The 144179-nt window shown below is 45.1% G+C and overlaps 1 protein-coding gene across 2 annotated transcripts; it reads left to right on the forward strand.

The window, feature by feature from the left end:
- The first annotated feature begins 9077 nt into the window (after nucleotides 1–9077).
- On the forward strand, nucleotides 9078–110969 carry tinagl1 (tubulointerstitial nephritis antigen-like 1). Of its 2 annotated transcripts, none has more exons than XM_072548637.1 (12): nucleotides 9078–9155; nucleotides 10074–10410; nucleotides 21838–21901; nucleotides 63465–63554; nucleotides 64719–64833; nucleotides 78253–78376; nucleotides 83398–83548; nucleotides 89455–89638; nucleotides 90088–90133; nucleotides 92642–92765; nucleotides 100978–101023; nucleotides 109102–110969. In XM_072548637.1, the coding sequence occupies exons 2-12, from the start codon at nucleotides 10113–10115 to the stop codon at nucleotides 109240–109242; spliced, it is 1383 nt and encodes a 460-aa protein (XP_072404738.1). In that variant the 5' UTR covers nucleotides 9078–9155; nucleotides 10074–10112; the 3' UTR covers nucleotides 109243–110969. The 2 variants fall into 2 exon arrangements, with proteins under 2 accessions (XP_072404738.1, XP_072404739.1); XM_072548638.1 differs by having other exon boundaries at nucleotides 9119–9155; nucleotides 10090–10410.
- The last annotated feature ends 33210 nt before the right edge of the window (nucleotides 110970–144179 follow it).

The following is a 144179-nucleotide window of genomic DNA, read 5'->3' on the forward strand; positions in this document are numbered from 1 at the left end:
CTGACCCTCTGACAATGCAGCACTCCCTCAGTACTGACCCTTACAGTGCAGCACTCCTTCAGTCCTGATCCTCTGACAGTGGAGCACCCCCTCAGCCCTGACCCTCTGACAGTGCAGCACTCCCTCAGTACTGACCCTCTGACAATGCAGCACTCCCTCAGTACTGACCCTCTGACAATGCAGCACTCCCTCAGTAATGACCCTTACAGTGCAGCACTCCTTCAGTACTGACCCTTACAATGCAGCACTCCTTCAGTCCTGATCCTCTGACAGTGGAGCACCCCCTCAGCCCTGACCCTCTGACAGTGAGGTACTCCTTCAGTCCTGATCTTCTATCAGTACAGAACTCTATTAGCCCCTCTGATAGTGCAGCACTCTCTCAGGATAAAACATTAGACAGTAAAGCACTCCCTCAGCCCCGACCCTCTCCTGCAGTACTCACAACTTGACAGTGCTGATCCTCTAACAGTATGAGGCTAAGACCCTCTGACAGTGTCATGCTCCCTCAGTACCGATCCTCTGACAGTGCAGCACTCCCTCAGTACTGACCCTCTGACAGAGTTGGGCTCCCACAGTACTGATGCTCCAACAGTGCAGAGTTCCCTCAGTACTGACCCTCCAACAGTGAGGCGTTCCCTCAGTCCTAACCCTCTGCCTGTGTAGTGCTCCCTCAATACTGACCCTCTGACAGTGCAGCACTCCCTCAGTACTGACTCTCTGATAGAGTGGGGCTCTCGCAGTACTAATGTTCAGACAATGCACCTCTCACTCAGTATTGATCCACCAATAGTGCGGTGTTCCTTCAGTACTGGTCTTCTGCCATTGTGGTGCTCCATCAGTACTGACCCTCTGATAGTGCAGCACTCCCTCAGTACTGACTCTCTGACAGCACAGCAGTCCCTGAATACTAAACCTCTGACAATGTGACCTTCCCTCTGACAGTTGCGGTCCTCCCACGGTAGTAACCCTCCAACAGTGCAGCAATCCCTCTGCACTGATCCTCTGGCAGTGCAGCAATCCCTCTGTACTGAGTCTGTGACAGTGCGGCCCTCCCTCTGTACTGTTCCTGTGACAGTGCGGCCCTCCCTCTGTACTGAGTCTGTGACAGTGCGGCCCTCCCTCTGTACTGTTCCTGTGACAGTGCGGCCCTCCCTCTGTACTGACCCTGTGACAGTGTGGCCCTCCCTCTGTACTGACCCTCTGCCAGTGCAGCACTCCCTCAGTACTGACCCTGTGACAGTGCAGCGATCCCTCTGTACTGAGTCTGGAACAGTGCGGCCCTCCCTCTGTACTGTTCCTGTGACAGTGCGGCCCTCCCTCTGTACTGAGTATGTGACAGTGTGGCCATCCCTCTCACTGACCCTGTGACAGTGCAGCCCTCCCTCTATACTGACCCTGTGACAGTGCGGCCCTCCCTCTGTACTGAGTCTGTGACAGTGTGGCCTTCCCTCTGTACTGAGTCTGTGACAGTGCAGCCCTCCCCCTGTACTGACCCTCTGACAGTGTGACCCTTCCTCTGTACTGAATCTGTGACAGTGCTGCACTCCCTCTGTACTGACCCTGTGACACTGCGGCCCTCCTTCTGTACTGACCCGCTGCCAGTGCAGCCCTCCCTCTGTACTCAGTCTGTGACAGCGCAGACCTCTCTCAGTATTGACTGTCAGTGTGGTGCTCCATCAGTACTGACCCTGTGAAAGTGCAGTGCATCCTCAAAACTGACCCTGTGACAGTGCAGTCCTACCTAATTACTGACCCACTGATAGGCCAGCACTCCTCAGTACTGACCCTCCGATAGTGCAGCCCTCCGTCAATATTGACCCTCTGACTTTGCAGCACTCCTGCAGTACTGACACTCCGACAGTGCAGCACTCCCTCGTTACTGACAATCAGACAGTGCAGCACGCCCCCAGTGCTGACCTTCCAACAGTGAAGTGCTACCACAGAACTGACTTTCCAACAGTACAGTGTTCCCTCAATACTGATCCTCCGACAGTGCCACGCTTCCTCAGTACTGACCCTCTGACAGTGTAGCACTCCCTCAGTACTGACCCTCTGACAGTGCAGCACTCCCTCAGTACTGACCCTCTGACAGTGCAGCACCCCCTCAGTACTGACCATCTGACAGTGCAGCACTCACACTGTACTGACCCTCTGACAGTGCAGCACCCCCTCAGTACTGACCATCTGACAGTACAGCACTCACACTGTACTGACACTTTGACAGCGCAGCTCTCCCTCTGTACTGACCCTCTGCCAGTGCAGCCCTCCCTCTGTACTCAGTCTGTGACAATGCAGACCTCCCTCAGTATTGACTGTCAGTGTGGTGCTCCATCAGTACTGACCCTGTGAAAGTGCAGTGCATCCTCAAAACTGACCCTGTGACAGTGCAGCCCTCCTTCTGTACTGACCCTGTGACAGTGTGGCCCTCCCTCGGTACTGAGTCTGTGACAGTGCAGCCCTCCCTCTGTACTGACCCTGTGACAGTGCGGCCCTCCCTCTGTACTGAGTCTGTGACAGTGCAGCCCTGCCTCTGTACTGACCCCCTGACAGTGCAGCACTCCCTCTGTACTGAACATGTGACAGTGCGGCCCTCCCTCACTACTGACCCTCTTACAGTGTAGCGTTCCCTCTGTACTGACCCTCTGACAGTTCAGTGCTCCATCAGTACTGATCCTCTGACAGTGCAATGCTCCCTCAGTACTGACCCTCTGACAGTGCGGCACTCCCTCAGGACTGAACCTCTGACAGTGTAGCACTCCCTCGGTACTGACCCCCTGACAGTGCAGCCCTCCTTCTGTACTGACCCTGTGACAGTGTGGCCCTCCCTCGGTACTGAGTCTGTGACAGTGCAGCCCTCCCTCTGTACTGACCCTGTGACAGTGCGGCCCTCCCTCTGTACTGAGTCTGTGACAGTGCAGCCCTGCCTCTGTACTGACCGTCTGACAGTGAGGCCCTTCCTCTGCACTGACCCTCTGTCAGTGCAGCACTCCCTCAGTACTGACCCTCTGACAGTGCAGCGTTCCCTCTGTACTGACCCTCTGACAGTTCAGTGCTCCATCAGTACTGATCCTCTGACAGTGCAATGCTCCCTCAGTACTGACCCTCTGACAGTGCGGCACTCCCTCAGGACTGAACCTCTGACAGTGTAGCACTCCCTCGGTACTGACCCTCTGACAGTGTAGCACTCCCTCAGGACTGAACCTCTGACAGTGTAGCATTCCCTCGGTACTGACCCTCTAACAGTGCAGCATCCCCTCAGTACTGACCCTCTGACAGTGCAGCACTCACTCTGTACTGACCCTCTGACAGTGCAGCACTCACTCTGTGCTGACCCCCTGCCAATGCGGTATTCCCCAGTACTGACCCTCTGCCAGTGCAGCACTCCTTCAGTACTGACCCTCTGACAGTGTAGCACTCCCTCAGTACTGACCCTCTGACAGTGTAGCACTCCCTCAGTACTGACCCTCTGACAGTGCAGCAATCCCTCGGTACTGACCCTCTGACAGTGTAGCACTTCCTCAGTCCTGATCCTCTGCCAGTGTAGCACTCCCTCAGTACTGACCCTCTGACAGTGCAGCAATCTCTCGGTACTGACCCTCTGACAGTGTAGCAATTCCTCAGTACTGATCCTCTGCCAGTGTAGCACTCCCTCAGTACTGACCCTCTGACAGTGCAGCACTCCCTCTGTGCTGAACCTGTGACAGTGCGGCCCTCCCTCACTACTGACCCTCTTACAGTGTAGCGTTCCCTCTGTACTGACCCTCTGACAGTTCAGTGCTCCATCAGCACTGATCCTCTGACAGTGCAATGTTCCCTCAGTACTGACCGTCTGACAGTGCGGCACTCCCTCAGCACTGACCCTCTGACAGTGTAGCACTCCCTCGGTACTGACCCTCTGACAGTGTAGCACTCCCTCAGGACTGAACCTCTGACAGTGTAACACTCCCTCGGTACTGACCCTCTAACAGTGCAGCATCCCCTCAGTACTGACCCTCTGACCGTGCAGCACTCACACTGTACTGATCCTCTGACAGTGCAGCACTCACTCTGTACTGACCCTCTGACAATGCAGCAGTCACTCTGTGCTGACCCCCTGCCAATGCGGTATTCCCCAGTACTGACCCTCTGCCAGTGCAGCACTCCTTCAGTACTGACCCTCTGACAGTGCAGCACTCCCTCGGTACTGACCCTCTGACAGTGTAGCACTCCCTCAGGACTGACCCTCTGACAGTGTAGCACTCCCTCAGTACTGACCCTCTGACAGTCCAGCTCTCCATCTGTATTGATTCCCTGACAGTGCAGCTCTCCCTCTGTACTGACCCTCTGCCAGTGCAACCCTCCCTCTGTACTCAGTCTGTGACAATGCAGACCTCCCTCAGTATTGACTGTCAGTGTGGTGCTCCATCAGTACTGACCCTGTGAAAGTGCAGTGCATCCTCAAAACTGACCCTGTGACAGTGCAGCCCTCCTTCTGTACTGACCCTGTGACAGTGCAGCCCTCCCTCGGTACTGAGTCTGTGACAGTGCAGCCCTCCCTCTGTACTGACCCTGTGACAGTGCGGCCCTCCCTCTGTACTGAGTCTGTGACAGTGCAGCCCTGCCTCTGTACTGACCCTCTGACAGTGAGGCCCTCCCTCTGCACTGACCCCCTGACAGTGCAGCACTCCCTCAGTACTGACCCTCTGACAGTGCAGCATTCCCTCTGTACTGACCCTCTGACAGTTCAGTGCTCCATCAGTACTGATCCTCTGACAGTGCAATGTTCCCTTAGTACTGACCGTCTGACAGTGCGGCACTCCCTCAGCACTGACCCTCTGACAGTGTAGCACTCCCTCGGTACTGACCCTCTGACAGTGTAGCACTCCCTCAGGACTGAACCTCTGACAGTGTAACACTCATTCGGTACTGACCCTCTAACAGTGCAGCATCCCCTCAGTACTGACCGTCTGACCGTGCAGCACTCACACTGTACTGATCCTCTGACAGTGCAGCACTCACTCTGTACTGACCCTCTGACAATGCAGCAGTCACTCTGTGCTGACCCCCTGCCAATGCGGTATTCCCCAGTACTGACCCTCTGCCAGTGCAGCACTCCTTCAGTACTGACCCTCTGACACTGCAGCACTCCCTCGGTACTGACCCTCTGACAGTGTAGCACTCCCTCAGTACTGACCCTCTGCCAGTGTAGCACTCCCTAAGTACTGACCCTCTGACAGTGTAGCACTCCCTCAGTACTGACCCTCTGACAGTGCAGCACTCCCTCAGGACTGAACCTCTGACAGTGTAACACTCCCTCAGTACTGACCCTCTAACAGTGCAGCACCCCCTCAGTACTGACCCTCTGACCGTGCAGCACTCACACTGTGCTGACCCTCTGACAATGCAGCACTCACTCTGTGCTGACCTCCTGCCAATGCGGTATTCCCCGGTACTGACCCTCTGCCAGTGCAGCACTCACACTGTACTGATCCTCTGACAGTGCAACACTCACACTGTACTAACCCTTTGACAGTGTAGCACTCCCTCAGTACTGACCCTCTGACAGTGCAGCTCTCCATCTGTACTGATCCTCTGACAGTGCAGGTCTCCCTCAGTACTGACCCTCTGCCAGTGCAGCCCTCCCTCTGTACTCAGTCTGTGACAATGCAGACCTCCCTCAGTATTGACTGTCAGTGTGGTGCACCATCAGTACTGACCCTGTGAAAGTGCAGTGCATCCTCAAAACTGACCCTGTGACAGTGCAGCCCTCCTTCTGTACTGACCCTGTGACAGTGCGGCCCTCCCTCTGTACTGAGTCTGTGACAGTGCAGCCCTGCCTCTGTACTGACCCTCTGACAGTGAGGCCCCGCCCTCTGCACTGACCCCCTGACAGTGCAGCACTCCCTCAGTACTGACCCTCTGACAGTGTGGCCCTCCCTCTCTACTGACCCTCTTACAGTGTAGCATTCCCTCTGTACTGACCCTCTGACAGTTCAGTGCTCCATCAGTACTGATCCTCTGACAGTGCAATGCTCCCTCAGTACTGACCGTCTGACAGTGCGACACTCCCTCAGCACTGACCCTCTGACAGTGTAGCACTCCCTCAGTACTGACCCTCTGACAGTGCAGCACTCCCTCGGTACTGACCCTCTGACAGTGCAGCACTCCCTCAGTACTGACCCTCTGACAGTGTAGCACTGCCTCAGTACTGACCCTCTGACAGTGCAGCACTCCCTTGGTACATGACCCTCTGACAGTGTAGAACTTCCTCAGTACTGATCCTCTGCCAGTGTAGCACTCCCTCAGTACTGACCCTTTGTCAGTGCGGCCCTCCCTCACTACTGACCCTCTTACAGTGTAGCGTTCCCTCCGTACTGACCCTCTGACAGTTCAGTGCTCCATCGGTACTGATCCTCTGACAGTGCAATGCTCCCTCAGTACTGACCCTCTGACAGTGCGGCACTCCCTCAGTACTGACCCTCTGACAGTGCAGCACTCCCTCAGGACTGAACCTCTGACAGTGTAGCACTCCCTCGGTACTGATCCTCTGGCAGTGCAGCGATCCGTCTGTACTGAGTCTGTGACAGTGCGGCGCTCCCTCTGACAGTGTGGCCCTCCCTCAGTACTGACCCTGTGACAGTGCAGCGATCCCTCTGTACTGAGTCTGTGACAGTGCAGCGATCCCGCTGTACTGACCCTGTGACAATGCTGTCCTCCCTCTGTACTGACCCTGTGACAGTGCTGCCCTCCCTCTGTACTGACCCTGTGACAGTGCAGCGATCCCTCTGTACTGAGTCTGTGACAGTGCGGCGCTCCCTCTGACAGTGTGGCCCTCCCTCTGTACTGAGTCTGTGACAGTGCAGCGATCCCTCTGTACTGATCCTGTGACAGTGCTGCCCTCCCTCTGTACTATTCCTGTGACAGTGCGGCCCTCCCTCTGTACTGAGTCTGTGACACTGCAGCACTCACTCTGTACTGACCCAACGACAGTGCAGCACTCACTCTATCCTGACCTTCTAACAGTGCAGCACTCCCTCAGTACTGACCCTCTGCCAGTGTGGCACTCCCTCGCTACTGACGCTCTGCCAGTGCAGCACTCCCCCAGTACTGACTCTCTGACAGTGCAGCACTCACTCAGTACTGGCCATCTGACAGTGTAGCATTCCCTCGATACTGACCCTCTACCAGTGTAGCACTCCCTCAGTACTGACCCTCTGACAGTGCAGCACTCCCTCAGTATTGACTCTCTGACAGTGCAGCACTCCCTCAGTACTGACCCTCTGACAGTGCAGTCCTCTGTCAAATTGACCATCTGACTTTGCAGCACTCCTGCAGTACTGACACTCCGACAGTGCAGCCCTCCCTCATTACTGACAATCCGACAGTGCAGCACGTCCCCAGTGCTGACCCCCCAACAGTGCAGTGCTACCTCAGTACTGATTTTGCAACACTACAGTGTTCCCTCAGTACTGAGCCTCTGACAGTGCCACGCTCCCTCAGTACTGACTCTCCGACAGTGCAGTGCTCCCTCACTACTGACCCTCTGACAGTGTGGCACTCCCTCAGCACTGCCACTCTGACAGTGCAGCACTCCCTCAGTATTGACCCTCTGACAGTGCAGCACTCCCTCAGGACTGACCCTCTGACAGTGTAGCACTCCATCAGTACTGACACTCAGACAGTGTAGCACTCCCTCAGTACTGACCCCCTGACAGTGCAGCAGTCACACTGTACTGACCCTGTGACAGTGCAGCACTAAATCTGTATTGACCCTCTGACTGTGTAGCATTCCCTCAATACTGACCCTCTGACAGTGTGGCTCTCCCTCTGTGCTGACCCACTGCCAATGCGGTACTCCCCCCGTACTGACCCTCTGCCAGTGCAGCACTCCCTCAGTACTGACCCTCTGCCAGTGCAGCACTCCCTCGGTACTGACCCTCTGACAGTGTAGCATTCCCTTAGTATTGACCCTCTGACAGTGCAGCACTCACTCTGTACTGACCCTCTGACAGTGCAGCACTCTCTCTGTACTGACACTCTGACAGTGTAGCACTCCCTTGGTACTGACCTTCTGCTAGTGCAGCACTCCCTCGGTACTGACCCTCTGAAAGTGTAGCACTCACACTGTACTGACCCTCTGACAGTGGAGCACTCACTCTATTCTGACCCTATGACAGTGCAGCACTCCCTCTGTACTGACCCTATGACAGTGCAGCGCTCCCTCTGTACTGACCCTCTGACATTGCAGCACTCCCTCTGTACTGACCCTCTGACATTGCAGCACTCACTCAGTTCTGACCCTATGACAGTGCAGCACTCCCTCAGTACTGACCCTCTGCCAGTGCAGCACTCCCTCGGCATCTTGGGTTATGTGCACAAGATCTGTTAGTATATCTTGAAAAAGGTAATCCCATGTACATACACCATGCTTTCTCTCCCCATTCCTTAACATGTTTATTTCAAAGTGAAAGTTGATGCTCACCCACATCGACCACCTTAATATTTCTGTCGGTCTTTTCAAAGCTGTCCATGGCCAATTGTCCCTTTCCATTTCAGATGTCTATTCAGAAGGTGAGGGGTGGAGTTGAGGAGAATTTGGTTTTACTCTCCTATTATTTAAACTCTATTGAGTTAATTCCAGGGCCATGGGTCTACAAGTGGAAAATGCGAGAAGTGTATGCAGATTTTCGGTGGCAAGTGCAGACACAAAGGGCCAAATGGCCTCCTTTTGTGCTGCAAACATCTGAGTTATTGAGAATCTCCCCACAACCGATTGAAATCTCTGTGTTACTCTGAGCCCCTTGAGAATCCCTGAATGTAATCACTGTCCTCTCAGTGAGCTTCGCCCAAGCTTTGAAAATCCCTCCTGAAACATCCGCAGTGACATCTTCAGCCAAGTTTTTGGTCACCCCAGCTTATTGGTTCCCTGTATGCCTCAGGGTCACATTTGATTTCATAGTTCTCCTGTTAAACTACCTTGAGGCGCTGGGCGCTGTGTAAATGTAGTTGCTGTGTGGCACGAGCAGAGGGCGGGCGCAGCCTCCAGTTTGTTCAGGATCATGGAGGGGCGGTGCCCCTCCCCCGGCTCCTGTACATAACCGGGGCGTGGGCTCTGCAGCTCAACATTCAACAGCTCACTGAACAGGCATCACCTTCAGCTAATCATCTCCAGCGAGGTGAGTATATCCCGGAGCGCCGGGGAAAGGCAGTCGCTGGCTCTGGGTGAACTCTCTCCTCTGTGTGTGTGTGTGTGTCTGACTGTACTGTGTGAGTGAATGAGTGTGTCAGTTTCTGTGTGTGTGAGACTCTGTGTGAATTCTGTCCTGTGTGAGTGAGTGTGAAGGTACTGTGTGAATTCTCTCCTGTGTGTGTGTGAGACTCTGTGTGAATTCTGTCCTGTGAGTATGAGACTCTGTGTGAATTCTGTCCTGTGAGTGTGAGACTCTGTGTGAATTCTGTCCTGTGTGAGTGTGAGACTCTGTGTGAATTCTGTATTGTGTGAGTGTGAGACTCTGTGTGAATTCTGTCCTGTGAGTATGAGACTCTGTGTGAATTCTGTCCTGTGAGTGTGAGACTCTGTGTGAATTCTGTCCTGTGTGAGTGTGAGACTCTGTGTGAATTCTGTCCTGTGTGAGAGAGACTCTGTGTGAATTCTGTCCTGTGTGAGTGTGAGACTCTGTGTGAATTCTGTCCTGTGTGAGTGTGAGACTCTGTGTGAATTCTGTCCTGTGTGTGAGAGAGACTCTGTGTGAATTCTGTCCTGTGTGAGTGTGAGACTCTGTGTGAATTCTGTCCTGTGTGAGTGTGAGACTCTGTGTGAATTCTGTATTGTGTGTGTGTGTGTGAGCCAGAGAGAGATAGAGTGTGTTACACAGTCTTTACATGACTCCTGACAACAGGTTTATAAAGGGGAGCAAAACAAGCCTTAGCATACAGACAGTATTTCTGAGCGCTGAGTTAGGGAAGAGTTCAATTTGCCTGTTTATCTCTAGGGTAGTCTGTTTGGGGAGCAGCTCCTGGAGCAACAGGTTGAATGAGCTAATGATTGGGAACGGGAATTTCGAAATTGACTTGCTGAGTTCTGACTGTTGCAGGTTTCAATTCCTCCAGAGACTCACTGCCTCCACGTACCCATGGATCGAGTGTGCCCGCCGCTGCTGCTGCTGCTGCTCCTGTGTCCGGGGCTTCACGCTGCCCTGAGCCGCGGGCGCCGAGAGCTCAGCCCCGGCTTACATCGCTCTGGGATCCGGGACCCACACGGCTCGTACTGCCGCCGCCTGGGCTCCTGCTGTCCGGGCCGCGATGATGTCTGTACCGTGCCCTACATCGACACGGTCTGTTACTGCGACCTGTTCTGTAACCGCACCGTGTCCGACTGCTGCCCGGATTTCTGGGCATTCTGCTTGGGGACACCACCACCCGATCAGCACGGTAAGGAGCACTCACACTCACACACATACACACACACTGTCACACACACCCTCACACACACACACACACATCCTCACACACACACACACACATACACCCTCACACACACACACACACACATACACCCTCACACACCCACACACTCACACACCCTCACACTCACACACTGTCACACACACCCTCACGCACACACTCACTCGCACACCCTCACACACACACACACACACTGTCACACACACCCTCACACACATCCTCACACACACACACATCCTCACACACACACACATCCTCACACACATCCTCAAACACACACATCCTCACACCCTCACACACACCCACACACACTGTCACACACACACACACACACACCCTCACTCTCACACCCTCACACTGTCACACACACCCTCACACACACCCTCACACACTGTCACACACACACACCCTCACACCCTCACTCTCACACCCTCACACTGTCACACACACCTTCACACACTGTCTCTTACACATATACACTCACTCACACACTGTCACTCTCACACCCTCACACACTGTCATACACACTGTCACACACACTGTCACTCACACCCTCACACTCACACACCCTCACACTCACACACTGTCACACACACATACACATACTGTCACTCACACACTGTCACTCACACACACACACACATACACACACACACACCCACCCTCACATACTGTCTCACACACACCCTCACTCACTCACACACCCTCACACACTGTCACACACTCACTCACACACACACAATACACACACACACACGGTCACTCACACACACGATCACTCACACACACTGTAACTCTCACTCACTGTCACATACATACACACACACACACTGTCACTCACACACAGATACTGTCACACACTGTCACATACACCCACACACACTCACACACACACACTGACTGACACACGCACACTGACACACACATACTCTCACATACACACTGACTCTCACATACACACACACTGACTCTGACACTGACAGTGCAGCGCTCTCTCAGTACTGACCCTCTGACAGTGCAGCATTCCTTCATCGAAACTGAGGACAGCAGATGCTGGAGATTAGAGTTGAGAGTGTGGTACTGGAAAAGCACAGCAGGTCAGGCAGCATCCGAGGAGCAGGAGAATCAATGTTTTGGGTAAAAGTCCTTCTTCAGGAATGATGGTCTCATTCCTGATTAAGGTCTTTTGCCTGAAACATTGGCTGTCCTGCTTCTTGGATGCTGCCTGACCTGCTGTGCTTTCCCGACAACACACCCTCAGCACTGACCCTCTGACAGTGCAGCACTCCCTCAGTGTTGACCCCCTGATAGTGTGGGGTGCCCTCAGCACTGACCCTCTGACAGTGCGGCCCTCCCTCAGTGTTGACCCCCTGATAGTGTGGGGTGCCCTCAGCACTGACCCTCTGACAGTGCGGCCCTCCTTCAGTGCTGACCCCCTGATAGTGTGGGGTACCCTCAGCACTGACCCTCTGACAGTGCGGTCCTCCTTCAGTGCTGACCCTCTGATTGTGTGGGGTACCCTCAGCACTGACCCTCTGACAGTGCAGCCCTCCCTCAGTGTTGACCCCCTGATTGTGTGGGGTACCCTCAGCACTAACCCTCTGACAGTGCGGTCCTCCTTCAGTGCTGACCCTCTGATTGTGTGGGGTCCCCTCAGCACTGACCCTCTGTGGTACTCTAACAGTGCAGCACTCCCTCAATACTGACCCTGTGAAATGTGGTGCTCTCAGTACTGACTCTCTGACAGCATAGCAGTCGCTGAATACTAACCTTTGACAATGTGACCCTCCCTCAGTATTGACCCTCTAACATTGTAGCACTCCCACAGTTGTGACCCTCTGACAGTGCTGCTCTCCCTCAGTATTGACCCTCCAACAGTGCGGCCCTCCCTCTGTACTGACCCTGTGATAATGAGGCTCTGTCACCCAACTGGCTGTGTCACACACTGGCTGATATGACTCACACGCAGCTCTCAGACTGGCACACGTACAGGTTGACACTGACTCTCACACACAGACTCTTAGACCCCCGTACTCCAGTCTAACACACAGGCACACTGACTCACAGGCACTCTCTCACACAGGTTCTCAGACTCACACTCAGGCTCACCCACACAGGTCATCTCATATATACACAGACACGCACAGACACACACACACACACAGATATACGCACGCGCACGCACTCGCGCACACATACACACACACACACACGCAGACACACACATACACACACACACATGCAACAAGAATTCATCACAAGCAATCTCCACATTATGACAAGAGTTAAAAAGTGAATGTTTGTAGGTTTGGCCTGGGATAAGTCTCCCATCATGTGCAAATGAAAAGTGCTTCTGTGAGGATAGCTCCCTCTCCCTCTGTATCAGACTGAGTACAAAGAAACCTCGATTATCCAAATTTCGGATTATCCAAACAAGATCTCAAGGTCCCATGAAAACTGAATGAGGCAACTCGGCACTCCGTTATCAGTTAAACGGCATTATGACCTGCGTTGCCAGATCACTGAGGCATGTTTAATAACCAGCACTCACAAATTACTGCTTGTTCATGATAGATCAGTTATCCAAACGATCAGTTATCCGAACAAAATACTCCCCGCCGTTACATTCAGATAATCAAGGTTGTTTTGTACACAGTTTGGGAAAATGTCAATGGTGTAACCACAGTGAGGTTGTGGAGTTTTTGTGAGGCTGAGTACAGGCTCACCATGTGCAGGTTGGTCATGGTCGGTCTTTTTTTAGTAGCTGAAGGAGAATGAGGCAGGAGGTAGAGGGAAAACTGTCTCTGCTGGCTTGGGGGCAGACTCTGAAACATTGAGCCTGACCTTCCAGGGTTGAAACGAGATCAAGTTCCAACGTGTGGTTTAAAACACTCTCCCACAAGAGGCAGCTGATGCTAGGTTCATTACTCATTTCAACTCTGAGAGTGGCAGACTTTCTTGTCTCCCTCTTCCCTCCTCTCCCTCTTTCCACCCCTCTCCCCCCTTCTTCCCCCTCCCTCTTTACCCCCTCTTCCATCCCCTCCCTCTCTATCTCCCCCCGTCCCCTCCCTCTCCCCCGTCTCCCTCTTCACGCCCGCCTCCCTCTTACTCCTCCCTCTTGCACCCCTTCCCCCCACCGTCTTACCCGCCCTTCTCCCACATCCCTTTCCCCCACCTCCCTCTCTCCCTCTCCATAACCCTCTCCCTCTTCCCTACCCACTCACCCTTACCCTCTCCCCCTCTGCATCCTCTCGCCCATCCTCTCTCCTCCCCTCACTTCTCCACTCTCCTCAACCCCCCCCACCTCTCCTCCCCGTCCTATCCCTCTTCTCCCCCCATCTCTTCCCCCCCTCTCTCCCCCCCTCTCCCGCCCTCTCTCTCCCCCTCCCCCTCCCCCTCTTCCCCCCTCTCTTCCCCCCCACCCCCCTGCCCCCCTCTCTTCCCCCCCCTCTCTTCCCCCCCCTCTCTTCCCCCCCCTCTCTTCCCCCCCCCTCTCTTCCCCCCCCCTCTCTTCCCCCCCCCTCTCTTCCCCCTCCTCTCTTCCCCCTCCTCTCTTCCCCCTCCTCTCTTCCCCCTCCTCTCTTCCCCCTCCTCTCTTCCCCCTCCTCTCTTCCCCCTCCTCTCTTCCCCCTCCTCTCTTCCCCCTCCTCTCTTCCCCCTCCTCTCTTCCCCCTCCTCTCTTCCCCTCCCATTTCCCTTCCCATCTCTCTCTTGCTGCCTCTTTCTTCCCCCACTCTCTCCTCACCCCCCCCACTCTCTTTCCACCCCTTTTCTCTCTCTCTTTTCCCCCCCTCTCTCTTCCCCCTCCTCTCTCTTCCCTCCCCCCTTCCCCCCTTCATTGCTCCCCTTCCCCCTCCTCTCTTTTGGCCCCCTCTATTCCCCCTCTCTCTCTTCCCCCTTCTCTTTCTTCCCTTCCCCCCCCCTTTATTGCTCCCCTTCCCCCTCCTCTCTCTTGGCCCCCTCTATTCCCCCCCTCTCTCTTTCCCCTCCTCTCTCTCTTCCTCCACCTCTTCCTCCCCTCTCTCTCTTACCCCCCCCCCCCCCCCCATCTCTCTCTCTCTCTCTCTCTCTCTCTCTCTCTTTTCCTCCCTCTGAAGTAAGGGATGCTGTTGCTTTACCATGAAGTGCTAAGACTGTAATCTGAAAAGAACATTGAAACATTTCACTAGCTCACCACTGATGGGGGTGGTGGTGTCCTACCATCCACAGTGGAACAACAACATGAATGTTTGTAACTTCTCATACTTACTGAATGCAGAGACTTGTTGGAGAAATGAGTTGCTTCCCAGGATGACCTGGTGATGAGTTTGCCCCCCCTTCCCCTCTGAGTGAAATGGAGCTGTCTGGGAATGAGTACCTGCATCAAGTTTGACAGTGGTACCTTCCTCTGTCTGAGTTTGTCTACATTCAAGGTTCATTTGAGAATGTGGGAGAAAGAGGCTGCAGTCTTAGGAGACAGGGAGGGGGGAGTGTTTAATCATGATGATTAAACCACAATGATTCCCCACAATGTCCAGGTGAAACACTCGCAACAGGTGGATGGTCAGGTGCCTTGAGGTTTTACACATTTCAGGTTTTTTAAAAACAAAACCAAAGCCCTGGTATTCAGTGAAGGTACGTTAAACATTACCAGGGCTGATCATGTGAAGAGAGTAATGTTTTATATCCACCTATGTCACCAGGTTATAGATGAGAAAATCTTTTGCTTGTTAAACATTACCTTTGCCTATCGTTGTCCTGTGGCTGGGGAGTGGTAATTGCTGACTGTTCCACCACCTACAGTATGTTGAACGCGGAAGCTCAGAGCTGGAGGGGGGTCACAAAGAGGCAATCTCCAGACTGAGTAGCTTTCAAACTTAACTCTGCTTCCCGGATCAAGGTGAGAAAAACAAAGCTGATTGTGTTTAAACTGAAACTCCAGCCTAGGGAAAGCCCATCCATTCTAAGATGTCCCCCTACTTTCTGCATGCTCTCTATCCTGTACAGGCTGATGGCTGACGCACAGCATGTACAGTATGTTGGAGGGCTCGTTGCTGCCTTATTGTAGCACCCAACCATGGCCTTAGCTGGGGATGCTTGGCATTGCATTGGAATGCAGCATTCTGCCAGGCTGGGTGGGGTGGGGCGGGGATACAGCCTGTCAGATCTTCTGAGCTTTTCTAGCAATTTCTGGGGATATTTTTGTTTCTGATTTACTCCAGTTCTTTTGGTTTTTATTGGATGTGTAGGCACTGATCTAATCTAAGAAATGCTCCCAAGACACCAATGTGAGAATGGTGTGATGATCTGTTTTTGTGACCTTGAGACAGCAGGATCAATCAGGGCACCACTGAGAGCTCCCTGCTCTTCTGCCAAACAGTGCTCAGGCGTATTTTCTTAAAATGCGTGAAAGCCACTCTTGTTAACATCGTGACTGAAGCGTGGCTTCTCTGACAGTGTCGCACTGGAGGTTATGCTTGAGTTTTGTGCTGAAGTGGAACCTCAGCTGATGACATTTTGACTTAAAAGGTGCATGTTCTCAACTGAATCCACAACTAACACTAGGAAGATTGAATTGAGTGAGAACTTACATTCTGCCTTTCACAATCTTTGGGCCCTCCTAAAGTCATCATTTGTTTGTTTTTGGACACGTGTTACAGTTGGGATGTTGGGTCTTGTCGGTTCAATGCAGGACAGATTCTGATGACACATTGAGCTGCATATTCCTGATCAGTGGCCAGTTCCAGAGAAACTCCAAACTGTTTGTGGTGGAATGTCAGTCATGATCTTCCCAGAGGCACCGAATTAAAAAGCTGTCTTCCCGATCAGCAGTGATACCTGGCCAGCGGTCCCTCCAGGAGTGGTGGGCTTTGCCATAAAGGCATAGGAGCAGAGGTAGACCATTCAGCCCACTGAGTCTGTTCTACCATTCAAAGGATTATGGCTGATCTAATAATCCTCAATACCACATTCCTGCCTTTAACTGATTAAAGACCTGTTTATCTCAGCATTGAATTGCAGAATGACTCCACCTTACACCCGTCTACTATACTACAGATTTACAACCATCACAAGATATTCCATCTTATCTGTCTTAAGTGTGTAACCCCTGGTCCTGAGATGATGTCCTGTTGTCCTAAATTCTCCCACAAGGGAAAATAGCCTCCTCTCATTCATCCTGTCAGACCTCATGGGGATCTTGCATGTTTCAATTGGGTTCCCTCTTATTCGTTGGAATATAGAAGATAGGCCCAACCTACTCAACTTCTTCCCGTAGACAATCCCTCCAAACCCAGGATCAGTCTAGTCTAGTGAACGTTCTCTGATCTTCCTCCAATGCCTGAATATCTTTTCTTCCGAAAACTATTGATGATATTCCAGCTGTGGTCTGACTACTGCCTGGTATAGTTTTAGCAAAACCTCATTATTTTTGCACTCCATTCCCTTTGAAATAAAGGCCTGCTCCCTTTGCTACATTATAGTTGCTAGATAAATGCAAATTGTTGTATCAATGCATCTACAAATGTCCCCACACATGAATCAATATATAATGAGAAGCACAGTGTCACAGGAGGTGTGGGCTTTACCGAGGCAGACAGGACACCACAACACAGAGTCGCTGACTGCAGGGCTGTGAGTAATGAAGAATCCCTCATGGCCACACTGTCACAGCCTCGTTGTGGAGGGAGATCTCCAGCCTCTTCCGGGTGTTTTGTGGCTGGAGCCGGTGCTGTCTCATCCCAGTGAAGCTGCACTGGTGGATTGAGGGCAGGCGGAAGGTGGTGATGCCCCAGTTGGGCATGATCTACCTGCTGTTGTGGAGTGAGTAATCTGTGCTGCTCCAGCGAGGTGCTGAAAGGTCAGAGTGTGTTGAGAAGCTGACCCACAGCAACGATGCAGTGTTGCAGGACAGGGCAAATTCAGCTCATTTGGTCTGACCTTTCACAACTGCTGCATGATCTGTTGAATATTGCTATTCTCTGTTCTTGCACAGAAAAAGCATTATCATGTGATCTGGGTTCAGACCCAAATTAGGTTCTTTCACTTTTAGATTGTGCCCTCTTCTCGCCCAGCTTCATGTGCTGGAACTTTGTATAATTCAATTGTTTTCCTTTTGACTAGAGTCAACTCTGCATGTGTTTGCTCAGTTCCAAGGAGTGTGACTTGCTGAGCACTGTGGCTGCTGGCAGTGTGCGTTCATCTGACTTTTCACCTTAACTTGGGATTGTCTGTCTCACACAAGAAAATTTGAACTAAATTTTACCCTATTGCCTTTCTGTGACTGCTTCCAAATCGAATGCTTTGGCTCAGTTCAATCCATTCCATAAGGCAGCCTATAACACTGAGCCCCCACCACACAGGAAGATCCCAGGCTTGTTGCCCCCATGGCTCTGTATTTGTTAGCTTGCATTGGTCAGTCTGTTCAATTGGCCAGAGTGCCCAGGTTATGAAAGGAGAGAAAATCACCTCTCAGAAGGTCACTGGCTCAAGACCCACTCATCATCCAGACTTACATTTCTCGGTGAGGTGAACAAAAGGGATAACATGGTACATTTTGAGGAAGGGTAGCTTTATCACTTAACCTAGAGGGTGGAGAAATGTTGTCGTTTTAACCCAGGGTTCAACCTGTTGCTGAGAAGTAAAAGTAGCAATCTTGAGCCTGCTTTGTTTCTGGGCTCCTTTATCATTCTCTGGCATTAAGTGAAGAACGCCCCTTTCCCAGTTGATTCTTGGTAATTTCTTATCTCCTTCAAATTGTAAATGGAAACTGTCAACTGTTTCCCACAAGCCAGCAACTGCTGACGCATTGAAGTTTTGGATCACTTACTTGTCTCTTATTTACCTGATAGTGGAGGAGGCTGGTGATTTCGGAGTGATTACCGTCTGTAATCCAGTCACTAAAATCCCCAAGGGGACCCGCTGAAGTGTGATACACTCTTATTTGCCCATTCATTCACTAAAGGCCATGATTTATCAGGGACATGAACATAACAGCTGCCAGAAGGTGTCTGTCAGTCTCTGACACTGACACAACTGGGATCTTACTGCAGGGGAGACAGCTCTGAGTACTGTAATAATACATTAACTCATCAAGTCTCTCCTTTTGTTATAGGAGAGGAATCAGCCATTCAGCTTCTTTAGTTGACTCTGCCTTTAACTAGATCATGGTGGATTTTCCACTTCAATGTTTTCCTGTGCTGTCCACACATACAGTGATATCATTCATATCTGGAAATGTATTATTTCTCACTCAAACCTGCCCAATGATTGAGTTGCCACAACCTCTGGGTAGAGAATTTGCCTCCTGCTGATTGAAGAAATTCCTCCTTGTCTCCATGCTAAATTACATGCCTCATCCTCTGGTTCTCAACCACCACCACAAACCAATGCCTGCACACCACCCCCCCCCCGCCCCCCACCCCCCCACCCCCAACCCCTCCCACCAGCCAAGATAAACCTCCTGCACAGATCCTGTCGAGTCCTGTAAGCATTTTGTAGGTTTGAGTACACCACATCCTGTGAAACTGCAGAGAACACAAGACCCAGTCTCCTCATGGGACAGTCGCACCAGCCCAAGGCTCAGTCTGGCAAATCCCTCTCCCTTCTCCTTTCACCCTTTGTAGCCACCCCCCCCCCCCCCAATACCATGTCTCCAATGAAGTGTGTGTTGCGAATCTAATATTCTATCCTGTCGGCACTGCTGATGGTGTTGAATCAAACAGTCTTGGGATGTTGTCCTCATTTGACATTGCTGGTATCTGTTTCCTATCCCTGGTGAGCTTTGATCTAACTAAGCGGTATATTGGGTCACTCCAGGCTGCAATTGCCCCTGGGTAAGAGTGAGGTGAGGATGGTAGGTTTTATTTCCAGCTGATCCTGAGGAATTGTTTTGACTAGATTTCCTACAGCAGGGATGCAGGCCCTTCAGCCCAATACCACACCGACCCTCCAAAGAGTAATTCACCCAAACCTATTGCCCTCCCCTATAATTTACCCCTGACTATGGGCAATTTAGCATGGCCAATTCACCTAACCTACTCATCTTTGGGCTGTGGGAGGAAACCCATGCAAACATAGGGAGAATGTGCAAACTGCATACAGACAGTCACCCAAGACTGGAATCGAACCCGGGTCCCTGGCATTGTGAGGCAGCAGTGCTAACCACTGAGCCATCGTGTACTTTGTTTTCTACCAAAATATTTTCACTGCCTCCTTTGACCTCCTATCCGAGTCGGCCCCAGTTGGTTCCCCAGCTTGCAACAGGTACCAGACTCTGATCAATCAAGCATCTGACCTGGGACCTGAAACACAGCATCCCCACCCTCACCCGAAATGAGAGAATTGCAGTTGCACAACACTTTACAGAACATTGACTGTCTCAAAGACTTTAGTGTGAAGTGTTTTTGAGTTTTGCACACTGTTGTAGGAAGCACAGCAGCCACTTAGTGCACAGCAAGCTCCCATAAATATTAATCTGATAATGATCAGAGATCTATTTGTGGTATTGATTGAAGAATAGATATTAGGCCAGAACTCCAGGGAACGCTCCCTGCCCTTCTTCAAATACTGCTTTAGGATCTTGCACATCCATTTGAACTGCGGCTGGGACCTCAGTTTATCAGCTTACACAACAAACAGTGCCTCTGACAGTGCAGCACTCCCTCAATACTGCACTAGAGTGTCTGCTTTAATTTTCTTGCTTAAGCTCTAGAATGGCACTTGAAGTAAGAACCATGTGACTTTGAGATGGAAGTCCTACCAACTAAATTGAGGTTGAGCTGCAGGAAAAGATGCGGAGCTCCTATCCATTTGGCTTCTAGAAATGTTTTAAGGAGCTGGTTTATTCTGGGTCTGGTGACCCTTGGGCACTAGTGGATTGCCAGGTTTATGGATTCTGGAGGTTCTGCATTGAAGAGTGCTATTGGTGGAGAAATGTTCCTTCATAGTGTTGAAGTAGGCCTTGTTCCTTTTGCCGAGGGATCTTCCCTTAATTGGAGACTGATACTAGGACAAAGGCTAGGTTGCCTTGATCAGTGTGACCGTTTTTTAAATTTGTGTGGCTGTTTTTTGAAACAGGTACTTCCAATAAATGAATTTACAAGAAAACTGAAGATGTAAGGCGTTTCTGAAGTGTGTCCAGATGACTTCTGACTACACTGCTGCTGAGGAGGAAGAAGGCTCCTTGCAGTGGAGGTTACAGACCTGAGATTGTGGAGCACATTCCTCGAGGATTAGTGAGCTCTCCTCCACATTAGGCTTCATGCGTTACAGACACTGTCTAATACCCCAGGCATTCAGTAGGGTTACAAACTCAATCACATTCCTCCAAGTCATTCCACGTTGAAGGTGATTAAGAATGAAAGTTGCATGTATCCCAATTAACTCTTCACTTGTATTGAAATGTGAGGATGAGTGAAAATGTGTGAGGGAATTTTTCCCCCACCTTTCTGATTACTTGCTGGTGTATGGGTCCCATTGCACAATACCTCATGCTGGGGTGCAATTTCTATTGACAGAATGGCACTCCAGAGAGTGAGTGTGTGGTAAATACTGGTGGAGACGCAGGGTATTTGTTGGAGTGTGTTTCTAAAGGTTGATTAATTGCTGATGGGGGGCCATTGAGCAGAGTGATGTGCAGAGTACTTATGGGGGGCAATGTTTTTTTGCTTCTACTGTTCTTTACATTGCCTCACTCTGAGGCTGACTCCATAATCCTTGAGATTGGGTCAAGAGTACTCCATGCTGGTGCTGGCAGATTTGGAGTGGGCTTTGGAACTGGAAGCCCACGTCAAACCAATAGAAATAGTGTGTTAAGAGTTGAAAGGTTTCTCCAGTGTAAAGGTATTCAATTCCTTAGGATATTGTGAAAGTGCAAGAAATTATGACTCCATGCCAGTGGTTTAGTGGTGAACAGGCAAGGGAATACACCAGGCATGGGACGATTGTGAGAGGCTAAATGACTGTCTGCTGCACTGCATAGGTCAATGTTACATGAACTGGAATGAAGGATTAGAATTACATTTTATTACCACATGTACTGTACTCAAGTATAGGAATTCTGAGCACTGGTTCAGTTCACCAGAACTGTTGGGGAATTAGCCTGGCTTCACACCATTGCTGCTGTGACTGGGACTGGTGGGAAGTTGAGTCTGGGTGGGGATCATGACCACAGAAGGAATAGCCTTGTGCAGCCGTGAGCTGCATGCTTTCTCTGAGGATCTGACCTGCTGGAGTAAGGCCACTCCAATTGATCAGAATCCCATGATATCCCCACTCTCAGTGCAATATTATCCTTTTTTACAACAGTTGAAAGGTTAGTTCTACCTTTAGCTTTTTACTATCAATTTGCTGTCAATTTTTGTCTTTCACTTCCAATGGTCCTGTGCTAAATGTCTCTCTCTCTCTCTGTTCTAGACTGTATAAAGAATGGGCTCCAATACCCATCAGGAGCCACATATCAAGAGAACTGCAACCTCTGGTAAGTGTTACCTACAGACAGCTGTATTTAGTGATTGCACTATGCTAGGAGATCTCTTTGTGTGGTTGCAAGCTGTGAATTGGAATTTGAAACCTAGAATACTTACCGACCAGGGGAAGGTCATTTGGCCCATCAGTGATGGTACTGGCTCTCTGCAAGAGCAATACAGTGAATTCCTCTCCACCTCTGTTCCCCATAACCTGTCAAATATTTGCTCCCAGGATAATTATCCAATTCCAGTTTGAAAGCCTTGATTGAACCTGCCTTCATCACACTCTCTCAGGCAGTACATTCTAGACACTAACCCCTTGAGATTGAGTGACCATAATGTGATCGAATTCCTCATCAAGTTGGAGATAGATCTGGGTGAATCTGAGACTAGGTTTTGAATCTAAATTGAGGACATGACAATGGTGTGAGACATGAGTTGGCAATGAAAGATTGGGGCACTTTACTTCAAGGGATAATGGTGGAATGGCATGCAAACAAAATCAAAAATGCCTAGGTGAATTGTTACAATGGTTCATTGCTGTCGAATGCAAAAGTAAAATGGCAAAGGTGGCCAAACCATGGCTTACAAGGGAAATTAGGGATAGTCTTAGCTCCCAGGAAGAAGTGTACAAATTGTCATTTTTTTCTGGTCAATAGTCCTGAAGAGTGGGAGCAATTTAGAATTCAGCACAGGAGGACAGAGACCAGTTGGTTGATTAGGAAAGGGGAAATTGAGTATAAGAATAAGCTTGTGGGGTGCTAGGAAACTGACTGTAAAAGTTCATATAAATGTATGAAGGGGAAAATGATTGAAACCACCTGTTAAGTTCTGTAGGAAATAGTGGGATGTATAACGGGGAGTCATCATATCCTTCTTTGTGAACACAGAACCAAAATACCAGCACTGCTGGGGAATGCAGGGTTTAGTGAGAGGGAGGTACTGAAGATAATCAGTATAAACTGGGGAAATTGATAGGATTGAAAACCAATAAATCCTCAGGGCTGGATAATCCACATCAAGATTCAAGTACAGGAGTAAGGATGTCTTGTTGCAATTATACAGGACCTTGGCCGAGGCAATACTTGGAAAGTTGTGAGCCATTTTGGTGTCCTTGTCTCAAAGAAGGATGTTCTTGCTATAGAGGGGATTTACCAAAGGTTTACCAGACTGATTCCTGGGATGGTGGGACTAATCTATGAGGAGTTGAATCAGTTAAGTTTATATTGTCTGGAGCTCAGAAAAATGAGGAGGAAATCCCGTTGAAACCATAAAATTCTAACTGGATAAATCTCGGTAGATGAAGGAAGGACGTTTCTCATGGCTAGGGAGTTCAGAATGAGGGGTCATGGTCCAAAGATATGGGGTAGGCTTTTTAGGACTGAGGATGAAGGGAAATTTCTTCACCCAACGAGTGAGCCTGTGGAATTCACTACCACAGAAAACAGTTGAGGCCAAAACATTGAATGATTTCAAAAAGAATTTGGGGCAAAAGCAGGAGCAGGCCATTGAGCTGGGTAATCAGACATGATCAGAATGAGTGGTGGAGCAGGCTCAAAGGCATCCTACTTTCCTGCTTCTATTTTCTGTCTCACAGAATTGAACCTGCCTCCACTCCACTCTCTCAGACAGTACATTCCACTCTGAACTCTAACAACACTGTGTGACCAGGTTCTCCTCCTTTCATCTTTTGATTTTGCAAGTTATCTCCCGTTAAGTTCCCTGTGGTTCTCCAATGCTCCACCAATGGGAGCATTCTCACCCTATCTACTCTGCCCAGACTCCTCACAATTTTGTCAACCAAATCTCCTCTCAGCCTTCTGCAATAAGAACAGTCCTGACTTCTCCAATATATCCACGTATCTGAATTTCCTCATTGTTATCTGCACCTTCCTAAAGCCTTCCTCCTTCCTCCTTAAATCCAGATTTAGCTGAATATGCCAAGAGTACATGAGGCACCATAACCAGATGGATGTGGGAACAAAGAACCTGATTTTTTTAGGGTATTTCATGATCTCGGGCATCCAAAATAAAATACTTGAGTGTAGTCACTGCTTAGAATTGGGAAACATGGAGACAGCAAATAGTAATGTGATAAAGTCTGCATAATCTGAATTGGATTCTTGTGATTTGATTGAGAGAAATTGATCAGAATAGTGAACTCTTCAGGATCATTTATGTTTTTCTATAGGCGTCCGAATAATTCCAGAGATGTAGAGGAAAGGATAGCAATGATTATTCTCAATAGGAGCGAGAGTGACAGGGTAGTTGTTATGTGGAACTTCAACTTCCCAAATATTGACTGGGAATACTATAGTTCAAGGAAATTAGATGGGTCAGTTTTTGTCCAATGTGTGTAGAAGGGTTTTCTGACACAGTAAGTAGACAGGCCAACAAGGGGTGAGGCCAGGCGTTAGATTTGGTACTGGGTAATGAACCCAGTCAGGTGTTAGATTTGGAGGAAGGTGAGCACTTTGGTGATAGTGACCACAAATCGGTTATGTTTACTTTAGTGTTGGAAAGGGACAGGCATACCAGAGGGCAAGAGCTATAGCTAGGGGAAAGGCAATTATGATGCGATTAGACAAGATTTAGGATGGGGACGGAAACCTCAGGGCATGGGCACAATAGAAATGTGGAGCCTATTCAAGGAACAGCTCCTGTGTGTCTTTGCTAAGTATGTACCGGTCAGGCAGGGAGGAAGAGGTCGAGCACAGGAGCCGTAGCTTACTAAGGAAGTTGAATCTCTTGTCAAGGAAGAAGGTGGCTTATGTTAGGATGAGATGTGAAGGCTCAGTTAGGGCGATTGAGAGTTACAAGGTCAACAGACCTAAAGAGAGATCTCAGACAGGTGAGGAGGGGACATGAGAAGTTGTTGGCAAATTGGATCAGGGAAAACCCTAAAGCTTTCTAGGTATATAAAGGATAAAAGAATGACGAGAGTAAGATTAGGGCCAATCAAGGACAGTAGAAGGAAGTTGCGCATGGAGTCAACGGAGATAGATTAGATTCCCTACAGTGTGGAAACAGGCCCTTCGGTCCAACCAGTTCAGGCAGCATCCAAGGAGCTTCTCGGATGCTGCCTGAACTGCTGTGCTCTTCCAGCACCATTAATCCAGAATCTGGTTTCCAGCATCTGCAGTCATTGTTTTTACCTTTGGCCCAACCAGTCCACGCCGACCCTCCGAAGAGTAACCCACCCAGACCCATTTCCCTCTGACTAATGCACCTAACAGTATGGGCAATTTAGCTTTGCCAATTCACCTGACCTACACATCTTTGGACTATGGGAGGAAACCAGAGCACTCAGAGGAAACCCACACAGACACAGGGAGAATGTGCAAACTCCACACAGTCAGTCACCTGAGGCTGGAATCGAACCTGGGACCCTGGTGCTGTGAGTCAGCAGTGCTAACCACTGAGACACCGTGCCACCCCAAAAGGGAAGCACTAAATGAATATTTTGCATTAGCATTCACACTTGAAAAAGACTGTTATCGAGGAGAATAGTGAGATACAGGCTACAAGATGAGACGGGATTGATGTTCACAAGGAGGAGGTGTGAGAAATTCTTGAAAGTGTGAAAATAGATAAGTCCCCTGGGCCGGATGGGATTTATCCTAGGATTTTCTGGGAAGCCAGGGAGGAAATTGCAGAGCCTTTGGCTTTTATTTTTATGTTGTCATTGTCTATAGGAATAGTACCAGAAGACGAGAGGATAACAAATGCTGTTACCTTGTTAAAGAAGGGGATTAGAGACAACCCTGGTAATTATATACCAGTGAGCCTTGCTTTGGAACGTGTTGGAAAAGGTTATAGGAAGTAGGATTTATAATCATCTCGGTAGGAATAAGTTGATTCGGGATAGTCAACACAGTTTTGTGAATGGTAGGTTGTGCCTCACAAACCTTATTGAGTACTTTTGAGAAGGTGACCAAACAGGTAGATGAGTGTAAAAACCTTGATGTGTATATGGATTTCAGTAAGGTATTTGATATTTCCCCATGGTATGTGGACAAATGTGACAAATAAAGAGGCATGCGATTGAGGGTGATTTAGTGGTTTGGATCAGAAATTGGCTAGCTGAAAGAAGACAGAACGTGGTGATTGATGGGAAATGTTCATCCTGGAGTTCAGTTACTAGTGGTGTACCACAAGGATCTGTCTTTGGGTCATTTTTATAGACGGCCTGGATGAGGGCATAGAAGGATGGGCTAGTAAATTTGCTGAAGACATTAGGTCAGGACAGTTGTGGATAGTGCAGAAGGATGTTGTGGGTTACAGAGGGACATAGATAAGCTGCAGAATTGGGCTGAGAGGTGGCAAATGGAGTTTAAAGTGGAAAAGTGTGAGGTGATTTACTTTGGAAGGAGTAACAGGAATGCAGAGTTCAGGGCTAGTGGTAAGATTCTTGATCATGTGGATGAGCAGAGAGATCTCGGTGTCCATGCACATAGATCCCTCAAAGTTACCATCCAGCTTGATAGGGATGTTAGGAAGGCATACAGTGTGTTAGCTATTATTAGTAGAGGGATTGGGTTTCAAAACCATGCGGTCATACTGCAGCTGTACAAAGCTCTGGTGTGGCTGCACTTGGAGTATTGTGTGCTGTTCTGGTCACCACATTATAAGAAGGATGTGGAAGCTTTGGAAAGGGTTTAGAGGAAATTTAGTAGAATGTTGTCTGGTATAGAGGAAAGGTCTTATGAGGAAAGGCTGAGGGACTTGAGGCCGTATTTGTTAGAGAGAAGACGGTTGAGAGGTGACTTAATTGAGACATATAAGATAATCAGAGGGTTAGATCGGGTGGACAGTGAGAGTTTTTTTCCTAGGATTAGTAATGGCTAGCACGAGGGGGCCTAGCTTTAAATTGAGGGGTGATAGATATAGGACAAAATTCAGAGGTAGTTTCTTTACTCAGAGAGTAGTAGGGGCATGGAACACACTGCCTGCAACGTAGTAGACTCGCCAACTTTACGGGCATTTAAATGGCCATTGGATAGGCAATTGGACAAGAATGGAATAGTTTAGGTTAGATGGGCTTCAGTTTAGTTCGCTGCTCGTTGGATGCTGCCTGAACGATTTCGCTGCTCGTTGGATGCTGCCTGAACTGCTGTGCTCTTCCAGCACCACTAATCCAGTATTCAGTTCAGTTCTGCAGGTCGACGCAGCATTGAGGGCTGAAGAGCCTGAACCGCACTGTAATGTTCTATTTTTATTTGAGGGAGTTGATGGGGCCTTGGTTTAACATAATATATTTGAGCTCAAAAGCCTCTGACAGTGAAGCCCTCCCTCAGTGCTGCACTGAAATTGTTCTTTCCTATTTATAGCTAAACTTCTGCCAGGAAATGTGTTGTCGTGTGATGTTTCCCATTCATCTGTCTTTCACCATCCTCACACATCCACTAAAGCTTATCTATAATCCTGCTGTAATATCCATTCATCTACTACGCCTAAGTCAAATCCTCAGTCTGCTGCCTTCCAATTACCCCCTTAAGGGATCACTGAGCTTTTCAATTCTGATCAAGTGATCCCCATTTTCTTACTTCAAAATGTGACATTCAAAAACAATATAAAATATCTCTGTTTGTGGGCTATATGTGGAATTTTCAGCACTGCCACATTAACCTGGACTATATGCTCCAGTCTCTGATACAACATGAGCCCTCAACTTTCTATTTGAGATGGGAGTGTTTCCACTGAGCCACACTTGAAACCACAATGTACTTCTTGCTGCTAGCAGCAAAACCTGGTGTTTGTTGTGTTTCCTCTTGTTGTTTTGACACTGTATTTCAAGACAGCAGTAGGAAAGGGGGCCATCGGTTGATGAGTCATGGGGCAAAGGACAGTGATTCAAGAGTGGGAGGGGAGGCCATGGAGAATACCTTTGCTCAAAGGAAGAATGTAAGAAGGGAAGGTGGATTGATTAAGAATATCAGGATATCCTCCAGGAAAATGGGGAATGTGAGAAAAGCAGAGGGAGTGAAAGCAAAAGGCAACTAAAGCTGTTGTTTACGATTTTAAAAACTCTTGGAGGCAAGCTGGAAAAATGTAATAATTCTAAACTTTGTATTAGGAAGGGCATATATTCCAAGGGGAAACTACCATCAGATACTTAATGTAGCACTGAGTTGCAAAATGGATCTCCTGTTACTTTTGTATCTTCAGTCTCGGCCTTTGCTGAACTCACGGCTGTAATTAGGGATAGGGAGAATATTCTTGGGAATCCATCGAGGGAGTTTATTTTGGTGGAGAAATAAGAAAGCAATGATCACCTTACTGGGATTGTACTGCAGACCCCCCCCCCACCTCCCCTCACCTCCCCTCCCCCAATAGTCAACAGGAAATTGAGAAACAAATTTGTAAGGAGATCTCAGTTATTTGTAGGAATGATAGGGTGGTTATGGTGAGGGATTTTAACTTTACCAACATAGACTGAGACTGCCAAAGTGTTAAGAGTTTAGATGGAGAGGAATTTAAGTGTGTACACGAAATTGTTCTGATTCACCATGTGGATATACCTATTACAGAAGGTGCAAAACTTGACCTCCTCTTGGGAAATAAGATTGGGCAAGTATTCTAATTGGTGATGGAAAAGGTTAGACTGGATCTAAAAGTTCAAGATCTTCTTTGGAGGAAGGACAATTTTGACGGTATTAGGCAGGAACTTTCAAAAGCTGATTGGGGCAAAAGTTAGAACAGAAGTCAAGAAACAATATGTTCCTGTTAGGGTGAAAGGAAAGGTTGGTAAGTGTAGGGAATGCTTAATGACTAAAGAAATTGAGATTTTGGTTAAGAAAAAGGAGGCATATGTCAGGTATAGACAGCAGGAATTGCGTGAATCCTTAGAAGAGTATAAAGGGAAGAGTATACTGAATCCTTAGAAGAGTATACTTAAGAGGGAAATCAGGAGAACAAAAAAGGGACATGAGATAGTTTTGGCAAATAGAGTTAAGGAGAATCCAAAGGATTTTTACAAATACATTAAGGACAAAAGGGTAACGAGGTAGAGAATAGGGCCTGTCAAAGATCAGCAAGGCGGCCTTTGTATGAAGCCGCAGGAGATGGGGGAGATACTAAACGGGTATTTTGCATCAGTGTTTACTGGGGAAAAGGACATGAAACATATAGAATGTGGGGAAATAAATGTACATATTACAGAGGAGGAGGTGCTGGATGCCTTAAATGCATAAAGGTGGATAAATCCTAGGTGCCTGATCAAACGTACCGTAGAACTCTGTAAGAAGCTAGGGAAGTGTTTCTGGGCTCCTTGGTGAGATATTTGTATCATTGAAAGTAACAGGTAAGGTGCCAGAAGACTGGAGGTTGGCTAATGTGATGCCACTATCTCAGAAAGGTGGTAAGAACAAGCCAGAGAACTATTGACTGGTGAGCCTGACGTTGGTGGTCAGCAAATTGTTAGAGAGAATTCTGAGGGACAGGACATACGTGTATTTGAAAAGGCAAGGACTGATTAGGGATTGATAGATTCTTGTTGTCTCGGAGAATTAAGGGCTACAGGGAGAATGCGGGTAAGTGGAGTTGAAGTGCCCAGCAGCCATGTTTGAATGGTGGAGTGGACTCGATGGGCTGAATGGCCTTACTTCCACTCCTATGTCTTATGGTCTTCTGGTCTTATGGGATAGGTAAAAACAATGACTGCATAGTCAACATGGCTTTGTGTGCGGGAAATCATGTTTCACAAATTTGATTGAGTTTTTTGGAGAAGTAACAAAGAGGACTGAGGGCAGAGCTGTGGACATAATCTATATGGACTTCAGTAAAGTGATCGACAAAGTCCCTCATGGTAGGCTGGTTGGCAAGGTTAGATCTCATGGAATACAGGGAGAAGTAGCCATTTAAATACAAAACTGGCTCGCAGGTAGAAGACTGAAGGTGGTGGTGGAGGGTTGCTTTTCAGGCTGAAGGCCTGTGACCAGTGGAGTGCCACAAGGATCGGTGCTGGGTCCTCTACTTTTTTGTCATTTACATAAATGATTTGGATATGAACATGGGGGAATAGTTAGTAAGTTTGCAGATATCACCAAAATTGGAGATGTAGTGGAAAGCAAAGAAGGTTACTTCAGAGTGAAATGGGATCTTGATCAGATGGGCCAAAGGGTTGAGGAATGGCAGATGGAGTTTAATTTAGACAAATGTGAGGTGCTGCTTTTTGGAAAAGCAAATCAGAGCAGAGCTTATATCCTAAATGATAAGATCCTGGAGAGTGTTCCTGAACAAAGAGACCATGGAGTGCAAGTTCACAGTACCTTGAAAGTGGAGTCACAGGTAGATAGGATAGTGAAGAAGGCGTTTGGTATGCTTTCCTTTATTGGTCAGAGTATTGAGTACAGGAGTTGGGAGGTCATGTTGCAGCTGTACAGGACATTGGTTAGGCCACTGTTGGAATATTGTGTGCAATTCTGGTCTCCTTCCTTTCGGAAGGATGTTGTGAAACTTGAAAGGGTTCAGAAAAGGTTTACAAGGATGTTGCCAGGGTTGATGGATTTGAGCTATTGGGAGAGGTTGAATAGGCTGGGACTGTTTTCCCTGGAGCGTCAGAGGCTGAGGGGTGACCTTATAGAGGTTTATGAAATCATGAGTGGCTTGGATGGGTTAAATAGACAAAGTCTTTTCCCTGGATGGGGGAATCCAGAACTAGAGGACATAGGTTTAGGGTAAGAGGGAAAGATTTAAAAGGGACCTAAGGGGTACCTTTTTCACACAGACAGTATATGGAATAAGCTGTCAGAGGAAGTGGCGGAGGCTGATACAATTTCAACGTTTAAAAGGTATCTGAATGGGTATATGAATAGGAAGGGTTTACAGGGATATAGGCCAAGTGGTAGCCAATGGGATTAGATTAATATAGGATATCTGGTCGGCATGGATGAGTTGGACCGAAGGGTCTGTTTCCATGCTGTACATCTCGATGACTCTATGAATTACAGATTGACAGGGCCTTTCTGTGAAATCTGTTGATCGGACAGGTTCCACAATCTAGGGGGACGGGGTTTCTTGTTCCCACAATTTATATGATAATGTGGCTGGAGACACCATGTTTGTTGGTTAAGCATGCACCACTGTGTGTCAATCTAGAACTATAAACTGTATACAGATAGCTGTCAACTTGCTCATTGGGCTGTCCAGAGTCCAATTCATGTCTGAGACATGGAATGTAAATACTGGAATCTCACTTTACTCCACCACCTGTTGCCCTTTACCTGAAATTTAATTTAAAATTTCCTTCAAGCAGTTTGATATTCAAAATCCACAGTCACTGGTTGTCACAGCTTCCGCAGCTCAAGTTGTAAACTCTCATGCTCCAAGTCCCATTGATGGATGTGCAGCATTCAATCACTTACTTTGCCTCAATCAATGCATTTGGCTCCCCCTGACATGCTGGATAGACATCTCTGGTTCATTTGGCAATGACATCAGGAACTCCTTGCTCCTGACAGGCCACAATGATGACAAGGTCACGAAGGAGTGGCCAGAGTAAGTGTGATTCAAAGGTCTTCCCAAATTTGACCATAAAATATAAGATTAAGCCATTCAGCTCACTGAGTCAGCTCTGTCGGTCGATCATGTGTTTCTCAACCCTATTCTCCAGCCTTATCCAGAGCATACTTGGAGAATTTGAGGCTGCTCTGGGTCAGGATCTGAAGTTTGCATTCTGTGTGTACAAGTGCCAAGGAGTTGGCATTTTAATCACTTACAAACTCTGGGCCCAAATCCAATAACCATGTCCTGAGTGCCTCTAAATGATCTGTGTTCAGAGATTCATTTTAGACTGTCTCAGCTACAGACAAATGACATGTGAGTGATTTTCTTTCTTCAAAAGCAGCAACATATTCTACCTGAGCAGAGCCACAGTGACCACAGCATGATCCAGACAGTAGAGGTTTTACCATGATCAGTGCTTTAACCAGTAATTTCAACTTGGAGTGGAGAATAAGTTGTCATTAACTGGGGTAAACCACTTTATCAGCACAAGTATAGTGTCAGTTGAAACTTCTTACTATTGAATAGGCCATTTATGAATACAGCTCAAATAAAAGTGGATGTGGAATGCAACAGAACGATTTTTTTTGTGTGTAAACTGTAAATCAATTGATTTCCAATCCGACATGAACAAGACCTAACTTCAAATATTGATGGTGTTGTGGATAGTGAGGAAAGTTGTCAAAGGATATGGATCAGTTGGAAAGTTGGGTAGAGGAATGGCAGCAGGTTATGAGAAGATTTGTAGCTCAGGTTGAGGTTCGCCTGGAGGCCCACTGAAGATGTTACCTGGTAGGGGGATGAAATGTCTGGAAATGAACCTTCCAGCTCAGCGAGCAAGCCTACATCCACAGAAATGGCAGATGGCATTAAGTCTGGACAGGTGTGAGGTGATGCTTTTTGGGAGATCAAACGCAAGAAGAAAATATACAATAAATGACAGGACCCTTAGGAGCATTGATATGCAGCAGGATCTTGAGTTGCAAGGACTTAGCTCCCTGAAAGTGGCAACACAAGAGGATAAGGTGCTAAAGGTGTATGGCGTGCTTGTCCTTATCTGTTGGATCACCGATTGTAAAAGTTGGCAAGTCATATTGGAGCTGTTTAGGACTTTAATTAGGCCACACTTTGAAGAGTTCTGCACACATTTATGTGCACTTCTGGTTACCACACTATAAGAAGAATGTGTAAGATTTGGAGAGAGCATAAAAGAGATTTACCAGGATGTTGTCTGGATTGGAATGTATTAGCTATAAGGAGAGATAGAGGGTTGACCTAATAGAATTATGTAAAATTATGACCAGCATGGATTGAGTGGACAATTTTCCCAGGATGGAAATGTCAAATACAGAGGGCATGGGTGAGAGGTAAACAGTTTAAAGGAGGTGCTGGATGTCTTGAAATGCATTAAAGTGGGTAAGTCCCCAGGACCTGATCAGATGTACCCTAGAACTCTGTGAGAAGCTGGGGAAGTGATTGCTGGCCCTCTTGCTGAGATATCTGTATCATCGATAGTTACACACCTGTAAGGTACTGAAAGACTGGAGGTTGGCTAATGTGATGCCGTTATTAATGACAAGCCAGGGAACTATAGACCAGTGAGCCTGATGTCGGTGGTGGGCAAGTTGTTGGAAGGAATCCTGAGGGACAGGATGTACATGTATTTGGAAAGGTAAGGACTGATTAGGGATAGTCAACATGGCTTTGTGCATGGGAAATCGTGTCTCATGAATTTGACTGAATTTTTTGAAGAAGTAACAAAGAGGATTGATGAGGGCAGAATGGTAGATGTGGTCTACGTGGACTTCAGTAAGGCATTCGACAAGGTTCCCCATGGGAGACTGTTAAGCAAGGTTAGGTCTCATGGAATACAGGGAGAACCAGCCATTTGGATACAGAACTGGCTCAAAGGTAGAAGTCAGAGGGTAGTGTTGGGGGGGTTGTTTTTCAGACTGGAGGCCTGTGACCAGTGGAGTACCACAAGGATGTACTGGGTCCTCTACTTTTTGTCATTTATATAAATGATTTGGATGTGAACATAAGAGATACAGTTAGTAAGTTTGCAGATGACACCAAAATTGGAGGTGGAGTGGACAGCGAAGAAGGTTACCTCAAATTACAGTGGGATCTTGATCAGATGGGCCAATGGGCTGAGGAATGGCAGATGGAGTTTAATTTAGACAAAATGCGAGGTGCTGCATTTTGGGGAAAGCAAATCAGAGCAGGACTTATACACTTAATGGTAAGGTCCAAGGGAGTGTTGCTGAACAAAGAGGCCTTGGAGTGCAGGTTCATAGCTCCTTGAAAGTAGGGCCGCAGATAGATAGGATAGTGAAGAAGGCATTTGGTATGCTTTCCTTTATTGGTCAGAGTATTGAGTACAGGAGTTGGGAGGTCATGTTGCGGCTGTACAGGACATTGGTTAGGCCACTTTTGGCATATTACGTACAATTCTGATCTCCTTCCTATCGGAAGGATGTTGTGAAACTTGAAACGATTCAGAAAAGATTTACAAGGATATTGCCAGGATTGGAGGATTTGAACTATAGGGAGAGGATGAAAAGGCTGGGACTGTTTTCCCTGGACCGTCGGATGCTGAGGGATGACCTTTACAGAGGATTGTAAAATCATGAGTGGCATGGATAGAGTAAATAGACAAGGTCTTTTCCCTGGAGTAGGGGTGTCCAGAGGGCATAGGTTTAGGGTGAGAGGGGAAAGACATAAAAGAGACCTAAGGGGCAACTTTTTCACTCAGAGGGTGGTGTGTGTATGGAATGAGCTGCCAGAGGATGTGGTGGAGGGTAGTACAATTGCACATTTAAATGGCATCTGGATGGGTATATGAATAGGAAGGGTTTGGAGGGATATGGGCCGGGTGCTGGCAGGTGGGACTAGATTGGGGTGGGATATCTGTTCAGCATGGATGGGTTGAACCAAAGGGTCTGTTTCTGTGCTGTACATCTCCATGACTCTCCATTACTGTATGTGCAAATTTGTTTTTATACAGAGTTTACGCGCCTCGAATATGCTGGAGGTGATAGCATTTATGATGGCAACACCTAAGAGACATTAGGACAGGTACATGAACAGGCAGGGGTTAGAGAGAGATAGACCATGAGTACACAGATGGGGTTAGTTTAGAATGGCATTATGGTTGGCACAGACATAGTCCCAGAGTCATACAGCGTGGAAACAGATCCTTTGATCCAACGCATCCATGCCGACCAAGTTTCCTAACCTAAACTAATCCCAAATCCCTCTAAGTCGAGTGTGGTGCTGGAAAAACACAGCAGGCCAGGCAGCGTCCAAGGAGCAGGAAGGTCAATGTCTCAGGCAGAAGCCTTTCATCATGATTCCTGATGAAGGGCTTATGACTGAAACATCGATTCTCCTGCTCCTCGGATGCTGCCTGACCTGCTGTGTTTTTCCAGCACCACACTCTCGACTCTGATCTCCAACATCTGCAGTCCTCACTTTCTCCATTTCCCTCTAATTCATGCATTTGTCCAAATGTCTTTTAAATGTTGTAACTGTACCTGCATCGATCACTTCCTCTGGCAGTTCATTCCACGAAACCACCACCCTCTGTGTGAGATATAGTGGGCTGAAGAGCCTGTTCCTGTACTGTTCTGTCGTGTTTTGAGTTGGAGAGGTAATGGTAATATAGTTCAAAGAATGTTCAAACTGTGAAAACTAAAAGTGGAAGTGCATGTTGTAAGAAATACTGAGGACTTTTTGAATGGGAAGAGTTGTGAGGTACCAGGGAATGAGTACTGGCTCCTGCTTTCAGGACACAGCATCTCTTGTTCTCTAATATTGCGTCCTGTCATGTGCTGGCTTGCAGCTTCCTTACTGTGTACTGCACATGTACAGGAGCTAACACAGACACATAAGTAACCTTTCACCACTTTGCTTGTCAACTGCCTTGACAATACTCAATGACTCTGCTTCCATTGCCTTTTGAGGAAGATGATTCCCAAGACTCGCAGCTTGCTGTGAGGAAAAAAAACTTCTCTGTCTTTCTGAATTGGTGTCTTTTTAAACTGAACAGTGACCCCTGGTTCTTGAGTTTCCCACAGGAGGAAACCACTTTTCCATATCTATCCTATAACAATCCCTCAGGATCTTTAGTTCAATCAAATTACCTCTTACACTTAACTGCAGATGGTTCAAGCCTATCCTGTCCAATCTTTCCTCATAAGTTAACCTGCCCATTCCAGGTATTAACTTTCTCTGAACAGCGTCCTATGAATTTACATCCTTCCTTAATTAAGGAAGCCAATATTGAGCATAGTGCTCCAGATGAGGTTTCACCAATGCCCTGTATAACTGAAGTATGCTTTTGTATTCCATTTCTCTCATGATAAATGACATTCTATTAGCTTTCCTGAATATTGCTGTACCTGCATGCAAACCTTCTGTGATTCAAACATGAGGACACCCAGATGTCTCTACATCTCTGAGCTCTGCAATCTCCCACCATTTCTTAATATGCTACTTTTTTAAATGAGATTGTCCGTGTTGGTGCAAAGAATATTTTCCAACATTCTATTCTATCTGCCAAACCTTTCACATTGACTGGACCAATCTAGAGTTCTTTTTGTAGCCTTCTTGTGTTCTATTCACAACTTGCTCTCTTTTCCCCTATCTTACATCATCAGCACATTTACAGCACAGTTCACTCACCTGTCAGATACACTGTAAACATGTGAGGTCCCAGGGCCACTACTAATTGAATTGAATCATTTATTGTCATGTATATTCAATAATAAAATACAGCGAAATGATTACACCATTGACATGCATAGATGCCATTCTAATTAACTTAAAATAAAGACAGGTAACTGAAAGAGAGTCCAACTTTTCCTTCCCTGCCACTACAATCCCATTCCAGGTTACACAAGTTCCATGCCATCTGTGCAGCACTGAAAATGTGTTGCTGGAAAAGCGCAGCAGGTCAGGCAGCATCCAAAGAACAGGAGAATCGACGTTTCGGGCATGAGCCCTTCTTCAGGAACGGCTGATGCATGAAACGTCGATTCTCCTGCTCCTTAGATGCTGCCTGACCTGCTGCGCTTTTCCAGCAATACATTTTCAGCTCTGATCTCCAGCATCTGCAGTCCTCACTTTCTCCTTTCCCATCTGTGCAGCACCCCATTTTTTACATTTTGCCAACTAAAAAAGACCCATTTATGCCTACTTTTTATTTACTTTTAGCCAGCTAATTTTATATCCATGTCCGTACACTGGTCCGGTAATTTTCTGTTTAAGGTATTTATCCAGTTCATTTTGAGTTACTATTGAAACTGCTTACACTGCCTTTTCAGGAAGCACATTCCAGATCACGACAACTCACTGTTGAAAGAAAATTCTTCACATCACCTCTGATTCCTTTGCCAGTCAGATTGGTCTCTTGTTACCAATTCTTTGTCACTGGAAATGTTCGTTCTTATTCACTTGTGATTTTGAATAATTCAATATCACCCCCTTTTGGACCTTCTCTGTTGTAAAGAGAACAGCCCCAGCTTTTGTGATTACTCCATCCATCATCCCTGGCAACATTTCAGTGAATCTCTCTTACATTTTACTAACTGATCATATTGCTGTTGTATTCCTGCTGTAAAGTAACACACAGCAGAACCTGTAACTCCCAGCTTAAACATTCAAAGTAATCCCTGTCACAAAACACCACCTGTATATTGTAGGGGTGATGTGCGAGTTCATGAAATGTTCCCAACTTTGGTCAGTGTAGCTCACTCTCCTTGGGTGGCCCTCTCTGGAGAAGTTGTAAGTCCACGTTGTTGTGCTATTTATTTGGATCATCATGATTCTAAATCTTAAACACCTCCCTGTCCATGTGCTGTTTGTACATTTTAACACTTAAAACGTTTTGAGGTGTGACAGTGAATTTTAAATCTTTCTGCCTGCAATAAAAGGGAAAGGGAGGACAAAGCAATCAAGGGACAAGATTGAGATGAAGAAAATGTAAGGAAACATCAGGCAGATAGCACAACTGAGAGCTTGGCTGAATTTAGAAAGCTCTGGGTGGGGGGAGGATTGTGAAAGCAAGCAAAAGAAAGAGCATGAGAAGAGACTGACATAGAAAGGAATCGATAGATTTCTCTACATATAAATGATAAAAGGAGGAGAGGAACCAAAGAAGATTTCTGTATGGAGGCAGAGGTCAAGCTTGAGGTTTCGAATAAATGCTTTGCATCTATCTTTTCCAAGAATAAAGAAGCTGCATAGGCTGTGATGAAAGAGGAGGTTGTTCAGTCTTTAGAGGGTTTAACATTGATATGGATATGGTATTGGAGAGGTCGTAAGGCACTAGGGCACAGGTGGAATGCATTCTAGGATGCTGGGTGAAGTAAGGGTAGAAATTCTCAAGGCACTGTAACTCCAGTTCAGTCAGTGTATTCTTGATGGTGGGGAAATGTCTAGAAATAATAATTTGGGTGAAAATTAATCATCAGTTGAGCAAATGTGAGTTGATGAAGGAAAGTCAGCATGAACATTTTAAAGTCAAAACAGTAATTGATTAAATTGTTGGAGGTTTCTGGTAGTTGAGAGGGTAAATGCTGTTCATCTGGTGTATGTGGACTTCCAGATGGCATTTGACAAAGTGCTACCACAACAAACCTGTGAGCAAAGTTAGAGCTCATGGAATAAAAGGGACTGCAACAACACAGATATAGAATTGACTGAGTGACAGGTTAGTGGTTAATGGATGGTTTTCAGGCTGGAGTTCCCAGGGCTTGGTGCTGGAAATCCCCCTGTTCCTACTTTCTGTATTTATAAACTTCACCTTGGTATACAAGATGCAATTTCAAAACTTGTGGTGAATACTAAACAAATGTAAACTGACAGGAGGATCATGTATGAGGACGTTGATGATGGGTAGACAAGTGGCAGATGAAACTTTAATGTAGAGAAATGCAAGGTGATTCATTTTGGCTGGAAGGTGACATAAAAGAAAGGGTACAATTCTAAAGGGAATTTAGGAGCAGAGAGACCTGGGTGTATCTGTGCAAAAAACATTCAAGGTCGCTGAATTGTCAAGAGTGTTTATTAAAGTATCCAGTCATTGACGGCAGAATCAATGCTTTATTTGTAATCTATGTCCCATTGATAGAATACTATGTCCAGTTCTGGACATCACTGTTCAAGAATGATATAAAGATAATGAAGGGGATCCAGAAAATATCAATGAGAATGGTTCCAAGGACAAGAACCTTTACTCATATAGATAAACTGGAAGCTGGGAGAAGGCTGAGAAGAGAGTTGATCAAGCTGTTTCAAATCCTGAGGAGTTCTGGACAGGATAGATGGAGAGAAATTGTCTCCATTGACCGATAAAGAATGTGGCAGAGATTTAAGGAAATCTGCAGAAGTGATGGTGACATTTGGAAACTTTTTTAATACAGTGACATGATTAGGATCTGGGTTTGTACTGCCTGAGTATGGTGGAAGCAAGGTTCATGGAGGCTCTCCCGAAGGAATTTGATCATTATCTTAAAATGAGGAATGTGCAGGGGAGAACGGAGGGAGTGGCAGTTGATGAATTGCTCCTTCAGAGAGCCAGCACAGACATGGTGGGCTGAATTAATACTCCCTGTGTTCTAAACACTCTGTGTAATTCTCGAGGGTAAGGTGGGAATCATATGAAATTTGTAACTATTTCTGATTGTTGTTTACACATGTGTTGCTGGATGATATTTTTAACCTGCATAATCTAACTTGCTGCTCTGAGAGGAATCTGTGGGAAATCCTCTTCCAAAAATGTGAAAGCATCCAATTCTCATTTCCATGAGTTCTGGTATTTATAGCAAAACTTGCTTCCTTTTCCATATTCCTCTAACTTTTGACATGGTTTATTTTTCTCCTGCATCAATTTTATTGTATAATATTGTTCTTGAGATTTTAGCACAACTGAATTTATTTCCCCTTTGTGGGATGTTGGGGGAACCATCCATCTGGGTCACTGGTGTCCATTAGGGAAGGAAGCTGCCATCTTTACCTGAGTCTGACCCACATGTGACACCAGATCCGCAGCAATATGGTTGACTCTTAATGCCCTCTAGACAATTAGGGATGAGCAATCATTACTAGCCTGGCTGGTGATGCCTTCATCCCATGAAAAAATATTTTTAAAAATCTGGAATTGGACATATGGTTTCAGATTAAAGGACCATCCAGTTATCTCTTGCGCTGTCTCTGAGGATCATTACTCTTTGGAATCTCTCCACTAGATAGAAGCAGTAGTCGTTGAGTCATTGTATATAGTCCACACTCAGAAAAATCTTTGATTTGCAAAGGAGTCCCGGGTTATGGAGAACTTGCAGGAAGGTGGAGTTGCGGCCAAGATTATGTCAGCCATGATTGCTATGAATGGTAAAGCAAACTTGTGGCCTACTTATCCTCGTTCCTGTGTTCTTATCCCTTTGGGAATACTGAGAAGATTGTGGTGGGCTTTCTTCCTGAAACACTACATTCAGTGTAGTGAAAGTGCTCCCATAGTAGTGTATGTCCCAGGATAGTGACAGACCTTAGGAGGACAGAGGCTAGTGAAGGGCAAATGCAACGCAGATGAAATTTAACACAGAAGTATACAGTGATATATACGAGGGCAACTGAGGAGAGGGCAGCATAAAAAAACTGTACAATTTTCAACTGAGTGTGAATGCTAGGAAGAAAGAACCTCATTTATGCTCACATGATAAAAGGATTCTGGGTAATCAACGATGGAGGATGGAAAAACATTCTGACTGTAACAGACTGCTCCTTTTCTGAGGTATTTTAGGTATTGGAAGTGAATTCCTCGAATTCAAGGAGCAGCAATTACTGTTTTATATGCTGTTGCATTGTTTTGGAACTTTGGAGAAAAAAAAAGTCAAAACAACGGCACTTTTAAAAGGGAGAGAATCAGACAAAGACATGGTCTGTGCAGGACAGAAAGAGAGAAAGAAACCACGCTGCTCACTGACACAGCAGTGAACCTGCAGAGTTACTGCCCTCGCTGTTCGAATTCAGGTATCACTGGACATCGGAGTACGTCTGGGAAAATTAACAAATAATGAAATTCACAACTGATCTTAGAGGAAGCTGTTTGAGAGATGTCACAGTACAGAAACAGTTAAGCGATTAGTTTTAAGTGTGGCCTTACAGTAAGTCTGCAGTAGTGAGTAGGGTGGTTTATTTCTTGATTATATGTTTTGCTGAGACATGGCTCCTGATTAAACTTGAAAATAGTGAGTTTTGAGAAGATTTGTAGGTCAGGTTGAGGTTCTAGATGTAGGTTTGTTCGCTGAGCTGGAAGGTTCATTTCCAGACATTTTGTCACCCTACTAGGTAACATCTTCAGTGGGCCTCAGACAAAGCACTGCTGATAATTCCTGCTTTCTTCTTATATGTTTGGGTTTCTTTGGCTTGGTGATGTCATTTCCTGTGAAGTCACTTCCTGTTCTTTTACTCAGGGGCTGGTAGATGGGATCTAACTCGATATGTTTCTTGATAAAGTTATGGTTGGAATGCCACGCTTCTAGGAATTCTCATGTGTGTCTTTGTTTGGCTTGTCCTAGGATGGATGTGTTGCCTCAGTTGAAGTGGTGTCCTTCCTTATCTGTACGTAAGGATATTAGTGAGAGAGGGTCATGTCTTTTTGTGGCTAGTTGGTGTTCATGTATCCTAGTGACTAGTTTTCTGCCTGTTTGTCCAATGTAGTGTTTGCTACAGTCCTTCCAAGGTATGTTGTAAATGACATTAGTTTTGCTCGTTGTCTGTATAGGATCTTTCACGTTCATTAGCTGCTGTTTTAATGTGTTGGTGGGTTTGTGGGCTACCATGATACCGAGGGGTCTGAGTATCTGGCAGTCATTTCCGAGATGTTTTTGATGTAGGGGAGTGTGGCTAGGGTTTCTGGACATGTTTTGTCTATTTGTTTGGGTTTGTTGCTGAGAAATTGGCGGACTGTATTCAAAAAGAGTGGGTACCCAATGAACACAGAGGTAAAAACAATGACTGCAGATGCTGGAAACCAGATTCTGGATTAGTGGTGCTGGAAGAGCACAGCAGTTCAGGTAGCATCCAAGTAGCTTTGAAATCGACGTTTCGGGCAAAAACCTGATGAAGGGCTTTTGCCCGAAACGTCGATTTCAAAGCTACTTGGATGCTGCCTGAACTGCTGTGCTCTTCCAGCACCACTAATCCAGAACCCAATGAACACAGTCCACTGATTTCTCAGCAACAAACCCAAACAAGTAATTACTAATTAGTACGAGCAGCAGAATAGTTGGAAATCAAAAGAAGAAAATTTAAGGTTATTGTCCAAAGAATAAGATTTTAAGAATTTATTTTATATGAGGGGTTGTGGTCTAAGAGCAGACAGAATGTTGTCCCAGATTTTGCTGAATGTTGGAACTAATTGCTTCATTGTCTGAGAGGATTTTAAACTGATACTGAACAATGTACACTCATCAGTGAACATCCTGGTTCTGAGGAGCAGAAATAAACCATCTGGTCTGCTCCACCATTCAATGGGATATTGACTAGGGATCAGCAACTCCACTTCCCCTGCCTTTTCCCCACATCTCTAGATTCCCATTACTTCAGAGGAACTCCTGCAATAATGTCCTGGGACTGAGATGATTAATCTCTAATTTCCATAAACATCTTTCTCTTATGCTAGGTATGACTCCAAACACTGGAAAGCAATAGTGTCATTTGAAATTTGCTTGTTTTACCAGAGCTTCTTGATGCCACACTTAGTCAAATACAGCCTTGACCTCAGGCTGCTACTCCCGCCCTGGCTCTTTTTGTGTATGTTTGGATCAGGCTGTAATGAGGGCAGGAGTCGAGTGGCCCCTAAGGAACCTAAACTGGCTGTGAGTGAGCAGGTTACTACTGAGCAAGTGCTACTTGATAACATTGTCAGGTACAGCTTCCATTACTTCAATTGCAAATAGACAGTAATTGGTTGAATTGGACTTGTCCTTCTTTGGACTCCCAATATACCTGGGCAATTCTCTCCGTTGTTTGGTTGATGACAATGTTTGTAAGTATACATTAACAGCTTAGCAAAGGATACAACAGGTTTTGGAGCACAACTCTTCAGGAATATTACTGAAATATTAGATTCCCTACAGTGCGGAAACAGGCCATATGGCCCAACAAGTGCACACTGACCCTCCGAGTATCCCACCCAGACCCATTCCACTACATTTGCCTCCAACTAGTGGACCTAACACTATGGGCAATTTAGCATGGCCAATTCACCTTGACATGCACATCTTTGGATAGTGGGAGGGAACTGGAGCACCCAGACGTAAGTTTTTCATGTGCTGGACGCCTCCATCATCGAGAATAGGGATATCTGTGGAGCCTTTTCCCCCAATGAGGTGTTTAATTGACTACAACTATTGACAGCTAGATGTTGCAGGACTACAGAGCTTAGATCTGATCCATTGGTTCTAGGATTGTTTAGCAATGTCTATGTATGCTGTTTGGCATGCAAGTAGTCCTGTTTGGTATGTAGGTTGATATCTTGATATTTGGTATTCCCAGTGCTGCTCCTGGCATGCCCTCCATAAAAACAGGGGATCATTCTGACTCGATGGTACTGGTACAGTCGGTGATATGCTGGGCCATGGAATTGCAGGTTGTGATTAAATATAATTCTGCTACTGACGGCCCACAGTGCCTCACAGATGCCCAGGTTTGAGTTCCTGGACCTGTTCTGAATCAATCCCATTTACATACCCCGTGGAGGAGATCCTCTGTGTAAAGACAAGAACTTATCTCCACAATGACTACATGGTGACCATTCCTACCAATACTATCATGGAGAAGTGCAACTGTGGCAGGCAGAGTGCTGACAATGAGGTCATTCCCTTTTTCCATATTTTGTTCCCTTTATTTCAGTAAGGTATTTGATAAGGTTCCCCATCGTAGGCTATTGCACAAAATATGGAGGCATGGGATTGAGGGTGATTTAGCAGTTTGGATCAGAAATTGGCTAGCTGAAAGAAGACAGTGGGTGGTGGATGATGGGGAATGTTCATCCTGGAGTTCGGTTACTAGTGATGTACCGCAAGGATCTGTTTTGGGGCTACTGCTGTTTATAAGTGACCGAGATGAGGGCATAGAATGATGGGTTAGTAAATTTGCGGCTGGCACTGAGGTCGGTAGAATTGTGAATCGTGACGAAGGATGTTGTAGGTTACAGAGGGACATAGATAAGCTGCAGAGCTGGGCTGAGAGGTGGCAAATGGAGTTTATTGCAGAAAACTGTGAGGTGATTCACTTTGGAAGGAGCAACAGGAATGCAGAATACTGGACTAATGGTAAGATTCTTGGTAATGTAGATGAGCAGAGAGATCTTGGTGTCCATGTACATAGATCCCTGAAAGTTGCCACCCAGATTGATAGGGTTGATAAGAAGGCATACGGTGTGTTAGCTTTTATTGATAGAGGGATTGAGTTTTGGAGCTACGAAGTCAAGCTGCAACTGTACAAAACGCTGGTGTGGCTGCACTTGGAGTATTGATTACAGTTCTGGTCACCGCATTATAGGAAGGATGTGGAAGCTTTGGAAAGAGTTCAGAGGAGATTTACTGGGATGTTGCCTGATATGGAAGGAAGGTCTTACAAGGAAAGGTTGAGGGCCTTGAGGCTGTTTTCATTAGAGAGAAGAAGGTTGAGAGGTGACTTGATAGAGACATATAAGATAATCAGAGGGTTAGATCAAGTGGACTGTGAGAGCCTTTTGCCTTGGATGGTGATCGCTGGCATGAGAGAACATAGCTTTAAATTGAGGGGTGATAGATATAGGACAGATGTCAGAGGTATTTCTTTACTGAGTGGGTAGTGGGGGGGGGGTAGCACTGCCTGCAACTGTAGTAGACTCGCCAACTTTAAGGGCATTTAAATGGTTATTGGATGAAAATGGAAGAGTGTAAGATAGATGGGCTACAGATCGGTTCCACAGGTCATCACAACATCGAGGGCTGAAGGGCCTGTACAGCGCTGTAATGTTCTATGTTCTATCTCCTGCCACAGACCAGTTCAGGGTATTTAGGCCGTACAGCAAGACTGCCAAACCCGAATAAATTACAGCCTTTTGCTCTCATGTTATAATAATGACCATCTTCAATAGAAATAATACCAGACTGGCTGTCTGTAGGTTTATTTAACAAGGTGGAACAGTGGACACTGAGCAAGATAATTTTGAAAGGAGGAGAACAGAGACTTTCTAGAATTTTTAATGAGGCCTTTAGTCAGGAAAGAAGATGACAGAACGAAAAGGAAATTGGGCCAGAGTTGGGGTGATTTTCTAACCCTCTAAATGCATGGAGCGATAATGGCCCAAAATGGGGAGAGGAGATTTTACTCCATCATCTGCAGCCATGGAAGCTCCTCTGTAGACAGCAGAGTCCTCATGTTTCAGTGACTGTGATTTCAGACTCTGATTGTAGGAATGCAAGGGCTGTGTTTTGTCTGGCTGTATCTCTCGACTTTATGGGCACCAGAATTAGGAGAAGGAGTAGGCCATTCAGCCCCTCAGGCCTGCTCTGCCTTTCAATGAAATTGTGTTTGGTTTGATTGTGGACTCCACTTTTTCATCTGCCCTCTACTAGCTTGGATTGACTTGTCAATCAAACTCTGCCTTGAATGTATTCGGTGAACAAGTCTCCATTGCTTCCTGGCCAAGAGATCTCCATAGATTGTGTCAGCCCTCCAAGAGATATACCTGTGATGAAACACTGACTGCCAGCTGAACTAATTCAGCCTTGTTATTACTGGATTTCAAACACGGTGAAAGTAAAATATTCAGTGGCACTCAAAATTGCCCAATTCTTCTTAACCAGACTTTATGGAAAAACAAATCTCTGACATCAAATTCATAGCTTAAAAAATAATTTATTATTGATACTGTTCTTTCAGAACAATGCTAAAGAATAATTAATATGTCTGTGATTTTAAACCCCGACTTCTTTTATCATAACCCTGACTGTTACAGATAAAATGACCAACAGACACAGTTAAGGGATAAAATAAGTGGAAAATAAAACTCAATATGTGTCACTTTGGTAATCATTTCAACAATGGGTACCTGGTCTTTGCGGAATCCTATGTTGTATTACAGGCAAATAGGATGGTATCTTGCTTGAATTTCAAAGTCACTGGTCAATGCGAATGAAATGTTGGCTTTTATAGCTAAAGGAACAGAATTTAAAGGTAAGAAAGTATTGTTAAAACTATACAAGGGGTTGGTGTGACCGCACCTGGAGTATTGTGCACAGTTTTGGTCCTTTTGTTTGAGGGAAGATTGGAGGCATTTCAGTGGAGGTTCACTAGATTGATCTCAGAGATATGGGGTTTGTCATATGAAGAGAGACTGAACAGTTTAGGCTGATACTCTCTGGAATTTAGAAGAATGGGAGGAGATCAAATTGAGGTATTCAAGATGATAAAAGGTGGAAATATAATAGACATGGAGCAGAAGCTTCCTCTTGTGCGGCATTCTAGGATGAACGGTTATAGTCTTAGGGTAAGGTCTCGCAAATTTAAAACAGAGTTAAGGAGAAACTACCTCTCCGAAAGGATTGTGAATCTGTGGAATTCACTACTCCAAAGTGTGCTGGGACAGTGAGTACATTTAAGAAGTTAGACAGATTTTTAACTGGTAATGAGTTGAATGGTTATGGGGTGAAAGTAGGAAAATGGGGATGAGGAGTGTATCATCCAGGATAAAATAGTGCAGCAGACTCGATCGGCTGAATGGCCTAATTCTGCTCCTGTTTCTTATGAATTTCTGCAAACTGCTTCTCGCAGGCTCCCTGCAATATTTGCTTATTTACTATAAACTGAGACATTTTTCCTCTCAGAACATTCAATAATTCTTTAATTGGTTCTAAAACTAGGGAGAGTAAAACTCAAATTTTTTTCCAGACCAGCAGCTTCCAAACACACTCAAATACCCAATCAAAAGCCAGCTCAATCCGTGGTTTCTGCTTCATTTTCCACATTGTCTGTGATTGGCTGACTCTTGATTGACTAATGTAACATCCAGACAGCTGAAGGGCTGATGAAGGGCTTTTGCCTGAACCGTCGATTTTGCTGCTCCTCGGATACTGCCTGACCTGCTGTGCTTTTCCAGCACCACTCTAACCTAGACTCTAATCTCCAGCATCTGTAGTACCCATTTTCGCCTGCATCCAGACAGCTGCCAGTCCTTCAACTCAAGATATCTTAGTGCCAAAACATCTGCAGCATTCTTAGAACAATAATTAGCCTGCAATTATCTCTCCAGGCCAGTTCCCGCAAAGAAACATGAGTTCATTTGCTGTTTTGCTCCTTTCCAAAACCAGCTGCTGTTGAAAATTCAACTTCCAACTTCAGCTCACAATTCCATACCAAAATTGACTAAAGTAAAAAATAACAGCGATGGTCTCAACACACCGTCTCCTCAACTCTGAATTAAATGTGAGAACCCTTATTTTTAAGCTTTGTCTCCTCGTTATTGTCTCACTCACATCCTCTTGGCATCCACATTGTCAAAACCCCTCAGGACCTTGTATTTCATTCTCTTAAACTCTAATGATACAGAGGCCATCTCATACAATCATAGAGTTGGACAGCACAGAAACGGGCTCTTCGATCCAAATCTTCCATTCCAACCAGACGTCTTCCATTAATCTAGTCCCATTTGCCAGCATTTGGCCTTTTAAACCATTCCTATTCATATCCCTATGCATATGCCTTTGAAATGTTGTGGTTGTAACAGCCTCCACCACTTCCCCTAGCAGCTCATTCCATACACTCTCTGTGTGAAAATGTTGGCCCCCTAGGTCCCTTTTTAAACTTTTCCCTCTCACCCTAAACTTATGCCCTCTAGTTCTGGACTCCCCCATACCAGGAAAAAGACCTTGGCTATTCAACCTATTCATGCCCCTCATGATTTTATAAACCTCAATAAGATCACCCCTCAGTGTCCGACGCTGCAGGGAAAACTGTCCCAGCCTGTTCAGCCTCTCCTGATGGGTCAAACTGTCCCACCCTCTCAACATCCTTGTAAATCTTTTCTGAACCCTTTCAAGCTTCACAACATCCTTCCTATCCAGGGAATCCAGAATTGCATGCAGTATTCCAAAAGTGGCCTCACCAATGTCCTGTACAGCCGCAATATGACCTCCCAACTCCGATGCTAAGTGCACTGACCAATGAAGGCAAGCATTCCAGATGCTGCCTTCAGTATCCTAACAATTTGGGACTCCACTTTTAAAGCACCTGCACTCCAAGGTCCCTTTGTTCAGCAATACTCCCCAACACCTTACCATTAATTGTACAAGGTCCTGCCCTGATTTGCTTTTCCAAAATGCAGCACCTCAAGTTTATGTAAATTAAGATCTATCTGCCACTCTTCAGCCCATTGGCCCATCTGATCAAGGTCCTTTTGTACTCTGAGATAACCTTCTTTGCTGTCCACCATACCTCCAAATTTGGTGTCTTCTGCAAATTTACTAACTAGACCTCCTATTTTCACATCCAAGTCATTTATACAAATGATGAAAAGTAGAGGACCCAGCACCAATCCTTGTGGCACTCCACTGGTCACAGGCCTCCAGTCTGAAAAACAACCCTCCACCACCACCCTCTGTCTTCTACCTTCAAGCCAGTTCTGTATCCAAATGGCTAGTTCTCCTTGTATTCCATGAGATCTAACCTTGTTAACCAGTCTCCCATGGGGAACCTTGTCGAGCGCCTTACGAAAGTCCATATAGATCACATCTATTGCCCTGCCCTCATTAATTTTTTTCATTGCTACTTCAAAAAAACTCAAGTTAATGAGACATGACTTCTCACATACAAAGCCATGTTGACTATCCGTAATAAGTCCTTGTCCCCCCAAATGCATGTAAATCCTGTCCCTCAGGATTCCTTCCTACAACTTGCCCACCAGTGACGTCAGGCTCACTGGTCTAGGGTATTCTGGCTTTTCCTAACTGCCTTTCTTGAATAGTGGCACCATGTTAGCCAACCTCCAGTCTTTTCCAGCATCTCACCTGTGACTATCCCAGCAAGAGGCCCAGCAATCACTTCCCTAGCTTACCACAGAGGCCTAGGGTACACCTGATCATGTTTCGGGGATTTATTCACCTTTATGTGTTTTGAGACATTCAGCACCACCACCTCTGTAATATGGACATTTTTCAAGATGTTGCTATTTACTTCCTTAGTTCTGTATCTTCCATATCCTCCTCCACATTAAACACTGATGCAAGATACTCATTTAGTATCTGCCCCATGGCCAGTGGTTCCATACATAGGCAGTCTCACTAACATGTAAGGGGCCCAATTCTCTCCCTTTGGCCTACATGTATTTGTAGAATCCCTTTGGATTCTCCTTACCTTTATTTGCCAGAGCTTTCTCATGTCAAAAAGTGTGGCCTCAGGCAACTGTCAATGTGGAGTTTGCACATTCTCCCTGTGTCCTCCAGGTGCTCCGGTTTCCTCCCACAGTCCAAAAATGTGCAGGTTAGGTGCATTGGCCATGCGAAATTGCCCGTAGTGTTAGCTGAAGGGGTAAATGTAGGGGGATGGGTCTAGGTGGGTTACTCTTCGGAGGGTTGGTGTGGACTTGTTGGGCCGAAGGACCTGTTTCCACACTGTAAGTAATCTAAAAAAAAAGTAATCTAAAAAAAAGCACAGCAGGTCAGGCAGCATCCAAGGAGCAGGAGAGTTGACATTTCAGACATGAGCCCTTCATCAGGAATGTTGCGGGATAAGTCAGTTTTATAGGCAGGTGCTAAGGAAGGAGACAAGGCTGTAGTAGCTGCTCTGCTTCAGAATGTAGAGCTTCATGGCAGAGGAGACAACGCTGGGGGTGCAGTGAAAGAAAGACTCACTGAGATCCTTGTGGAGGGAGGAGGATCCTCCCTCCTTTGAAGAGGCTTCGCAGTAAAGGTTACAGCGACAGAGAAAGTGAGGACTGCAGATGCCAGAGGTCAGAGTTGAAAAGTGTGGTGCTGGGAAAGCAAAGTGGTCAGGCAGTATTTGAGGAGCAGGAGAGTCAACATTTCGAGCATAAGCCCTTCATCAGGAATATGATAAGATCTTCCTAATGAAGGGCTTATGCCCAAAATGTCGACTCTCCTGCTCCTCAGATGCTGCCTGACCTGATGTGCTTTCCCAGCGCCACACTTTTCAACTCTGACCTCTGGCATCTGCAGTCCTCACTTTCCCTCAAAGCAAAGCATATTGGATTTGGTGCGAGCCAACAAGCCAGGCCAGGTATCAGATCCCTCAGTGGGAGAGCATTTCGGTGACAGTGACCACAACTGCCTTACCTTTACCATAGCCATGGAGAGGGATAGGAATGACAGTATGGGAAGGTATTTAATTAGGGAAGGGGAAATTATACTGCTTTAGACAGAAGCTGTGGATTATAATTTGGAAACAATTGTTCTGTGGGAAATGCACAACAGGAATATGGAGGCTGTTTAAGGAGCACTTGTTGCGAGTGTTAGATAACTTTGACCCACTGAGACAGGCAATGAATGGTCAGGTGAAGGAACCTTGGGTGACAAGAGAAGAGGGTAGCAAGAAACTCAAAAATGGACTGAGGAGAGCTAGGAGGGGGCATGCAAAAGCCTTGGTGGGAAGGATTAGGGAAAACTGAAAGGCATTCTATACTTACGTGATGAATAAGAGAATGATCAGAGAGCGGGTAGGGCCAATCAGGGAACTTGTGCCTGGAGTCTGAAGAAGTAGGGGAGGCCCTAAGTGAGTTTTTTGCTTCAGTATTCACTAGAGAGAAGGATCTTGTTAATAGTGAAACACCATGGACCAATTTAATAGGCTTGAACAGTCATTTATTGTATCTGTTGCTCCCGATGCGGTCTCCTCTACATTGGGGAGACTGGGCGCCTCCTAGCAGAGCGCTTTAGGAAACATCTCCGAGACACCCGCACCAATCAACCACACTGCCCTGTGGCCCAACATTTCAACTCCCCCTCCCACTCTGCCGAGGACATGGAGGTCCTGGGCCTCCTTCACCGCTGCTCCCTCACCACCAGACGCCTGGAGGAAGAACGCCTCATCTTCCGCCTTGGAACCCTTCAACCCCAGGGCATCAATGTGGACTTCAACAGTTTCCTCATTTCCCCTTCCCCCACCTCACCCCAGTTCCAACCTTCCAGCTCAGCACCGTCCCCATGACCTGTCCTACCTGCCAACCTATCCACTCCACCCTCCCTTCTGACCTATCACTTTCATCCCCACCCCCATTCACCTATTGTACTCTTTGCTACCTTCTCTTCCCCCCCCGCTCCCCCATTTATCTCTCCACCCTGGAGGCTTCCTGCATCTATCCCTGACGAAGGGCGTTTGCCTGAACTGTTGATTTTCCTGCTCCTCGGATGCTGCCTGACCTGCTGTGCTTTTCCAACACCACTCTGATGCGAACCCCCATTCCCAATGATGGGCGAGTTGGCCTGTAGTGTTGTATGCTTTCTGTTTCCATTCATCTGCCCATCCAGCTCAGTACATCTGGCAGCATCTGTGAACAGAGAAACAGGTAATGCTTTGTTATCACTCTTTGTTAACTCTCTGTTTCTCTTTCCACAGGTGCTGCCAGAACAGCTGAGTTTCTCCAACACTTTGTTTTTCCAATTTCCATCATTGTGTTATTTTTCTTCAGTTCAGTGAGTTCACTATTTGCACGGACGCTTTATTTTTGAAGAGTTTAAGATGGAAGCCATCAGGTGCAGTGTGGACTGTCAGTAGAATCTCTTTGAGTTGTGTTTCTATGCAGATTCTTACTACCAGTGGGCAGCACTACTGCCTCACAGTGCCAGAGACCCGGGTTCAATTCCTGCCTCAGGCAACTGACTGTGTGGAGTTTGCACATTCTCCCCGTGTCTGTGTGGGTTTCCTCCCACAATCCAAAGTTATGACAATCCATGCTAAATTGCCTGTAGTGTTAGGTGAAGGGGTAAACGTAAGGGAATAGGTCTGGGTGGGTTGCGCTTCGGCGGGTTGGTGCGGACTTGTTGGGCCAAAAGGTCTGTTTCCACACTGTAAGTAATCTAAAAAAACCAGCTTGAGGTGGTCCTACCCTTTACCTCACCCCCTTGTAGCATCCATGCCTCAACAGCCTAATAATAAGCCATGACAGGGTCCAAGGAAACAACTTATCTCAACTCCTGCTGAGAGTTATGACAAAATCCCCTGACCCCTGAGGAAGTGGTTAGTCACCAATGATTGGACAGTGGGAGCAGAATTGTTGGAAAATGCCAGAATGCCAAGTGCGCTTGAAGTCCTCCTCCTTTGAATAAGCCTGAATTATTTTTGTTTAAATTTGAGCTGTACATTGAAGCAGTCATGGTACAAGCCTGTGGTCTCTGTGGGAGCTCTGTCATTTGGATTGACCAGGCTGGATATTCCATTTTAGTGTAGGAACACATGATGTTGGAGGGTCAGTGCTGAGGAAGGGGACACTGTGCTTTTCGAGGGTCAGTGCTGAAGAGGGAGAAATTGCACCATTGGAGGGTTAGTGCTGGAGAGGGGTGGAATTGTACTGTTGGAGGGTCAGTGCTGGAGGGGGAAACACTGCACTGTTGGAGGGTCAGTGCTGGAGGGGGGCACTCTGCTGTTGGAGGGTCAGTGCTGGAGGGGTGCACTGCACCATTGGAGGGTCAGTGCTAGAGGAGGGCGGAATTGCACTGTTGGAGGGTCAGTGCTAGGGGAGAGTTGGAATTGCACCGTTGGAGGGTCAGTGCTGGAGAAGGGTGGAATTGCACCGTTGGAGGGTCAGTGCTGGGGAGGGGTGGAATTGCACCATTGGAGGGTCAGTGCTGGAGGGGGACACTGCACTATTGGAGAAGCAGTGCTGGGGATGGAAGGGTCAGTGCCATGGGGGTTCATATGAAAATTGTCTGATTTGCCTACAATGTATCCGTGACAACACATCATCAAGCAGTTGACGGGCTATGAAGCTTGTTGGGACATTCAGTGCTGATGAATAGAATACCAAGGTGTTTTATTTTTTAAAATTAACCCAAGCTTGTATCTTGATAGGAATTGGAGTTCAAACTATTTTGTTTTTTGGTCATTTGTCTGTCTTGACATTTCTGTACTGATGGTTAGTCTGAATGCAAGGGAAATGACCTTGGGGGTGGTTTTAAGCTGAGAGAAGGCAACAGCAGCTTAAATTTCTGTGGATCTTATCCAGCTGTGACAGGGAGTTAGGGATCAATAAGTTGAAGTCTTTTTTGAAAAGCTTCATTATTCAGTAATTGCTCATGCTTTTACACACAGAAGGAAATTAGTCTGTGGGGTGCAGCAAAGGAGGAACAAGCAGATCCGTTAAGGCCCATTAGCAATGTAACCTTACAGAATTAATGGCCAAAACAAGAGGCAATACGTCAGCCGAAACATACTGGAATTCCAAACAAGCTTTTCCTTAAAAGGATTGTCTGAGTATTTTGTCTACACAAAGGGAAGGATCAGTCAAAAATGGCACTGTAACACTGTCTTAAATAAAAACTGTCAAATAAGGGAGACTTTGAGAAACAAGCACCTTGGGGGGTGGTGGGAGGGAGTGGGGTGGGGGTGGTGGGAAGTGCCGACATGAGAGTCATAGGGACATAGGAATGTACAACATGGAAATAGACCCTTCGGTCCAATTCATCCACACTGACTGGATATCCTACACTAATCTAGTCCCATTTGCCAGCATCTGGCCCATGTCCCTTCCTATTCATATACCCATTCATATGACTTTTAAATATTGTAATTGTACCAGCCTTCTCCACTTTCTTTGTCAGCTCATTCCATACATGCACTACCCTCTGCATGGAAAAAGTTGCCCTTTAGCTCCCTTTTAAATCTTTCCCCTCTCATCTTAAACCTGTGCCCCCTACTTTTGGACTCCCTTACCCTGGGGAAAAGACCTTGACTATTCACCCTATCCATGCTCCTCATGATTTTATACACTTCTATAAGGTCACCCTTTCGACTCCATTCCAAGAAAAATAGCCTCAGCCTTTTCCTGGATGTGGTTTTTGTAAGTGGACTGTAACCTCCGCTCCCACCCTCTGGCAGTCCAGAGAGCCTCCTGCTGCTTTTAGCAAGCTTTTTTCTGAGGGCAGTGGCAAGTTTGCACGTGGCATGTGGAATGTCTGCAATTCATCGACTGTCAGGAGCCAAGAGTGAGAGGTTGGAGCACTGCAAAAGTAATCATCATGCTGTCAGCAAAGCCTAAGGCAGCCACAGGCAAAGCTCCACATTGGTGCAGTTACTGCTGGAGAACAATGTGGTTATTTTCTCCAGCCCTATCATATCACCATTTCAACTCTCCCTCTCCTGCTGCATGATTTGGAGATGCTGGTGTTGGACTGGGATGTACAAAGTTAAAAATCACACATCAGGTTATAGTCCAACAGGTTTAATTGGAAGGGCTAGCTTTCAGAATGCTGCTCCTTCATCCACCTGACAACCACCTGATGAAGGAGCGACTCTCCGAAAGCTAGCGCTTCCAATTAAACCTGTTAGACTATAACCTGGTGTTGTGTGATTTTTAACTTTCTCCTGCTGCATTCCTCCCAGCAACACAGTTCTAATATTAGCTCTAAATTATCTCATTTTGCTGTAGGAGAATATTTACCGTTTGTTGAGGTAAAGAAATCCTAAATTTGTTTAAGAAATCTCTTGCCGTGGTTTAATTCTGCCACAAGGCTGCAAGAGACAGAGAGTGTACTGTTACATTGGCAGATTACATGGTCAGACCTAACCCTATACAGTAAATGACAACTTTCCCTTCATTTTTCTGACGACCTGCTTTCCACAGCCCCACCGCCTCCCCCCACCCCCCCCCCCCCACCCCCACCCCCCAGCTCTAATACCCTCCCACACTTTGACACCCATTTTCTGGAGAGGGGCAATTGGCTGAGCAGGACAGTTTGAGCTTAATTTATTGTTGTCACTCGTACCAAGATACAGTGAAAGGTGTTGTTTTGCATGCTATACAGGCAGATAATACCATACAAGTGCGTCATGATAACAGAACAGAGTGCAGAATACAATGTTACAGTCACAGAGGAAGTGCAGAACACGAGAGATCAGAATTAACAGAACGAGAGATCTGTTCAAAAGTGGGGAAGTAGCTGTTCTTGAAACTGTTTGTATGTGTAATCAAACTTGTATATCTTTACCCGATGAAAAAGAATATAACTGGGCTGGGAAGGGTTTTTGATTGCGTTGGCTGCTTTGCTGGAGCAGCGGGAAGTACAGATGGCGTCAATGGATGGAAGGCTGGTTCGCATGATGGACTGGGCTGCATTCACACCTCTCTGTAGTTTCTTACGGTCTTGAGAATAGCTGTCCACATAGCAAACTGTGATGTACCCCACCTTGGAATTCCTGCCCCCTAGGTGGGAGCTGAGTAGCCCAAATATTTCCAAGCAGCCTCTAGATCTGACCAAACCCCAAGAGGGATCAGTTTGTGCTCCTGTCTGAGCTTGTGCAAGTCCCATTTGAACGTTTGCAATTAATCGTCAGATGCTGAATCAGTCAATAACTTGTGTCAGCATTCGACCCAGTCAGAAAAATACATTCCAGTGAGAAAGAGAGACTGGAGGAGAAAGACTCTCCTTTGTGGTTAAACCCAAAAAAAATAATTTTTTTTTTTAAGTCACGCAATTCCACAAAAATTATTGATAGGTCACAAGGTTGGACAGAATATAAATAAAAATGTGAAGGCTGATTAATAAGTAAATTACAATGACAGAAAGCTAGCTAGAAATAAAAACAATTTCTAGTTTTGTTTCTATTTGTTAGTGGGATAGGGGCATTCATGGGCCACACTTGGATTTACTGTCTATCTGTAACTGCCCTGGTGAAGGTATTGATTAGATTAGCTCCAGTGTGGAAACAGGCCCTTTGGCCCAACCAGTCCACACCGACCCTCCGAAGAGTAACCCACCCAGATCCATTTCCCTCTGACTAATGCACCTAACACTATGGGCAATTTAGAATCGCCAATTCACCTGACCTGCACATGGACTGTGGGGAGAAACCTGGGTCACCCAGAGGAAACCCATGCAGAAACTGGGAGAACGTGCAAACTCCACACAGACAGTCGCCCGAGGCTGGAATCGAACCTGGATCTCTGGCACTGTGAGCCACCGTGCCGCCCATGGGCTGCCTTGAACTGCTACAGCTGTCCTTGGGGTGAAGGGATACCCAAAGTATTGTTACAGAAAGGTTCTGGCTCTTTAAAAAGGAAACAAATAAATAAAATAAGTTGGTCCTCTAGGGAGTAAACCTGAGGAATTCAAAATAAGGATATGGCAGATGAATTGGACAAATATTTTGTCTGTCGTCACAGACGATACAACATCCCAAATATAGCAGTTGATCGTAAAGTGAAAAGGAGGGGGAGATTGAAAACAATGGGTCACCAGGTAAAGGGTATTGAGAAAAATAAGTTGAACAGAAGGCTGACAAGTCCCCAAATCTGATGGTCTTCATCTTAAAAGAAATGGCTGCTAAGTGAGTAAATGCTTTGTTCTTAATTTTCAAAGTTCTCTCCATCTTCAAAGACTCAATTAGATTAGCAAATAATGAATGTAATTCCACTATTGAAGAAAGGGAGGCCCGTTAGCCTAATGCCTGCTATAGGGAAAATGCTAGGAATGTCTTATTAACAGGATATAGAAGACAACTTCGAAATTCTTAATACGTCAACTTTGTTCTTTGAAAGGGAAATCTTATTTGGTCAATTTAAGAGTTCTTTGAGGAACTAACATGCAATGTGTGGATAAAGGGCAACCTGTAGAAGTTGGCATAATTGGGTGTTAAAGAACAAAGGACAATACAGTACAAGAACAGGCCCTTCGGCCATCCAAGCTTGCACCACCACATTTTTTCCCTTCCATACTAAAACTGTCTTCATTTACAGGCTCCACATCCCTCTAATCCCTTCATTTTTATGTATTTTTCCAGGTTCTTCTTGAATGCTGCTATTATGTTTGCTTCTACCACCTTCCTCTGGCAACGTGTTCCAGGCACTCACCACCCTTTGTGTGAAAAACATGCCTTACATGTCTCTTTGAAGCTTCCCCTCTCGCACCTGGAATCTGTGTTCCCTAGTAATTGACCCCTCCACCCCGGGAAAAAGCCCGATACGTTCATTGTCCATGCCATTCACAATCTTATAAACTTCTATCAGGTCACCCCTCAACCTCTTGCGATCCAGTGAAAATAAATCCAGTCTATCCAACCTTCCTTCATAGCTAAACCTCCCCCCACCCCACCCATACCAGGCAACATCCTGGTAAATCTTTTCTGTACCCTTGCAGAAACATCCACATCCTTCTGGTCATGTGGTGACCAGAACTGTAAAGCAATATTCCAATGGCCTAACTAAAGTTCTATAAAACTGCAGCATAACTTGCCAATCCTTATGCTCATGCCCCTTCCAATGAAGGCAAGCATTCCAAAAGCCTTTTCTACTCCCTTGTATACCTGTGCTGCCACTTTCACTTGTCTGTTGACCTGCACACCCAGATCCCTCTGCATATCAATACTCCTAAGGGTTCTGCCATTCACTGTATAATTTCCACCTGTACTTGACCTTCCAAAATGCATCACCTCACATTTATCCAGATTTAACTCCACCTACCATTTTTCTGCCTATGCCTCCATTTGTGGGCGGCACGGTGGCACAGTGGTTAGCACTGCTGCCTCACAGCGCCAGAGACCTGGGTTCAATTCCCACCTCAGGTGACTGACTATGTGGAGTTTGCACATTCTCCCCGTGTCTGCGTGGGTTTCCTCCGGGTGCTCCGGTTTCCTCCCACACTCCAAAGATGTGCAGGTCAGGTGAATTGGCCATGCTAAATTGCCCGTAGTGTTAGGTAAGGGGTAGAGGTATGGGTGGGTTGCACTTCAGTGGGGCGGTGTGGACTTGTTGGGCCGAAGGGCCTGTTTCCACGCTGTAATGTAATGTAATCTAATCTAATCTAATCCAATTGACCTATATCCTGCTGTCTCCTTTGACAATCCTCATCACAGTCAATATCATAGAATCATGCAGCACAGAAACAGATTCTTTGGTTCACTTAGTCCATGCCAACTATGATCCCAAACTAAACTTGTCCCACCTGCCTGCACTTGGTTCATAACCCTCTGAACCTTTATTATTCATGTACTTATCCAAATGTCTTTTAAACATTGTGACTGTACCTGTATCACCACTTCCTCTGGAAGTTCAATCCACACATGAATCACTCTGTGTAAAAAAAACTGACCTTCATGTTCTTTTTAAAATATTTCTCCATTCACTTTAAAAATATGCCCCCATCGGGAAAAAATACTAGCATTCATCCAATCTATAGCCCTCATGATTTTAAAAACCTGTAAGAAGTCACCTGACAACCTCTTACAGTCAAGTAAATGAAGTCCCAGGCTATCAAACCTGTCCCTATAACTCAAACCTTCCATTCCCAGCAATTTTCTTGTGACTCTCTTCTGAACCCTGTCCAGTGTGACAACATCCTTTCTATAACAGGTTGACCAGAACTGGACACAGTACTGCAGAAGAGGCCTGACCAACGATGCCACATATTATTAAATAAAATAGGAGCCCTTGATATATGAAGTAACGTGGCACAGTGGTTAGCACAGCTGCCTCACAGCGCCAGAGACCCGGGTTCAATTCCCACCTCTGGCGACTCTCTGTGTGGAGTTTGCACAGTCTCCCCGTGTCTGCGTGGGTTTGCTCCGGTTTCCTCCCACAATCCAAAAATGTCCAGATTAGGTGCATTGGCCATGCTAAATCGCCCATAGTGTTAGGTTAAGGGGTAAATGTAGGCAATGTGTCTGGGTGGGTTGCGCTTTGGCGGGTCAGTGTCGACTTGTTGGGCTGAAGGGCCTGTTTCCACACTGTAAGTAATCTAATCATAATCATGGATTGAGGATTGGTTAGATAGGGAAAAGCAGTGTTTGAAATGGATCATTTACACATTGGTAATCAGTTGAGTACCACTGGGTCTGTGCTGGAACCTCCATAATTTACAGTCAATGTTAATGATTTTAGTAAAGAGACCAGATGTATGGATGCTAATTTGCTGATGACACCAAGATAGGTAGGAAAGTAAATTGTGAAGAGACACAAAGAGTCTACAAAAGGATAGACCGAGCTTGTGAATGGGCAGATTTGGCAGAAGTAGTACAATGTGAACTTACCAATTTGGCAGGAGGAATACAAAAACAGCATATTTTTTAAAAGGAGAGAATTTACAACTGAGCAGTACAGGGGCATCTGGGTGACCTGGTCCATGAAACTCAAAATATTCCACATATAAATAGCAAATGTTTAGGAAGGTGAATGGAATGCTGTTGTCTATTGTAAGGGGAATGGAATATAAAAGTATGAATGTTTTGGAACAGTTGTGCAGGACATTGGTGAGACAATATCTAGAGTACTGTGTACAGTCTGAATCTCCTAATTTAAGAAAGACTATAATTGTGTTTAGAAGCAGTAGAGAGAAGGTTCCCCTGGCTAATTCCTGTGGAGTTACCTTGTGAGGAAATGTTGAATAAGTCGAGCCTAAATCCATTGGAGTTTAGAAGAATGAGAGTTGTTCTTCTTGAGACATGAGACCCTGAGGGGACTTGAGCGCTTGGGATGCTGAAATTATGCTTTTCGTTATGGGAGAGATTAGAATTGAGGGACACGGTTTAAAAATGTCCCAATTAAGAAGGACATCAGAATTTCTTTCCCAGTTTTATTAGTCTCTCTGGAGGGTCTTTTCTCCACCCCCCCCCCCCCCCCGCCCCCCGCTCCCCCCTCCCTTTGCTCTGTGTAAAAGCGTTCCCAGCAGATTTGTTAGCTATCTCCTATGATTCAGTCTGTATCTTTCCTGTTGCCAACCCTGTCAAGTGCCTCTCCACTGTAGCTGAAACTTGCCTTTTTTTTATTTATAAAGGAGGAAGAATGGGGTTTTATGTATATTGTTCCTATCAAGATCACCAAGCAAAACTGTTTTAGGGCCAAAGAAATAGTTTTTGAAGTCTAGTCACTCTTGTAATGAAAGAAACGTGGCCAGTTTAGGCACAGGAAGCTCCCATAAACTACAATGTCATAACAACCAGACAAAATGCTTCTCCCGAGACTGAGGGATAGATATTGCCAGGGCACCAGTGTTATAACGCCCGTTCTTCAAAATGCTATAAGGAGACCTTTGTATAGCCCCCTGTATCTTTGGTAGTGCAATACTGGGAGCATCAAAAGGTATTGTCATACTCAAGTCCTGAAGTGAGATCATAACCCAGAACCTTGCAACTGCTGCAAACTAAACTGTAACATTTTAAAGAATGCAATCAAATTTGATTGCAACTTACACAATTTCAAGTTTTAAAATGCCTCAGCCTGAGGCTATCCTGGTGAATAAGAATCCTTCAGCTGGATGTTAGTGCAGCAGCCTGGCGTGGACCATAAGACACAGGAACAGAAATGGATCATTCAGCCCATCCCTCACTGAGATCATGTCTCTGATAATCCTTAATTCCACCTTCCTGCCCTTTTCCCCAAGCCCTTGATTCCCTTACTGATTAAAACTATCACCCTAGGCCATGATTATATTTACTTTGGTGGCTAGGTGGATTGGCCATGGGAATTGCAGGGTTACAGGGATAGGTAGGGGTGTAGGATGATCTTCGGAGAATAGGTATGGACTCAATGGGCTGAATGGCCTGCTTCCACTCTATAAGATCCTATGATCCTACTGACCCAGCCTCGATAGCCCTCTGCTGTAAAGAATGACTGCCGTTGGACATATAACTGTCACTGAGAATTGGGAGGATAGGGCAGGACAACTGATTGGCACTTAATCTGGTGGAGTTTCTCATTATTTAGGCAAGGGATGGGGGGAGGATCATTTGCCCTTAAAGATGTTTGCCCTGGCACTTAAATATGGAGCTGAGATTTTCATTTAGGCGCAGCTTTAGTGCCATTCAGTCCTTTGAGCCTGATCCATCACTCGTTAAAATTGTGGCTGATCTTCCTGTCTGCCCCTTGTAAATCAAAAATCTAACTCACTCAGCCTTAAATAAATTCAGTGATTCTATCTATTACTGTCCTCCAGGGAAGAGGATTCCACAGACAATCGACTCTCTGGGAAGAAAAGGTTTTCCCTAAAACAGTGTGCCCTTGTTTTTAGTCCCCATGAGAGGAAATATCTTCCTGGTGTCCATCCAATCCAGAGACATCAGGATCTTAGATGTTTCAATTATATCATCTCTCCTTCTTCTAAACTCCAGTGGATATAGAACCTATGTATCCAATCCATCAATGCTTTCTTGTCCACTCTTAGCTTTCCTAATTTTCTTTTCCTCCCTTCACTGTTTCTACTCCTCCCGGAGTATCAGCCATATTGAGCTCTCAATATCTGCCATAAGCTTTTCTTAGACCTAAACTTTGTATCCTTTTGACATCCAGAGCTCTCTGGTCTTGATCCTTCCCTCTAATCTTTACAGGAACTATTTACTCTGTGTACTCATTCTTTATCCTTAAATGCTCCCCCCTACTCTGATACTGCTCCCAGTCTGCTTTGGCCAAATCATACCTTAATAAAATTAGCCTTTCCCCAGTTTAGAACATTTATTCCTAGCCCATCCTTATCCTGTTCTATAACTATCCTGAATCTAACTGAGCTATGGTCACTATCTCCAAAATACTCCCATACTGATACACCTTCCACCTGCTCAGGATCGTTTAGAATATTGGGGCCAGCACTGCCTGTCTGTTGATGGGCTTTCTATATATTGGTGAAAAACACTCTCTGCATGTAATTTTTGGAATTTTGTTTTAACCCTAATTTGCATACTAAAACTATCATAGTTAATACTTAACAAAATTATCCCTAAACAAAAAACCAAAAGAACTGCAGATATGGGAAATCAGAAACAAAATTAGAAATTGCTGGGAAAACTCAGCAGATGCTCTCCGCAGCTTCTGTGGAGCGAAAACAGAGTCAATGTTTCAAGACCAGTGACCCTTCTTCAGAACTGATTGTAACAAGGAAAAGGTTGGTGTACAGTACATGCTGAAATTGGGATTGGAGGAGGGGAGGTAGAAGTAAATGATAGGTGGAGAAGAAGCCGTGTGAGAGAGAAAAAACACTTAGACAGATGAGGGAATGGGTAAAGGTCAGCCTGGAAGAATCAATAGCTGCTAATTACAATCATTAGTAGTTGACAATGGGATGTTTGTCGTAGCAATCCATGTGATGACAAGGTTTGGTGTGTGATCCCTTAATTTTTCTGCACCCTCCCTCCACCCTACCCCAATCACCCATTCAAACCCATTTCCCTCTGAACTGACGCCACTCCATGCCCTCAGATCCAAGTGTCATTTTGTAATCAAGCCTGCCGACCAGGCTATTGTGTCCATAACGGTCACTAATTCCATCTGGTGATCTCTCCCCACCCACTGCTGCCACCTTCAAGTTCATATTCCCGCATCCCTGGATCGCTTGCCTGCACTCCCAGCAATGGCCACTTCTTGAGTGTGGCGCTGCTGGGACTACAGAACTGCAAGCCAATTGTTCAAGCTGACAGTTTTCTAGACTGGCACTTCTTCCCAAATGGGCCCAAGGAAACTCTCTGAAATAATCCAGGCTGTTGCCTGTGCATTCTCAGAGCAAGGCAGTGCATTCTCAGTCAGTGGGCTCGCGATTGTCTTCTCTTTGGTACTGGGGGAGCAAGGCCTATTTCTCCGGATAAAATCCAGCCTAGAGTGTCCGACATTCCGATGGAACCGATGGCTGTGAATGTCAAGTTGCTTTGTTTCACTCATACAGTTGATTAGTAGCTGCTCAGAAACAACCCCTGAGGATCAGGCTCTCCATAAACAAGTCAATTTGTTCAGCTTTGTACCGCACTGACCCTGTAATCATTCACTTAGTGATTTCATCGAAAGAATCAAAGAGCAGCAAATGTCAAACAGGGGTGTAATTATTTGGAGGAGTTTAACATTTTTAGAAAGGGCTTTTTGTCCTGTGGGTCTGAAATGGCTTAAATATGATTAAAGCTGCAGTGTGTGTGTGTGTGTGGCTGACTAGAAGTACATGTGATGCACTTGGTTAGTCCTGCTCTCTGCTGAGTTTGCTGTTATAAGACAGGGAGAGCAGAGAGACAGAATTAAAATTTTGTGTTTCCATTGTGCCTATCACAAGTTCAACATGTCCCAAAGCAGCTCACAGCTGAACTACAGTGTGGTCTGTGACATAGGAAACACTGCATCCAATTTACATACAGCAATTTCTCTATCAAACAGCAGTCGAATAATGATCAGATAATAGGCTTTTGTGATGAATATTGAGAAGGACTACAGAAATATTTCCTTTGCTCTTCTTTTGGAAGTTTTTGCACACAGCTGAGGTGACAGAGAAGACCTTAGATTAGCATCCCATCTGATAATTCAATATGTCATGACTCCAATGTGAAGAATGTTCTGGAAATCAAACCCCACTATTCCACCAGTCATTACAAGTATGAAATATGACCGATGTAATCTCTACCATGGCTAATACCTGACTGCGAACACTTCTAAGAGAAGTGATACTCAACAGGTTTCATCAGTGAACAGGAAAACTTCAATAGAGACGCTTTACCTGGGTCTGAGTGACCCTGTAGTCCTCCTTGTTCAACTCAGCATACCAGGGATTCACTGGAAGCTGCAAGCCGAGGGAAATGATTTACAGCTGGATCTATGGCTGCCCTGTTGGATTGCAGATACTTGGTGCAAATCCAGTTCACAGTGTAAACAGGTTTGAGAGAAAACTGATTGACTGCACTTCAATTAGGCTCATGTTTGATATCCAGAGAGTTTGAGCTTTTCTTCTACAGGCCTCATTTATTCTTTAAATTTAGGGCAACTGCTGTGTGATAATTTTTATTGCAATTATTCATGTAGACAGTAATACTGTCCCACTGCAGTGCTGCATACAGTGTTCTGACCTGTTTTGGATTGTATAATGGCTTTAATGGTGTGTGATTTTTCAGCACTTGCAGCAGTGGCCAATGGAATTGTGAGCAGCACGTGTGTCTCATCAACCAGGAAATGATTGACATCATTAATCAAGGAAATTATGGGTAAGTATCATCCTTCAGCAAAGTCTCACATAGACTTGACTGCAAGAACACAATCTCTTCCATATAACAATGTACTATAACTCTTTGAAATATGCTTGTGTCTGCTGGATCCATGTTACTCGTGTGTGTGTGTGCGTACGTGCTCTGGAGCAGTGTTACTGAAGTCCGTGTGAGTTCTGCTTTACAGTGCCACTCATTAGCTTCCAATATGGCAAGGAGGGAAGGTGTATGTATAACACACCACCTGCCATATTGTTACAAGGAAATTAATCTGCACACAGAATCTTGGGAGGCTGCTGTGCAAATTGGGCTGTCCAAAATTTAGCTGGCACCAGACTCGCTCCATTCAGGGAAAGCAGGTCTCGCTGTGTGTGGCCTAACCGATTGGTCCGTAATGGGACAGCTGCAGACCTCCTCCAACAAAGCAAGTGTTCCTTCTGCGCCACATTTAATGCGAAGCAATTCCTCGAATCCAGTGCTGATTAAAACTTGTCCCAGCCAAGCACTGACCAGATTCACCCTGATACCTTTGCTCCCAGAGACAACTCCTTTCCATTCGCAGAGCCACATGTAGGTTGCTCAGAATTAGAGTCTTCACTAGTGAGCTGTACCTGATGACACCCAGTGGGTGAATCTGTTTTGTTGCTCTGAGAGTGAGTTGTTCAGGCTACTCATTCTGACACTAGGAGTAGTCCGTATTCTGTGTTTGAGCATGCCAGCCCCGGTGTTATTCACACATACAATATTACTAAATGATCATCTTAATAATATTACAAGTCTCTGATCATTTTAAAACCCAAACCTGGTGTCATCTAATGATGACTCATTGATTTAATGTATTTGTTCTTTCAGGGGTAATTTTAATGTTTGATGGCAGCTTAAAACGGACAATATTGAACCAGTTAGATAGGAAGCAAGTACATCAAGGGCAATAAACAGCTGGTCTGATACTGTCCACTTTAGGGGAGTATTTGTTTCCCATCACAGTGTTTCTCTGTGCTCACGTGGGGCAGTCAGCATTGTTAAATATTCATGACATAGGTGTTTGCAGGGTGTGGGTGACAAACTTGGTTTAATTCTCAGCCACAGTTTTTTCAGGCACTGAGCATGGTTAAACCTGGCTTTCTCATGTGACGGTCTTGCCTTTTATCTTTCTGTGACCAGATGGAGGGCTTCAAACTACAGCCAGTTCTGGGGATTGACTCTGGATGAAGGAATCCGATACCGATTGGGTACCAGGCGACCTTCAAGCACAGTGATGAACATGAATGAACTTAATGTAAGGCCTTGTGGTAGATGGAGCAATGGCACATAAACATGGCAGCACATGTAGGGGTCGAACTCCATTGTAGCAAAGGAGATTGAAGGGAAATGTGGATGAGATTTTATTGGTTTGGATAAAGGAAACCAGGATAACTGCCTCCATTAACTGATGGTGCAAGGACTATAAGACACAGAAAAATACTAGGGGTATCAGACATAACCTTTTTTTACACAACAAATGGTATTACTGTAGGACGTGACTGCCTTTGAGTGTAAAGAACGTGGAGATAATCAGTGACTTCAAAATGAAATTGGTTAGGAAACTGAAGGAAAGAAACCAGCATGACTTTGGGATGAAGCATGGAAATTGGTTTGCTATATGTAGATTTGATGGGCTGAATGGCATCCTGCTGCTGTACAATAACACTTTGTAACCCTACAATGTAGGTTAATGCTTCAGTGATTGTTGATCTGATTTCCAGTATAATCCCCATGCCATTTCCTGAGGTTCCCACAATCTTTGTTAAACCAGTCCATCGCGGTCATTAACAACTTGGAATATTGAGATGTCTCTTCTTGCAGCACAAGTGCTCTATCTGCTTATCACTGATCCAAGACAGGATCAGTCCCTACTTAGCCAGCTCAAGGTTCTCCCTTGACTGTTCAATCATCCACTGGTAATAGATCATCCACAGGGTCCTATTCCATTGCCTACCATCATCATCTATCTTTTCCCAGATGATCATGTTTTGGCATTGCCAGGTGTTGGTCTGCCTAGCTTTCTTTTATTCTCACCTTGGCATTTTGCCAACTGTCAAAATTAACTTTACCCAAGGTCTATTGGGTTAAAAATCTGAGTTTTTTCTCCAAATCAAGGGTATTGACTGTGAATGGTCCTGCTTCGTAAACTAAGGTTCGTAAATCATTCAACATGTGTCTTTTACTACACCCCACTGGCCTCCCCCATGTCAATCCCTGCTTTCCACCTTTATGACTGATGGCTGAAATACAAGTAATTTCTGAAGTTGGGAAGGACACCACTCTGGCAGCTGGGTTCTGGATAAACCTAATACCACTGCTACCGTGTCATGATGTATGTGGTCATGCAGGGTTTTGTCTATGCATTTGTAAAATCATCCCATTTTGTGTCCTGGGGAGTCCTCTGACAAACACATATGGGCGTATTTCTGGCTAGTTCTAAATCACAGAATCACTACAGTGTGGAAGCAGGCCATTCAGACCATCAAGTCCTTTATTAGTCAGAGTATTGAGTACAGGAGTTGGGAGGTCATGTTGCGGCTGTATAGGACATTGATTAGGCCACTTCAATTATTGCGTGCAATTCTGGTTTCCTTCCTATCGGAAAGATGTTGTGAAACTTGAAAGGGTTCAGAAATGATTTACAAGGATGTTGCCAGGGCTGGAGGGTTTGAGCAACAGGGAGAGGCTGAATAGGCTGGGGCTGTTTTCCCTGGAGCATTGGAGGTTGAGGTTTATAAACCTTATAGAGGTTTATAAAATTATGAGGGGCATGGATAGGATAAATAGACAAAGTCTTTTCCCTGGGGTGGGGGAGTCCAGAACTAGAGGGCATAGGTTTAGGGTGGGAGGGGAAAGATATAAAAGAGACCTAAGGGGCAACTTTTTCACACAGAGGGTGGTACGTGTATGGAAGGAGCTGCCAGAGGAAGTGGTGGAGGCTGGTACAATTGCAACATTTAAAAGGTATTTGGATGGGTATATGAATAGGAAGAGGTTGGAGGGATATGGGTCGGGTGCTGGCAGGTGGGACTAGATTGGGTTGGCATGAACAGGTTGGACTGAAGGGTCTGTTTCCATGCTGTACATCTCTATGACTTAAGTCACCAAACTCTCCAGAAAGAGAGAGAACACACACACACACACACACACACACACACACACATGGATCAGGACCAACCCTGCAAAGAGCATTCCACCCAGACACACCCTATCTGCATAACCCTACACTTCCTACACCTGGACATTATGGGCAATTTCCCATGGCCAGTCCACGTGACCTGCACATCGTTGGACTGTGGGAGGAAACCGGAGCACCCAGAGGAAACCCACGCAGACACGGGGAGAATGTGCAAACTCCACACAGACAGTCGTCTGAGAGTGGAATAAAACTCTGGTCCCTGGCCCTGTGAGGCAGCAGTGCTAACTACAGAGCCACTGTGCCAAGTTTTATCCCATTTTTAATTTCGTACAGAATGTAATTTCCCCTCCATGACTTCCCAGGGCAGTCATTGCCAATTTCTAGCCCTCTCTCCGGGCCAGTAGCCAAATATCCCAGTTTAGTACATCCATTTGTGGAAAAGTCCCAGCAGTCACCTGTGTTGTCTGTTCTTAGGTAGCAATAATCTGAACTCCCATTTGTCTTTCTATACGGACCCTGCTGGTTGTTACACCCAAATATCACAGATTTGTTGAGATGGCGCTCAAAATGCCATCCTCACAATCATCTGACTCCAGCAGGAGAAAATCACATCAGGCTGGGATACATGATCCCTTTTAATTTACCTCTGTCTCTGTGACAGTCTGTCACTCTCTGTCTCTGTCTCTGTCTCTCTCACTCTTTGTGTCTCTTTCTTTCTCTCTCTCTGTGTTGTGTCTGTCTCTCTCTCTTTGTGTGTACATCACTGGGTCTTTTTCTCTCTCTCCCTCTGTGTGTCTACATCTGTGTGTGTGTCTCTCTCTCTCTCTGTTTGTCTCTCTCTCTCTGTGTTTGTGCATGCGTGTATGTGCATGTGTCTCTCTCCCTGTCTCTCTGTCTGTCTGTGTGTCACTCTGTCGCTTTCTCTGTCTGTCTCACTCTCTCTGTCTCTGTGTTTCTCTGTCTCTGTCTCTCTCTCTGTCACTTTTGCTTACACTCTCCACAGATGCTGCCTGGGTTGCTGAGTATTTTGGGCTGTTTCTATTTCAGATTTCCAGCAAAAACAAGACTTTGTACTTGTACTTTGTATATTCTTGGATGTTGTACATATATTAAGAATTTGTGCTTCTTTCTTACAATTGAATGCCTTATTTCAATGACACCACAACTTCAGACTTTGACAAGTTCGCCAACCTCCAGCATTACAAAGACTTTTAGAACATAGAATGGTACAGCACAGTACAGGCCCTTCAGCCCACGATGTTGTGCTGAACATTTATCTCAATCTAAGATCAACCTAACTTACACACCCCTCAATTTACTGGCATCCATTTCTTGTCCAGCAGTTGCTTAAATGTCCCTACTGTCTCTGACTCTCCTACCACTGCTGCCAGTGCATACCACACATCCTACTATCTCTGTGTAAAGAACCTACCTCTGACATCTCCCCTCTACCTTCCTCCAATCACCTTAAAATTATGACTCCTCGTGACAGCCATTACTGCCCTGGGGTACAGTCTCTGACTATCTACTCTATCTGTACCTCTCATTACGTTGTACACCTCCATCAAGTCACCTCTCTTCCTTCTTCTCTCCTATGTGAAACGCCCTGGCTCACTCAACCTCTCTTGATAAGACAAGCCCTCCAATTCAGACAGCATCCTGATAAATCTCCTCTGCGCCCTGTCTAAAGCATCTACATTCTTCCTATAATGAGGTGACCAGAACTGGACACAATATTCCAAGTGTGGTCTAACCAGGGTTTTATAGAGCTGCAGCAAAGTCTTGCAGCTCTTAAACTCAACCCCCCTCTGAATGAAAGCCAAAACACCTTACACCTTCTTAACAACCCTATCAACTTAGGTGGCAACTTTGAGGGACCTATGTACATGGACCCAAAGATCTCACTGTTCCTCCACACTGCCAAGAATCCTGCCATTATCCTGGTAATCAGCATTCAAATTCAACCTTTCAAAATGAATCACTTCGCATTCATCCAGGTTGAACTCCATCTGCTGCTTCTCAGCCCAGCTCTGCATCCTGTCAATGTCTTGTTGTAGCTGATAACAGCAGCTGACACTACCAACAACACCACCGACCTTTGTGTCATCGGCAAACTTACTAACCTACCCTTTCACTTCCTCATCCAAGTCATTTATAAAAACTACAAAGAGCAGAGGCCCAAGAGCAGATCCCTGTAGACCACCACTGGTCACCGACCTCCAGCGGAACGTTTTCCATCCACTACCACCCTCTGTCTTCTTTCTGCCAGCCAATTCTGTATCCAGACATCCAAATTTCCCTGTATCCCATACCTCCTAACTTTCTGAATGAGCCTACTGTGGGGAACCTTATCATTTGCCTTACTGAAGTCCATACACACCACATCCACCACTCGACCTTCATCAACTTGTGCTGTCACAGCCTCAAAGAACTCAATAAGGCTTGTGAGGCATGACCTGCCCCTCACAAAGCCGTGCTGACTATCTTTAATCAAACTATGTTTTCCAAGTAGTCATAAATCCTATCTCTCAGAATCCTTTCCAGTCCCTTGCTTACCATAGACATAAGACTAACTGGTCTGTAATTACCAGGGATTTCCTTATTCCCTTTCCGGACAGAGGGACAACATTCACCTCCCTCCAATCAGCCAGTACTACTCCCATAGAGAGTGAGGATACAAAGATTATCGCCAGAGGTGCAGCAATCTCATTCCTCGCTTCCCGTAGTAACCTTGGATATATCTGGTCTGGCCCTGGGGACTTATCTATCTTGATACTCCCAGAATTTCAGCACATCCACTTTCTGCATATCAATCTGTTCAAGCCTATTAACCTGGTCCACAGTGTTCTCACTATCAGCAAGGTCCCTCTCTCTAGAGAATACTGAAGCAAAAAACTCATTTAGGGCTTCCCCTACCTCTTCCGACTCCAGGCACAAGTTCCCTGATTGGCCTTACCCTCTCTCTAATCATTCTCTTATTCCTTATGTAAGTGCAGAATGCCTTCAGTTTTCCCTAATCCTTCCTGCGAAGACTTTTGCATGCCCGCTCCGAGCTCTCCTCAGCCCATTTTTGAGTTCTTTCCTAGCTACCTTGTAATCCTCTAAAGCTGTGCCAGATCCTTGCTTCTGCAGCCTTAAGTAAATTTCCTTCTTCCTCTTGACGAGAAGCCCCTCTTCTCTTGTTATCCAAGGCTCCTTCACCTTCCCATTCCTTGTCTGTCTCAGTGAGATAAAATTATCCAAAACTCCTTAAAAAGCCTCCACATTCCTTAGTGCATTTCCCGTAGAATAATTGTTCCCAATTTATCCTCCACAGCTCCTGTCTAATAGCAGTATAATTTCCCCTCCCCCAATTAAATACCTTGCTATACTGTCTGTTCCTATCCCTCTCCATGGCTATGGTAAAGGTGAGGCAGTTGTGGTCACTGTCACCGAAATGCTGTCCCACAGAGAGATCTGACACCTAGATTGGCTTGTTGCCGAGCACCAAATCCAGTATGGCCTCCCCTCCCCAGTCAGACTATCTACATATTGAGTCAGGAATCTTTCCTGGACACACCTGATAAAATCGGCTCCAATCAATGTTGGGGAAGTTGAAGTCACCCAGAACAACAACTCTGTTACATCTGCACCTTTCCAAGATCTGCTGTCCAATCTGTCCTTCCATTTCTCTGCTGCTTTTGGAAGGTCTATAGAAGACACCCAATAAAGTGACTGCTCCTTTCCTGTTACTGACTTCCACCCATACTGACTCAGTAAACAAACCCTCCTCAACAACCTCCTTTTCTGCAGCTGTTATGCATTCTCTACTTAACAATGTTCCTCCCCCTCCTCTTTTACTGCCCTCCCTGTTCTTTTTAAAAGATCTAAATCCTGAAACATCCAGCAGCCATTGTCCCATGTGAAATTCACCTCTCTGTTATGGCCACAACATTGTAGTTCCAAGTACTGATCCATACTCTAAGTTCATCACTCTTATTCCTGACACTCCATGCTTTGAAACAGACACACTTTAACCCGTCCCTTTGCCTTATCAACTGTGTATCCTTCCTGACAGACTCTCTGCATCCTATTTCTGCCCATTCAACAACTACCCTCTCCTCTGATCTGTAGCTCTGGTTCCCATCCCCCGGTCAAACTGGTTTAAACTGTGCCAAAGAGCTCCAGTAAATCTTCCACCCAGGACATTGGTGCCCCTCCAGTTTAAGTACAACTTGTCCTCCATGTACAGGTCCCACCTTCCCCAGAAGGTATCCCAATGGTCTACATATCTGAAGCCATCCCTCCTGCACCAGTCCTGTAGCCACATGTTTAGCTGCACTCGCACCCTGTTCCTCGTCTCACTAGCACTTAGCACCATAGTAATCCTGAGATTACTACTCTGCTCATGCTGCTTTTAAGCTTCCAACCTAACTCCCCAAAATCACTTTTTACATCCTCACCCCTTTTCCTGGCTATGTCACTGGTACCGAGGTGGACTTCTGGATGCTCACCCACCCCATTCAGAATCTTGTAGACTTGGTTAGAGACATCCTGGAACCTGGCAACTGGGAGGCAACACACCTTCCAGGAGTCCCGCTCATGGTCACAGAGTCTCCTGTCCATTCGTCCAACTATTGGATCTCCTGCCACTAGCGTTTTTCTGTTCTTCCCCCTTCCCTTCTGAGCCACTATGGCTTTCCCTTGGTAGGTTATCCCCTCCAGCAGTATCCAAAATGGTATGTTATTGAGGGGAACGGCCACAGGGGATTCCTGCACTGTCTGCCGGCTCCCTTTCCGTCCACTGACTGTAACCCATCTACCTTCTTCCTGTACCTGAGGTGTGACTACCTACCTGTAACCTCCTCTGCCTCCCAAATGATCTGAAGTTCATCCAACTCCAGCTCCAGTTCCATAATGCTGTTTCCGAGGAAGTTGGGTGCACTTCCCGTAGATGAAGTCAGTGGGGTCACTAGTGGTGACCCACACCTCCCACATTCTGCAGGAGGAACATTCAACTGCCCTAACATCCATTCCCACTGTTCTGAATTCCCAAAGTAACTATTGGAAAACTAATAACCTTACCGAATCGGTGCACAGAACGTTTTGTTTTTGTTTAGAAGAAGAGGATGGATGGGAGACGCAATTTAAGTAGTGTTTTGGATAAAGCAACCACACAAATATATTGCTTCCCTTAGTCAGCTGTACAGTGTCCACTCCTGTTCAGTATGTGCTCTGCTATTCAAGAGATAAGTTATTAATGGATGAACTTACCCTCCCGGCAGTCCCCTGGTCCTTGATCTCACTGCTCCCGCTGTTGCTGCAGAACTTCTTCCTAAATTAATACCTGCTCAATCTCTGAGGAATCTTATACAACTTAACGCAGAAATGTGAGGAATTTATTGAGCACCCATAATGCCTCTGAGAGAACAGGGTGCCTCCTAGTAAAGGGTTAACACTCGGGTGCATTGTTGGTCATTTTTGCAGCAAGTTTTTAAAATGAAGTGGACGGACTTCATAAGCTTCTAACCAAATTTCCAATGAGGGTTCAATCTAGTCGTTCTTGGTTGGGGGTGATCCCTAACATCATCCATTAAAACACACCTAGAAATGACCCTTATATCCTATGCAATCTGCTAATACACATTCCTGAACTGTCCTCTCCTTTTGTCTCAATGCCATGTTTCTCTGCCTTTGTTTATTTACAAAACAGAAAGCAAGTATGATCTGGGTGAGTTAGAAAATGTCTTGTTCTACTCAGGCTGTTCACTCTGTCATATTTGAAATAAGGGCAGTCTAATTTAGACAATGGCTTTATATTTATAAACAATGCAGCGAAAGAAGGCATTTGATCTTTCTGGTCATACCATCGTCATTAAAGAATGTATGAACTTCCAAGAAAATCGCAGCCTTAATGTGTTCAGGCCATCACAGAATTTTATAACCAGCAATACAGTATCATTACAATGCTTGTTACAATACAGCATTGAGATGTAGAGCCCACAGTTTTTGGGCGGCACGGTGGTACAGTGGTTAGCACTGCTGTCTCACAGCGCCAGAGACCTGGGTTCAAAAGCCGCCTCAGGTGACTCTCTGTGTGGAGTTTGCACGTTCTCCCTGTGTCTGCGTGGGTTTCCTCCGGGTGCTCCGGTTTCCTCCCACACTCCAAAGATGTGCAGGTCAGGTGGATTGGCCATGCTAAATTGCCCGTAGTGTTAGGTAAGGGGTAGATGTAGGGGTATGGGTGGGTTGCGCTTCAGCGGGGCGGTGTGGACTTGATGGGCCGAAGGGAGTAATCTAATCTAATCAGTAACCAGTTTGTATTGCTGTGTGGTCTCAGATACTGGGTTTTGTCTTAGCCTCCTCGGAGGCATGGGTTCGACTGCTTACAGGTAGTTTTTGTAATTACAAGTTCTGCTGGGACTTCTGTGGTGCAGTAGTAGTGCCCGTACCTCTGAGCCAGGAGGCTTGTTTTCGGGTCCTGCTTGCCCCAGAGATATGTCATAACCTCTCTAACAGGTTGATTAAAAATATCAGAAACAGCAGACATCAAAGATGTAATGCGCACATATCCATTTTAGGTATTGATTTACACAATTAACTAATAGCTGCTTCTGTTCAAAATAAATCCTGCAATTTTTCACATGAAGATAGGATTTCAGTTTTACAGTTCGTCAAAAAGCTACCATCCCTAACAGTGCTGCAGTCCCTCTCAGTACCGCAGGAGGAATGTTGTCCTATATTAAGCCCTTGCATCTCAAACCTGTTTAGAAGCTAGCAAGGTATCCACTGAGGAAGTCTTTTGATGTAGTGGGGAGAAGCCCTGCCTCTGAACCAGAAGGTCTGAGTTTGGGTCCCACTCCAGGACAGTTAAAAAAAAATACATACATAGGATGTGGGCATCACTATCTAAGCCAACATTAATTGTCCACCTCTAATAGCTGTTAGTAGGTGGTGGTGAACTGCCTTCTTGTACTGCTGCAGTCTACCTGCTGCAGGTTGATCCACAATGCCATTAGGGAAAGAATTCCAGAATTTTGACCTAGCGACCATGAAAGAAAGGCAATATATTTTCAAGTCAGGATATGGAGTAGTTTGACAGGGAACTTGCAGGAGGTGATGTTCCCATGTATCTGCTGCCCTTGTCCTTCCTAATGGACATGGGCATGGGTTTGGAAGGTGCTGTATAAAAAGATGATGGGTCGAGACTGTGGTGCTGGAAAAGCACAGCTGGTCAAGCAACATCCAAGGAGCAGGAGAATTGAGGTTTTGAGCATAAGCCCTTCATCAGGAATGAGGTTTGTGGGCCAAGGGGGCTGAGAGATACACATGAGGGGGGTGGGGCTGGGGGCAAGGTAGCTGAGAATGTGATAGGTAGATGAAGATGGGGGAGAAGGTGATAGGTCAGAGAGGAGGGTGAAGCGGATAGGTGGGAAGGAAGATGGACAAGTCAAGAGGGTAGTGCCAGGTTGGAAGATTGGATTTGGTCTAAGGTGGGGGAGAGTGGATGAGGAAACTGCAATGATCCCATGTGGTTACAGGGTCCCAAGGTGGAAGATGAGGCATTCTTCCTCCAGGTGTTGGGTGGCACGGGAGTGGGAATGGAGGAAACCCAGGACCTGCCTGTCCTTAGCGGAGTAGGAGAGAGAGTTAAAGTGTTCAGCCATAGGGCGGTGGGTTTGTTTCGTGTGTGTGTGTCCCAGAGATGTTCTCTGAAGCATTCTGCAAGTAGGCTTCTTGTCTTCTGAATGTAGACAAGACCACATCGGGGACAACGGATACAGTAAATGATATGTGTGGAAGATGGATGTGGAAGGCTCCTTTGGTGCCTTCGATAGAGGTGAGAGGGAGGTTGGGCACAGGTTTTGGAATTCTTGTGTTGACAAGGTGCTTGGAGGGGAGGATGGGTTGATGGGGGGTGTAGTCTGTGAGAGAGCCCTACTAATTTTGGCACTGAATGCTAGATATTAGTAAGGAGGACTTTGCAATGTCGACAGAGCTGAATTTTGCTAGTCCATGTCAGGTAGTCCGTCTTGTTTTTTCCCTTTGTTTTGTGACTTAGTAGTTGGTGCAAGTGAATGGCTTGCTTGGCTATTTGAGGGCAAACCAGAAATTGACCTGTCCTGCTGGGCTGCTTTAATTGCAAAGACTACAGACATCATGTTTCCAGTGAGCTTACTTGCTGCTTTACCATCATGTCTATCTAGATGTTAACTTCTTAATAGAGTATAGCCCCAACATTATACATGGAACAGATTCCAACCTTGTTTCAATTGAAGTTTCCCCATTTTATACAGTTTTTATTTTTCACTATTAAAATTAATGTACTAAAATATTTGAACTATGAACTAGATGTTCACAATATCCTTGAGTCTTTTTAATACATCTGATCCCGTCCAGTTAACTTACTAAAATATAAAAAGCTGCCTTTCGTATTTTTTACAAATGCCTTTTGTTTTTCTTTTTACTGTGTCTTTTGTAACATTATCTTCCTTGGTGAAGACTGAAGCAAAGTATTTATTTATGGCCACAACCATGCTTTCTACCTCAATGTAAACTCCCTTTCTGCTCCCTAATTGGTTCACCTCCAACGTTCTGCACAGCACTCCCCAACCCCAGAACTGTGAACATTCAATATACCACCTGACTCTCAGTTGTATCATCCATCTGCTGTCATTCACACTATTTATCTGCTACATCTCTCTTTCTTTTGGCTATTCTCTTCTAGCTTTGTTTTCCCACCTTGTGGGAATGTACCTCAACTTCACTTGAACCATCTTCAGTTTAAAGGCAGCCTATTGTTCCATGGCAGTTATCCCTGCCAGACTTTTGAATCTAATTTATCTGGGTCAGATCTGTTCTTGGCACTTCTCCAATTAATTATTCAAACTCTTGATTGTTCCTCACCCTTTCAGTAGTCATCATAAACCTTCTGATTTAATAATCATTGGACAACAAAGGTTCTCTAACTGTCACTTCATTTCTTTCCCAGTCGCCAGGTCGAGTAGTGACTCCCATTCTTGAACTGGAAACATGCTGCTATGGAAAATTTTCTTGAATGCTCTGTAGGAATTCTTTTCCCACTCTGCCCTTTACACTGTTACTAGCATTGTCTATAATCTGCATTTTCACTACAGGTACTTTATTGAGTTTTGCACCTTTTAATTTCTGTGTAAATTTATTCCTCTATCTCATTATTCAGTGGCCAGTAGAATACATCCATATGTTTAAGGGCATCGCTTTATTTTTTAATTCTAATCAGTCTCTCCTACTGTTGAGGATAAATATAGTATTCTTCAGGCCATTATCTATCTTCAGCATTGGAATTTCCCCTTTACTTTCGTTGTCCTGCACTGCTTCTCCTCTAAGTGCAGCTCTCAAGTTTTTCACCACATCCACCACCTTCGACATTCACTCTCTCCACCACAGTTAGAGTCAAAGAGGCCTATAGCATGGAAACCAGCCCTTTGACCCACCTTGTCCATGCTCCCCAGTTTTCACACTTTGACTATTTGCCTGCGTTTGGTCCATATCCCTCCATGCTTATCCCATCAATGTACCTGTCGAATGTTTCTTAAATGACAAAATTTTACTTGCTTTCACTACCACATCTGTCAGCCTCACAACCCTCTATGTGAAAAAAAATTGCCCCCTGAACCCTTTTGTAACTCTTCCCTCTCACCTTAAACCGGTGCTCTCTAGTTCTGGGCTCCTCTAGAATGGGGAAAAGCTGTTGGCTATCTATCTTATCTACGCTTCATAATTTTAAAGACCTCTATAAAGTCACCCCTCAGTCTCCTATGTTCCATGAAAAGAAGTCTCCGCCTTGCCAACCTCAATGGGTATCGGGACAAACTGTCTGCTGGTTGGAGTCATGCCTGACATGTAGGATGATGGTCATAGTTATTGGAAGTCAGTCATCTCAGCTCCAGGCCATCTCTGTAGGAGTCCCTTAAAGTAATCTCCTCGGCTGCTTAATCAATGACCTTCCCTCCATTAAAAAGTCAGAAGTGAGGATGTCCGCTGATGATTGCACAATGTTCAACACCATTCACGATTCTTTGCATACTCAATCAGTCCATGTTAAAACACAACAAAATCTGGACAATATCCAGGTTTGACAAGTAGGAGGCTGGAAGAACACAGTAAGCCAGGCAGCGTCATGACTTCTGCACCTTCTGATGCTGCCTGGCTTGCTGTGTTCTTCCAGCCTCCTGCTTGTCTACTTTGGAATCCAGCATCTGCAGGCTTTTTTGTTAATATTCAGGCTTGGGCTGACAATTGGCAATATATTTTGTCCAGGCTCCACAAATGCCAGGCTATGACCATCACAAATAAGAGACAATCTAATAACTGCCCCATATCAATATCCTGGGGGTCATCATTGACTAGAACCTCAACTTGACTCACCACATGAACATGGTAGCTATAAGAGCAGGTCATAAGTTAGGAATACTGTGGTGGGTAACTCTCCTCCGAACACCTCAAAGCCTGTCCACCATCTACAAGGCATAGTCAGGAGTGTGATGGAATATTCCCCATTTGCCTGGGTGAATGTAGCCCCAACAACAATCAAGAAGCTCAACAGCATCCAGGACAAATCAGCCCGCTTGATTGGCACAGCATCCACAAGCATCCATTCCCTCCACACCAACGTTCAGTAGCAGAAGTGTCCACAATGTACCAGATCCACTGCTGAAATTCATCAAAGATCCTCAGGCAGCACCTTCCAAACCCATAACCACCATAACTAGATGGACACGGACAGCAGATATATGGAAACACCATCGTCTTCAAGTTTCTCTCCAAGTCACTCACCATCCTGACTTGAAAATATATTGCCATTCCTTCACTGTCGCTGGGTCAAAATCCTAGAATTCCCTCCCTATTGTGAGTCAACCCACAACAGATGAACTGCAGTTCAAGAAGACAGCTTCTTGAAAGGCAACTAGTTATGGGCAATAAATGCTAGCCAGCTAGCAATGCCCGCAACCCACAAAAAAATGAATTTTTAAAAAAATGCTCCTTATTACTCAAACCTTCAAGTCCATGTAGCATCCTAGTAAATATTTTGTTGCAGCAGTGTGTACCACCTACAAGATGCACCATCACAACTTACCAAGGCTCCATCAGCAGCACCTTTTAAAAAACCATAACAAGGACAAGAGCAGCCGATGCAGTAATGCTGTCCCCCTGCCAGTTCGCCTGCAAGCCAGTCACCATTCTGCCCTTCTGACTCGCAAACATATCGCTGTTCCTCCAGTGCCATTAGGTCAAAATCCTGTAACTCCCTCCTTAATAGCACTTTGAGTATTTCTTTAACCGAGGAATGCAGAGATTTAATAAGTCAGCTCATCACCACTTTGAGGGCAAATTAGGATCGGCCAGAGACACCACATTGCAGAACAGATTAAAAATAAAGGGATAAGGATCAAAGCAGTTCCAATCCATAATAAATATGATCTGGGCTAGTTATTTAATAACAAAGTCATGTCTGTGACCTGCTCTTGTTCCAGTAACATCTTACTTTATACTGTGTTTGCCTCTTGCTTTCAGATGAAAGTGGACAGTAATGACCTCCTGCCTCGATACTTCAATGCAGCACATAAATGGCCAGGGATGATCCATGAGCCTCTGGACCAGGGCAACTGTGCAGCCTCCTGGGCCTTTTCTACAGCAGGTAGCAGCTGCACTCTGAGGGCATGGGGCATATTAAGGCATCACAATGATGGGCATGGGGCATATCAGAGTATGGGGCATATTAAGGCATCACAATGATGGGCATGGGGCATATCAGAGTATGGGGCATATTAAGGCATCACAATGATGGGCATGGGGCATATCAGAGTATGGGGCATATTAAGGCATCACAATGATGGGCATGGGGCATATCAGAATATGGGTGTATTGAGGCATCAAACTGAGGAACGTAAGGCATATTGGGGCATATTAGAGTGTTACAGTGAAGGGGCATGAGGTATATTGGGATATTGCTCTGAGGGGTGTGGGTGTATCGGATGTTCCTCTGATCTTCTGGACTTCCCAAGATCTTACTGTTCATAATCTATTCTTGTGTTTATCCCACTCACTTGCTTTTTCCTTCTAGCTAACCAATCTTCTATCCATGCTAATAGTTACCCCATACACCATGAATTTTAGTTTCCACAGTATCATTTTATATGAAACCTTATCAAATGTTTCTGGAAACCAAACTACAGACACATTCAAAGGTTCCCTTTCAGGCACACTATATGTTATTCCTCAAGTAACTCTAATACATTGGTCAAATATGACTTCCCTTTCGGAAAATTAAATCCATTCTACCTGATGTACCTTGAATTTATCCAAGTAGTCTGCTTTATAATAGTCATAGAGTCTCAGAGATGTACAGCATGGAACAGACCCAACTCATCCATGCCAACCAGATATCCTAAATAAATGTAATCCCATTTGCCAGCACTTGGTCCAAACCCTCTACACCCTTCCTATTCATATACCCATCCAGATGCCTTTTGAATGTTGTAATTGTACAAGGGTCCACCAGTTCCTCTGGCAGCTCATTCTATTCATGTACCTCCCTCTGTGTGAAAAGATTGCCCCTTAGGTCCCTTTTAAATCTTTTCCCTTCCACCCTCTAATTCAGGACTCCCCCACCCAGGGAAAAAACCTTGTCTATTTATGCTATCCATGCCCCTTATGATTTATAAACTTCTATAAGGTCACCCCTCAGCCCCCAGCCCCAGTCTATTCAGCCTCTCCCTTTAGCTCAAATCCTCCAACCCTGGCAACATCCATGTAAATATTTTCTGAACCCTTTCAAGTTTCACAACATCATTCCAATAGGAAGGAGACCCGAATTGCATATAATATTCCAAAAGTGCCCTAACCAATGTCCTGTACAGCTGCAACATGACCTCCCAACTCCTATACTCAGTGCTCTGACCAATAAAGGAAAACATACCAAATGCCTTCTTCACTATCCTATCTACCTCCGACTCCACTTTCAAGATAGTATGAACCTGCATTCCAAGGTCTCTTTGTTCAGCAACACTCCCCAGTTAACTTACAGTTAAGCGTATAAGTCCTGCTAAGAATTGCCTTTCCAAAATATAGCAGCTTCTAACAATTTCCCTGTCAGGTGTTAAACTAACTGGCCTGTATTAATCTGCCTACTTGACTCTCTCTAGTTTTAAGTAAACCTACCACCAACCCCCACACTATTATTTTAAGTCCTAAGATTAGAAATTATTTTCATGACTTTGTTCTAAGTCTCACTTGGGACTAGATTTGTTTTTTTTTAATAGCAGCATGTTAATACTTTACAGGATTTACCAATAATAGTAAATTATACTTAAAGAAAGAAAATAGCATTCAACAGCCACTAATTGTTACTATTTAAATTATTAAAGCAGGTATAATAATTCACATGTTAAAACTTTCTAGTTTATGATGAAATGGAAAATACTCATCAACCAGTCAATTCCTCACTCCCCTGATGAAATGCTTTGCATTTTCCACTAACTAAAAAGCAGTTGATCAGAAAGAAACCTAGATGTGACATGATCCAGTGAATCCCAATTTCTGCTTCAGCTCCACTCTCCCAATCTGAGTAGGGAATATCAGGGAGTGTCACAGTGCAGGGTCTGGGGGATAACGGTGAGTGTCACAGTGCCCAGTGTAGGGGGATATCAGTGAGTGTCACAGTGCAGGGTGTGGGGGATAACGGTGAGTGTCACAGTGCCCAGTGTAGGGGGATATCAGTGAGTGTCACAGTGCGGGGTGTGGGGGATATCAGGGAGTGTCACAGTGCAGGGTGTGGGGGATAACGGTGAGTGTCACAGTGCCCAGTGTAGGGGGATATCAGTGAGTGTCACAGTGCGGGGTGTGGGGGATATCAGGGAGTGTCACAGTGCAGGGTGTGGGGGATATCAGGGAGTGTCACAGTACGGGGTGTGGGGGATATCAGTGAGTGTCACAGTGCAGGGTGTGGGGGATATCAGGGAGTGTCACAGTACGGGGTGTGGGGGATATCAGTGAGTGTCACAGTGCGGGGTGTGGGGGATATCAGGGAGTGTCACAGTACGGGGTGTGGGGGATATCAGTGAGTGTCACAGTGCAGGGTGTGGGGGATATCAGTGAGTGTCACAGTGCGGGGTGTGGGGGATATCAGTGAGTGTCACAGTGTGGGGTATATCAGTGAGTATCACAGTGTGGGGTGTGGGGGATATCAGTGAGTGTCACAGTGTGGGGTGTGGGGGATATCAGTGAGTGTCACAGTGCGGGGTGTGGGGGATATCAGTGAGTGTCACAGTGCGGGGTGTGGGGGATATCAGTGAGTGTCACAGTGCGGGGTGTGGGGGATATCAGTGAGTGTCTCAGTGCGGGGAGTGGGGGATATCAGGGAGTGTCACAGTGCCCAGTGTAGGGGGATATCAGTTTGTCTCACAGTGCAGGGTGTAGGGGATATCAGTGAGTGTCACAGTGCGGGGTGAGGGGGATATCCGTGCGTTTCACAGTACGGGGCATGGGGGATATCAGGGAGTGTCACAGTGCAGGGTGAGGGGGATATTCGTGAGTTTCACAGTGCGGGTGTGGGGGATATCAGTGAGTGTCACAGTGCGGGGTGTTGGGAGATATCAGTGAGTGTCACAGTGCGGGGTGTGGGGGATATCAGTGAGTGTCACAGTGCAGGGTGTGGGGGATATCAGTGAGTGTCACAGTGCGGGGTGTGGTGGATATCAGTGAGTGTCACAGTGCGGGGTGTGGTGGATATCAGTGAGTGTCACAGTGCGGGGTGTGGGGGATATCAGTGAGTGTCACAGTGCGGGGTGTGGGGGATATCAGTGAGTGTCACAGTGCAGGGTGTTGGGAGATATCAGGGAGTGTCACAGTGCGGGGTATGGGGGATATCAGTGAGTGTCACAGTGTGGGGTGTGGGGGATATCAGTGAGTGTCACAGTGCGGGGAGTGGGGGACATTAGTGAGTGTCACAGTGCGGGGTGTGGGGGATATCAGAGAGTGTCACAGTGCGTGGTATGGGGGATATCAGTGAGTGTCACAGTGCGGGGTGTGGGGGATAACAGTGAGTGTCACAGTGCGGGGTATGGGGGATATCAGAGAGTGTCACAGTGCGGGGTATGGAGGATAGCAGTGAGTGTCACAGTGTGGGCTGTGGGGGATATCAGTGAGTGTCTCAGTGCGGGGTGTGGGGGATATCAGTGAGTGTCACAGTGCAGGGTGTGGGGGATATCAGTGAGTGTCACAGTTCGGGGTGTGGGGGATATCAGTGAGTGTCACAGTGCAGGGGTGTGGGGGATATCAGTGAGTGTCACAGTTCGGGGTGTGGGGGATATCAGTGAGTGTCACAGTGCACGGTGTGGGGGATATCAGTGAGTGTCACAGTGCGGGTGTGGCGGATATCAGTGAGTGTCACAGTGTGGGGAGTGGGGGATATCAGTGAGTGTCACAGTGCGGGGTGAGGGGGATATCCGTGAGTTTCACAGTGCAGGGTGTGGGGGATATCAGTGAGTGTCACAGTGCGGGGTGAGGGGGATATCCGTGAGTTTCACAGTACGGGGCAAGGGGGATATCAGTGAGTGTCACAGTGCGGGGTGTGGGGGATAGCAGGGAGTGTCACAGTGCGGGGTGTGGGGGATATCAGTGAGTGTCACAGTGCGGGGTGTGGGGTATATCAGTGAGTGTCTCAGTGCGGGGAATGGGGGATATCAGTGAGTGTCACAGTGCGGGGAATGGGGGATATCAGGGAGTGTCACAGTGCAGGGTGTGGGAGGATATCAGTGAGTGTCACAGTGCGGGGTGTGGGGGATATCAGTGAGTGTCACAGTGCGGGGTGTGGGGGATATCAGTGAGTGTCACAGTGCGGGGTGTGGGGGATATCAGTGAGTGTCACATTGCGGGGTGTGGGGGATATCAGTGAGTGTCTCAGTGCGGGGAATGGGGGATATCAGGGAGTGTCACAGTGCAGGGTGTGGGAGGATATCAGGGAGTGTCACAGTGCGGGGTGTGGGGGATATCAGTGAGTGTCTCAGTGCGGGGAATGGGGGATATCAGTGAGTGTCACAGTGCGGGGTGTGGGGGATATCAGGGAGTGTCACAGTGCGGGGTGTGGGGGATATCAGTGAGTGTCGCAGTGCGGGGTGTGGGGGATATCAGTGAGTGTCACAGTGCGGGGTGTGGGGGATATCAGGGAGTGTCACAGTGCGGGGTGTGGGGGATATCAGTGAGTGTCACAGTGTGGGGTCTGGAGGATATCAGTGAGTGTCACAGTGCGGGGTGTGGGGGATATCAGGGAGTGTCACAGTGCGGGGTGTGGGGGATATCAGGGAGTGTCACAGTGCGGGGTGTGGGGGATATCAGTGAGTGTCACAGTGCGGGGTGTGGGGGATATCAGTGAGTGTCACAGTGCGGGGTGTGGGGGATATCAGTGAGTGTCACAGTGCGGGGTATGGAGGATATCAGTGAGTGTCACAGTGCGGGGTATGGAAGATATCAGTGAGTGTCACAGTGCGGGCTGTGATGACATTTGAGTGGAAAATATTGTGTGGGCTTTGAGGGATTTTAGAGAGTGTCACAGTGCCGATTATAGGGGATAACAGTGACACTGTGTGCAAGGAATCAGTAATGTCTCACTGAAGAATAATATTTGATGAGCTTATTTGATGTTTGTTCCTTGACCCATAGCCGTGGCATCTGACAGAATCTCCATCCAATCAATGGGTCACATGACAGCAGCATTATCTCCGCAGAATCTGATTTCATGCAACACCCGCAATCAGAAAGGTTGTCATGGCGGGCGGGTCGATGGTGCTTGGTGGTACCTAAGACGGCGTGGGTATGTGCCCGAGATATTTGTCTGTCCAAGATAAAGTGGTATCATATTTGTAGATTATAAACTGACTTTAAGCAGTTCCACAGCCTACATGTCAAGTACTTTTAAGGTGGAAGATTTGCATTGCAGCAGATATGCAGGTAGTGAAGGACACAACAGAAGCCAATGTTTGCGCACTTATAATTTGAAATAACTGACTATATGCACCTCCAAAACAAACCAGCTTCTGTTTATTCCTTTGTATAATCTTTCATACTCAAAATAAGCTCCAAACTAGCTGTTTTAAAATTTTGACACTAGTATGTAATGAATTTATTAGCAGTTGTCAGAATGTCATGTCCACAAGAACATTTGCTTCTGTTTGTCATCTCTGTTTCATTTTCCAAAGCTACTGTCTCTATTTGTAATTTTATTTCTGTGGGGACTGTCAGTGTGACAGCTCCTTTTACAGCACTAGATCACTTCTTCATGAGACTCATTTCCAGAGTCATTCCGCATTGTTTTCTTACTCTATTTTTTCATACCAATCTGCAAATCAATGGACCTTGCTTCATCGTTGTCATGCCAGTAGCTTTTCCTATGCATCACAATTCCTCCATTTGAGAGTTCCTGCTGGAGCATATCACTTGACTATCTAACCATTGGATAGTTACCTGAAACAATATTTGAAGATAGAATTAGTAGTGACAAATATAGGTTTATTAGGGAGGGCCAGCATGGATTTATTAAGGGAAAGTCATATCTAACTAACTTGCTGGAGTTCTTTGATTAGGTAACAGAGAGTAGATGAGGGCAAAGCTGGTGTTTGTGAACTTTAAAAAGGCATTTGTTCCAAATTTGGGAGAGTAAGAAGAGCCCCAGCATGGATGCACTTTAGCTGAATGGTGGAAACAGCTTAATGGTTTACAGATATTTTCCAGATAGAAGGTATGTGATGGAGTTTGCCACAGTTAGTATTGGACACTTGCTTTTCCTGATATAAATGATCTAGACATTGGCATACAGGGGACAGTTTTAAGGTTTATAGATGATGCAAAGTCGATGTAGAAAAGCAAATGGATCATAACAGTGGGTCAACGGGCCAGACAGGTGGCAGATGAAGTTCATTGTGGAGAAATGTGAGCTGGTGCATTTTTGGAAGGAAGAAGATGGAGAGAACATCGAAAAATAAAAGGCACGAGTTTAAAGGTATGCAGCAGTCAAAATTACCTGGCTGTATATGTGCATAAATTACATGAGGCAGTAGGAAAAGCAGAGAGATTACTTAAAGTATGCAGTACCCTAGGTTTTATTAACAGGGCCATAGTGTGCATGAGCAAGGAGGTTATGATTTACTTGTATAATACACTAGGGAGGCCTCAGCTGAAACATTGTATAGTCCCGGACACCACATTATAGGAAGGATGGAAACACAATCGAGAGAATGCAGAAGAGGTTTCTGAGAATGGTTCCAGACCTTGTTGGTCCAACCCTGAAAATTATCCAGATCTTGTTGCATTTGAATATGGACTGCTCGAATATGTGAGGAATTGCAAATGGTGCTGAGCATCGTGCAATCATTGGTGAAAATCCCCATTTCTGATCTTATGATGGAGGGAAGGTTTTTGATGAAGCAGCTGAAGATGGTTGGGCCTAGGACACTACTTCAATAAAACTCAGTCCCCATGACAAACTCCATTCCCTCTCATAAACGCCAACCCTCTCGCTGGCCATTCTTCCAAGCAGACTGTAAACCAAGGGTCCTGAGACCCTGAGATCAACTTCCAATGCCCCACACACCCCGCATCAAGACAAGGTCCTTCAATCTGTCTGTCTTTTTATCTGACTCTACTCATCTACTACTGAAACCTCTTTTGATGTTTTTGTTCCCTCCAGACTCCACTATTTCATTGCCTTCCTGGCCAACCTCCCATCTTCCAGTAGCCAAAAACCAGTAACCTGTACAGGCTCCCAGATAATGCATGCCTCCATTTTAATCCTGGATTTTTAAATTGCTTCATAACCTCACTCCTTTCTCTCTACAATCTCCTCTAGTATCACAGTCATCTCAGAGATCAGCACTTTGCTTATTTTGGCCTCTTTGGATCCTCTTCTCATTCTGTCATTTCAGCTCTGCCTTCAGCTAGTTGGGACCTCCATTTTCTTCCTAGAGCTTCCTGGTCTCTCCCTTCTCCCACTAGACTCTTCCTTTAAAGCCCCTCTTCCACCTTTGCTCAATCTTTTACATATTTCCTTTATTGGCTCACAAGTTATCCATCAAGCACTTTGAGATTATGCTACATTAAAAGCCACAACAAATTAAAGTTTTCTTTCCTAAGCAAAGGAAAGAACTTGCATTTGTATAGCGCCTTTCACAATCTGGAGATGCTCTAAAAGCTTCTTGGTCAATTAATGACATTTACAATGCTGTTGCAGAAGCAAGTAAAGTCAGAAAGTGTGGTTCTGGAAAAGCACAGCAGGCCAGGCAGCATCTGAGGAGCAGAGAATCGATCTTTTGGGTGTCCCATTCCTGATGAAGGGATTATGCCTGAAATGTTGATTTTCCTGCTCCTCGGATCCTGCCTGGCCTGCTGTGCTTTTCCAGCCCCACACGGTAGGCGGCACGGTGGCACAGTGGTTAGCACTGCTGCCTCACAGCGCCTGAGACCCGGGTTCAATTCCCGCCTCAGGCGACTGACTGTGTGGAGTTTGCACGTTCTCCCCGTGTCTGCGTGGGTTTCCTCCGGGTGCTCCGGTTTCCTCCCACAGTCCAAAGATGTGCAGGCCAGGTGAATTGGCCATGCTAAATTGCCCATAGTGTTAGGTAAGGGGTAAATCTAGATGTAGGGGTATGGGTGGGTTACGCTTCGGCGGGGCGGTGTGGACTTGTTGGGCCGAAGGGCCTGTTTCCACACTGTAAGTAATCTAATCTAATCTAATCTAATCTAATCACACTTTCCAATTCTGATCTCCAGCATCTGCAGTCCTCACTTTCTCCCAGGAACAAGAAAATCCAATTTGCACATAGCAAGGTCTGATACGGCACAGTGACATAATGATTGCATAATTTTGTGATGTTGGCTGAGGGATAAATACTGTCCAACATGCTGAAGAGAAAATCCTCTTCTATACCATGGAGCCTTTTGATTCTGAGAGAGGCCTATGGGGCCTCAGTTTAATGTTTCATCCAAACCAGAGTACCTCTCACCAGGCACCCCGCCCTCAGTACACTTGAACTGTCAGCCTTTGATCATATACTCGAGTTTCTGTGGGATTAAAGCTCTGCCTTTCTGCCTCTGAAAATACGACCACTGAGACATGGCTGGACTTCATAGAGGAACAAGTAGGCTTCTTGCAAATCATAAATCCTTGATTGGACAATCACTGAGTTGTTACAGTGCAGAAGGAAGCTAAGCAGCTAATACTGTCTGCCTCACTTCTATTATCTAGTGCCAATCCTTCTGCCTTACCCCAAATCCCTGAATATCATTTCTATCCAATAATCATCCAATGCCCCTTCTGAATGGCTCAACTGCATTGCAAACCTTAACTACTTGCTGTGTGACAAAGTTTGTTTTTCTCGCATCATCCTTGCATCATTTGCATTTTAAATCTATCCCCTCTTGTTCTTTTCTCTTTCATGAGAAAGAACAGATTCTCCCTACCTAGTCTATCCAGCCGGCTTGTGATTTCTGAAAACTTCTAACAAAGTTCGCCTCAGTCTTTTCTCCAAGGAGAACAATCCCAACATTTTCAATCTACTCCAATCAATGAACTTTCTCATTCCCGGGAGCATTCTTATAAACTGCTCCGGAACTCACTCCAATGTGTTCACATCTTTCCTATAATGTGGTGCCCATAACAATACACAATACTCTAGGTCTAACAAGTGTCTTGTTCAAGTTCAACATTACCTCCTTGCTCTTGTACTCCATGCTCCTATAAATAAAGCTGAGAATACTGCATGTTTTATTAACTGCTCTCTCCACTTGTCCAGTCACCTTCAATATCAATGCACATACACACTGAAGTTCCTCTGCTCCTGCATCCCACTTAGAATTGTGCCAACAATTTAATATTGTCTTTCAGTGTTCTTCTGACCAAAGTGACCTGTTTGAATCTCATCTGCTCCCTATCAGCCCACTCCATCAACGTGTCAATGTCTTTTTTTGGAGTTCCACACTGTCCTCCTACAGATTACAATTTGTGTCATCTGCAAACTTGGAAGTTTTTCCTGCACACCAAGATCTAAGTCATTAATGCTTTTAAGGAAAACAAGAGTGCCAGTACTGACCCCTGGGGAACTCCATTACAAACCTCACTCTCGCTTGAAAAATATCCATTTTCCTGTTACTCTTTGTTTCCTATCACACAGGCAATTTTGTATTCATGCTGTCTTTGATCAGCTACACCTCCTTTAACCACTTTCTTACTGTTTATATGCCTCTCAAAGTCGCTAGAATTTTTTTTTTCATCTTTGGTTCCTCTTTGCCTTTCTTCTTTACATTTTCACCTCTTAACCCCCCCCCCCCCCCCCCCCCACAAACTCTCAGCATTCCTGTTATATGTTGTGCCCACATCTATCAAGTACGTTTTTCTTTCCAATGTTATGTTCTACCTCCTTTGCCATCCAGGAAACTCTAGATTTCTTGATTCCTACCTTTTTCCATTTGAGGGAATATGCCCTGACTCTACCTGCATCATCAGCTCTTTTAAGGTTCATTTACTGTTTATCCTGCCAAATCCTTATTCCAGTCAGCTCTGCTCAGCTCTGCACTTACTCCATTAAAGTCCACTTCCTGAGAAGGTGGGATGGAAATTGTGTGTTCAATGGTTTTGGAATACTGTGTTCAATTCTGGCCTCCCTATTATAGGAAAGGTGTTGTGAAACTTGAAAGGGTTCAGAAAAGATTTACAAGCATGTTGCCAGGGTTGGAGGATTTGAGCTATAGGGAGAGGCTGAATATACTGGGGCAGTTTTTTAGATTAGATTAGATTAGATTAGATTACTTACAGTGTGGAAACAGGCCCTAGGGCCCAACAAGTCCACACCGCCCCGCCGAAGCGCAACCCACCCATACCCCTACATCTACCCCTTACCTAACACTATGGGCAATTTAGTATGGCCAATTCACCTGATCTGCACATCTTTGGACTGTGGGAGGAAACCGGAGCACCCGGAGGAAACCCACGCAGACACAGGGAGAATGTGCAAACTCCACACAGAGAGTCGCCTGAGGCGGGAATTGAACCCGGGTCTCTGGCGCTGTGAGGCAGCAGTGCTAACCACTGTGCCACCGTGCCGCCCTTGATTTCCCATGATTTTATAAATATCTATAAATGTCAGAGACTGAGGCTTATAGATATTTATAAAATCATGGAGGAGCATGGATAGGGTGAATAATCTTTTCCCAGTGTTGGGGATTCCAAAACCAGAGGGCATAGGTTGAAGATGAGAGGGGAAATATTTAAAAGGGACCTAACAGGCAACGTTTTCATGTCGAGTGTGGTGCATGTATGAAATGAGTTGCCAGAGGAGGTGATGGAGGCTGGTACAATTATAACATTTAAAAGGCATCTGGATGGGTACATGACTAGGAAGGGTTCAGAGAGATGTGGGAAAAATGCTAGCAAATGGGACTGGATTAATTTAAGATATCTGGTAGATGTGGCCCAAAGTAGGCGCAAAGGGTCTGCTTCTGTGCTGTACATGTCTACGACTCTATGGAGTAATTGAGAGACATCATTTGAAAATTGAACAACTCCTACGGCTCAGTTTAAACTAAACTTTTAAGATCAGAACTTCTAAATTTGGAATCATTAACTCTTGCTGTGACCTTCTTACCCAGTCACTGGTTAGGTTTGGATAATTGATTGATATTCCTTGTTTGAAGCTCTGTCATTCACCGCTGTCTGTTTTGTTCCTACAGGGTGGTATCAGATGCCTGCTACCCATTCTCCAGCTCTGAGACGCAGCAGCTTAGCAGCCAGTGTATGATGTTCACTCGCTCAGCTGGCCGTGGCAAGAGGCAGGCAACAATGCCTTGTCCCAATCCCTACAGCCACACAAACCAGATCTACCAATCCACTCCACCTTACCGCCTCTCTAACAACGTGAGTACTCTGAAGTTGTCAGGCCAGCCTTCTCTCCTCTTCAGGCTCTCAGCACTCACTGTCAGTGTAGCTACAGGAGGAAAGTGCTATCAATATGAGCCAGTTCATATCCTCACTGAATATCATCATTCACCCACACTCTGACCTAGCAATTTTTACAATTCACTTCACCTTGTTATTCCTTTAAAGATTGAAACAACATTCTCGTGCTTTGTCTCACTCGAGTCAACTTCATCCCACTGCCAGGAAAGTCTCATTTTCAGATGTGTCCCTGTGCAGCACAGGGTGACCGGCTCCCCTCCTGAGTGGGCCAGCATCCCTGTTGTTTACCAGCATCTGGGAGCAGCCCTGTAGTGAGGTTTGGGTTTGTACAAATGATTATTATGTCAGCAAGACATCAGTGAAGGCTTTTGGTTTTATTCTAATGTAATTAAATATTTATTCAACAGGTTAAGGAAATAATGAAAGAAATAATGGAGAATGGGCCAGTGCAAGGTAGGAGATACTGAGCTCAACCTCACATGGTTTATCAACTCAGGAGAAGCAGAGATCTTTTAATACAGTGCAACAAAAATATAACAGACACTCACTGTCACCCAGATATACCCCGCAGACCTTGCTGTAATGCTGGGATATACGCCACAGCCCTTACTGTAATGCTGAGATATACACCGCAGACCTTGCTGTAATGCTGAGATATACACCGCAGACCTTGCTGTAATGCTGGGATATATCCTGCAGCCCTTTCTGTAATGCTGGGATATATCCTGAAGCTGTTGCAGTAATTAGATTAGATTATATTACATTACAGTGTGGAAACAGGCCCAACAAGTCCACACCACCCCGCCGAAGCGCAACCCACCCATACCCCTACATTTACCTCTTACCTAATACTACGGGCAATTTAGCATGGCCAATTCACCTGACCTGCACATTTTTGGATTGTGGGAGGAAACCGGAGCACCCGGAGGAAACCCACACAGACACGGGGAGAATGTGCAAACTCCACACTCCTGAGGCGGGAATTCAACCCGGGTCTCTGGCTCTGGGTCTGTGCCACCGTGCCGCCCACAAATGTTGGGATATACCCCGCAGCCCTTGCTGTAATGCTGGGATATACCCCGCAGCGCTTGCTGTAATGCTGGGATATACCCCGCAGACCTTGCTGTAATGCTGGGATATACCCCGCAGACCTTGCTGTAATGCTGGGAAATATCCTGAAGCTGTTGCAATAATGTTGGGATTTACCCCACAGCCCTTGCTGTAATGTTGGGATATACCCGCAGCCCTTGCTGTAATGCTGGGATATACACCGTAGCCCTTGCTGTAATGCTGGGATATAGCCCACAGCCCTTGCTGTAATGCTGAGATATAGCCCACAGCCCTTGCTGTAATGCTGGGATATACCCCGCAGACCTTGCTGTAATGCTGGGATATACACCGCAGCCCTTGCTGTAATGCTGGGATATACACCGCAGCCCTTGCTGTAATGCTGGGATATACACCGCAGCCCTTGCTGTAATGCTGGGATATACCCCACAGCACTTGCTGTAATGATGAGATATACTTCACAACCCTTTCTGTAATGATGAGATATACCCCACAGACCTTGCTGTAATGCTGGGATATACCCCGCAGCCCTTGCAGTAATGCTGGGATATACCCCACAACCTTTGCTGTGCTGCTGTCTCTGGCGTAACTCGCACCACAAATTTGTGTGATTATATCCCACTACTCCTACTTCCATATTATCTGCGCTTTTGTTGATAGAGTTCTTGCATGTCGGGTCAGAACATTTTGGATTCGAGTCCCTGGAATGATTGAGATGGTCAACTGGCAGTCCTAATGCAGTACTGTAGGAGCAGCACTGCTGTCACAAGATATTACAGCCATACTGTAAATGAGCCTCAGCATGGATCTAATAGAGTACTTCCATTGGTGGACTAGCTATGGAATTCCATGGAATCCCTACAGTTTAGAAACAAGCCATTCAGCCCAACAACTCCATACCTCTGACTCTCTGAACAGCATCCCACCCAGACTCACCCCACTACCCTATCCCTGTAACCCTATATTTCCCATGGCTAATCTAGCTAAGGGCAATTTAGCCTGGCCAGTCCACCTAACCTACACATCTTTGGAATGTGGGAGGGAACTGGAGCACCCAGAGGAAACCTACACAGACAGTCACCTGAGACTGAAATTGTACCCAGTCCCTGGCACTCTGAGGCAACAGTGCTAACCACTGAGCCACTGTGCTGCCCTGGGGTCAGGGTTAGACTAATGCTTGACAGTCTGAGAATTTTTGCTACTGATGAACTCTATAGGCAAATGCTCACTCACCTGATTTCATCATTCTTAAGCCTTGACCTTGGATGAATTGATGCAGTTGCTGCTTGAACCCTGCGCTGACTACTTGCCCCTCTGTATGTCAGATGAGCTTGGTGGAGCATTGACTTCTTAATTAATCTACATTTGAAACTAATTAGCATCTCCTGGACTTCCTGCCATTAATAATGTGAATTTAAATCGAATAACCTTTGACCTCAAAGTCATTAGGTTAGGCGGGGCTAGAACCACAGTATGTCATACCAATGTGGTGGAAGGTATAATTGATTGTGAAGTGCTCTTAACAACTTCAGGGTTTTGGGAAATCTTCATAGTCATTAGGAAGTTTCTTTTCTTGGTTTATACATGTTGTTTTGGGAGGAGTTAAAGAACAGCTTTTATTACTGTTGTGTGAAGTCACTGATAGCAGCCATGATTTTTGAGAAAGGTGCCTCCAGAGAATGTCCTGGAATGGGCATTGATGGATGCACCCAAGTATGGATCAGCCTTTTTTTGTGCTTAACTGACAGTGGGTGGTAATACTACAGTTGGAATGTGGTGAGATTATGCAAGAACACTGGTTTGTTTCCTGTGGGGTTCCAGTGAGGCTGTGATGAGGAAGTTGTGATGAGTTTAGAGAATGAATACTTACTCCTCCTTTGTGTGCTCCTACAGCATTGATGGAAGTACATGAAGACTTCTTTGTGTACAAGAACGGAGTTTACAGACACACACCAACAATGGCTGAAAAACCGGAGACATTCCACCGACACGGGACACACTCAGTTAAAATCACAGGGTAAGGAATGATTGGTATGGGGTCCTGGTCCAAATAAAATGAAATCCAAGAAGAATTATTGGCAGTTCATGGAGATTCAAAACAACATTCTCATAATTGACACAATTATCTCACTGTCTTGTACTCAAAGACAATCTGGTTCACATATAAAATAGAGAAATATTTCAACAGTTGACTGCAAGACCAAGAGCTTAAAATGCAATAACTAAACCTCAAATAGGAACACTTTGCTTGATATTAGTGCATCCAGGAAATCATTGCACTCTTTGTCTTTTTGTTGATCAGTGCCTTTCACTCATGTTCAGAGTTCTCCATGTTCAGAGTTCTCCATGTTCAGAGTTCCCCATGTTCCTCAACAGGAATTTTTTGTTGTTTCACATTCTTGATGGGAACCAAGGGAGGAAAGGTCTAGTCAAGCCTTCGAAGTCCAAGCACAAAATAGGCCAGAGCACAACATGGATTAAAAAGACTACTGAAAACAAAAAAGTGCTGAATATTACTGCGGGCCAGGCAGCATCCATGGAGCGAAAGCAATGATGAAGAGTCATCTAGACTCAAAACATTAGCTTACTTTCTGTCAATGGAAGCTGCCTGACCCACTGTGATCACCAGGATGTTTGGTTTTCAGTACAGATTCCAGCATGCGTAGTAATTTGCACCTACATGGATTAGAAAGAAGCTGCTGATGTCACGATGGGGGACAAGTCAGATAAATGTGGGTGTTCCAGCTCTGTATATGATACGTAGAAAGGTCAAGCCAGATTGGGTGACTAAATAAAGTCAAGAGTGTCAATAATTTCCAGAATGAGTTGGGTTCATGTAAGTGGGAAAAGGATTGAGAGATGGGTTGGTGGTTTTCATTTGCTGTTGGAGATGAACTGAAGTTGACCACGTGTTTGTCCTTTTTGTTTCTTACAAGATGAGTTAGCCCAGCAGCATCCAATGCTGAACAACTTTGAAGGCAGAAAGGGGGTTGAAACATTTTGCATACTGGCTCCAGTGGATCCTCACTAACCGTAACCAGCTATGATGTGCTCACCAGTCCACCTTTTGTGTTTTTAGATAGAGAACAAGTTGTTTGCGATGACTCAGAACAATTTATGCCAAGGAATCAGGACAACAGCTAAAAGGGTTAAAAGGGAGACAAGTAAAAAGGTCCAGAGGTATTCTAGACAAAGAGCATGGAGACATCTAAAAATGAGCAAAACTCACCAATAAATAAAAAATCAAGAATGTAATGATTCTCCATACACACTAATATCAAGCCAAATGTTCCTAGCCGAGTATTAGTTGTTGCATTTTAATCTCCTGGTCTGTGCAGTCAACTGTTTTAAAGTACTTTGTACTTTTTGCATATGAACAGGATTGCCTTTGACTGATATAATGCATGAGTGAGACCAGGAACACTGAGCTGTTTTGTCTACGTGAGAGTGATAACATTATTCCATTCCACAAAAATGATATATAGCAGCATCCCCAGTCACAGCAGTGTGTGGAAAGATTATGGTGGCACACACACGCACGCACACACGATACTCAGTGTGGATCTGAATGCAGATAGATGGACAAGGAGATAATCTCCTCTCTGCACATTTCAAAGCTCTGCAGTAAAAGCTGATTTTTCTGGGGTGTCTGCTGCTGATACCTCATTATACCATCAATAACCTTCCATAGCACAAAACTAGCATGTATGGACTGAGCTGCTAGAGAACGTGGTAGAGATGGATAATTACAACACTTAAAATGCATCTGAATGAGTATATGAATAGGGAGGGTTTATATGGATAAGGAACAAATGCTGACAAGTGGGACTAGATTAAATTAGGATTTGTGGTCAGCAAGGTTGAATTGGACTGAAGGGTTAGTTTTCCATGCTGTGTAACTCCATAAACTGTAGCCATCACCATTAGGAATTTCAAACATTCTAGTCACTGACTGAGAACCATGTCACCATATAGCACAGGAGGAGGTCACTTAGGCCATTGTTCTTGTGTTGCCCCTCTGACAGAACTACTCACTTAGGTCCACTCACTTCTGCTTTCTCCATAGTTCTGAAGCTTTTTGATTTTTAAGTGTTGCTAAAATTTACTTTTCAACATTCCTATTGAATCTGCTTCCACTGTCACTTCAGATAGGGAGCCCAAGATCAACTAGCTCAGCCTGGAGAAACTAGAGATCCCCGTGTCAGTGTAATCACTGGCACTGACCGAGACCCCCCTGTCAGTGTAATCACTGGCACTGACCGAGACCCCCCTGTCAGTGGAATCACAGGCACTGACCAAGACCCCTCTGTCAGTGTAATCACAGGCACTGACCAAGACCCCCCATCAGTGTAATCACAGGCACTGATCGAGACCCCCCTGTCAGTGTAATCACAGGCACTGACCAAGACCCCCCGTCAGTGTAATCACAGGCACTGATCGAGACTCCCCATGTCAGTATAATCACAGGCACTGACCACGATCCCCATGTCAGTGTAATCACTGGCACTGACCACGATCCCTATGTCAGTATAATCACAGGCACTGACCACGATCCCCATGTCAGTGTAATCACTGGCACTGACCACGATCCCCATGTCAGTGTAATCACAGGCGCTGACCATGATCCCCATGTCAGTGTAATCACAGGCGCTGACCACGATCCCCATGTCAGTGTAATCACAGGCGCTGACCACGATCCCCATGTCAGTGTAATCACAGGCGCTGACCACGATCCCCATGTCGGTGTAATCACAGGCACTGACCACGATCCCCATGTCAGTATAATCACAGGCACTGACCACGATCCCCATGTCAGTGTAATCACTGGCACTGACCACGATCCCTATGTCACTGTAATCACAGGCACTGACCACGATGCCCATGTCAGTGTAATCACAGGCACTGACCAAGACCCCCCGTCAGTGTAATCACAGGCGCTGACCACGATCCCCATGTCAGTGTAATCACAGGCACTGACCACGATCCCCATGTCAGTGTAATCACAGGCACTGATCATGATCCCTATGTCACTGTAATCACAGGCACTGACCACGATCCCCATGTCAGTGTAATCACAGGCACTGACCACGATCCCTATGTCAGTGTAATCACAGGCGCTGACCACGATCCCCATGTCAGTGTAATCACAGGCACTGACCACGATCCCCATGTCAGTGTAATCACAGGCACTGACCACGATCCCTATGTCAGTGTAATCACAGGCACTGATCACGATCTCCATGTCAGTGTAATCACTGGCACTGACCACGATCCCCATGTCAGTGTATAATCACTGGCACTGACCACGATCCCCATGTCAGTGTAATCACAGGCACTGACCACGATCCCTATGTCACTGTAATCACAGGCACTGATCACGATCTCCATGTCAGTGTAATCACTGGCACTGACCACGATCCCCAAGTCAGTGTAATCACTGGCACTGATCACGATCTCCATGTCAGTGTAATCACTGGCACTGACCACGATCCCCATGTCAGTGTAATCACAGGCGCTGACCACGATCCCCATGTCAGTGTAATCACTGGTACTGACTGACGTCCACATGTCAGTGTAATCACTGGCACTGACCACGATCCCCATGCCAGTGTAATCACTGGCACTGACCAGGAACCCTATGTCAGTGTAATCACTGGCACTGACCACAATCCACATGTCACTGTAATCATTGCCACTGACCAGGAACCCCATGACACTGTTAGCACTGCCACGAAGACCCATGCTTTGCTCTGTTGCATTAATTGTGAAATCTGCTGTGATAAAATTTGTTCTGTTTCAGAGTCCTGCACAATAAAAGATTCCTTATCTGGGGCTTAATGCCGAGGTGTTTTGAAAGGGAAGTGAGCAGAATTGAATATCTGTTCTTTCTGTTGATATGGAATTTGATAAACATACGGAGGGTGGTCTTTGCAATCTGAGGAAAGATTCCGGTGAAATAAGTGACTTGCAGCTTAGCTGTTTCCTCCAGCCTTGTACCAGGTGAAGTCCCTGTGCAGAAATCTGCAGGAAATACTGGCTTCTGCCTGTTTTGTGTTGGATCTCAGGATGGAGTCTGCACAGTGACCTCCAGCTGGGGGTTAACCCCTTCCAGCTGTTGTTGGCGGAAAGTGTGCTTAATGAATGGAGGAAGGATGGATTCATCTTTTCCTTTCACTCATCAAGAAGCTAGAACTGAAACTGATAAAAAAAACACTGGGGCCGGAGCTTATATGGTTCAGTGCAACCTTTTACTATCTCAAAGTATTTGCCTTTCAATATGAGAAGGAAGCTCATCAATCTTTAATGAGCAGAATGAGTGAGGATTTATTTGTCTAAATTTCCATTTTCCTGATCCCCAAATCTCAAGGAGAACTTGCTGCCATCTACACCAGGATAAGAGTGTTAACTGAGATTGAATGAACAGAACTAAATCACAATCTCGGTCATCAGGTTTTAACTCAGGACTGAGCTGGACATGTGACCATAGAACATAAAAAAGTACAGCACAGAACAGGCCCTTTGGCCCACGATGTTGTGCCGAGACTTAATCCTAATGTAAAATATAGTAACAACCTACGCACCCCTCAACTCACTGTTATCCATGTGCATGTCCAGCAGTCACTTAAATATCCCCAATGACTCTGCTTCCACCACCACCACTGGTAACTCATTCCATGCATTCACAACTCTCTGTGTAAAAAACCTACCTCTGACATCTCCTTTATACTTTCCTCCTAATATCTTCAAACTATGACTTCTCAGGTTCCTGAAGAAGGGCTCATGCCCGAAACGTCGATTCTCCTGCTCCTTGGATGCTGCCTGACCTGCTGTGCTTTTATCAACTTTTATACTCAATGCCCTGACTGATGAAGGTACATTTGCTATATGCCTTCCTTACCACCTTCTCTACTTCTGTTGTCCACTCCAAAGCCTATATAGACAACATCCACTGCCCTGCCTTCAACAATCATCTTCATTACTTCCTCTTCAAAAAACTCAAAAATCTTTGTAAGACAAGGCCTCCCCAGCACAAAGCCCAGCTATCCCTACTAGATCCATTCTTCTCCAAATGTCAGTAAATCCTGTCTCCAAGAATCCTTTCCAATAATTTCCCTACCACTGATGTAAGACTCACCAGCCAATAATTCCCTAGACTTTCTTAAATAAAGGAACAACATTGGCTATTCTGCAGGGTTCTGAGACTTCACCTGTGGCTAAAAAGGATACAAAAATCTCCATCAAAGCCCCAGCAATCTACTCTCATGATCCTTCAGTATCCTGGGATAGATCCCATCAGGCTCTGTTGACTTAATATTTTCCAAGACATCCACACTACCTCCATATCAATATGTCCCAGAATATTAACAAGCTATTCCTGACTCTTAACATCATCCATATCTTTCTCCTCAGTGAATACCGACACAAATATATAAATACTGATATAAATTCCTCACCACTTCCTCTGACTCCACGCATAAAATCCCTTCTTTGTCATTGAGCGGATCTATCTTTTCCCTAGACACGCTCTTGCTCTTTCCTGGACCTCTCCATTTCCATCTCCGGCGACCGACTCTACCCAGACATCTATTTCAAAATCACCGACTCCTACAGCTACCTGGACTACAGCTCTTCCCACCCCTTTGTGTAAAAATGCGATCCCTTACCCCCATTTCCTCCACCTCTACATATCTCCCAGGAGGAGCAATTCCATTTCCGAGATGGCCTCCTATTTCAAGGACCACAATTTCCTCTCCCTCATGATCAACAATTCCCCCTCCAACACATCTCCTCCACTTCCCGCACCTGCGCCCTTGAGACCCAACCCTCCAACCACAACAAGGATAGAACACCCCTTGGTCCTCACCTTCTACCCCACCAATCGGGGTGGCATGGTGGCTCAGTAGTTAGCACTGCAGCCTCACAGCGCCAGGGACCCAGGTTCGATTCCAACCTCTGTCGACTGACTGACTGCACATTCTCCCTGTGTCAGTGTGGGGTGCTGTGGTTTCCTCCCGCAGTCCAAAGATGTGCAGGTTGGGTGAATTGGCCATGCTAAGTGCCCAACAAGTCCACACCGACCCGCCGAAGCGCAATCCATCCAGACCCATTCTCCTACATTTACCCCTTCACCTAACACTACGGGCAATTTAGCATGGCCAATTCACCTAACCTGCACATTTTTGGACTGTGGGAGGAAACCAGAGCACCCGGAGGAAACCCACGCAGACACAGGAAGAATGTGCAAACTCTACACACAGAGTCGTCTGAGGCGGGAATTGAACCCGGGTCTCTGGCGCTGTGAGGCAGCAGTGCTAACCATTGTGCCACCGTGCCACCCATGGTGTGGGCTTGTTGGGCCAAAGGGCCTGTTTCCACACTGAAGGGCATCTAATAATTCTAATCAATCTCCAGATATAATGTATTATCCTCCACCATTTCTACCACCTACAATCAGCCCCACCGTCAGAGATATATTTCCCTCCCCACCCCTATTTGCAGAGACCATTCCCTCTGTGACTCACTCACTAGGTCCACACGGCCCATCAACCAACCCTGTATTCCCAGCACCTTTCCTTGCTGCCAGAAGAGGTGTAAAACCTGCGCCCACATCTGTCCAAGGCCCCGGAGGATCCTTCCACATCCAGCAGAGATTTTCCTGCCCATCCAAACACCTCATCTACTGTGTCTGTTTCTCTTGATGTGGTTTCCTCTACATTGGGGAGACAGGACGCCAACTCGCAGAATGTTTCAGGGAACATTTCTGGGAGAAATGCACCAAACAACCCCACTGCCGTATGGCCAACCACTTCGACTCCCTCACCAATTCCATCAAGGACATGCAAGTCCTGGGCATCCTCCACCACCAAATCCTAGCCACCCAACGACTGGAGGAAGAATGCCTCATCATCTGCCTTGGGACCCTCCCGCAACCTCATCCCAGATCCAATCCTCCAATTTGGCACCACCCTCTTGAATTGTCCTAGCTGTCCATTTTCCTTCCCACCTATCCGCTCCATCATCCCCTCCAAAGTATCACTATCACCCCCCAACCTATCGCCCTCTCAGTTACCTTATCTCCACCCACACGCCCCCCTCCCCACCTCCCCAACCCTCCTATTTATCTCTCAGCCCCCTTCCTCACACCGCACATTCCTGATGAAGGACTTATGCCCAAAACATCGACTCTGCTGCTCCTCGGATGCTGCCTGACCTGCTGCGCTTTTCGTGCACCACACTTTTTGTCTCTGATCGCCAGCATCTGCAGTCCTCACTTTCTCCTAATATATATATATATATAAAACACCTTGGTATTCTTCTTACTCCTTGTTGCCAAGGACATTTCATGGCCTCTTTAAGTCCTCCTAATTTCTTGTCTAAGTTCGTAACAGCAAGCTCAGCCCAGCTCAGTGAGTGACCATTGTTAACGTGTGAGGGTCCAGACAGTGAAAAGAGGATCTTGCAGTCTCCCTGTCAGCAGGAATAGGTTTGACAAGTATTTCAGCCTTGGATAGTATCACTTCTGGTTCTGAGCCAACCTATTCTGAATGCAGCCCATACTTGAACACACAAATTAGGTTTCCAGTGCTGAGGGAGTGCCATGCTGCCTGTTGTGCCATCTGTGAAATAAAACTGTCAATGTCCACACTCAGGTTGACAGGGCTACAGTACACAGTTTTGAAGAAGAGCAAAGGCTAGAGTCCACGCCAATTACTTATCCCTTAGACAACATCATGGAAACTGATGATCTCACCATGAACACATCAATGTTTGTACTCTGTTAACTGTACAGCTGTGAGGTATCTCTTTGCCATGATAGACACTACCTAAATAAAAGTCTTGCTTTCTCTCAAAGAGGCTTGACACCCCTAATTCCCACCTGATACCAACTTCACTGCTTCAGTTTCTTTCAGTGGCTAAGGAAAGCTGTATGGCTTTGCCACCATCTTCATTAATGTGAGGACTCAATGGGCTGAATGGCCTGCTTCCACACTTTGTAGGGATTCTATGGTTCTATGAATGTTTGTTGATTGAATCTCTCTGAGGCGTGTAGACTCCCATTGGTGTTTGAACAACTGACTGAGTAAATTCTGCCTGGGAGGAAGAGAAGACTCTCAAATCAATGTTGACCTTTCCTCCATGGATTACACAGGGTGGCTGTAGAGCTCTGCTGTTGGAGTGTGAAATTCTATTCTAATTGGAAGACTGTTTGTTTGTGTTTCTTGTTGTAGGTGGGGTGAAGAGCAAGTACACGATGGACAGGTTCGCCAATACTGGGTATGTGGAAATCACAACCATGCACACAACACAATGTTGTTTTTTATCCCAATTAGAATGTAAGAGTATGTTAGGACATTAGTACAGGATTAGATACAGAGTAAAGCATCCTCTACACAATCCCCATCAAACACCTCCAGGATAGGTACAATACAGGGTTAGATACAGAGTAAAGCTACCTTTACTCTTTGAAATTGAAAATAAATGAAATAAAGCTACCTTGACACCGTCTCCATCAAACACCTGGGACAAGGAAAGCGTAGGGTTAAATACAAAGGCAAGTTTGTTTTACTCTTTTAAACTGAAACTAAATGTCCCTCAGTACCATCCTTAAGAATCACTCCTAGGAGGAACAACATGGGGTTAGATACAGAGTAAAGTACCTCTCTACTGTTTATAACTGAAAGTCAAACATCCTCAACACTGTCCAGGACGGGGTAACACATAGTTAAGAGTAACATTTTCTCTAATCTTTTAAAGAGGTAATAAAGCTTCCTCCACTTGTCTAAACTTAAAGTAAAGCTCTCTCACATTGTCCCCATCAAAGACCCCAGGAATAGAATAAAGTAGAATATTCTTTATTATCCTGTGTATTCAAGTACGGGAATACAGTGAAAAGTTTTCAATGTTGCCCCTCATGACACAATCTAAGTACAAATACCAAGGTACAAATCTTAGATGCAAGAGTGGAATAAAAATGAAATGAAGTTGCATTAATGTACAGTGAATCATAGTATAAATAAAACATAGTTAAAAGGATAAACATTATAGTCAATAAAACAAATTACAGATAAGCAAGAAATTGCAGTATCTCAGCACAGATGTTTCCACACATGCTCTGACCAGGCTCGCAGGTTGCTGATCGCCCACAACAGACCCCACTCCAAGAACCGCCCCTTCTCCACTCCAGGCCTCCAGCCATCTCCACTCCAGGTGCCAGCCTACCACACCCCGCTTCAGGCCTCCAGCCTGCCCCACACTGCTCCAGGCCTCCAGCCTGCCCCGTACCACTCCAGGCATCCAGCCTGCCCCGTTCCACTCCAGGCCTCCAGCCTTCCTTGCTCCACACCAGGCACCCAGCCTGCCCCACACTGCTCCAGGCCTCCAGCCTGCCCCTTACCACTCCAGGCCTCCAGCCTGCCCCGCTCCACACCAGGCATCCAGCCTGCCCCGTTCCACTCCAGGCCTCCAGCCTTCCTTGCTCCACACCAGGCATCCAGCCTGCCCCACACTGCTCCAGGCCTCCAGCCTGCCCCTTACCACTCCAGGCCTCCAGCCTGCCCCGCTCCACACCAGGCATCCAGCCTGCCCCGTTCCACTCCAGGCCTCCAGCCTTCCTCGCTCCACACCAGGCATCCAGCCTGCCCCTTACCACTCCAGGCCTCCAGCCTGCCCCGCTCCACACCAGGCATCCAGCCTGCCCCGTTCCACTCCAGGCCTCCAGCCTTCCTTGCTCCACACCAGGCATCCAGCCTGCCCCACACTGCTCCAGGCCTCCAGCCTGCCCCTTACCACTCCAGGCCTCCAGCCTGCCCCGCTCCACACCAGGCATCCAGCCTGCCCCGTTCCACTCCAGGCCTCCAGCCTTCCTCGCTCCACACCAGGCATCCAGCCTGCCTCGCACCACTCCAGGCCTCCAGCCTTCCCCACTCCACTCCAGGCCTTCAGCCTGCCTTGCTCTACTCCAGGCCTCCAGCCTGCCCCATACCACTCCAGGCCTCCAGCCTGCCCCACACTGCTCCAGGCCTCCAGTCTACCCATCTCCAGTCAGCCCAGCACCACTCCAGGCATCCAGCCTGCCCTGCTCTGGCTTTCAGCTGCTCCAAGTTGACTGGGAGAGGAGCCTAGCAGGAAAGACTTTGGAACAGCAATAGCATGAGTTACTGGGAGCAGTTCAGACATAACAAAAATTCATCCCTAGGGAAAAGAAGGGAGGATGAGGAACCGTGGCTCATTAGGGAAGACAAGGATAGCATAAAATCAAAAGAGAAAGCATATAATGTTACAAAGGGCAGTGGGAATCCAGAGGATTGGGAAGCTTACAAAGACCAACAGAGGGCAATGAAAAAAGAAATAAGGAAGGAGAAGGTTAAATATGAGGGTAAGCGAGCCAGTAATCTAAAGGAATACTGTAAGAGTTTCTTTAGATATATAAAGGGCAAAAGAGAGGGAAATGTGGACATTGGACCGCTGGAAAATGATGCTGGAGAGACAGAAGTGAGGAACAAGGAAATGGCTGAGGAACTGGATAATTACTTTGCCTCCGTTTTCATGGCGGAAGATACGAGTAATATCCCAAAAATTCAAGAAATTGAAGGGGCAGAGCTGAGAATGGTGGCCATCACCAAGGAGAAGGTGCTAGAAAAACTGAATGGCCAGAAGGTGGATAAATCACCTGGACCACATAGACTACATCCCAGAGTTCTCAGGGAGATAATTGAAGAGGTAGTGGAGATGTTAGTGATGATCTTTCAGGAATTGCTAGAATCAGGGAGGATCCCAAAGGACTGGGAAATCACTGACATGACACCCCTGTTTAAAACTGGAGTAAGGCAAAACACAGAAAATTGGTTGTGAGTAAGATTTTGGAGTCCATTGTGAAAGATGAAATTTCTGAATACTTGGAAGTGTACGGTAAAATAGGGCAAGGTCAGCATGGTTTCATCAAGGGGATGTCCTGCCTGACAAAGTTGCTAGAATTCTTTGATAAAATAATGAGCAGGTTAGACCAAGAAGAGCAAATGGATATTATTTATCTGGAATTCAAGAAGGCCTTTGACAAGGTACCGCTCAGGTAAGGGCCCATGGTGTCAGATGCAAGGTGCTAGCATGGATAGAATGATGGAAAAATCAAACTGGACAGATTGACAAGCTCGGGGCTGAGGAGCCTGAACGCAGCCTACTCTGCTGCTGCCATCATCTTGAAATAAAAAGGAGAGGGACAGCACAAGGTTAGATACAGAGTGAAGCTCTCTTTATTCTTTGAAACTGAAAGTAAAGGTCTCTACTACTCAGTTTAAAGGAGTAGGCAACGGGGAGTAAAAGATCACCGTGTGAGAGTGAGAATGTGCATTGGAAAGGTGGGTATAAAAAGAGGGATGGGAGACTGGACAAGATGACCATCACAGATGGATTACCCAGGGCACCTCATTGTTGATGTGAAAAATGGGCAAGGATGATGAGGTGCTCGAGGGTAACCATGGCAGTTAAAGTTGGCACCTTAAAGTGTAGTAAATGGTTGGATGGGAATGTGACAGAACGTTAATTGTCCCGAGGTCAATGTTGAAATTTCCACGTCAATGTGGGATGGAGAGATTACCTGCTCTATTATCACAGATCATGACATGGAGTATTTGACACTCTGGAGATTCTCAATGCATTATGAAATAAAATGACAGTAGAAGACCTGATTAGATATGAAAATAACATACCACACTCAAATTCATAGCCCAAGTTGTTGTCTTAATCAGAATGTTGAGCAGTTCAGCTTTTCATGTGGGGTCAAGGCTGTATTTGCTAAAACGGCGTGATGGAAATCCCTCTCATTTCAGGTACTCGCAGTCCCCATCAACCACTCCCAGGACAAGGGATTAGGTATAAAATAAAGCTCCCTCTACACTGTCCCCATTAAACACTCTCAGGACAGGGACAACACAGGGTCAGATACAGAGCAAAGATAACTCTATTGTTTTAAACTGAAAGTGAGCTCCCTTGACACTGTCCCCATCAAACACTCCAAGGACAGAACAACATGGAGACCTGAATCATTGCCCTTGAGTCAAGAAAATAATCCATTCATCGAAATCAATTCAAGAGAATGTTTGAGGTGGCACAGCTGGGAACAGAAGTCAGGCCCATCATTCCCCCCTCATAAAGAGTTTGACAATAGCCCCTGGGATTGTATGGTAGAGCAAAAGATAGGGCTGATGCATTCCCAACAATCTTCAGTCAGATGTGCATCTCGGCCTCCTCCAGAGGTCCCCAGCATCACAGATAAGAGGCTCCAGCCAATTTGATTCACTCCATATGATATCAAGAAACAGCTGGATACATTGGATACTGCAAAGGCAATGCGGCCTATTAACATTCCAGCAATGGTACTGAAGATGTGTGCTCCAGAACTTGCCACTCCCCTAGCCAACTGTTCCAGTAGAGTTACAACACTGGCATCTATCCGACAATGTGGAAAATTGCCCAGGTATGTCCTGTACACAAAAAGCAGGATAAATCCAACCTGGCCAATTATGGCCCAATTAGTCTACTCTCGATAATCAGTAAAGTGATGAAAGGTGTCATCAACAGTGCCATCAAGCAGCACCGGCTCAGCAGTGATGCCCAGTTTGGGTTTCACCAGGGTCACTCAGCTCCTGATCTCATTACAGCCTTGGTTCAAACATGGACAAAAGAGCTGAATTCCAGAGGGGAGGTGAGAGTGACAGCTCTTGACATCAAGGCCGCATTTGACCGAGTATGGCATCAGGGAGCCCTGGCAAACCTGGAAACAATGGGTATCAGGGGGCAAGCGCTCTGCTGGTTAGAGTCAGACCTGGCACAAAGGAAGATGGTTGTTGTGGAGGGTCAATCAGCTCAGCTCCAGACATTTCTGCAGGAGACCCTCAAGGTAGTGTCCTAGGCCCGACAATCTTCAGCTGCTTCATCAATGACCTTCCCTCTGTCATAAGGTCAGAAGTGGGGATGTTCACCAATGATTGCAATTCCTCAGATACTGAAACAGTCAGTGCTCAAATGCAACAAGATCTGGTAAACATCCAGGCTTGGGCTGACAAGTGGCAAGTAACATTCGTGCCACACAAATGCCAGACAATGGCCATCACCAATAAGAGATGCTCTAACCACCACCCCTTGACACTCATCGGTATTACCATCATTTAATTACCACTGTCAACATCCTTTGGGTTACCATTGACCAGAAACTCAACTGGACTCACCACAAACACACTGGCTACAAGAGCAGGTCAGAGACTAGGGATGCTGCAGTGAGTAACTCACCTTCTGACACCCAAAGTCTATCCATCATCTACAAGGCACAAGTCAGGAATGTGATGGAATCCTCTCCACTTGCCTGGATGGTCCAGCTCCAACAACACTCAAGAAACTTGACACCATCCAGGACCACGCAACCCGCTTGATTGGCACTACATCTACAAACATTCAATCCCTTCACCACTGGCACTCAGTAGCAGCAGTGTATACTGTCTACATGACGCATGGCAAAAATTCACTAAAGATTCTTAGGCAGCACCTCCCAAACCCATGACCACCTCCATCTCAAAGGACAAGGGCAGCAGGTACTTGGGAACACCACCACCTGCACATACCCCTCCAAGCCACTCACCATCCTGACTTGGAAATATACTGCCATTCCTCCACAGTTGTTGGGTCAAAATCCTAGAATTCCCTCCCTATTGTGGGTCAACCGACAGCAAGTGGACTGCAGAGATTCAAGAAGGTAGCTCACCACCATCTCCTCAAGGGCAAATAGGGATGGGCTATCAATGCTGGCCAGCCAGCGATGCCCGAGTCCCACAAATGAATAAATTTAAATAAAGGCTAGCTGTGCAAAAGCTGACCCTGTTGATCCAAGACTTTGTTCAAAGTTTAAGAAACAAAGGAAGGGGAAAAGCACAGCTATCACACCCTCCCCTCTAACAAATGACGCACGCACGCACGCACACACACACACACACACATCCTCCCCATCTCTGTACATGCCGCGCTCAGGCTCTACCCACACCACAAGCCATCTCTCATGAGTTATGCTATGTATGCCCTTCTGACTCAATTGCCCTTTATATTCCTATGTTTTCTTAGTGCCAACCCATGACACACATCCACTACCATTTCCCTTTTATCTCTGGGTCCACGTGAGATGAAGTAAACCTTTGTTTCTATTTCTGACTCCATTATATTAAAAAAAAGATTTGTTTTAAAAGTCTGAACATTGAAATACCTCCAATAGCTTAATGTCTTTTTTTTTAAAAAAGCAACCATATATATTCATAATTTATCTCAATGACTGAGCAGTGAGTCAGATCGGCTGCTTGCTGTGATAATGATAGGTTGTGAAAATACAAGTGGCAGTAGGTCCCTTTGAGCCTGCTCTGCCATTCAATATGATCATGGCTGATCATTTTATTAAGTACCCTGTTCCTACCTTCTCCCCATAACCTTTAATGCCTTTAGCTGTAAGAACCAAATCTAACATCTTCTTAAAAACGTTCACTGTCTTCGCCTCAACCACTTTCTGTACAGAGAATTCCTCAAGCTCATCATTCTCTGATTGAAGAAATTTCTCCCCATCTCAGTCTTAACTGGCCTAACCTGGATCCTTAGACGGTGGCCTCTGATTCTGGACTCCCGGAACATACTGTATAGTCCTGGTAGAACTTTATAAGTTTCTATGAGATTATCTTTTATTTCTCTAAAGTCTGATGAATATAATCCTTACTCACCCAGTGTCTCTTCATATGTCAATTCCACCATCCCAGAGATCGGTTTACTAAACCTTGTTCTACTTCCTTCATAGCTAGAACATTCAGACCCAGAGAAGGTGATCAAAACTGCACAATATACTCCAGGTGTGGTCTAACCAAGGACCTGGACAATTGCAGCAAAGTATCTCTGCTCCTGTACTTGAATCCTCTCACTATGAAGATGAACATACCTTCTTCTCCACCAGCTGCAACTTCCTGCTTACTTTCAGTGACTGGTTACAAGGACACCCAGGTCTCATTGCACCTATTCCTTTCCCAATCCATTGAAAGGCAGATGATAACCTGCCTTCCTGTCATTGAAATGGTGAAATAGCAAGCTCTGATTTTTTTTAAACTGCAGACAGTTTAACCCTTCCAATGAGCTTCACAGTTCCCTTGCCAGCTTGACAGTTCACCGACAGCTCAACATTTTCAATGAGCTTGGCAGTTTCAATGAGTTTGTCCATTTTTTGCACACATTCTTGTCTACTTTTATTAGCTGCAAAGGGTATTTGACCTATCCCAAGGCTCATTTAACTCACCTAATGAAGTCTTTAGGCCCGATTCAAAAGGGTGCCCGGTCTCTCCATATAACTGCGGCAACTCTAGGCTTTCTCTTGAAAAGCTCACAGATTTTCTTTTAGGCATCCTGCAGTGAAGGCAATTGTGCTTCACCATTGGCAACTGCCTCTGTGAGCTGTGGATATACAAATAACAACCTGCAACTTGAAAAGAGGAAAATCAACACTACACTGGACAAAGCAGCAGCCTGCTTGGTCAGGACCCGACATCACCTTCTATATTGACTTCCTCTCCCACTGATGCATTGTAACAGCAGTGTGTACTATGTACAAGATATACTGCAGCAGTTCACTGAGGTTCTGACAGAATCTTCTATATTCATAACCTCTACCATCTGGAAGGACCTGGGCAGCAGATAGATTGCAGCACCACCACCTGCAAAATCTATTCCAGCTCACTTGCCTTCCTGTCTTGGAAATATACTGCCATTTTGTTACTGTCACTGGGGCAGAATCTGGAATTCCCTTTGTAATAGCAGTCTGGATGCTGGGTCCCTAGACCACAAGGACTGCAGCTGCTCAAGAGGCAGCACCTTTTGAAGGACAGCTAAGGACCGGTAAATAAATGCTGATCCAGTCATGAAGCCTTCCTCCCATGAAAGAGGAAATAAGAATCCTTTTGATACTGGGAAATTATGTTTTGATTCTCTGTCCCGTAATATCCTCCTGTAAACAGGGTCTAATTATCAATGATGCTACTGAAACTCTGGCTAATGTCTGTCCCCTGTTGGGCCCAGAGTGTTTTGGGCCATTTGTACTTTCTGCTTCTTTAAGAAGTCAAGAACATCCATTGAAATGCTGAAGAAGCTAAGTAGGCCACCTCCCCAGACCCCTTCATTCTCTAGCATGTCAGGCATCCTTTACATTTCTGAAATATGAGAGCAGATGTTCATTTTGCGAGGGGTGGGGGATGTTACTGGAAGGTTGTTACTGAAAGGGTCTGAGGAACATGTACTGATCTTTTCCTTCCTCCATAATGTCTTTCATTTTGTTTCTGTTCCAGATTGCTGCTAACTCGTGGGGAAAGGACTGGGGTGAGAATGGTTACTTCAGGATAGCTCGGGGTGAGAATGAGTGTGATATTGAAACCTTCATCCTTGGTAGCTGGGGACGAGTGACCATGGAGGACATGCATCACAAATGAAGCCCGTGGCAAACTAGCTGTGACATTCAGGACAGTGTACGCCGTGTTTGGAGGAGACACCTTCATCAAGTTTCCCCTCTTTCTCAGTCTGCTCTCAGTATTCAGCAAAGATGCAGTGTTAAATGGACCTTCATCAGCACGACAGATTATGTCAGGTATCACACATCAGGATAAAGCTTGTGCCTTACCAAAGAACTTCACTTCTTGTGAATGAAGCTCATTTTTTTTCTTGTGGACACACTCCTAGGGATTGTTGCCATGCAATGATAGTGAACAAGAAGACATGAAAAAATGAATATCATACTCAACTGGTGTGATAGGGTGAGAGGAGAGAGCCACTGGTAGCCCCAGCTACTGACAATCAGTGCACCAACCAAAAGAGGAAGTTCAGTCCATTTTTAATACCCTACCATCTGTGAGGACTGGAAGTATCACATATCAATCCTCCTGCCTCCCTGGGTACCTTAGTTGGACTTGATAACAATGGAGATTCTCACTGGTGATCTAGTGGAGGGGTGTGGCACAATGTACTAGCACAAAACCACAAGGGATGTTGGGAAACAGCAAGGGTATCCAAATGGTCACTTCCTCTGTTGGTAGCCTTACTCTCAGGGCAGGGTTTCAGCTTCAAATCTGGAATTTGTGTGGTTTTCACATTCTGAACAATTACAATTGGATTCTATTAGGCACCATTTTTCTTTACAAAATGGACTCAAATATGAAGTGCACCATACACACGTGTGTGTGCTTACTGAATATTTTTACTGATCCAGAGAAGGCTGTGATTTACAGAGGCAAAAAGTAAAAAGTAAAATACTTCTATTCACCATTTAGAGCACAATTTGCAAATTAGAGCCAAGTTATTCAGCATCAACAACAAGAAGCACATTTCTTTTTACCCAAAGACCATTGAGTATCTGGGTCTTGCTCCTGAAAGCTATACTGTCCAAAATTTTCATAATTGATCTCAAAATTTTTTTGGGTGAGGATATTAAGAGGCAGTGGAGAAAAAGCAGGTAAATGGGGTTGGGGCACCAGTCAGCCATGATCTCACTGAATGGCAAAAAGGATTGCAAATCCTCCTCACAATGGCTGTGCTAATCTGTTGGCATCAGATCCAAGATTTATTTGGAATGGTTCACAGAGATCAAGAAGTTCAGTAAATATGGAGAAGTTTGTGGTTCCTTACAGCAGAGAAGTCTCCAAGGAATAACAGTGTTAAGAACTCTTTAGAGTGGTAGTTAGGTGTGTAACTTGAGGATATTGATTGAAGGAAATTGGTAGGAGGGATGAACAATGCTTGATGTGGCAACTTATGATCTGGAGTGTGCTGCCTGAAAAGGTAGGAGAATCAGATTCACCAACAAATGGGAATTAATTGAAAAGGATTATAGGTTAAAGCATGAGAATGGATCTGATTAACTTCCTCAGAGAACCCACACAGGTACAATGACCCAAATAACCATAACACATAGAAGGAGGCTATGTGGCAAGTCATCACTATTTGTGCCACAATGTAATTCAAATTCCAGATTGCAGAGGGAGTGAAGTTTGGCCTCCAACTGTTCCCAGTGTATGTCTACTTTATCTTATTCATTGTCACGTGGTAACTGGATTATCAGTTTTATATATTTTTACCACATTCCACAAATGTTGATCTTACTTAATAAACATCTATGTCCGTTATAAATGTCAAACTAAAATAAATTTGGTAAAAATGACACCTATATTTATGTGTTTCTGAGGTGTGAGGTTTATATGGTTAGCAGCATTGTAAGTGATAAATGCTGATCTCAGGAACTGGTCATAAAAGAAATTTGGAGATAGGATGTGATTGGTGGAGAAGTGTGGGGCCGACACACAGGTGGAATTGGTAAGCAGCTGGGAGAACTTAACTCAGGTGCAGAGGGAGTGTATCATCCTATTTGCTGTAGCACTGTGCACTTTCAATTCACTTCAGTGACTGCTCCTACTTTAGTTGAGTAGGCATCACTGAGTCTGCCAGCATTTCTATGCCAGTTACATGAGGAATGAGCTGTTGAGTTGACCCTCCAGATCATAAAATTTATAAATGGAGATGGTTCCAAGATGGGTCTTGAAGAATTTGAGTGGTGGTGATTGTCACTATTTCCTTTATCATTTTGTTCCAGGGTGGAATTATCCTTGGGAGGAGAGATTGTTGGTACAGTATCTTGGAAACAAATGGTTTTTGTGGTTTCTTTGGCTGGCTACCTCAGTTGTGTCAGTACTGGAGGGCACAGTACCTATTTCTGTCAATTTGTACCAATTCATTTCATATTCTATAGCTTTTTCCTTCAAGTGCCCATCCAATTTCCCTTTGCACTCATTGATTGTATCCACTAGTTATGAATGATGGTGGACAATGAAATAATTCATCGAAGGAAAAAGACTTCACAAATGTCCCCATATCCTCAATAATGGGGGATCCTAGAACATTAGTGCAGAAGATAAGGCTGATGCGTTTACAACGATCTTCAGCCAAAAATGCCAAGTGGATGATCCATCCTCAGCCTGCTCCAAAGTCCCCAGCATTAGAGATGCTAGTCCTCAGCCAATTCAATTCATTCCACATGATGTCAAAAAATGGTTGGAGGCACTGGGTGCTGCAAAAGTTATGGGCTTTGACAACTTTCTGGCAATAGTCCTGAAGATTTGTGCTCCAAAACGTATTGCTCTCCTAGCCAAGTTGTTCCAGTAAAGCTACAACACTGGCATCTACCCAACAAAATTTCCCACATATAACCTGTACAATAAAAGCAGGACAAATCCAACCCAGCCCCTTCAGTCTACACTCAATCATCCGTAAAGTGATGGAGTCAGCAATTTCTCAACAATATTATGCTCACTGACTCTTAGTTTGGGTTCTGTCAGGCACATTCCTGACCTCATGACAGCCTTGGTTCAAACATGGACAAAAGAGCTGCTTCCAGTGGCGAGGCAACAGTGACTGTCCTGATTTCAAGACAATATTCAGCCAAACGTGGCATCAAGGAGCCCAAGTAAAACTGGATTCACAGAATATAGAATTGTTCAGGAGCTGGAGGAGGCCATTTGGCTCATCACTCCCGCACCTATTACCCAGTGCCAATCTCCTGTCTTTTCCCAATATTCCTGCACACCATTTCTATCCTTTGTTTTATTCTCTCATGGGACCTAGGCATTACTGATTGGTTAGCAGTTATTGCCCATCTCTATTTGCCCTTGAGAAGGTTATGGTGATCAGCCTTCTCTTACCACTGCAATCCACATGTCTAGGTTGGCCCACAGTGCTGATCGGGAGGGAATTCCAGAATTTTGACTCAGTGACGGTGAAAGAACAGTGATATATTCCCAAGTCAGGATGGTGAGTGGCTTGGAGGGGAACTTGCAGTTGATGGGTATTCCCATGTATCTGTGCCCTTTGTCCTTTGAGTGATTATCAGTTTGGCAGGAGCTGACTCAGCTGTTTAGTAAATTCCTGCAGTGCACCTTAAAAGTGGTGCTACTACTGAACATCAGTGGTGGAGGAAGTGGATGCTTGTGGATGTGGTGCTAATCAAGCAGACTGCTTTGTCCTAGATAAGGTCAAGTTTCTTGAATGTTGTTGGAGCTGCACCTATCCAGGCAAGTGGGGAGTATGCCATCACACTCCTGACTTGTGCCTTGTAGATGGTGGTCAGGCTTATTTACCACTGTATTCCTAGCCTCTGACCAGCTCTCATAGCCACCGAATATATGTGGCAAGTCTTTGTCAATGGCAACCCATTACTGATAGCAGGGAATTCAGTGATGTCAAGGGCAGTGGTTAGATTATCTCTTATTGGTGATGGTCATTGCCTGGTATTTGTGTGACGTGAGTGTTACTTTGCATTTGTCAATCCAAGCCTAGATATTGTCCAGATCATGTTGCATTTGAACACTGATTGCTTCAGTACGGGAGTTGTCACGAATGGTGCTGAACTTGCTGCAATCAGCAAACACCCCCACTTCTGATCTTCTGATGCAAGGAAGGTCATGCTGAAGCAGCTAAAGATGGTTGGGCTGTGAACATTGCCCTGAGAAACTTCTATGGAAGATATCCTGGAGTTGAGATGACTGACATCCAATGGCCTCAACAGTTTCCATATGTGCCAGGTGTGACCAGCAGAGAGTTTCCTTTGTAATTTCCATTGCTTCCAGTTTTGCCAGGGCTCCTTGTTGCCCCATCCAGTCGAATGTAGCCCTGAAGCCAAGAGCTGTCACTCTCACCTTGCCTCTGGAATTCAGTTTTTTTGTTCATGTTTGAACCAAGGCTGCAATGAAGTCAGGAGTTGAGTGGTCCTGGCAGAACCCAAAGTGGGCATCCCTGAGCAGGTTACTGCTGAGCAGGTGCTGCTTGATAGCACTGTTGGTGACACCTTCAATCACTTCACTGGTGATTGAGAGTAGACTGATGGGGTGGTAATTGGCCGGGTTGGATTTGTCCTGCTTTTTGTGTACAGAACATATTTGGACAACCTATCACATTGCTGGGGAGTTGGCCAGGGTTGTAACTGTACTGGAACAGCTTGGCTAGGGGAGCGGCAGGTTCTGGAGTACAGGTTACAGAAAAGACACATGGGTACATCCAGCTGAATGGCCTCATTCTGTGCTGTTCACCATTCCATGAGTACATTTGATTACTCTCTGTCATCTTTATCCCCTTCTCTATATAAAGCCTATCAAATCGTTGAAATGTGCAGCATAGGAATGGGCCCATGATATTCTGCCAAACATGATAGTGAATTAAACTAACCCATTTTGCCTGCCCTTGGTCGATATCCTTCCATTCCTGTCATATTCATCTGCTTATCTAAAAGTCCCCTAAGTTCCCTTATCATATCTGCCATCACCATAACCCCTGGCAGTACATTCCAGACTCCTACCATTCTCTCCGAAATAAACTTGCCCCTCACATCTCTTTTGAACTTTTTTCCCCTCACTGTAAATACATGGCCTCTAATATTAAACATTTCAACTATACTATCTACACATCTCACGATATTATAAACTTCTAAGAAGTCTCCCCCTCAACCTCCACACTCAAGAGAAAACAACCCAAGTTTTCCCAACCTCTCCTTTAGGTCATACCCTCTAAACCAAGCAGCATCCTGGTAAATGTCTTCTCCACCCTCTCCAAAGCCTCCACATCCTTCCTATAATGCAGCAACCAGAATTGAACACAATACTCTTAATTGTGGCCTAACCAAAGTCTTATAAAGCTGCAACATGACATCCTGACTCATGTACTCACATCCTCGACCAATAAAGTTAAGCATGCCATACGCCTTCTTTACACCCTAACTACTTGCATGACCACTTTCAGTGACTTGAACCCAAGATCATTCTGTAGATAAATGCTGTTCAGAATCCTACCATTAACTAAATACTTTCCCTTAATATACGATTTCCCAAAATGCAGCACCTCACACTTACCTGGATTAAACTCCATCTGCCATTTCTCCACCCATATATGGAACTGGTCTATATCCTGCTGTATCCTTTGACAACCATTGATAACTATCCACAACTCCACTGATATTTGTAACTTACTAACTCACTCATCTACATTTTCATCTAAGTCATTTGTATAGTCTACGTCTTCAGTACTTTTTCCAAAATGCTGTCAGGGCATATAGCCTTTGTAGCATCCAGTGCCTCCAACGTTTCTTGATATCACCAAGAGATAATTAAATTGGCAAAAGACTGGTATCTGTAATGCTGAGCGATACTGGAGAAGGCTGAGATGAAGCATCTACTTGGCATATCTGGCTGAAGATTGCTGCAAATGCTTCAGCTTTATCTTTTCCACTGATGTGCTGGGCTCATCCATCTTTGAGAATGGAGGGTATTTGTGGAACTTTCTCCTCCAATGAGTTGTTTAATTGTCCACCACCATTCATGAGTGGATACGACAGAAATGCAAAGCTTAGATCTGAGCCGTTAATTGTGGGATTGCTTAGCTCTGTCTATCACTTACTGCTTGCACTGTTTGTCCTGCAAGTAGTCCTGTTTGGTGGCTTCACCAGGTTGACACCTCCTTTTCAGGTATGCCTGATGCCATGGCATGCCTTCCTACACTCTCCATTGAACCAGGGTTGATGCCCTGGCTTGATGGTAATGGTTGAGTGGGGGATATGCCGGGGTATCAGGTTACAAATTGCGCTGGAATACATTTCTTCTGCTGCTGATGGCCAACAGTGCCTCCTGGATGCCCAGTCCTGAGTTGCTCGATCTGTTTAAAGTCTGAGCATGGTGCTATACAATACGATGAAGGGTATTTTCAATGTGAAGGTGGGACTTCATTTCAACAAGGATTGTGCACTTTTACTGGTACTGTCATGGACAGATGCATCTGCAGCCGGTAGATTGGTAAGGATCTGGTCAAGTATGTTTTTCCTTCTTGCTGCTTCCCTCACCACCTGCTGCAGACCCAGTCTAGTAGCTATGATCTTTAGGCTCCGACTAGTTCGATCAGTAGTACTGCTGCTGAGCCACTCTTGGTGGTGGACATTGAAACCCCCACCCAGAGTATGTTTTGTACCCTTGCCATCCCCAGTACTTTGTTCAACGTGGAGATGTACCAATTTATCAGCTGAGGGAAGGTAGTACGTGATAAGCAGCAGGAGGTTTCCCTGACCATGTTTAACCTGAAGTCATGAGACTTCATTAGTCCAGAGTCAACGTTGAGGACTCCTAGTGCAACTCTCTCCCAACTGTATACCACTGTGCCTGCCTCCACCTCTGCTGGGTCTATCCTGCCGGTGGGACAGGATATATCCAGGGATGGTGATTGAGACATTGTAAAGTACAATTCCACGAGTATGGTTATGTCAGGTAATTGCTTGACTAATCTGAGACAGCTCTCCCAACTATGGCACTAGCCCCCAGATGTTAGTAAGGAGGACTTTGCAGGATCAACAGGGCTGTTTCCTGCCGTTGTCTTTTCCAGTGCTTGGGTCGATGCCAGGTGATCCCTGAGAGTTTGTAGCGATTGTTATAATTGAATAGCTTGCTAGACCATTTGAGATGGCAGCTGAGAGTCAATCACGTTGCTGTGGAGTCACACATAGGCCAGACTTGTTGAGAATGGCCAATTTCTTCCCCGAAGGGCATTATGAACCGGATCATTTTTTTCCCAACAATCTCATGGTAATCCATAGATTGTTAATTCCAGTTTGTTTTTCGAACCTGGGTCCCCAAACATTTGCTGGGCTTCTGGATTAATCGTGTAGTGATAATATTACTAGGCCATCACCTCTCCATGACTCCCGGTTGGAGTCATATCTGGCAGAAAGAGAACAGTTATGAGTTTGGACATCAATCATCTAGGAGAAAGTGAAGACTGCAGATGCTGGAGATCAGAGCTGAAAATGTGTTGCTGGAAAAGCGCAGCAGGTCAGGCAGCATCCAATTTTGAGAGCTTCTTCGAGGAAGGCATCCTTGCAAGAGGATTCTGCAAGTTGGATGCTGCTTGACCTGCTGCGCTTTTCCAGCAACACATTTTCAGCTTGGACGTCAATCATCTCAACCACAGGAGTTTGTCAGTGTAGTGTCCACGGCCCAACCATTTTCAGCTTCCTCATCAACAGCCTTCCTTCTATGGTAAGGTCACAGGCATGGATGTTAATTCATGATTGTACAACCTTCAGCAACATTTGTGACTCCTCAGATATTGAAGTAGTCCATGTACAAATGCAGACAGACCTGAACAAAACATTCAGGCTTAGGCTGATAATGTGGTAAGTGACAATTGAATTACTGAAGTGGTAGGCAATGCCCACCTCTTAGCAAGAGAGAATCTGACCACTGCCCCATAACATCCAATAGTATAACCATGACTTGGAGGTGTCAGTATTAGACTGGGGTGTACAAAATTAAAAATCACACAATACCAGGTTATAGTCCAATAGGTTTATTTGGAAGCATTAGCTTTTGGAGCGCCATTCCTTTATCAGGTGGTTCAACCACCAGATGAATGCTAGTGCTTCCAAATAAACCTGTTGAATAGTATTACCATCACTGATCCCCCCCATCCCTCTATCAGAATATTGTAGATTTAACAGAAATAGAACTAGACTGACCATATAAATACTGTGACTACAAGAACAAGCCGTAGGCTAGGAGTACTGCAGTGAGTAACATACTCCAGATTTGCAAGGCATAATTCAAGAGTGTGATGAAATACTTCCCACTTGCCTGGATGACTGTAGCTCCAGCAATACTCAAAGCGTTGACACCGTCCAAGACAAAGCAGCGTGACTGATTGACACCACATCCACCATATACACACGCTCACAAGATGCACTGCAACAACTCACCAAGACTCCTTAGACTGGATTTTCCAATCTCATGACCACTGCCATCTAGGAGGACAATGACAGCAGATACATGGGAACACCATCACCCACAAGTTCCCCTCCAAGTCACTCACCTTCATGTTTTGGAAATATATTACCATTCCTTCAGTGTCACTGGGTCGAAAACCTGGAACTCCCTCCCTAACGTCATTGTGGATGTCCCTACAGTCTGTGGACCTGCTGTCAATCAAGAAAGCAGCTCAACCACCATACGCTTAAGGGCAACTAAGGATAGGCAATAAATGCTGGCCCAGTCAGTGACACTCACATCCAGTGAATGAATGAGAAAAAGACACCAGCTCTGACCGTGCGGAATTCCTTCAGCTCTGGAAACTGTCAACCAAGATAATGTGCAGGAACTTTTGAATGGAGAGCTTGAACTCATAAACTGCTGACCCAAAAGTTAATCATTGTATCAATGATCTGTAATGAACAGTAAGACGATTCATCACAGTGGCAGCCACAGCGTTAAACCAAATCCTTCATTTTAATCCATCGGATAATGACACTGGAATTTCCCACCAACCTGTTTTGGCAGTCTCACTGAAAAGAAGCACTGAGTGGCTGCCTTTGTTATTTGAGGCTTCAGATGATTATTTCTTGTGGTGAATTCCATGCCCATATTTCCAGTTCCTGACTCTGAAAGGCATTGATCGCTCGAAAAAATATACTAATAATCCCACAACTGAAAAAGTGTTCGGAGAGCCAGACTCAGTGAGGGGTGAATCGTACTGAACATGTTCACAGCCAATTCTTCATTTACTGACAATCCCCCAAAATTCAACTAAGAGTATTGACCATTTTCCTTTATTACTGGCCATGCCAATTTGAATCTAATTCAGTTACACATCCTGTTGATTCTGAGTGAGGGGTGATGATTGATACTTGTCTAGCAGGTTCTGATGATTCAGTGTCCTTTCTAACACATGGTCACTTGAACAGTGTGGGAGGTTAACCTCAAGACCAAGCCTGCTGCATTGTTCAATTTTATTGTGGGTGCAGAGGAGCCATCGTTTTTTTTTTGGAGTGGCTGAGGGGTCCTGCCAAGGCCAGCTCCCAATAGAGCAGCACCCCCTTGCACCAGAACATAACCTCCACGTTCTTTAAGAATGACCTTCAGTGAGAATGTATAGCATATCCTCCCCTCCACAGCAGCTTTGTCTCTACCCCTGGCCTTGGTGATGGTTTGGGTTATGTAACTGGCTTATCTGCATCCTTGGCCCATTAGTACTCAAGAGACACACTCTATTCTATTATCAAGCTGCCAGTCTTTACTAGGCCAATTCCTCTGCTTACTGTACAGATTAACTCAAGTGCATCAAGGATTGAGAATCTTAGGTGCGACAGACAGTAGGAGACTATTGAATATTATTGCTCCAGCCTTGGTAGTTGATACTCCCACATGGAGTGATCTTATTTGAATAGTGTTAGGTGAAGCTGAACTGTTTAATGTTGCCTTCTCTATGTTTACAGCTGGTCCCAATCCCTCAGTGACACTTAAAAAGTCAAAACCATGCATTTTTGTCAGTGTCTGGAATGCAGACACCAGTGAATCGGAGGAATGTGATGAGCTGGGATGTTAGAACTGGCCTCAGCAGGCAGTGTGAATATTGACTAAGCCGGTAAGCTCAATTAATGCCTTGTGAAAGCGGAGTGGAGATGTTGGATTTAGTACAGGAGACACACACAAACCAGAGGAGTCTGAGATATAAACTCAGCCATTTTATCCCAGGGATAGTAACAAATGATAAGCCAGTGCATTCAACAACTCACCAAGAGACTGCGTGACACAGTCAGTTAAATGAAAGATGTTTGTTCACACCTACATCAGTGTTGAAGTGTGAAGAAAAAAAAGTGCTTCTAAAAGGATTTAACCCAGTTTCCTACTCTCCATCCCTGCTCTTACTCTATCACACTAATTTCTCCTCTCCACTCCTCACAGCTGCGTGTGTGTTTGTGTGTGTTTGTATGTGTGTGTGTGTGTCATAGCCTTAGTTCCTGTAAGGTCTGTGTGTTTTTAGTATCAACTCCCATAAATAGTACAGTCAAATCTGAAACAAAAACAGAAATTGCTGGATAAACTTAGCAGGTCTGGCAGCACCTAGAACAAAGAACAATACAGCACAGGAATACGCCCTTCGGCCCTCCAAGCCTATGCTGATACATTTTGCCCTTGCATACTAAAACTGCCTTCACTTACAGAATCCGTATCTCTCTATTCCCTTCCTATTCATGTAGTTATTGAGGTGCTTCTTGAATGCTATTATTGTGTCCACTTTCACCACCTCCTCTGTGTTTCAGGCACTTACTACCCTTTCTGTGAAAATCTTGTCTCGCACGTCTCTTTTAAACTTTCCCTCTCTTGCACCTTGAACCTGTGTTCCTCAGTAATTGACCCTCCACCCCAGGAAAAAGCCTCATACTTTCTAATCTGTCCATACCATTCACAATCTTATAAATTTCTATTAGGTCGCCCCCTCAACCTCTTGCATTCCAGTGAAAACAGTCTATCCAACCTTCCTCCATCGCTAAAATCCCCCATAGCAGGCAACATCCTGGTAAACCTTTTCTGTACCGTCTCCAAAGTATCCACATCCTTCTGGTCATGTGGTGACCAGAACTGTACACACTATTCCAAGTGTAGCCTAACTAAGGTTCTATAAAGTTGCAGCATAACTTGTCTATCTTTATACTCAATGTCCCTTCCAATGAAGGCAAGCATGCCATAAGCCCTTTTTACTATGTTATTTACCTTCAGTGATCTGTGGACCTGCACACCCAGATCCCTCGACATATCAATACTCCTAAGGGTTCTGTCATTCACAATATAATTTCCACCTGTACTTGACCTTCCAAAATGTATCGCCTCACATTTGTCTGGAGTAAACTCCACATACCATTTTTGTGCCCATGTCTCCACCAATCTATATCGTACAGTATCCTCTGACAATCCTCCTCACTATCCACAACTCCATCAATCTTTGTATCAACCACAAATTGACTAATGAAGCCATGTTTTCTTCCAAATCATTTCTTTACAATACAAACAGCAGAGGTCCCAGTACTGAACCCTGTGGAACGCTACTAGTCACAGCCCTCCATTCCAAAAGGCACTGTTTCACCATTACACTCTGTCTCCTGTGATTAAGCAAGTTCTCCATTCATCTTGCCAAGTCACTCCTGATACTATGTGACTTCACCTTTTGTACCAGTCTGCCATGATGGACCTTGTCAAAGGCTTTACTGAAATCCATGTAGACAACATCAACTGCTTGTCCCTCATCAACCATCTTCATCACTTTCTCAAAAAACTTGATCGAGTTAGTGAGGCATGACCTCCCCTGCAAAAAACCATGCTGTTTATTGCTAATAAGCCTATTTGCTTCAAAATGCATATCAATATCCCTGAGAATCTTTTCTAATAATTTCCCTGTCACCAACATCAGACTCACAGGCCTATAATTTCCAGGATTCTCCCTGCTACCCTTCATAAATAGTGGGATAACATTGGATATTCTCCAGTCCTCTGGCACCTCACCTGTGGCCAAACAGGGTACAAAGATGTCTGTCAATACTCCAGCAATTTGTTCTCTTGCCTCCCTCAATATTTGGGATAGATCCCATCCGGATCTGGGGATTTATCTACATTAATAATTTTTAAGATGCAGAACACCTCTTCGTTTTTATTATCAATTTGCCTTAGAAACTTGACACTCCCCTGAGATCATCCTCCACCAATCCCTTCTCTTTGGTGAATACCAATACAAAGTATTTGTTTAGAACCTCACCTCCTTCCTCTGGCTCCACACATAGATTCCCTCCTTTGTCCTGGTCTGGGACAACCCTTTCCCAGGCTACCCTCTTGCTTTTTATATATGTATAAAAGCCTTAAGATTCTCCTCAATCTGTTTGCTACTGACTTTTCATGACCCCTTTTAGCCCTTCTAATTGCTTGTTTAAGTTCTTTCCTACTGTCCTTAAATACTTCAAGGGCTTCATCAGTTCCCATTCTCCTAGACCTTACATATGCTTCCTTTATCTTTCTGACCAAGGTCATAACATCCCTGGTCATTCAGGGTTCACTTAACTTACCATACTTATCCTTCATTCTTGCAGGAATGTGCCGCTCCTGAACTCTTATCAACTGCCATTTGAAATACTCCCACATGTCCAATGTCGAATTACCTTGTAGAGAGAAAGCAAAGTTAGCATTTTGGGTCCAATTCTAAAGAAAGGTCATTGGGCCAGAAACATTAACTCTGCTTTCTCTCCACAGAGGCTACCAGATGTGCTGAGTGTCTCCAAATAATTTTTGTTTTCGCTCCTTTACAATCGGTGTGTGTCTCAGTTTCAACCACTGTACAGATTGTGTGTCTCAATGTTAATACCTGTATAAGTGTCAGTTCTATATCAGCTCCTATGCTTGTGTCAGTTCTATATCAGCTCCTGTTAGGTCTGTGTGTATCTTACTGTTAGATTCTGTATGTCTTGCGTGTGTCTCAGCGTCAGTATTTGTAACATGGTCAGAACACAGTGGATAAAAGGAAACAAATAACTCTAGTCTGGTCACACCCATTGCTCTTTAATATTGCCTGAGGAAATATTTAAATTATTGGTATTTGTACCTGAATGCACTAACATCATATACCTTATCTATCTCCTTTCAGCATAGAGAGACATTAATCCATCTACTGACATTGATTGTGTCTATACAGTTTAGTTACCTAGACATGAAGATTTAACAGTAATTTAAATTCAAAGCATATACTTTGGAGACATACTTGCAATCTAATAGCAAAGGAAAATGGCCAAAGGTGAAAGGTGAAAGGCTATAAACTGGCAATGTTGCAGGCACAGTTGAGCTATCAGTGTACCTCCTGGACAAATGCAGCACTTTACATTATAGTCAAATCATTCCTGTGATCCTGTGACAATCCTAAACTTGTCCAATTTCTTCCAACATCATAGAGTCATAAAATCACTGAAACATACAGCACAGAAACAGACCCTTTGGCCCAGCTTATCCATGCCGACCATGTTTCCTAAACTGAACTACTCTGATTTGCCTGTGTTTTGTCCAAATCCCTCTAAACTTTTCCTATTCATGAACCTGTCCAAATGTCTTTTAATTTATATAAATGATTTGGATGTGAACACAGGAGGTATAGTTAGTAAGTTTGCAGATGACACCTGGCGGCACAGTGGCTCAGTGGTTAGCACCGCTGCCTCACAGCGCTCGGGTGCCACGTTCGGTTCCAGCCTCGGGCAGCCATCTGTGTGGAGTTTGCACATTCTCCCCGTGTCTGCGTGGGTTTCCTCCGGGTGCTCCAGTTTCCTCCCACATTCCAAAGATGTGCAGGTTAGGTGAATTGGCCATGCTAAATTGCCTATAATGCTTGGTGCTAGTCAGAGGGAAATGGGTCTGGGTGGGTTACTCTTCAGAGGGTAGGTGTGGACTGGTTGGGCCAGTCCTGTAGGGAATCTAATCTAATCAAAATTGGATGTGCAGAGGACAGCGAAGAAGGTTACCACAGAGTATAATTGCATCTTGATCAGATGGACCAATGTGCTGAGGAGTGGTAGATGGGGTTTAATTTAGATAAATGTGAGGTGCTGCATTTTGGAAAAACAAATCAGAGCAGGACTTATACACTTAATAGTAAAGTCTTAGGGAGTGTTACTGACCAAAGAGACCTTGGAGAGCAGACCTTGGAGGAACCCTTCACAGTTCCTTGAAAGTAGAGTCGCAGGTAGATATGAATAGGAAGGGTTTAGAGGGATGTGGGTCAAGTACTGGCAAATGGGACTAGATTAGGTGAAGATATCTGGTTGGCATGGATGAGATGGACTGAAGGGTTTCCATGCTGTACATCTCTGTGACTCTATGACTCTATGAATGTTGTAACTTTACTTGCCTCTACTACTTCCTCTGGTAACTAATTCCATATACACCCTCTCTGTATGAAAACATTGCCCCTCAGGTTCTTTTTAAATATCTTGAACACCCTCAAAATTCTATCCCTTACCACTGTCTCTTGTCCCTGACACCCCAGTTGATCCCCCTCTCTGTCAACAGTGGAGATGGCAGAGTGGTTTGACAGTCACCTTGCTGTTCAGCAATACTCCATCCAGGTTCTTTTCCAGGCCATTAGGGAAAGGCAGGAGACGCTCTTTTCCACAGAGAGCAGTGGAAGGCCCTCCTGCTTGACCAATTCAGGCTGAGCAGAGGTGGTGGAGGTGGTGAACTGCTCCGAGATGCTCACAGAACCTGAGGCCAGTGCAGGGAACAGCTCAATAACCTGAACCGCTTCACAATGGTAAATGTTAGTGTGTTATCATCAACAGGAGTGTCTCCTGTGGTCAGCAGGAATGTACATATGGACGTGAGCAGCTATGTTAGAAACGTGAATCTGTGACTGGCCTGGTAAATCTTTATTGCACTGCCCCTACAGCTATAATATCTTTCCTGAGATAAGGAGATTGAATCCTGGGAATGTGTCTCCTTTTAGTCCCATTAATCCCATTGTTTTAATATTAAATGTTGTTCTTGATTTCTGAGTGTCACACTCAGAATCCAAAGCCTCCTAGTGCTGCATCCTTTTGAAACCATTAAGTGATCACTATACTGTTCCACTTCTCCTTCAAGTTGTAACAAATATTCAAACTTTCTTTTGCAGTTTATATTTCAAAATAAAATACAAGTAGTATTTATGGGCGGCACGGTGGCACAGTGGTTAGCACTGCTGCCTCGCAGCGCCGGAGACCCGGGTTCAATTCCCGCCTCAGGCGACTGACTGTGTGGAGTTTGCACGTTCTCCCCGTGTCTGCGTGGGTTTCCTCCGGGTGCTCCGGTTTCCTCCCACAGTCCAAAGATGTGCAGGTCAGGTGAATTGGCCATGCTAAATTGTCCGTAGTGTTAGGTAAGGGGTAGATGTAGATGTAGGGGTATGGGTGGGTTACGCTTCGGCGGGGCGGTGTGGACTTGTTGGGCCGAAGGGCCTGTTTCCACACTGTAAGTAATCTAAAAAAAAATCTAAAAATCTAAAAATACAAGTAGTCCTTACAGCACTTATATAGCCCTCTTGTGGAGCAGTGGTAGTATCCCTATCCCTGGCCTGGAAGGACCAGGTTCAATTCAGCCTGCTCCAGTGATGTGATAACAACATACCTGAGCAAGTTGATTAGAAAAATAGGTTAATTTGAAAAAAATCAAGCTGCCAACTTTAGCAAAACCAATATTCTGCAGCTGGAATTTTTAAATTAAAAACAGAAAATACTGGAAATAATCTGTAGGTCAGGAAGCATCTGTGAAGAAAGAAACAGACAGCATTTCATGTTAGTGACCCTTCATGTTGTCAAGTTCTGAAAAAAGATTACTGTCCTGAAATCTGATCACTATTTCTCTCTGCACAGGTATAGTTTGCTGAGTATTTAAAGCACTTTCTGTTTTCACTCTTGACTTTTAGCACACTGTTCATGAAAAATTCCCAAATCACTCAGCACTTCATTGCTCTGATTGCAAACTTGCCCACTTACATAGAGAGTTTATAACTTGAGTTACCCAAGTTACGATTGTTAAATCAGCTTCCTGCTATAGTAGTTAGATTAGATTAGATTCCCCACAATGTGGAAACAGGCCCTTCAGCCCAACAAGTCCACATCGACCCTCCAAACAGTAACCCACCCAAACCCATTTCCCTCTAACTAATGCACCTAACACTATGGGCAATTTAGCATGGTCAATTCACCTGACCTGCACATCTTTGGACTGCGGGAGGAAACCGGAGCACCCAGAGGAAACCCACGCAGACACAGGGAGAATGTGCAAACTCCACACAGTCGAAAAGCGTGGCACTGGAAAAGTACAGCAGGTCAGGCAGCATCCGAGGAGCAGGAGAGTCGACGTTTTGGGCATAAGCCCTTCATCGGGAATGTTATTGTAATTACTCAGACAACCACTTCCAGCTGATCAAGAGTTAAATGCCCCTACCAACAGACTGGTACCTTTTATTAATTAGGTACTTATCACCCTTTTCAGTTTTAAGATGTGAAGTCAAATTTTAAATTATAAATTAAATTACAGCTTATGTAACTGGAGAGATTCCACTTAACACCAGTTTCCCAAGTTTAGCATTTTGTTTTCAGAAGATTAGGTTTCACAGTCACTGTGTTGTCCAGATAAGGTCTAACCTGAGTTCTGTAATTTTGTAATATACATTCTATCTCTTTGTCTCTCAACTTAAGAGTAAAGTCAACATTGCACCTATCCATGAATTTTTCTGTACTTGGATCCCTACTTTTCTCTAAGACTCCATAGTTTCTTTCTACTTATTACTTATAAAACACTTTGATCTACTATACCTCTATCCAGAGCAGATGACCCCATACCTTCATATATTAAACTCCATCTGCCTCAGTTTTGCTCACTCATCTAATCAATCAAGTTCTCTCTGCTGATTTCTGCTCCCATCACTGTTTATTCCATTTGCTTCCTAATCACCTAATCTAATTTGTTATGAACAAGTTTAGATATATAGCTCAATATTCCTTCACCCAGGTCGATGAGTGTGTTCAAAAACTGAGTTCGACTATAGATCCATGCATGATGCAGAGTATAATTTTCTGCCTTAACCTACTGTCTCTTTCCTACCTCCTCTGCTCCTACCCCTTTCCTCCAATCCCATAAAATTTCTCAAGATTAGCACTCTGTTTTCAGAGCACTATTTCATTTTTATTCACAATTTCTTGTATGGAACTTTGTTGAATGCCTTTTGGATTTCCAAAGTTGCAATTACGACCATTCTTGAATGTGTTCTCAGAAAAACATTACCCCAACAAAACCTGTTAGAGTCATAGAGTCCTAGAGCCCTTTGGTCTAAACTGGTCCATGCTGACCGAAATGTCTGTCCACGCTAACCCCATTTCTCTGTACTTGGTCCATATCCTTTTACTCCTTTCCTATCCATGTCTTTGTCCAAATGCCTTTGAAAGGTTGTCAATGTTCCCACCTCAACACACACACACACACACGTTTAATGATTGGAGATTTGTAATTTGAATAGCAGTCTTGAAGTGATGCAGCCTCACACCAATAGAGCAGGTTAGAAGGTGTGTTGGTGATTTCTAAGGCCTGTTTCCAGCCCAGGATTATCACCATCTTCTATTTCTGTCATTTTGTGTTTGTCTACCTACAGTAAATAGATTCCAGTGGTTTTAAGAAACAGAAGTGGTGAATGAGAATAACGTGGCTCTTGAGTTGGAGTGCTTTTCATGTGATTTTCCTGTCTTTGAGATCATAAAGCATAAATATTTTTAATTAAACTTTTAGACCTTTTAAAGTTTAAATAAATAAATAAACAAGAATGCAGGAGGAAGGTGAGACAGGGAGCCTCAGAGTTTGGGAAAAGCTTGTTTCATGTGACTGTCGAGGGTTCCTTCATAGCATTGGTAGTGGTAGAATGATGACAGAGAGCAGGGTTCCTGGATCCATTATTTTATAAGGCTGGATCCAGGAATCACAGGGATCAACACATTGTCACTCAGAACAGAAAGGACTGAGTGTTTGTCTAGAACCGCTGCTTGATGGAAGATCTGTCTCAGTTCCTGGGCGTTAAGCCAAATGTTGGATATAAAGAATTTACATCTCTCTTTTTTTTCTCATTTGCACACTTACAATTTAAAACTGTGGGTAAAAGAAGGATAGCTTTTTTTAGCTTTTTTTACATCTTCTTCTTGTAGGCCTAATTCCATAAAATCTAGAGTTTTCAGAATGGCAGCAGCAACACTGCACAAACACGGAATTTGAGCAAAATATGGGTCTTTTGAGGCAAGTCTACATTAACCAATTTTTAAGAGGCAAAGATGACAGCTAGTGGAGTGATATGCTCCTCTTGTCAGATATGGGAGTTTAGGGAACAGTTGGCTGTCCGTGGAGACCGTGTCCAGGAAGTGTGTTTGGATGCATTTCATATGAGACTGTTTAGATTGGCTGGAGAGACAGTTGGAGTCACTGTGGAGCATACAGGAGGCAGAAAATATGATACATATTCAGAAGGGTGGTCACACCACAGGTATAGTCAGGTAAATGGATGACTGTCAGGACAGGTAGGAAGGTACGTACAGGACTCTTCTGTACCCCACTCAAACATACTGTTGTGAGGGATTACCTCTCAGAGGAAGTCTGGTGTTTGGCATTAAGAATGAATCTTCTGCTAAGTGATGTTTGTCAAGATTCAAATGAGCAATTATTAGAGGGGCCACAGACAGGCGATTCTGTGGCAATGAGCAAGAATTCAGGATGGTATGTTGCTGTCCTGGAGCCAGGGTCAAGAATGTCCCTGAATAGTTGCAGCAAGTTGTCAAAACAGAGAATGAGCAGCTGGAGATCATTGTACACATTAGAAAGAACAACACAGGTACAGACAGGGTGATTGTAGAGTGATTATAGGAAGTGAGGCAGGGGGCTAAATAGCAGGACCGCAAAGCTAGAATCTCTGAATTACTTCTGGTGCCACTAGTTACTGAGAGTAGGAATGAGAATTTAAGGCAGATAAACTGAAGGTTGAAGAGTTGTTGTGGAGGTAAAGATGCAGATTTTTGGATCATTGGGATCTCTACTGGGCAAAAAAGAAGCTGTTCAAAAGGGACAAGTTTCACCTGAACTGGAGGGGGGAACATCCTGGTGAGGAGATTTGCCAATGCTACTTGGAAGCCTTCAGGCTAGTATGGAGGGGAAGTAGAAGAGGTGTGTGTTGTAGGGTGAAGGTGAATCCTAAGCAGTTGTGAGAAGTTCAGAAGTTAATGAGAGAAAGCTAATTAAACAAGGGAGGCAAGCGTGCAGCAGAAAACAAGGTAACTTTGAAGAATTAAACTGTGTTTATTTTGATACAAGAAGTTTGATGAGTGAGGCAGATGAACTCGGGCCGTGTATAGGAGCATTGGACTGGATATCATAGTTATTACAGAAACATGACTGTGGGAAGGACAGGACTGGCAGCTCAATGTTCCAGGGTATAAATGCCAAAGGAAGGTTAGAAAGGGAAACAAAGAGAGTTGGGGAAATGGTGTTTTTGCTTAGGGAAAACAATATTGCTGTACTTAGGATATTCCTGGAGGATCATCCAGTGAAGCTATATGGGTGGAACTCAGAAAAAAGAAGGGGATGATCACCTTGATGGGATTGTACTATAGCTCTGACTCCGTAGCCAGGGGGAAACTAACGGAGCAAGTATATAGAGAGTTCAGATAGGGGTAAGAATGTCATAGTCTGGGAGTGCGATTGAGGTCAGGGCTTAGATGAAGAAGAATCTGTTAAACATGTTCAAGAAAATTTTCTTAATCAATGTGGAGATATACCTACCAGAGCAGGGGCAGAATTTGACCTTCTTTTGGGAAACAAGACAGGGCAAGTAACTGAATATTACTGGATGACCACTTTGGAACAAGTGATCATAACTGTATTAGTTTTAAAGTAGTTGTGGAAAAGGATAGGCCTTGCATAAAACTTTAAGTTCTAAATTGGACTAAGGCCAATTTTGATGGTATGACATCAGAACTTTCAAAAATTGATTTGGATAACTGTTCACAGATAAAAGGATGACTGGCAATTGGGAGGGTTTCGAAAGTGAGATAATGAGAGTTCCGAGGCTGTTAACGTGAAGGGTAAGGCGAGTAGGAGTAGCGAGATGAGAAGAGATATTAAAGTTTTGGTGAAATATAAGAAAGAGGTGTATGTCAGGTATAGACAACTGGGACCAAGTGAATCTCATTAAGAGTATAATAGGAGTAGGGGCATTATTAATCGGGAAATCAGGAGGGCTTTGGTAGGTAAGGTTAATGATAAATGAAAGAGATTCTACAAATACATTAAAAGCAAAAGAACAACCAGGAAGAGAATAGAGTTCTTTAAAGTTCTATGGATCTACCATTGCCACTGACCTTCACCCAGACACAATTTCATTTCTTTCCCTGCTATTTGGTGGTCTCTACCTATCAAGAGAACACTACCTACCTGTGATGGACACACTTGATAGGTAGACCAAGACCAATCCCACTTCAAGAATGAGTGGGAGTGCAATAGAAATCTTTGTGGCAATGTCTTCTTGCATGAATTGAGTGAGGAGCTCTGTGGAACATCAACATTTCAAACAATTGAGTCTGTATACACCTGGAATGCAGCCACATAGGCACAGAATTTGGAATAGTAACCTTCACAGAGGAAATTCCTGTTTGTTACATTCTCAAAGAACTCTGATAGATTTGTCAAACATGATTTCCCTTTCACAACATGATGTTGACTCTAACTGATTATATTGTGACTTTTCAAAATCTACTACCTCCTTTAAAATGGATTCTGGCATTTTTACAATAACCAATGTGAGACTAACCAGCTTCTAGTTTGCTGTTCTCTCTCTCTCCCTACATCTTGAAAATGGATGTTTTATTTGTGGAGTTTCAATCTGCTGGGATCTTTCTAAAATGCAGAAATTTTGGAAAATTACAACAATGGATCCATTATTTCTGCAGCCTCTTCTTTTAAAATCATGGCTGGTTCATTCTACTTGTAGAGTCTTTTTTAATGGAATATATCTTTTCTGAGAGTTAGAGAATATCTCCTTAAATGTCTGCCACTGATAACTTGTGACTCATCTTTTCAACTATTTTTCAGGTCTGTTTTAACTAAACTTCCTTCCACAGCCACAATGTTAGAACATAGAACATAGAACAATACAGCACAGAACAGGCCCTTCGGCCCACGATGTTGTGCCGAACATTTGCCCTAGCTTAAGCACCCATCCATGTACCTATCCAATTGCCGCTTAAAGGTCACCAATGATTCTGACTCTGCCACTCCCACAGGCAGCGTATTCCATGCCCCCACTACTCTCTGGGTAAAGAACCTACCCCTGACATCCCCCCCATACCTTCCACCCTTTACCTCAAATTTATGTCCCCTTGTAACACTCTGTTGTACCCGGGGAAAAAGTCTCTGACTGTCTACTCTATCTATTCCTCTGATCATCTTATAAACCTCTATCAAGTCACCCCTCATCCTTCGCTGTTCCAATGAGAAAAGGCCTAGCACTCTCAACCTATCCTCATATGACCTATTCTCCATTCCAGGCAACATCCTGGTAAATCTCCTCCGCACCGTCTCCAAAGCTTCCACATCTTTCCTAAAGTGAGGCGACCAGAACTGCACACAGTACTCCAGATGTGGCCTTACCAAGGTCCTGTACAGCTGCAACATCACCTCACGACTCTTGAATTCAATCCCTCTGCTAATGAACGCTAATACACCATAGGCCTTCTTCCAAGCTCTATACACCTGAGTGGCAACTTTCAAAGAGCTATGAACATAGACCTCAAGATCCCTCTGCTCCTCCACCTTACTAAGAACCCTACCGTTAACCCTGTATTCCACATTCTTATTTGTCCTTCCAAAATGGACAACCTCACACTTGACAGGGTTGAACTCCATCTGCCACTCCTCAGCCCAGCTCTGCATCATATCTAAGTCTCTTTACAGCCGACAACAGCCCTCCTCACTATCCACAACTCCACCAATCTTCGTATTGTCTGCAAATTTACTGACCCACTCTTCGACTCCCTCTTCCAAGTCATTAATAAAAGTTACAAACAGCAGAGGACCCAGAACTGATCTCTGCAGAACTCCACTTGTAACTGGGCTCCAAGCTGAATATTTACCATCTACCACCACTCTCTGACTTCGACCGGTTAGCCAGTTCTCTATCCAACTGGCCAAATTTCCCACTATCCCATGCCTCCTGACTTTCCGCATAAGCCTACCATGGGGAACCTTATCAAATGCCTTACTGAAATCCATGTACACTACATCCACTGTTCTACCCTCATCCACCTCCTCAAAGAATTCAATCAGACTTGTAAGGCAAGACCTACCCCTCACAAATCCATGCTGGCTGTCCCTAATCAAGCAGTGTCCTTCCAGATACTCATATATCCTATCCCTCAGTACCCTTTCCATTACTTTCCCTACAACCGAAGTAAGACTAACTGGCCTGTAATTCCCTTTTTTGAACAGGGGCACAACATTCGCCACTCTCCAGTCCCCTGGCACCACCCCCGTTGACAGTGAAGACGAAAAGATCATTGCCAACGGCTCTGCAATTTCCTCTCTTGCTTCCCACATAATCCTAGGATATATCCCATCAGGCCCGGGGTACTTGTCTATCCTCAAGTTTTTCAAAATGCTCAATACATCTTCCTTCCTAACAAGTATCTCCTCTAGCTTACCAGTCCGTTTCATACTCTCCTCTTCAACAATACAGTTCCTCTCATTTACTGAATACTGAAGAAAAGTTAATTTCAAACCCAATATCACACACTCAAACAAAATGTGAAATTATACTGTCATGATCACTCTTCAATATAAAATCTTCTACTGTGAGACGGATACAGTATAGAGGTAATTTGAACCTGATTTAATTTGATTTACTGTCATGTGTATGTAAGTACAGTGAAAAGCTTTGTTTGCGAGCAGTATAGTCAGCAAGGACATATAGATAATAGGGTGTTTGGACAGAGAGAGTTGGTGAGGGCTGGAAAGTCAGAGTCGATAAAATGTGGAGTTGGAGAAAGCACAGCCGGGTCAAGTAGCATCGGAGAAGCCGGATAGTTGACTTTTCAAGGGTCCTGTCCTGCTCCTCCTCCTCTGATGCTGCTTGACCTGCTGTGCTTTTTCCAGCTCCACATTTTATTGGCTTGGACACTGAGGTTATACAGGTTACACTGCACAGGAGGTGTACGAAGCAAGATCAACACTATTTGAAGTTAGAGAGTCTTTTTATCAGTCTAATATCAGCAGTGCAGAAGCTGTTCTTAAACCTGTTAGTGCATGTGTTCAAGCTTCTCTATATTCTGCCTGACAAAAGAAATTGTAAGAGAGCATTGCTGGGGTGGGAGAGGCCTTTGATGGGTGTTGGCAGCCTTTCTGTGGCAATGAGAAGTATAAACGGAGTCAATAGATGGAAGATTAGCCTCTGTGATTGGACTGTGCACACAACTTTATGTCATGTCTTACGGACTTGGGCAGAGCAGTTGCCATACCAATCTGTTATGCACCTGGATGGTATGCTCTCTATGGTCGATCTGTAAAATTTGGACATGCCAAATTTCCTGAGTTGTCTGAGGAAGAAGAGGCATTGTTATACCTTCTTGACCATCACATCTACGTGGGAAGTCCAGGTCAGGTTGTTGGTTATTATCATTCTTAGGGACTTAATGCTGTCAATCCTCTCAACCTCTGCTCTGTTGATCTAGATGAGGGCGTGTTCTCCTCCTTACTTTCTGAAGTCAATGATCAATTCTTTTGTTTTGCTGACATTGAGAGAAAAGCTGTTGTCATTGCACCACAACACCAAGCTCTTTATGTCCTTCCTGCATTCTGTACCTGTACTTTACTGGCCCTGGGAATATGTGATGGAGACAGTGAAGAGGGAGTTTTATTCTGTGTCTAAGCTTCTACTTTACCTATCCTGGAGTGTTTGAAAGAGACAATGTTGGAAGAGTTTACTCTATATATGACCCCATATTGTGTCTGTCCTTGGGGACAGAGTATCGGAAGCTTTATTCTCTGTCTAACCCTCTACTTGACAAGACCTGGAGCATTTGATGGAACAGTGCTGAGAGAGTTTTACTCTGCATCTGACTTCATTCTGTATCTGTCCTGAGTGTGTTTGATGGGGACTGTGCAGATGGAGGTTTACTCTGTATTTAACATTGCGCTTTACTGGCCCTGGGAGTGTTTGATGGAGCATTTTATTCTGTATCTGATGCCATGCCATTCCTGTCTTGGCACTGTTTGCTGAGGTTAGAAAACTTGTGATTGAGGAATATGAACCAAAATTCGATGATATTTTATGAAATTTAGCTGCACAGAAATCTTAAATGGGCAGCTCAGTGGCACAGTGGTTAGCACTACTGCTTCACAGCGTCAGAGACCCAAGTTCAATTCCCACCTCAGGCGACTGACTGTGTGGAGTTTGCACATTCTCCCTGTGTCTGCGTGGATTTCCTCCAGGTGCTCCGGTTTCCCCTCCAACAGTCTAAAAATGTGCAGGTTAGGTGAATTGGCCATACTAAATTGCCTGTAGTGTTAGGTGAAGGGGTAAATGTAGGGGAACGGGTCTGGGTGGTTTGCGCTTCGGCGGGTCGGTGTGGGCTTGTTGGGCCGAAGGGCCTGTTTCCACACTGTAACTAATCTAATCTGATTTTAAATACTGATTAATAACTTTTAATTCTGAATCAAGTCTGGGAGGGCAAGTTGTCAAAAAAATCTGGGGGATAAGCAGAAATAGTCGAAGGTGAGTTGGAAAAGGAGAACACAATCTCTTCTGGTTTATAATGGATTTTGCCAAATTCTTGAACATTTCACCTACTTTCTAGGCTGAGCTAGAGACTAACTGAAACATTGATTTAACAGATATTTCCTGCAATTTTGGCACTTACAGCATAAGGAATTTGGAATTTTATTTAAACAATGATGGGAACCGCTTGTTCTATTCAATTATCATCTGCAAACAATGGTGACTGTAGTCTTAAAGCTCTGGAAATTCCATCACATCTAACCAGGTCATTTTGTAATTACTGAATCATAGAAAAGGAGACCATTTATATCATAATGTGCTCTGCTTACTGCCCTTCACCTTTCCAGATATTTTATAATCAACCAATTCAGGGATGTAATTACACACCTCTGCAGCAAGTAGGACTTGAATCCAGGCCTCCTGCCTCAGAGCTAAGGACATTGTCACTATCAAGAACCCTCTGCTCTTTTAAGCCAAACAAAATTGGGTTAAACAGCCCTAATTAAGCTCTGTGGCAAAAATTCAAATTAACAGTTAACAGAAAATTATATGAGGTCACAAAAACTTACAAATCAACAGACATTATCTTGGTTGTCCCCATGGATATTGATCTGGCTTCCATGGAGTCCATCTCCATTTTGTTCAACCAAATCTTTACTTTCAATCTACTCATGCAACTGAATTGTTACATATTGTCAATGTTACCATCACTAAATCCCCTATTATCAACATCCTAGTGTTTACTATTGACCAGAAACTGAACTGGATTTGCCATACAAATCTAGTAATTACAAGAGCAGGTTAGGAGCTAGCAATCTTGCAGCAGGTAACTCATCTCCTGACTCTCCAAATCCTGTGTACGATCGAGAAGGCACAAGTGAGTAGTGAGATGGAACACTCCCCGCTTGCCTGGATGGGTGCAGCTCCAACAAAACTCAAGAAGCTTGACACCATCCAGGACAAAGCAGTCCACTTCATTGGCCCTACATTCATAAGCTACTCCTTCCATACTCAATGGCAACACTGTGTGCTATCTAGAAGATGCACTGCAGAACTTCAAAGATCCTTAGACAGCACCTTCCAAACCCATAATCACTTCCACCTAGAAATACAAGTGCAACTGATACATAGGGACATCACTTCACTTCAGCTCTGATGAAGAGTCTCCGAGACTCGAAGCGTTACCTTACTCTCTCTCTGTGGATGCTGCCTGACCCATTATGATTTCCAGAACTGTTTTGTTTCACCACTTGCAAATTTCCCTCCAGACCATTCCCCATCCTGACTTGAAAGATATGCCATTCTTTCAGTGTCATTGAGTCAAAATCCTGGAATTCCCTCCCTAAGGGCATTGTGGGTCTACCTACAGCACATGAACTGCAGCAGTTCAAGAAGATCAGCACCATCTCAAGGCAACTAGGGACAGGCAATAAATGCTGGCCCAGTCAGCGATGCCCAAATCCCACAGAAAATAAAAAAAATTGAATAAAAGTGCTGTGCAGGGATATTGGAAAAGGCAGGAGGTTGGCACTGGGAATAGGTGCGTGTACAATGGGCTGAATGGCCTCCTTCTGCTCCGTGATAATTCTGTATTCTGTGACTCCAGTTTTACCAAGGCTCCTTGATGCTGTATTGGCCAATTATTGCCTTGAACTCAGGACAGGCACTATTGCCTCAATACTGGACTCAGCTCCTTTGTCCATGTTTGAATCAAAGCTGCGTTGGGTTTGCCATTGCTGTTTATTAATTTGTTCACAGAAAGTAGGTATCATTGGCCGGGCCAGTATTTATTGCTCATCCCTAATTGCCCAGAGGGCAGTTAAGAGTCAACCTAATTGTTGTGGGTCTAGAGTCACATGTAGCCCAGACCAGGTGAGGTTGACAGATTTTTCTTCCCAAAAGAGCATTGGTGAACAAGATGTTAATTGTAACAATAGTTCACAATGGCCACTAAACAAGCTTTTAATTCTCATTTACTAATTGAATTCAAACTTCATCACATGCTGCAGTAGGCTTCAAATCCATGGTCTCAAACCTCAAAACATCAGTCTGGGTCTCTGCTCTGCTGACAATATCACAGCACCACCACATCTCTTAATGTAGCACTGGTCTGGCATGTCCTTTCAAGTTGACATGAAAGAGGAATAACTATTGTAAAACATGGAACAAATAGGGGAGTTAGCTAAACTTCATAAAGCTCTGGTTAAGTCATGGCAGAGCACTGTCCAGTTCTGGTGACCACACGTTAGAAAGGATGTGCGGGTTCTTGAAAGGGTACAGAAGAGATTTAACCGAATAATTCCAGGAAGGGTGCAGCTACTAACTTTACAACCCATAGCTCAAAACCAGAAGATGCATTTATAAATGTACATTGTTCCAACAGCTTAGACACATGCAACTGTTTAAAAGGTTTGGATAAATTTGGTAAAGAAGGTGCTGGGCAAAATATGTGGGAGGATGAGGGACAGAACCTGTTTACACTGTCAGTGACAATACTGGCAACAAGATTAATACAGGTGGAGACAGTCAATGAGTTCAAAGGGAAATTGGATGGGCACTTGAAGGAAAAAGATATAAAATATAGAAAGAACTGGTAGGAATTAACAGAAACAAATACTGGTGCACTCCAGTAATTTCACAACATGAAGTAGCCAACCATACAAACCACAAAAACAATTTATTTCCAAGACACCGTGTCAACAATCTTTCTTCCCAAGGATAATCTCACAATGGAACAAGCTGCCAAAGGAAATATTGACAACCACCATTACTCAAATTCTTTAAGGGCCATCTTTGAATTATTTCCATTTCGAAGTTTCATGATCTGGATGACCAATTCAGCAGCTTATTCCTAATGTAGCTGACACTAACCAGAGGAATTTTGGCAGAATTGTTATTAGTGATGCAAACACCACTAAAGCAGCAGCAGCAGCCACAGAAGTGAAGTGCTTAGTGTTACAGTAAATGAATTTCAGCCATTTAAGAAGGAAACACACCACCGCTTTCTCAAGAGTAACTCACAATAAATATTCTCCCAGCCAGCAGCGCATACATTCCATGTTCTTTGAGGACGACACAGACACATTCTAGTAAATCAAATAACAACTTTTACTTGTGCAAGGGCTGGTTTTCCTACTGGCAGCAAGGTATTGACACCCTAACTGTCATTCTGAGATGAGCAAAATGTTGCATACGCAGTTTTTATATGTATCTGGATAGACGCAAATTGTTCCATTTGGCAGTTGGATCAGGCGAAGGGCGCGCAACACAGTCACAAAATAGTAACACAACTTACAGAGAACTGAACAAACAGATGCAGTTACAAATTTACAAACGTTGTAACACCACATTGTGAAAAAGAATAATCAGGTAAGCTAAAACAATGGTCACTGCTGCCTGGCCTAATGACATTACAATTTCAACCCATTAACCCTTTGTAAAATGCTATGTTCCCACAAACTGTGTGAATGTGTTTCTGTAAATATTGCCAGAAGGTTGCTGCTCATTCAATACCACCTTTGTCACTGGCACTGACAATTCTACAATTTTACTTTGAGGGAGAACAGATTGAAATGTTTTTCACAGATTACAGGAATAGAAAACCGTTCCATCAAACCTGCAAAACCTGTGACTTCCTTCCTGTTGCTAGTATGAAGCAATTCTCCTGTTGCTTCAGGGGTAATGGCAATAAACTCTGTCTTCATTTTGGGTTAAGAAAACTCAGTGAAATCTCTCTTCACTGCTTTTTGATTGGTGATTGTTTCTGAAACAGTTCTTCTCAGAAAGGTGATCAATTCCCTTCTGCTACTGCAAGCATGTTGAGGCCAAAACATATGTACTGGTTCAAAGTGAAGAGTGTTGAATGCTGTTTGTGTTACAGGATTGTAGTATATCTTTCAACTTGTTTCACCTGGGCCATGTAGTTTCATTTTTGTAGACTCTGTTTCCTCCGCCATGGTACCTGATCTGACAGGATAGAGGTAATTCGGATTTTGTATTCCTTTGACTGTTTGCAGAGCGCATGCAGGAGCAACTTGCAAACTTTTCATCAAACCATTATCCAACATTAAATGTGATACTGCAATTGGACAGCATTTGCTACATAATCCTGAGCGTATGAAGAATCTCATTGATGACCAGGCTTGCAATGTGGAGCAGTTGTCTGCACTGGAAGCTGCAGATATGAATATAGAGGAGCCTGCACCGTTTTCACTTCAACAAAATAAGTGTCTGCCATTCACTTTCCACAGAAATGCTTTGGCTAATTAAAATCAACCTGAAGTATTTAAAATTTAAGTAAAGCTCAGCAGTTAATAGTCAGTCATCATTAACTGGTGAATTCTCTATGGCAACACCTCTCCAAATCAAAATCCGCTTGTCAATCAATCAACACTCTCTTCTCATACAATATGAATGTTCTTTTCTCTTTGATATTTCTTGTGAATTGTCCTGTTATGGTCAAAATGAAAAGGCTTAACAAATTATATGGATTTTAACAATATTCAAGTTCTATAAAAGGACAATCTGAACTCTTCTGCAAAAGTCTTGTTTATTTAATAATTGTATTTGTTCTCAGATTGAAGAAATTACCAAAAGCTTTCAAAATTAATTCAAAAGTTTCTTTGCATTTTATATTTCCAAGAGTTATATAATCCACTATAGAACAAGCAAGATTTCTTTACATTTATTTATGGCATGTTGATGTCAAAGTCCTGACCAATAGTCATTTTTCATTCCGAATTGATAAAAGCAAAATGCTGAAGATACTGGTGACCTGAAATAAAAACAGAAAGTGCTGGAGCATGGGCTGGTAGCATCTGTGGAAAGACAAAAAAAAGCTAGTTTTTCTAATCCAAAATTGCTCTTCTTTTGAAAGGAGTTGGGCAATTACATATTTTATGCTGGAGACAAAGGGAGCAAGTCGTACAGATCATAAAGGTGCTCAGAACCAATGACAAAGGGATTGCTATTAGTGGTGAAAATGAAGTAGAGGTGTAAAAGGACTGTTTATTGTATCGAATCTTCCATTAATCTCCATTAGAAGGTGCCATACCTGCTGGGTTTCTCCAACATTCTCTCTTCTCATTTCTCACCCCTAATTTCCCTTGAGATGGTAGTGATGATCTTCCCATTTGAATTGTGGAGTAGAGACACCCACTGTGCTGGTAGCTCAGCAGTTTCAGATTTTGACCCAGTGATGCTGAAGTAACAGTGATATATTTCCAGGTCAGAATGGTGAGTGTCTTGCAGGAGAATCTGCAAATGGTGGACTTCTTATACAGCGGCTGTCCTATTTTTATAAACTGGATGATGCCATTTAAGGAGTGTCATGCTGAAGCCAGTCAAGGGATGCTTTGTCCTGGATGGGCCAAGCTTCTTGTCAGTTGTTGGAGCAAGAGAGAGTATTTTCTTACACTCCTGACTTGTGCTTTGTTTGTGGTGGACTTGCTCTGGGGTGACAGGTGGTGCATTGCTTCCTCACCTTTCTTGATGGAGATTGTCACTTCCTGGCACTTGTGCAGTGTGAATGTTACTTAACCATTATCAGCCCAAACCTGAGTATTTTCCAGATTTTCCTGCATTTGGACATGGATTGTTTCCACATGTGACTGAACATTGTGCAATCATCAGCAAATATTTCCGTTACTCCTTAAGGCCCTAACATTCACCATGAAATTCCTACCTTGATTTGACTTTCCAAAATACAAGACCTCACACTTATCTATATTAAACTCCACTTGCTGTTTCTTGGCCCACTTCCCCAGCTGATCAAGGTCCTGCTGCTATTTCTGATAACCTTGCTCACTGTCCATGATACCGCCTATTTTCGTGTCATCTGCAAACTTACTAATCATGCCTTGTATATTCTCATCCAATTCATTCATGGGGCAATGGGGCAATGGGCCGAGCACCAACCCCTGAGGTACACCACTAGTCGCAGGCCTCCAGTCTGATAAACATCCTTCCATTATTACCCTCTGCTTCCTACCATCAAGCCAACTATGTATACAACTCCCCTTGGATTTCATGCAATCTAAGCTTCCAGAGTAGCCTACCATATGGAACCTTATCAAAGGTCTGACTGAAATCCATATAGACTACTTCTACTACCATGCCCTCATCAACCTTCCTAGTCACTTCATCAAAGAAATCTAACAAACTTGTGAGGCATACACAAAGCAATGCTGACTACTCCTAATCAAACCTGTCTTTCCAAATGCATGTACATCTTATCCTTTAGAATCTTTTCAAGTAACTTACCTCGCACAGATATTAAGTATAGTTCCCATGTTTTTCTTTGCAGTGCTTCTTGAATAAGGGCACAACATTTGTTACCGTCCAGCTTTCTGGGACCTCACCCGTGGCTAACAATGATGCAAAAATATCACCCAGTGCCCCAGCAATTTCTTCTCTAGTCTCTTGCAGGGTTCTTGCATATCCCTGCTGAAAATGTGTTGCTGGAAAAGCACAGCAGGTCAGGCAGCATCCAAGGAGCAGCAGAATCAATGTTTCAGGCATGAGTCCTTCTTCAGGAATCCTCAGCACCTCCACACTGTAAGTAATCTAATCTCTTGCATATCCCTGGTCAGGACGAAGAGATTCATTCACCTTCATTCATTTTAATACGTCCAAGAGCTCCTCTACTGCGATATGGATTGTCCCCAAGATAACACCACTAATATTCCCAAGTCTTTCTTTTCTTAGATTTTGTTGTGATTTGATATGACTGAGCTGCTTGCAAGATTTTTAAAGTGGGCTTTGAAGAGTTAACCCATTCTATAGGTGTAGAGTCACATGTAGGCTCAGCAAGATAAGGATGAGTAAGATGAATTTCCTCCCTAAATCACATTAATGAACCAGATTGTGTGTTTTTGCAACAATCAACAATTGTTACATAGTCACCACTGAAGTATCTTTGAATTCTATAACATTTTTCTTGAATGCACTTTCACCATTATTTTCGGGTATGTAGATTGTGAAGGAGCAAAAATGGCCTTTGCAGTGATATGTACTTCTTGTCAGATGTGGGAGTTTAAAGAGAGTTTAAGGGTTACTGCGGATTATATCTGCCATAAATGCTGTTGGATGCGAATCTTATCAGATTGAGTGGATCAGTTGGAGAGACAGATAGAAGCGATGAGAAATTTGCAACAGCAACAGTATTTGATGGATGGCAGTTATAGGAAGGGGGGAAAGTCTCAGATACAGTCACATAGATGAGTGAACTCCAGGAAGGGTGAGAGAGGTCGGCACCTCGGGCAGGAGTCTTTTGTGGATATACCCATTTCAAACAGGAATGCTGTTTTGGAAAATGTAGGGGGTGATGGATTCTCAGGGGAACGTAGCACAAACAGCCAAGTTTCTGGTATTGAGACTGGCTCTAATGCAACGAGGGGTACGTCGGCTTCCAAGAGATCAATTGTGTTAGGGGATTCTGTAGTCAGACGTACAGACAGACATTTCTGTGGCCAGTAGAGAAAAAGCAGAATGGTGTGTTGTTTCCCTGGTGCCAGGATCAAGAATATCTCAGAGAGGGTGCAGAATGTTCTCAGGGGGAGAGGGGCCAGCAGGAGGTCATTGTCCACATTGGAACCAATGACATAGGAAGGGAAAAGGTTGAGACTGTGAAAGGAGATTACTGAGAGTTAGGTAGAAATTTAAAAAGGAGGTCCTCAAGGGTAGTAATATCTGGATTACGCCCAGTGCTACGAGCTAGTGAGGGCAGGAATAGGAGGATAGAGCAGATGAATGCATGGCTGAGGAGCTGGTGTATGGGAGAAGGATTCACATTTTTGGATCATTGGAATCTCTTTTGGGGTAGAAGTGACCGGTACAAGAAGGACGGATTGCACCTAAATTGGAAGGGACTAATATACTGGCAGGGAAATTTGCTAGAACTGCTTGGGAGGATTTAAACTAGTAAGGTGGGGAGGGTGGGACCCAGGGAGATAGTGAGGAAAGAGATCGGTCTGAGACGGGTACAGCTGAGAACAGAAGTGAGTCAAAAAGTCCGGGCAGTCAGGGACAAGGTAGGACTAATAAATTAAACTGCATTTATTTCAATGCAAGGGGCCTAACAGGGAAGGCAGATGAACTCGGGGCAGGGTTAGGTAAATGGGACTGGGATATCATAGCAATTACGGAAACATGGCTCAGGGATGGGCAGGACTGGCAGCTTAATGTTCCAGGATATAAATACTACAGGAAGGATAGAAAGGGAGGCAAGAGAGGAGGGGGAGTGGCATTTTTAATAAGGGATAGCATTACAGCTGTGCTGAGGGAGGATATTCCTGGAAATACATCCAGGGAAGTTATTTGGGTGGAACTAAGAAATAAGAAAGTGATGATCACCTTATTGGGATTGTATTATAGACCCCCCAATAGTCAGAGGGAAATTGAGAAACAAACTTAGAAGGAGATCTCAGCTATCTGTAAGAATAATAGGGTAGTTATGGTAGGGATTTTAACTTTCCAAACATCGACTGGGACTGCCATAGTGTTAAAGGTTTAGATTAGATTAGATTACTTACAGTGTGGAAACAGGCCCTTCGGCCCAACAAGTCCACACCGCCCCGCCGAAGCGTAACCCACCCATACCCCTACATCTACATTTACCTCTTACCTAACACTATGGGCAATTTAGCATGGCCAATTCACCTGGCCTGCACATCTTTGGACTGTGGGAGGAAACCAGAGCACCCGGAGGAAACCCACGCAGACACGGGGAGAACGTGCAAACTCCACACAGTCAGTCGCCTGAGGCGGGAATTGAACCCGGGTCTCAGGCGCTGTGAGGCAGCAGTGCTAACCACTGTGCCACCGTGCCGCCCACCGCTGACGGAATAGTGATGGAAAGGATAGACCAGATCTAGAAGTTGAAGTTCTAAATTGGAGAAAGGCCAATTTTGATGATATTAAGCAAGAACTTTCAAAAGCTGATTGGAGGCAGATGCTCGTAGGTAAAGGGACGAATGGAAAATGAGAAGCCTTCAGAAATGAGAAACAAGAATCCAGAGAAAGTATATTCCTGTCAGGGTGAAAGGGAAGGCTGGTAGGTATAGGGAATGCTGGATGACTAAAGAAATTGAGGGTTTGGTTAAGAAAAAGAAGGAAGCATATGTCAGGTACAGACAGGATTGATCGAGTGAATCCTTAGAAGAGTATAAAGAAAGTAGGAGTATACTTAAGAGGGAAATCAGGAGGGCAAAACAGGGACATGAGATATCTTTGGCAAATAGAATTAAGGAGAATCCAAAGGGTTTTTACAAATATATTAAGGACAAAAGGGTATCTTGGGAGAGAATAGGGCCCCTCAAAGATCAGCAAGGCGGCCTTTGTGTGGAGCCGCAGAAAATGGGGGAGATACTAAATGAATATTTTGCATCAGTATTTACTGTGGAAAAGGATATGGAAGATGTAGACTGTAGGGAAATACATGGTGACATCTTGCAAAATGTCCAGATTACAGAAGAGGAAGTGCTGGATGTCTTGAAATGGTTAAAGGTGGATAAATCCCCAGGACCTGATCAGGTGTAGCTGAGAACTCCGTGGGAAGCTAGAGGAGTGATTGTTGGGCCTCTTGCTGAGATATTTGTATCATCGATAGTCACAGGTGAGGTGCCGGAAGACTGGAGGTTGGCAAACATGGTGCCACTGTTTAAGAAGGGCGGTAAAGACAAGCCAGGGAACTATAGACTGGTGAGCCTGACCTCGGTGGTGGGCAAGTTGTTGGACAGAATCCTGAGGGACAGGATGTACATGTATTTGGAAAGGCAAGGACTGTTTCGGGATAGTCAAGATGACTTTGTGCATGGGAAATCATATCTCACAAACTTGGTTGAGTTTTTTGGAGAAGTAACAAAGAAGATTGATGAGGGCAGAGCAGTAGATGTGATCTATATGGACTTCAGTAAGGCGTTCGACAAGGTTCCCCATGGGAGACTGATTAGCAAGGTTAGATCTCATGGAATACAGGGAGAACTAGCCATTTGGATACAGAACTGGATCAAAGGTAGAAGACAGAGGGTGGTGGTGGAGGGTTGTTTTTCAGACTGGAGGCCTGTGACCAGTGGAGTGCCACAAGGATCGGTGTTGGGCAGTCTGCTTTTTGTCATTTACAGAAATGATTGGGATGCGAGCATAAGAGGTACAGTTAGTAAGTTTGCAGATGACACCAAAATTGCAGGTGTAGTGGACAGCGAAGAGGGTTACC

This window comes from Chiloscyllium punctatum, chromosome 27 (assembly GCF_047496795.1).
Source record: "Chiloscyllium punctatum isolate Juve2018m chromosome 27, sChiPun1.3, whole genome shotgun sequence".
In the NCBI taxonomy this organism is placed as follows: Eukaryota; Metazoa; Chordata; class Chondrichthyes; order Orectolobiformes; family Hemiscylliidae; genus Chiloscyllium; species Chiloscyllium punctatum.

What these genes read in the sequence shown, in the direction of transcription:
- tinagl1 (XM_072548637.1), top strand. Translation starts at nt 10,113, where the DNA reads ATGGATCGAGTGTGCCCGCCGCTGCTGCTGCTGCTGCTCCTGTGTCCG. An exon ending in CACTCAGTTAAAATCACAGG is followed by an intron (nt 92,766 to 100,977) that starts GTAAGGAATGAT and finishes TTCTTGTTGTAG; the next exon opens with GTGGGGTGAAGAGCAAGTAC. An exon ending in GACAGGTTCGCCAATACTGG is followed by an intron (nt 101,024 to 109,101) that starts GTATGTGGAAAT and finishes TTTCTGTTCCAG; the next exon opens with ATTGCTGCTAACTCGTGGGG.